Genomic DNA, 134,682 nt, shown 5'->3' with positions numbered 1-134,682 from the left:
CTGCTCTCAATGGCACGCTTCCCAGCCTCCCCCTACTGCAAATTCATTTAGATTCCAAGTCTTCATTAATGGCAGAGAACTTCATCAGCTGCCCTGTCCACAGCAGGCAGCACAGCGGACCTCTCCTGACTCACCTGCTGCTCCCCTCAGCAGTGTATTTCAGTCACTCCACCTGTTCTGTTCCCCACTCTGGTGAATCCTCTCAGGCCTCACACCTCTGGCCTATTCCCCAGTTCTTGTATGTATAAATAAATAAATCTTTAAAAAATAAAATAACAGCATTTATTTTGGGGCGGGGGTGCTAAATTTGTAAATTGAGGAGCACAAAATTAGGTATCAGCCCAAATTCTGTCCCTCCAGGGTCTTTGTTGAAGGGGATGGAAACAGGAAAAAATGGTGGGAAGAATAGACTTGACTAAGAACTAGAACTGGTGATAGACTGACTGCATGCCAAAGCATTCATTGCTTTCAGTCAAGCTGGTCTTAGTTACCAGGGAGAGGAGAAAAATTATCTTTGTTCAGTTCTTAGAGAAGGCCATGTCTAGTTGGAAACAGTTATTACCAGTCAGACAATAGGGGTTTTTATTTCTTTTTGAAAGTAAAAAAGTCAGGAATTGGGCCTCCTTGGTGGCACAAAGGGTTAAAGGCACTGTGACACTATCTGCAGCCTCTGCAGCATGAATTTGATCCCCAGCCAGGTTGCTACTCACATGGCAAAGCAGACCTCTCCTGTCTCATCCGCTGCTCCCCTCAGCAGTGTATTTCAGTCTGCCTGTTCTGTTCCCCACTCTGTTTCTGGTGTACCCTCTCACCCCCTGCACTTCTGGCCTGTACCCCAGCTCTTGTATGCATAAATAAAAAACCTTTAAAAATAACTAACTAAATAAATAAGTAAAATCAAGAAGATGGAGTCCCAGGCACAAGATGGAGTCAGTTCAGTCTGCCAGAACATCCCTTTTATAAAAGTTTTATGAATTTTTGCTGAAAATCTGTGAATTTTGTGTTATACTCATCTCTGTTTTTGTTTTATTGTACCACTTCATGTCAGCCAATGTTCTAAGCACAGAAAGTCGACAAGGTTTCTGTCCATAAGAGAGGATGTTAGTGGGCAGAATCAGGGGCAACCCCAGGACCCCTAAACCTGCCTGCTCTGAATGAGTTCTGCTATCTGCCACATATGCATACTCTAGTGCATAAAACCTTCAATGGAAAGGGACTTTAATACAATTAGTGTGAAATAAAGAAGAGAAGAGAATGAATATAGTTAACAAAATTTCCTTTTTTTTTTTTAAGATTTATTTATTTATTTATACAAGCACTGGGTACAGTCAGAAACACAGGAGGGTGAGAGAATTCACCAGAGCCAGAGTAGGGAACAGAACAGGCAGACTGACAAAATACACTGCTGAGGGGAGCAGCAGGCACGGCAGGAGAGGTCTGTGCGCCATGTGGGACCCTCGCCAGTGGCTGGGGATCGAACCGGAGCTGTAGAGGCTGCAGGCAGCTTTGCAACCCAGCGCTCAACCGCTGAGCCACTGGGAAGGCCCTAGTTAACATAATTTCTAATTGAAACACCCAAAGTTACTCACCCCCTAAAGTAACTGCCCAGCCAAACAGGTTTGACCCAAAGCAGGACCACTAAGGCCTGAGAGCTTGCCACAAGACTAAGGCACCTTCTGGGGGGACCATATGAAAGAGGCAGAAGGGACCGGGCAAATCTGAAATCTGGAAGGAACAGAGCAAATCAAAATGCAAGTCAAGATGTTGGGGAGAAAGGATGTCCTGAGCAAGTCCATAAAGGCTTTGAGGATGCCACCCCCACTCCATCAAGACACTGGGAACTACAAATCCCATGATCCCCAAAAGGAAGTTGCGAGGACCTAAGGGCGGATTTAAGCAGCCATTTTCTCTGTTTGTAAATAAAAACCAGCCATGTTAGTGGGGTCATGGCACTTGGCCAGGCAGATTTGGTCTGGGGGCGGGGAGGTCATTTGGGATTCTAGGTCGGTGGCATGGGTAGGACACATTTAAGAATTTATCTCCCTCTTTTCTACCTGAGTTGTACATTTCCTCATTTCCCTTTCCCTTGTAAATAAACCTTTGTTAACCTTTACTGTGTGCTTGAAGTTTAAGTCCCCTTTAAGCGCGGGGGTGAGGACCCACAGTCAGTCAACAGGTTTTATATCAGGATTGCCCTGTGACAAAGATAAAGGCTGCTGCTGTCAGCCTCCCACAGGTCTCTCATCCATGTCTCTTTCAAGTGTCTCCTTCCTTGTGCCCCAAGTCCCTGATACAAGTCCAAAGCTGAGAAGCAAGTGCAGCTTCTTCCTCACATATCTCTCTGTTCCACTGGCTCCTCCAGGCCTCCTTCCTGTCTTTCGCTGCTTCCTTCCTTCCTTTCTCCTTCTTCTTCTTCTTCTCCTTCTTCTTCCTCTTCCCAGTCTTCTCTGGCTACACCTCCTTGCCCAGATCCACCCTTCATTAGTGTGTGGCAGGGAACATAGAACCACCCCTTTCCCTGGGGATTACCCAGTTACAAGAACACTCTCTTTCCTTCCATTTTAAATCTTGTAAAATTCATGGTACATAAAGTGGTGTCTTGTTTTTACTTTGCTATCACTCTTAAGTACCTCAACTTGAAAAGGACAAAACAAATTTGTAGGTGTTTATGTATTACCTTCAACTGAACATTGTAATTTTCCTTTGTGTTTTCCCCAAATACACTGTAATTGAAAATAAAATCACATTAGTTTAAAATCATTACTGAAATTTGGGCCTCCCTGGTGGTGCAAGGGGTTAAGACGCAACCTATGGAGTTATCTACAGCCACAGCAGCATGAGTTCGATCCCCAACCAGGGAGCCACCCACATGATGCAGCAGACTTTTCCTAACTTGCCTGCTGCTCCCCTCAGCAGTGTCTTTCAGTCAGTCTGCCTGTTCTGTTCCCTATTCTGTCTCTGGAGAATTCTCTCACACCCCCCCCCACCTCTGGCCTGTACCCCAGTTCTTGTATGCATAAATAAATCTTTAAAAAAATTATTAGTGAAATTCATTGTAAGCTTTTTGGCACTGTAGCATTTCTCATTCCACAAGTACAAAAATGACAACACATTATTATTTCCCAAGCTAGCATGATTTTAACTTTTCCAAACAACAAATTCTCCAATACTCTGACATAAGCCAGGTATTCTACATTTCAACCCAATCCTGACACTGACCACCCGGAGATAGCACAGATCCCACAGGTTTAGTGCTCAGTCCCACATGACTGCCTTCTTGTCACATACCAGGCACTAACAGTGTCTCTGGGATACCAGCATTTCTTCCTCTCCTACTACAAATCTGGGTGTTTCTATGACCTCCCGTCTGTTTCAATAATTGGGTAGAAAGAGTCACAAATCTCAGGAAAGTGCTGTAATTACAAATATAGTTTTATGATGAAGGCTACAGCTCAGGGGCCTCCCTGGTGCACAGAGGTTAAAGACACAGGGCTATCAAGCTGTCGCCAGCCACTGCAGCACGAGTTCTATTCCCAGCCAGGGAGGTGATCCTCATGGTGCAGCAGACCTCTCCTGGCTCCCTGCTGCTTCCCTCAGCAGTGTATTTCAGTAGATCTGCCTGTTCTGTTTCCCACTCTGTCTCTGGTGAATCCTCTAACCCCTGCATCTCTGGCCTGTACCCAGTTCTTTTATGCATAAATAAATAAATCTTTAAAAAAAAAGTCTTTTAAAAAATGGAAAGGATTAATTTAAGATTTATTTAGAATTTTAAGGGCCAAACTAAAACCAAAGAATGGGAAAGAGGGTCTCCCTGGTGGCGCAGCAGGTTGAACGCAGTGCTGTGAGGCTGTCCTCAGCCTCTGTAGCACGGGTTCGATCCCAGCTGGCCTGGGAGCAACCCACATGGCTCAGCAGACCTCCCCTGTCTCTCCCGCTGCTCCCCTCAGCAGTGTATTTCATCAGTCTGCCTGTTCTGTTCTCTACTCTGTCTCTGGTGAATGCTTTCACCCTCCTGCACATCTGGCCTGTACCCCGATTCTTGTGTAAATAAATAAATCTTTAAAAAAAAAATGGGAAAGAAAAGCAAATAGTGGGTGTTTTATGGAAGATTTAGGAGCAAGACATTTCTGAACCAAGATGCCCTGAATGTATTTCTCCTCCCTCCTCTTCTTTTTGTTAACCCTGGATATATTTCTGAAGGAAATAAAATGTGTAACATAGGTTAGGGGAACTGCTGTTAAGAATGTGGTAACTGGGCCTCCCCTGGTGGCGCAGTGGTTGAGCGCTGGGTTGTGAGGCTGCCTGCAGCCTCTGCAGCGCCTGTTCGTTCCCCAGCCACTGGCGAGGGTCCCACAAAAAAAAAAAAAAAGAATGTGGTAACTTTACCACTTCAATTTAGTGAAAAATTAGTATCCAGTATGCTTTAATAGAAATATTTTTCTAAAAAGCTTTTATTTTTTGCCAAGCACTACTTCTTCCCTTCTGTATCATCCTATATCCATAAATTATGTGTTCTTAGGTCTCTAAATCAATAGATTCGAAATGACAAGGCCAGAAAATAGGTTTTCTTTTGAACTGTGAACACATTATTGTTTTTAAGTATCTCGGGTGGTCTACAAGCCTTGCTCTAGACAAATTAATAACTCAGACTGCCATCTAGTATGGAACAAACAGCATTTTGTAATAGATGTTTCCTGACCTTTGTATCTGGAGTTTTATCTTTTTTTCTCTGTCTCTATAGAGGTCAATGTTGTTTTGCTTCTCCTATTTTCTTTTGTCAAGAGGTGACCAAACTTGTGTTTTTATTCTTACATTCTTAAACTTGAAAAGAAAGGATAAACTGGGAGTTATGTTTTCATATTTAGTGGTAAATTTAATCATTTTTGAGGCTAAAAAGTGACTTCATAGTATAGAAATTTTAAACAATAGATACAGAAGAATAAACCATACCATCTTACAAAATGTAATAGAGGCACGTGGTGAGTGTAAGTTAATTAAGGTGCACAATTCAATGCTTCCTACAGATTTATTGGGGCACAAAAGAAATCATCCCATACCCCTTGGTGTTCTTCCAGTCTGGCAGGTATCAAACAAGCATCAGACAGATAGATGGAGATTGGGGGTATATTTTAGTAATAACATGTATACCTCCTGCATACATGGCAGAGACCCAGCATCCCTGAGTAAATCACTCACCCAAGTGGCTTCAGATACCAGGTTAACTAAATTAGCTAAGACAGGAGACTTCGGGTGTTGGAGAGGGAGTATAGATTAGTTAGGGAGGTTATAGGAAAGGCACAGTAGACAAAGGTATTCAAATTAAGTTCTGCCTTCTCATTGGAAAAGAGATAAGGAGATTAGGTCTTTGCTATATACACTCTTATATGAACTTATATGTAAATATCTTTCTCAAAAGGAATTTCTACACAATCTTCAGAGCCTCTCCCATGAAATAAATTTTTGGTCAAATATACAGTGTCAGATATATGTTGGGATAGTGGAGTTTTGCTCCCCGACAGGTTGAAGACTGAGTAATTCAATGGCATTTAAAAGATAAATTAAGGGCCTCCCTGGTGGCACAGGGTGTTAAGCATAGCACTGTGAAGCCATCCGCAGCCTCTGCAGCACAAGTTCCATCCCCGGCTGGCAAGGGAGCTACCCTCTTGGCGCAGCAGACCTCTCCTGTCTGGCCCGCTGCTCCCCTTAGCAGTGTATTTCAGTCAGTCTTCCTGTTCTGTTCCCTACTCTGTCTCTGGTGAACCCTCTCACCTCCTACACCTCTGGCCTATACCCCAGTTCTTGTTTGCATAAATAAAATAAATTTAAAAAAATACAAAAGAAATTAAACTACAGAAGTAGTAGTACTTTTTGCTGAATCTCTAACTCCTTATGATGATTGATACAAACGTTCCAGCAGACCATGTAATAAAAGTGCATCTAATCAAATTCTCAGAAACTGAATCTAATTCCCTTTAATCTTATCAGATTTACTGTTCAATTTATCTAAACTAGCATCACCTTTACCTTACTTTATTTTTTCCAGGCCATTTATCACCAACTGACTTTGTGCACAAATAAACAAAACTCACTTTGTCCATAAGCATATATGTGTTTATTGTCTCCTCCTGTGAGAATGAAAGCACCAAAGGAGAAGGAATTAATTCACTGATGGATTCCACCAAAATATACTTAAGAAATTGTACAGTGTTCACTATAGTTGCAGAACTAAAGAAAACAAAAAAATTAATTCATTAAAAAATTAATAAATGACAGGGACCTCCTTGGTGGCACAAGGGGTTAGCATCAGCACTGTGAAGCAATCTGCAACTAGTGGAGCATGAGTTCAATCCCCCACAAACGAGGTGACCTACACAGCAAACCTCTCCTGTCTCACCCGCTGCTCCCCTCAGCAGTATATTTCCGTCAGTCCACCTGTACTGCTCCCCCCTCTGTCTCTGGTAAATCCTCTCACCGCACCCCCCCACTTCTGGCCTGTACCCCAGCTCTTGTATGCACAAATAAATAAATCTTTTTAAAAAATAATTAATAAATGACATAAAATACAGTACACAAATTCACAGTATACATTTAATAACATTTGATTAGAGTTAGTAGGCTAATCAGTAAAAACAATGAATAATTTCTAGAACACAAATATGGAAGAGAACATTGTAATTGGCTGAGATCTAGTTCAAACTCTAATTGGTTCTAATCCTTTTTTACCTAATGAAGCAGCTTATCAAAGAGAACTTTGATAATATATAAAATAGCTAACACATCCTACATTCCCTGTATCTCTTACTGCTTTAGTTTTCTCCTGAGTATTAATCACCCCCAACAGTGTAAGTGTGTTTGTATTTATATTTACTTTTTGTCTTCCCTCAAAGAATATAAGCTTCAGGAAGGCAGGGGTATCAATTGTCTGATTCATTAACAGATTCTCAGGGTTTAAAATTGATAATGTGTGAATAATTTTGTTACATTTTAGTACAGAATAAAATATTTTAATTTAGCAGTCATATGTGAGACGGACCCTACAATTAACAGTTGTGTAATTCTCAAGCTAAAAATCTGCTGTTATGAATAAAACTTCAAATGAAAATTCTTCTTTAATGATAATAGCAAAAATATTTGCGATGCTTTCTTTTCATTTTATAATTTTTGTCCAGATAGATATTTTGTGACTTTGTACTTTCCTTGAGATAAAGTAAATTCATTTTAGTACAGCGTTTTCATTCATTTCATTGTATTTTCTCTATTCTGAAACAATTTAATTTTTTAAAAAAGATTTATTTATTCAAGAACTGGGGTACAGGCCAGAGGCATGGGATGGTGAGAGAATTCACCAGAGACAGAGCGAGGACCAGAACAGGCAGATGACTGAAAACGCTGCTTAGGGAAGCAGCGGGCAACACAGGAGAGGTCTGCTGCACCATGTGTGTATCTCCCTGGCTGGCCGTGAATTGAAGCTGCACTGCAGAGGATGTGGATAGCTTCACAGCACTGCGCTCAACCCACTGTGCCACCGGGGAGGCCCAATTTAAATTTTTTAAATAATTAAAAAAATGAAATGAAGATACTTTTTAAAAAAGATTTATTTATTTATTTATACAAGAGTTGGGGTGTAGGCCAGAGGTACAGGGGGTGGGGGTGGGGGTGAAAGGATTTACCAGAGACAGAGTTGGGAGCAGAACACTGCTGAGGGGAGCAGCAGGCAAGACAGGCTACGCCATGTGGGTCAGCTCCCTGACTGAGGATATTTGCTTGTTAGTACTGTGACGTAACCTCTTGTGCCACACGGAGGCCCCTAAAAACACTTTTAAAAAGAACTCACTTATAATTCACAGAGTCTGTACTCAAAAAATTTCCCGGTACAAAAATAAATGAAGACTATCCAAAGGAGAACAAGCAGAAGCTATTTGTCAAAAATTCTCTATGACAAGGGAGTCGTCCATCATTGTGTGTGTTTGGCAGAGACTCAAAGGCAGGCAGGCAAAGTTTAGTCCCGAAAAAGAGAGATGGCTCAGACATGTACTGATTAGAGGTTATGCTGGGGACAGCTGAAGGCAGACTAAATGGAAGCTGTGCATCTTATATGATTGGTTTGGGGAACATATTTCACTTTATCTGGTGGATCCTGAGTCAAAAGTAGGGACAAAAAAAAAAAAAAAAGGGAAGCTGACAGTCATTGATCAAATCCTGATTGTTTTGGGCTATTTTCTGCAGAGGTTGTAGTTTGAATTTCAGTACTGACTTGCTACAGAGGTTGTGAGTGAAGGTTCTTATTGTCATAGTCTGACTATTGTCTGTAAGAATAATCAAATTCTCTTCACTAGGGCCGCCCTGGTGGCAAGGGATTTAAAGTCTCAGTACTATAAAGCTATCGCCAGCCACTGCAGCATGAGTCTGATCCCCATCCAGGTTGCTGACCCACATGGCACAGCAGACTCTTCCTGTTTGGCCCGCTGCTCCCCTCAGCAGTGTGTTTCAGTAGATCTGCCTGTTCTGCTCCCCACTCTGTCTCTGGTGAATCCTCCCACCCCTACTCCTCTGGCTTACACCCCAGTTCTTGCATGCAGAAATAAATAGAGTACAGAGTCTTCAAATAAATCTTCAAATTCTCTTCAATAAATGAGGGGAGTTGACCTCCAGTTTTGAGATCAGTACATGTGCCCGTGGTATGCCAGGTACTGTGAGTGGAAAATTGGGAGGGGTCTCCCAACCTCCTCCTTGGTTCTTTTACTGGCACAATGGTAATCCACACAAGAGAGATTAGCAAGAGAAAAGACAACTTTAATATCATGTGTATGGAGATCCGTAAAATATAGAACCTGTGATCTGGTCTGCAAGGTGAGGCTATATACTTTTTAGAAAGGAGGTAGTAAATTTTCTCTCTCTCTCTTTTTAAAAAAAGATTTATGTATTTATGCATATAAGAACTGGGTTATAGACCAGAAGTGCAGGGGAGTGAGAGGATTCACCAGAGAGAGTGGGGAGCAGAACAGGTGGATCTACTGAAATACACTGCTGAGGGGAGCAGCAGGCAAGACAGGAGAGGTCTGCTGCGCCATGTGGGTCAGCTCCGTGGCCAGGGATCAAACTCATGCTGCAGTGGCTGGCGATAGTTTGATAGCTGTGTCTTTAACCCCTGTGCCACCAGAGAGGCCTGAAGGTAATACATTTTCAACGAAAAGACAAAACAGAGAACTTTTAGATTTAGATACAGTTTAGAAAGGACTCTGTGGGGTTTATTTACATAGGGAAACATCTTGGAAACCCAGTCTGGGGATGATGTGACTGTCTCCACCCCCAGATATAGGGAAAGAAAATGTAGTTTATGCTTTCAGGAAGACAGATAATTGGCCAAAACTTCATTCTTGGGTCTGCTACATTTCAATTGCTTCAATTCAAAATATTCAGCATGCTAGTCATACACAACCTGGGTCAGTCTACCCTGAGCCTCAGTAACTGCAGTGAATGAAGCTGGTTTTCTGGAAACACCAGAGAAGACCTAAGAGGGAAACCCAGACTGAATTCAATCATTAGAGCATGCTTCCCAGAGGAAGTGACTTTTAACTAGAAGTTTTGATAACATCAAGAACTAGCCAGACAAGGCTGAGGTGGGAGGGTGGTAAGGAAGGAAAGGGAAGTGTGCTCTAGGTAGTGGGGAAGAGGCAAAATGCTTTACAGTTGTCTCCACTTGTCTGTAGTTTCATTTTTTTTTTTTAAGATTTATTTATTTATTTATGCATACCAGAACTGGGGCATAGGCCAGAGGTTCAGGGGTTGAGATGATTCACCAGAGACAGAGTGTGGAGCAGAATAGGTGGATTACTGAAATACACTGCGGAGGGGAGCAGTGGGCAAGACAGAAGAGGTCTCCTGCACTATGTGAGTCAACTCCCTTACTGGGATGGAACTCGTGTTGCAGTGGCTGCGGATAGCTTCAAGTGCTGAGATTAAACCTTTTGCGCCACAAGGGAGGGCCCCGTGGTTTCAATTTTTGAGATTACAGTTACTCATAATCAACTGCGGTGGAGAAGTGTTACATACAATAATATATTTTGAGAGACAGACTGTATTCATATAACATTCATTACAGTATATCTGTTTATTATTAGTTGTTGTTAATCTCTTACTTATCTAACTTATAAACTCTATCATAGGTATATTTGTATAGGGGAAAACATATATATGTTTTTATAACATACGGCTTTAAAACATATAGGAAAAGAGCAGTACGGGTAGTCTGTCCAGCCCTCTACTCAGAGACGAAAGGAATAGCTGATTTTGACATCCAGAGTCTGGATTGGCACCAACAGCTAGGCCTGTTGTTAGTTTCCTATAAAATGTAAATGCTTTACAGAGCATCATCATCAGGTAAGGTCACTTTGGGAATGCGATGGACCGAGACAAAAAGAGGCCACTCAATGGGCCTTCTTGGTGGTACAGGGATTAAAGTCTCAGTGCTATCGTGTTGTTTTCAGCCACTGCAACATGAGTTCGAACCCCAGCCAGGGAGCTATCCACATGGCACAGCAGACCTCTCCTGACTAGCCTGCTGCTCCCCTCAGCAGTGTATTTCAGTCAATCAGCCTGTTCTGTTCTCCACTGTGTCTCTGGTGAATCCTCTCACCCCACACCTCTGGCCTGTACCCCAGTTCTTGTTTGCATAAATAAATAAATCTTAAAAAAATATTTTTGCAATTATTTACTTATTTTTTAATATGAATTTTTTCAAGGTTTTATTTATTTTTGTATGGAAGAACTGGGATGTAGGCCAGAAGCAGGGGAGTGGGAAGAGTCACCAGAGACAGAATGGCAAGCAGACAGGTGGATTGACTGAAACACACTGCTGAGGGAAGCAGCGGGCAAGACAGGAGAGGTCTGTGGCACCATGTGGGTCAGCTGGCCGGGAATCGAACTCAGGCCATCTTGGTGATAGCAGTGAGACTTAACCCCTAGGCCAAGGAGGCCCTTGCAATTTTTTAAAGATTAAAAAAGAGGCAAAGAATATGTGAAAGAGACCATGTGTAGCTTGCAAAGCCTCAACTATTTTCCATCTGGCCATTTACAGAAAAAGTTTGTTGATCCCTGTTTAAGAGCAAACTAAGACACTCAAAGATAAAATAACCTTTGCTTCTTGACAGCATGAAATGTAGAGCACAGCAGGTATCCTTACATATGTCCCAAGTTAGCCAGAGGAATGTGAAATCCTATAATAAATCCTGTCTAACCCCAACTTATAGAAATACTACACAGATACTCAGGATGATAACAATCCACAAACCCAACTTTGCTTGACTAATAAATGTGTATTGAGAACAAGAATTAAGAAACCCGGACCAGATCCCATCTGTGGCTTGTTCTTCTTTGACCTGAAAGCTAACAATGGCTTTTGTAAATTAAAGGCTTGTTTCAAAACTTCAAAAGTGAATTTTCCAAAAAGAATATGTGACAGACCACAAACCCTAAAATATTTGCTCTTTGACTCTTTAGAGAAAAATTTGCCAACTGCTGGCCAACAACAATGAAAGGCCTGGTGTTTAGTCATACTTCCAAGCTCACAAGTTAGTTTGCAACTGTTTCATGGATAATGACAAAAGAGGTAAGATTCCTTGATCTGAGAGGAGGCACTTTATTACTGAAGGCAGTAATCAGACTGTCAGTGTATTCACACTGGAGCGCTAATTCCAACAGGGAAATGTTGAGGGTCAGATGGTGCCAGTACAGTCATATGTAGCTGAAGTATGGGAACATACGCTGAGAAATGTGTCATTAGACTACTTTGCTGTGGTGCAAATGGATGATGTCACAGAATGTACTTACACAGTCTGGATGGTCTGGCCTATTGCACAGGATGCTCTCTGCTGGAACATCCTGTACACAAAGACAATGTTGACTGAAATACCACAATGCATGACCATATTCAATGGGTTTCCTTACATGGAGCCAAGTCCAGGACGAAGGGTAAGCAGCAAGATGCAGTCTAACCAGTTCCCCTCAACTAGGGAGTAAGCAGCAGTTGTGTTGCAGCTTCCTTGACAGATTTGGTGGCCTATGTAACTTTCTAAGAAAATATTGAGTATCAGAAGGACATGCCTTTTAGTCTGTCACACTCAGGGAGAGCTTGCAGCGGGCTCAGGGCACATGGTGGGCTGCCTTACCCCAGTGTGTGCTCTTGGTGGTCTCTGAAGGTCATTAATGGAACTGAAGTTTCCAATAAGATTTAGCTGAGATTCTCACTTTGCAGATTGTGACCCTTGACTTTCTAGACATTGGACATGTCAGATAACCAGAATCTGGTGTGTCATGTGTCTTCTGTTTGAGGCCCCAATGCGAAGTAGAGAGGTAATTTTATGCTTATATTATGCTCCAAAATTTTGCTGAAGTCCTTTATGTTTTCATTTTTCTCTCTCTCTCTTTTTTTAAGATTTATTGATGTATACAAGAACTGATGGGTCTACCCTGGTGGCGCAGTGGTTGAGCGCTGGGCTGCGAAGCTGCCTACAGCCTCTGCAGCGCCGGTTCGATCCCCGGCCACCAGCGAGGGTCCCACATGGTGCGACAGACCTCTCCTGCTGCACCCGCTGCTCCCCTCAGCAGTGTATTTCGTCACTCTGCCTACACTGTTCCCCCCTTTGGCACTGCACCCAGTGCTTGTATAAATAAATAAATAAATCTTTTAAAAAAAAAGAACTGGTTAAACTGGTTACAGGCCAGAAGACCAAGGGGTGAGAGGATCCATCAGAGACAGAATGGGGAACAGAACAGGCGGACTGACTGAAATACACTAAGGGGAGCGGCGAGCAAGACACGAGAGGTCTGCTGTGCCATGTGACATGTGCCATGTAACCTCCCTGGCCGGGGATCGAACTCGTGCTGCAGTGGCTACAGACAGCTTCACAGTGCTGTGCCCTAACCCCTTGAGCCACCAGGGAGACCCTAGGTTTTCATTTATTTTCCTAGGAAAAAAGTCTCCTGGGATCCTTCTGTTATCTGATGAGGTATGTGCTATTCTTAGTGAAAATGTTTTGTAGCCTTCTAACATTTCTCCTGTCTGCTTTGTATAGCTGTTTTTCAGAGAAAAAGTCTATAGGAGGAAGACAGGCTGAGGCCTTATCAGTCTAGCTTTTAGAGGGCCCAGGGGCTGAGGAGCTCAGAGGTCATAGACCAGAGTCTTTGAACAAGCTTTATTTCCAGTCTCTATTTTAAAATGACATAACACTTCCTCCTTAGTCTTGTCTTTGTGTCCCACTTTAATTATTTTCATCTGTTTGGGATCAGGAGCTTTGTCAAACCTGTGTTTGGTGATCATTAGACTTTGGCCTACATCCAGAAACGTGAGGTTGCACAGTACCATCTGTATGGAACATTGCAGTTCTTATGGAGTATCCTCAATCGAAAATTGCCACTTTCCTGCCCCAAAACCTGCTTCTCTCATGTTTTCATACTATAGTGATAACTCATATGCTTATCTCTCCAATGCCAGTTTTTCTGGGGCAATTTGAAATTATGCTTTGGCTACTTTTGGCAAGAACAAGATTGTTCATTTAGGAGACACATTTGGATAAAAAGAGAAGGAACCCTCATGAGAATTTGTCTTATTGTCTATAAAAGTAAGAGTTTTTATTTAAACTAAGGGAAACTCCCTTCTTAGTGTTCATATTTTAAAGATTAGTAAGTGCTGACATTTTAAATGGTGGACTAGATAAAACTGTCAAGAGCCCAAGTTTTTCTTTAAAAAAGCTATAATAACATTTTTGCACATGTGCACATGTTAAAATGGGCATTTCTACATCTAAATAGTCTCTTCTGTCTTTGCACAGAAAATATAACTGGTCTTTTTTTTTTAAAGATTTTTTTTATGCATACAAGATTTGGGGTGTAGGCCAGAGGTGCAGGGAGTGAGAGGACTCACCAGAGACAGAGTAAGGAGCAGACAGGTGGATATACTGAATACACTGCTGAGGGGAGCAGCGGGCAAGACAGGAGAGGTCTGCTGTGCCATGTGGGTAGCTCCCTGGCCAGGGATGGAATTCATGCTGCAATGGCTGGAGGTAGCTTGATAGTACTGAGACTTTAACCCCTGTGGTACCAGGGAGGCCCTATATCTATAACAACTATTTTTAAATGTTGCTTTTTCTTAATTTAAGCTGCAGAATCAAAAGATGCCTGAATTTTCAGTAAGTTTCCCAAAATGCTGATTAGGGAACAAAAAGAATTGTTCTTTTACTCTGAATATGAAAAGACAACAAACAACTGGGCTTTTCTAGAATTCTTCCAGTCAAAAAGTTATCATGGAAAGTTCTTCACAAAGCTTCAGAGAAAACTGACATTGCAAAAAGAGGTTAATTATGGAGAAATAATAATAATAAAATAAAAATAATAATAATCATGATAAAAATCTTTCAATGATTGCATAAATTTCCAGTTAAAAGAAGTTAAAATGTAAAAATATTTAGTTTCAAGGACCCTAAATTCTAAAATTCTTTTTTGTTTTTGTTGATAATAAGTCTGAACAAGCAAAAGGGCCACTGACCTTTCAGAGTTTTATCACACATTGCCATCTTTCATTAGATCAAGTAGCCAAAGTGTACCCATCTTTGGGTACAATAGTAAACAATAGTAAATAGTAAACAATAGTAAAATAGCAAAAAACAATAGTAAAATAGCAAAGGCACCAACTGATTGTTCTAGAATCTCTGATAAACTTAATTGCTCCCTACACCATTGACAAAAAGACTCAAGGCTTCTCAGCTAATTGCTTTAATTCCTATAAAATACTGTGGTTTTCTTTGCACATCACTCTGACACTAAACTTAGTCACCTTATTCCCTTACCAAAAGAAAAGTGAAACTGTCCCCTCCCCATCATTGCTTAGCTCTGTGGGGAAACTATTCAAATACACACATATCTCTGAGTCTCTTTGGCATATTGCTGAGGTACTTCTGTTATTGCTGGTTTGTGAATTAAAAAAAATTAAAAAATGTCAATTTTGTTGAGTATGTTATGACATACTCAAATTTACTATTAAAATATCTCTCTTCCAGAATTAAATCAGAACAGATGACTACTTTATCTTACCTAAACCAATCAGCTGACAAAAGGGAAGAGTATGTTTCTATATAAAGAAATATATACATGTAGTGTATGTATAAATATATTTCTTGTGTCTGTGTATACATATGTGTGTATATGTATGTATTCACGTTTACATACTTAGGGATTAGTGCATGACATTGGGAATGTTTTCAAAACAAAGAAAGTCCCTGACATCTATAGAGACCTGTATAAAATGGACAACAAATTAAAAATGTTCAGGGGCCTCCCTAGTGGTGTGAGGGGTTGAGTTTTAGCACTGTGAAGCTATCCGCAGTCACTGCAGTACAAGTTCAATCCCCTGCCAGGGAGCTAACCCACATGGCCCAGCAGACCTCTCCTGTTTCCCTGCTGCTCCCTTTAGCAGTGAATTTCAGTCAATCCGCCTGTTCTGTTCCCCACTCTGTCTCTGATGAATCATCTCACCATCCCCAACACTACTGGCCTGCACCCCAGCTATTGTATGCATAAATAAATCTTACCAAAAAAAATTTAGATGCCTTGCTATTATCTATGCAATAAAAAAGTGAATTTTACTTAGAATGTTTCATGACATTAAACATTATAGTGGAGATAAACTGAAAATGATATGCAACCAATATCAGAATAATTATAAGGGTATTGCTGAGGATGTTTCCAATATGCAGCCTATCAGCTAAGGAAAAAATCCAGGCAAGACTGTAAAGATGGGAAATGGACAGAAGCCAAAAATTTGAGGCCCCTTTGAACACTGCCAAATGGATTTTACACAGATTCCCCTCAAAATAAGTTATGAGTGTATTCAGGTTGTGGCTTGTTTATTCTCAGGATGGATTCTAGCTCTACATTCTTATCTTCCATAAGCTTTAAGAAAACCAAAAAGAGCTAGTGGAATCCTGAAACTAAAATTAGAAGTGAAGTGAAAAAGTTTGAATTTTCAGACTTTAGTAGTACCTTTGGCTTTGATGGTAATGAGATTTATCCTTTTGGAAACCCACAGATTATTTCCTCACTAGTTAATAACTACCCTCTCCCACATTGCCTTTCAAATATCTACCAATCCTAGATTCTACCCACGATGAACTAACATGAATAAATACTGTAGGAGATTGATGATGCCTCCAGAATTACCACTAGCACTCTCAGGCTGCATTTCCAAAGCACCCATCTAAAAAGACACTTCATGAACTAGAGATTTTAATCACCTGGAAAAGGCATCAGAGTATCCTTGGGACTGTTGTCATACATAGTAGTAAAACTCTCTTTTTTTTTTAAATTATTATTTTTTTAAGATTTATTTATTTATTTATACAAGAACTGGGTACAGTCAGAAGCGCGGGAGGGTGAGAGAATTCACCAGAGCCAGGCCGGGGAGCAGAACAGCCAGACTGAAGAAATACACTGCTGAGGGGAGCAGCAGTCGGCAGGCCCCATGTGGGACCCTCGCCTGGTGGCCTGGGATCGAACCGGCACTGCAGACACTGCAGCCAGCTTCGCAACCCAGCACTCAACCGCTGTGCCACCGGGGAGGGCCAGTAGTAAAACTCTTAAGGTAAAGATCATGGACATATGGTTTCCAACTAAGAAGATACACCAATTTCTCTGGTTGCTGGACATTCTTTATATCAGGAGACTCCAAACTGAGGATTTTTAGGAACTCTCCAGAAGTTCATAACTGTAGAAATGGGCAGTTTTTAATCCAAGACAGAGTTTTTGAAATCTTTTCTAATTTGATTTCTAGTTTTTAGCTCTACAATTAATCTTGCCTCATATATTTTGACACCAACTTTACTAAACCAATATTAATAGGTAATTGTGAGAGATTTAAATAAAAATAAAATGATATACAAATTCACCTTTTACCTGGTATAAGCAACAAATTACTAATGACTTATCTCACCACAATGCATTTAAGAAACATTAACCTCAAAAAGCACAATTTATCCCAAAGGACAGACTGTTTGACCATTGTTGTATACTGAATTTTTGTGTCACTGCCTCTCCCCTAAATTCAGGTGTTGAAATGCTAACCTCGGGGCCTCTCTGGTGGTGCAAGGGGTTAAGACGCAGCACTGTGAATCTATCCATAGCCACTGCAGCCCCATTTCCATTCCCGGCCAGGAAGGTAACCCATATAGCGTAGCAGACCTCTCCTGTCTTGCCTACTGCTCCCCTCAGCAGTGTATTTCAGTAGATCTGCCTCTTCTGCTCCCCATTCTGTCTCTGGTGAACCCCCAGACCTCACCCCCACACCTCTGGCTTACACCCCAGTTCTTGTATGCATAAATAAATCTTAAAAAAAAAAAAAACCTTTCAGTTAGATAACTCGTTTCCACTTACGAATTAAACATTTTCTAGGAGCTAACAATATACCAAATGCAGTGATAGACACAGGATATGATCATGCAGACTTACTGTTCTTCATTTTTGTAGGGGGAGGCAGGCAAGTAAATTAACAAGAGCAGGTAAGTAATACTGGATTCTCCGATAGAATTTGGTTATGTCAATCACAAAGTTGCCCTTTTTTCTTGCTGCTATAGCAAAGGAAATAATAGTTATCATCCCTAAACGTTATATATGTTTGACTGAAGGCATACAGGTTTGAAAACTTAAAACTTATTAAGTATACAGTATCAGGACTTAATTTCATTAGTTCCAGTACAGCAAGGATACCCTTGATTCTTCTGAATGCTAAAAACAGACAAATCAGAAAACAAACCCTGCTTCCCCCTACCCCCCTCCCAGCCTAGTAATCCATACGTGTTTTAATTTGTGTGGCTTGGAATTGCATTCTCTTTCTCACTGGCATCTCGGTACAGAGCCATTTGTAGTCCTTACTCTTTGGTGGGAGGAGCTAGGTGGAAAAAGTCATTACCTAAGGAATTGGAGGGGGAAATTGAACATTTACATTTTGATGATTTGCTAGACGCTTTCACCTTATTTTCACACTAACTCCATTAAGCAATTGGTGCTGTGAAAAGATACAGAATGTGACCGAGGTCCACAGAGCAGGGGCTCGGCTGGATCACGGAAGTCATTGTCTCCCACTCATCAAATCCCAAAAACAATCACCCTGCGCCGCACCCCCCAACATCCCCGCCCCCAAATCTAAAGGGGTTTAACAGAATCACTAAAACCTAGAGGTGATTGGCTAGGCCTGGGTCCGCTCTAGATGGGAAAATAACCCTAGACTTCCGCACATCTTGCCGCAAGCTTCATCCTCACCAGAGGAGGGGCCCCCGCCAACGCCCTCCCCTCAGCGGCCGCGGATCTCACAGCAGCCGGCGCGCATTCTAGGAACACGAGCGCCCGCCCTCCCTGCAGGTGCGCGCGCACCTGTCGCCGGCCGCCGGCGCTGCGGGCAGGGGGCGGGGCAAAGGCGGTGCGTGCTCCGCGCGCGCGCCCGGCCTAGTTCCCGTACGTGCGCCGTCCGGGGACGCGGGGTCGCCGCGCCGCGAGTTTCGGGCCGGGAGTCGGCCCCTTGCCGAGGGGGAGTCTGGGAGGGGCGTTTTCCGGGGCGGTCGCGGCTCCCCCTGGCGGCGGCCGTCCAACGCCGGCGGCGCTCCGTCAGGCGTTCTCCGCGGGCAGTCGGCGACGGGGCCTTCCTTCCAGCGTGGGGTCCTCGGCGGCCTGGGTGGCTAGTGCCCCTGCTGCTGTCGTAGGCGAAGGCGGCTGCGAGTGCCGCTGCTGTTGGTTCGCGAAGGCGGCGGCGGAGGAAGAGGGCGAGGCGACAGGGGAGAAGGCGTCCGGCGCGGCTGCGGCGGCGCCCGGGCCCGGAGGCGGCGAGGGGGGGGGAAGATGGCGGACGTGCTCAGCGTCCTGCGACAGTACAACATCCAGAAGAAGGAGATTGTGGTAAAGGGAGACGAAGTGATCTTCGGCGAGTTCTCCTGGCCCAAGAATGTGAAGACCAACTATGTAGTTTGGGGGTAAGTCCGGCCCGGCTGTGACGGGAGTTTGGGGGGGGCGGGGGGTCGGCCGGGCTGAGTTGGGCGCCCCCAGGCGACTCTGTCCCCTCCCCCCAGTTTCCCTTGGGGATGGGGGGTCCGGGGGGCGGGCTCGAACGGGTGCGCTGGGTAAAAGTTTTCCTCCTCAGCAGAAGTTACACTTTTCGGGGAAGAGGGAAAGGGAGGATCTGAGTCTGGAGTGGTCCATCCCTTTCCATCCTTGGGAAGCCGAAAGGAAGGTACCGTGGGAGTTTCTGGCTCTTTCCAGGTCGTTTTTGTTTTTTTTTTTAGCACTATGGGTCGAGTGGCACCCATGTGTGTAGGTGCATAAAGGAGCGCAGCGTTCGGTCCCGGAGAGGTCTCTCTCTCTCTCTCTTTTAAATTTTTTTTTTCTCTTTAATTTTGTTACTCTCTCCGAGGTTGCCATATGTTGGGACTATCTGTGCCGGCCTTTGCAGCTCCTCCTTGTTCGTCTCCTTTCGTGATTCCCTCGAGAAGAGACGCGTGAACTAAATAATGGGAAGTTAGAACGGGAAAGAGATTGGGTCACTTGGGAAGAGCCAACCCAAATCTGTTGCAGGCGAAGGGGAGCGTTTCATCAGGGCGAAAGTTGCTGGTGGAATGGAATGAGTTTTTACAGATTTAAAGGAGAAATTGGTGCCGTGTGTCACTTTGGGAAATGCGTTTTAAAGGGAAAGGTTTGGAACGTTGACCGTCTCGAGGGAGGGCGGATAATCGTTTGGAGTCTTACCTAGGCATGCTTCTTTTCATTGGAGCTTCATTAGTGTAATTAGAACCTGGAGGCAGAACTTCCATCCTCACTTGGTATGAATGAATGGGACTGGTGGTCTTTATGAAGAATTGATGAAAAGGTCGGGGAAATTTTGTTAGTTGATTAGTTTTTTAATTTGCTTTTGGCCTTGAGAACTTCTTTTTGTTTGTTTGTTTTGTTTTAAAGGGATTAGTTTTTTAGGAAAAGGAGAAAAAGAGAGGCACCTGAATTGTCACAGGTGGGTGGGAGAGTTGCTGCTTCTGTTTTGCAAAGGAATAAGTTGCTGCTTCTGTTTTGCACCACCTGCATAGTGACAGGTGGACAGGAGAGCAGCTGAGGAACGTATGGTTTAATGAAATGATGAAATGATGCTTTGAGTTTCCTCTGTTTTGTCCTTTCATAAGAGTTTGCACAGACAGAACTACAATTGATTCGATTTAAAGAATTTTTTCCCCTTATGAAGTGGCATACTCAGGGCAAAAGATAATTCATTCTGAAAAATAGAAAAAAAATGCTAGGGCCCTGAACCCTACCTTAAAGGAGGGATTAATTTAGAATAGAGAAGATAAAACAAGACTTTTAAAGAATTGTATTTAGCTCTAAGATGAGAGCAACCACTTGGGACTACGGAGTGGTTTCATAAAAGTATATTTGGCCTGTAGTGAATGCAACAGTTTTTTTTTTTTTAAGTAGGGTTTTTTTTTTTTTTTTTTAAGATTTATTTATTTATTTATTTAGACAAGCACTGGGTACAGTCAGAAGCGCGGGAGGGTGAGAGAATTCACCAGAGCCAGAGCAGGGAGCAGAGCAGGCAGAAGGACCGAAGCACACCGCTGAGGGGAGCAGCGGGCGGCAGGGGAGGTCTGCACACCATGTGGGACCCTCCTCTGGTGGCCGGGGAGCAGCCGGGGATCGAACCGGCGCCGCAGAGGCTGCGGGCAGCTTCGCAACCCAGCGCTCAACCGCTGCGCCACCGGGGAGGCCCTGCAACAGTTTTTGAATAAACAAATGAACAATTGGATATGCTTTAAAGAGTGGTGACTGGGAATTATGTGGGTGAAATGGTGGATTAGGTCCTCAGGCATGAGAGGTGAAAAGGAAATGTTTTGATAGCAATTTAGTGAAGCCAGTAGTGAAAAAGTGTTTAGAATGGTAAGGTTCAGAATTTCATAACAATGAATCACATCAAGAGATAATTTTCATTTGCTGTTAATCTATGTTTGCATGTGTAAATATGTACGTGTACATAGCATTAAACAGTATGTACTCTTACTGCTTGTCGATCATTCTGTTATTTTTCTTTTTCATGTCATTAAAAAGCTGTTGGCCATGCATTAGAGTCCATAGTATAATGCTTATAGTTATGTGTGGTTTCACATAATACATCAGTTTTGAGGAAAAATGGAAATAGAGCCTAGAAAAGTAGTTTTGGGTTTTATTATATTGGATCATATTCAGATGAATTCAAATAATACTGACATTTCTGGTGAGGAGAATATATGTAGATGGGGCGGATTAAACACTCACATGTGAGCAAGTAATGTATGTTTTTGTGTTTTGAGCTTCCACCCCTTGACTACATTGTTTTAAGTTACAGGCAGAATTTGCTTTGACTTTACATCTTCGATCTAATTTGAGGGGTGTCATAAGAACTATACCTCTGAAATTTATTGTTATATTTACTATAAAAATGTCAGAAGGATTATGTTCAGCAGTGTCTGTCTTAGGAGATGTAGGGTAAATTACTTGTCGTTTAACCCCCGTGATAGTTGTGTATCTTCTAATTAGTTTTCTCTTTTGGATCTTTTCCAGTCTGTAAATGTATTGACAAAAACCCGGAGCCTAATTTTGTCCAAATTCCGAAATACATATAGTACTGTAGTGCTTACTTTACTTCTTGATTATCGTCGTTGTCTTTGTGTTCTTTTGCCTTGCACCCTATTCATAGTTTCACTTAATAGGTTGTATATATACTTACTGGGTTTTTGTTAGACTTTATTAAATACCATGGCTGGATGGCAAAGTGACTGTAGATGAATTTTTTTGTAGATAATATATATAATTATTTCCAAGAAATTTGAATTATGACTAAAAATCTTGACTTATTTATTTCAGAACTGGAAAGGAAGGCCAACCCAGAGAGTACTACACATTGGATTCTATCTTATTTCTCCTTAACAATGTGCATCTTTCTCATCCTGTTTATGTTCGACGTGCAGCTGTAAGTAGAGCTTATTTTCTGACTTAAAACTTAGTTGGTGAGGTGTGTAATTTTGCCTGGATAACTTCTTATGGGTTTGAAATCAAAATAATGAAAGCTTTGTATGAAAGTCTCTTGGACGTAGGCAGATTTTTAACGTGTAATTTTTTTTTTTTTCATGTGAAATGTGGGCAATGTCTACAATAGCAGAAGTTTTAAAACCATTTATAGGATATTAAAAAAATAAATAATGAGTCAGGGGAAGGATTATGATATTTACAACTCTAATCTTGAGGAAACTTATTTGCTATCAGAGAGGAGATAATGGGGAAAATGACAGAATCTCTCTTCATAAAGCTATGTGAACACATATTACAACTTTAAAAACTGAATTGAGTTTGTGCATTTGGCCCTTGAACAACATGGGTTTGAATTGTGTGGGTTCACTGATGTGGATTATTTTTCAGTAAGTACTTTGGAAATGGTTTTGAGCTTTGTGGCAGTTTGAAAGAATAAATGGAGCCCCGTAGCTTAGAAATATTTATGTATATAAAGTTTATATACATAAAATATATACAAACTTATTATAAAAGGTAAAATTTATCACATGCACATTAAGAGATGCAGTTGAGAGAAATAAAAGCAAATATAAAGATGCCATATGCAGTTTCACAATCACATAAAATTAACTGTAGAGTATAGTTCACTACTGTTAAAATTTTGAAGCTATCTCCTGTTGCTATTGGAGTACTCAGTGTTGCAAGTATCTGCTTAAAACGCTCTGTGATGCTGATGCTAATCAACAGTTCTCTCCTGTGTTTAAAAAAAAAGTTATGGACAGGTTCTCAACTGACTGCACTGGCCAGCAGTGTTTAGAATTTTTTGTTGGCTATATCCATTCATTTGGGGGTAATAAAGATAATTCAGATACTTGATTTGGGTTTAGAGGTTATGTTCTTGGGGAATGGTGTACTACATTACTGGTAACTATGTTATTGTGTACCTTAGGGACCTTAGTCATACAAGATTTAATACTTCTATTTTTCTTTAAAGATTTATTTTTCTTTATTTATGCATACAAGAACTGGGGTGTAGGCCAGAGGTGCAGGGGGTGAATGGATTCACCAGAGACAGAGTGGGGAGCAGAACAGGTGGATCTGCTGAAATACGCTGAGGAGGGGAGCAGTGGGTGAGATAGGAGAGGTCTGCTGTGCCATGTGGGTTAGCTCCTTGGCCAGGGATGCCACAGTGGTTGGCGATAGCTTTATAGTGCTGAGACTTAACCTCTGCGCCACCAGGGAAGCCCCTTAATGCTTCTATTTTTTAAAAAATATTTGACAGATTAAAGGGGGAGAATTCTAATATTGTAGAGATCTAATTTTTTCCCTCCTAACAACTTGGTGTTTTTTCCTCTTACAAGCAGAACCTTTCTCAAATAAGTTCCTGATCTGTCACTCCTACTTTATTGTGATTTTTTTTTTCCTCTTGACTATAGTGTATATTTAATTCATTAGTGACCAAATGATGTTTTCAGACTTACAAATATTTATTTTAAAACCAATGAAATCATTGAAATATGATTCACACACAAAATCTGTACATATTTGATGAATCAGCTTGATGAGTTAGGAGACACATGTATGAAGCCATTCACCACGGTCTATACCGTAAACATTTATCACCGCAAAACTTTACAAACAATGAAAGGAAATTAATGCAAATCCTTTATGATATTCCATTGGACAAGCTTATAAAAAGAAACACAGAAAATCCAGTAGGCTCCTAAATGTTCATACTCACATGCAGAAACTAAAAGTTAGCCTAAACTTTATTAAAAAAAAAAAGATTAATAATAAAGCTTCTAAGTGATTAAATGTAGTTCATCTTTATCATTCAGGAGTATGTGCAGAATGTTTGGTACAGTGAAATATAGCTGTTCAATATAAAATAATTAGCCAAAGATATAAAGGGTTCTTGTTATTTTACTATAACTTCCATAAAGTAACAAAGAGGTTTTAACTATATAATTCTACAACCACCAGTCTTCCCTGTGTTCCATTGTTTGTTTACATTATAAAAATGATATGGAAAATTATAACTACATGATTGATTGAATTCATTTCCCCAAAGAGATTTGGTGCCTCAAGGACAGCCTTTTTTTGTTTCACTTAACTACATGTTTGCAAATTACTAATGTAGGAGATTTTAGCAAAATAGATATATTTACCAGATTTAATTTTTTAGATCTCCCCCCACATACAGTATTTCTACATAATCATTATAAAAAAGAAATATGTGATGTAGAAGTTAATCAACTACCATTAACATATTTTTGTATAATTTAGGTGTCTAACTGTTAATTATCAATATTTAGTTTTGGTGACTGGTTTATTTGAAAGAGTTTAAGTAGAATATTTGGAGGATGCCTGGTTTGTGTGTGAGAAAAGAAAGCACTCTGGAAACATTACAAAAAAATGAGCAAGTAATTGGACTAAAAATAAAAAAGATGCTTGCTCCAAATATGAAATCATGATGAAGAGTAATATTAAAAAATACTTAGAGTAATTCTACATGGGGAAAAAGAGACTTAAATTGAGATATTTGAAGAGGATAGGGTTACTGTTTTAATTTCTAATGATTATCTTCTGTATATATTGCTGGAATTTCAAGAATGAAAGTTAACAAAAGTTTTTTTTACCAAAAGTTACTATGCTTAAAAATTTTCAGGACTTTTTTTAGCCTAATTATTATTATTTTTTAAAGTATTTTTATTTATTTATTTATCTATCTATCTATTTATTTATTTATTTATACATACAAGCACTGTGCACAGTCAGAAGCACGGGAGGGCGAGAGAACCCACCAGAGACAGAGCAGAGAGCAGAACAGGCAGACCTATGAAATACACTGCTGAGGGGAACAGCCGGCGGCAGGAGAGGTCTGCGAGCCACGTGGGACCCTCGCCCGGTGGCTGGGGATTGAACCGGGGCTGCAGAGGCTGCGGGCAGCCTTGCAACCCAGCGCTCAACCGCTGTGCCACCGGGGAGGCCCATAGCCTAATTATTTTATAAAAATATGATTCTAAAGTTGCATTATCAAGATGTATTATAATACAATTCAGATATTACATGATGTTTATCAGGTTTATTACACTTATTGATTTGATATCTAATTTTGATTTCAGACTGAAAATATTCCTGTGGTTAGAAGACCTGACAGAAAAGATCTCCTTGGATATCTTAATGGAGAAGCATGTGAGTAAATTCTAAATTGCATTCACTCTTAAATAGGTATTTTTTTCTTACATAAGAAGCAGTGGGAAGAGAATTTGTATTTGCACTAAATTAATCTACCTGTAATTGTGACCATATGCTCTCTTTTCTTGCCTGTTATGTGAATGTTCTGTTTTTGCTTCTGAAACCAGTCACTCCTTGTATATGGATTCCATCTTCTTTTACATTCTCAAAACCTTGTTTTGTGAATTGTTTCTCTTGTATCACTAGATTTCTTTTTGTTCTGCATCATTCCCTTTCAAATACATATAGTAAGATCTCCCATTAAAGTTTTTTCAATTAAACATTTCTATAATCTACTTTTCCACTCTTCTTTGTCTCTGGTTCTCTTCTGACCCATTCTAGCTTAGCTTTTGTCTTACCATCTCACTAAAATCACTGACTTAAGGATTGCCACCTCCATTGGTATCTCTTATTCACAGTCTACTTGACCTCTCAACAGCATTTAATACTATTGGTTTCTCCCTTTTGGAGAGTTTTTCTTCACATGGCATTCGGGCACTGGACTTTTGGTTCTCCTGTACTCATTATTCTCCTCTCCTTTTATTTTGCTTTCTTGTCTCTAATACGTCTTTCTGAGATCCAGATTATAAATTCACTGTCACTCTCTTCCCTTAGATATTTAATAGGCATTTTAAATGTAACAGATCCAGAATAGAATGATGATTCCTTCTTTGTTTTCACCCGTTAGCCAAAAACAAAACAGCGTATCTTTTGTTTCAGTGTTCTTATCTTAGTAAATGGTGTCCCATACATGTACATGTAGTTGCTTTGTTAAAAACCTTGGAGAAATACATGATTTTTCTTCTCATATTTCACATCCAGTCTATCAGCAAGTGGTTTCCTTTACCTGTAAAGTATGACAACATTTTAACCATTCTGTTCCCATCCCGTTCCATCCTTCCTTCTAGACTATTGCAAAGCCCTCTCACAGGTCCTCATTCATTTTATTTTCTACAGCTTAGTCTCTGTAGACAAGTTAGAGTGACCTGTTTTTGAAAAAAAAAAAAAAAACAAAGTTCATTGTGTCATTGGCCTACTAAAACCATTCTGTGACTTCCCATCATACTTAGAATAAAGCTCAAACTCTCTCTTGGCTTACACAGTCTTTTGCATAAATCTTTATAGCATCATCTTCTACTAGTGCTCCTTTACTTACAGCAGTCCAGTTTTGTTTCTCTAGTTATTCTACTCGTTAAGCCTTTGCACTTGCTGGTCTGTGCTGTTCTCTACATTGTCCTATCTCTTATGTCTAGCATCTCATTCATATCTATACTTTGTCAGAGAGAACTTATATGACTACTTTGTCTGTAGTACAAAATAACATTACTTTTCCCTGTAGAGGATGTATAGTACCATCTTGACTAATTGCTCATCAAATGCCTTATATTGAGCTGAGATTATGTATTCATTTGTTTATGTATTTTCTGTTTCCTCCACTAGGGAGTGCACACTAGTGAGGCAGAAGTTATTAAATAAGCAGTTATTAATACTACCTAGGGCCTCCCCAGTGGCGCAGCAGTTGAGCGCTGGGTTGTGAAGCTGCCTGCAGCCTCTGCAGCGCCGGTTCGATTCCCGGCTGCCGGGCGAGGGTCCCACATGGCGCAGACCTCTCCTGCTGCCCACTCCTCCCCTCAGCAGTGTACTTTGTCAGTCTGCCTGTTCTGTTCTCCGCTCTGGCTCTGGTGAATTCTCTCATCCTCCCGCGCTTCTGACTGTACCCAGTGCTTATATAAATAAATAAATAAAATCTTAAAAAAAAAAAAAAGTAAGTGATGTTAACATTTTAAAAAAAAATACTACCTAGTTACAAAAAAAGAGTAGTGGTTAATGGTTGGTACTTACCTTAATAAACGAGTTATTATTTGTTACCTTTCAGAGCACAAATAAGTTGATATGATAGAACTCTTTGGTTTCACTTTCCCTGGGATGGTATTTGCTAACTTTAAGTCATTAACAGCTGTTTTGCTTGTATTTTGCCGCATGGTTTTAACAGTGAAATTGATTTTCAGACTGTGTGTAATGGAAAGACCATTATCAATACAGTAAGCTGTCTGTCTTCCTATACTATCCTCATTGAGCATTCAGCAGGCACTTAGCGGTAGCTTAATCTGGGTGCTAAACAAAAGGGGTAGGATCCTAGGGGAGGGTTGAGGACGCATCCTAATTCTGGAGAGGATGGAGTTGAATAGGAAAAGGAAAATTTTTAATTAATTATGAGGTCCACTTGTTAAAAAAAAGTGTGTATGTATATATATATATGTATATATTAACTTTAGAAGATCTAGTAATCTTACAGAGTGTAGGAGTCTCTATTTTTGGTATCAAGTGAATCTGATAAATAGGCTGATTTGGGAGTACTTTTTTTTTTTTTTAAAGATTTATGCATACAAGAACTGGGGTACAGGCCAGAGGTGTGTGTGGGGGAGTGAGAGGATTCACCAGAGACAAAGTGGGGAACAGAACAGGCAGATTGACTAAAATACACTGCTGAGGGGAGCAGCGGGCGAGTCAGGAGAGGTCTGCTGTGCCATGTGGGTAGCTCCCTGGCCGGGGATCAAACTTGTGCTGCAATGGCTGCGGATAGCTTCATAGGTTGTTTCTTCATCCCTTGCACCACTCGGGAGGTCCTGGGAGGAGTACTTGATAGCAAGTGGGTTTTCTTTCAGAATCTAGAAAAATGTTACCCTTATCCATCCACATAATTTCCTATAGTTTAGTCACCAAGCATATTGTTTTGTTAATTTTTTTTTGCTTTGTTAATTTTTAAAAAATTGTTAATTTAGTGGTTTAATGAAAACATGGAATCGGTCTTCATTAGGTAAACATAAAATTTGGAGAACAACAACAAGAAAATATGATGCAGTATAGAGTTTAGAACTTACAATGAACTAAAGCCCTAATTTAAAAAGTGTGAATGAGTAGATAAACTGATAGCAAACAAAGTTCATTATCTGTTAGGTGTTAAATTATGTGAATTTAGCATGATTAGAGACACATAAAATTGGTGAGGGGAAAGATAATGACTATTCAATTAGTAGGATACTAAAAATAAAAAATCTGCATTACAATAAACAAAAGCCTTGACAATTGAGAAAAGACTAGTTGCACTAAGTGGACCAATCTTGTTAGTAATATCAAGTGGTCCTATAAATAAACACATAGAAGACCAACAACCTTATGCAGTTAGTTCACAGAAAAAAATGATAAAATCATATGAAAATTGTTCTCATAATAGAATTGTAAATTTAAACTACGGTGATAACTTTTTTTAACTGATAGAGGAAAATCTAGACGTTTGATAATGAACTCAGGCGAGGGTAGAAGGAAACAAGAACTCTTAATACTGTTGATTTTAGTATCAGTTGATATAGCTTCTTTGAAGAAATTTGGCAGTAATCTGTCATTACATATTTGACATAGAAATTCTTCATTTGCCCTTCATTTGCTTTGGTGGTGGGAATGGTGTGGTAACATACATTTGAAGAGGTGTGAACCTGAACTTCTATCATACATACATAGAGTTTTGTAAACCAACATTACCTCTTAAAAAAATCCTACATCTGGGACCATATTCTCAAGGTATATTTGGAAATGTTTGAAGTAATATATATGTATCTAAAGTCGATATAGAGCCTCCCTGGTGTTTCAGTGGGTTGAGCGCAGCACTTTGGAGCTGTCTGCAGCCTCTGCAGCGCAGGTTCGATTCCCTGCTGGCCAACCAGATTCTCACATAGCATGGCAAACTCTCCTGTCATGCCTGCTGCTCCCCTCAGCAGTGTATTTTGGTCCGTCTGCCTGTTCTGCTCCCCTCTCTGTCTCTGGTGAATCCTCTCACCCTCCCGCGCCTCTGGCCTGTACCCCAGCTCTTGTATAAAAATAAATAAATCTTTAAAAAATAAAAATAAAAATGGACTTAAGAAAAGAGTTCTTCCTTCTTTAAAAAAAGAAGCTGTAAACACAGAACTAAAGAAATGCCCCACATATTGATATGGAGGCATGTTGGAGATACATTGTTAGGGTTTAAAAAGAAGAAAGGGCAAGGTTAAGTATGCTATCTTTTGTGTTATAGAAGAGGGAAAATAAAAGACATATTTTGCATCTATTCCTATCTACTAAAATTTTAAAAATATATGCAAGAGATAGGTTCAGGTATACCATTTTGTTAATTGTTCCTTTATTTTTGAAGCACTAAAACGTTAAATTAATTTAAAACTTATTTTTAGCCTATTATAATTACACTTTTAAAGTGAACGCTAACTTAAAAACTTCCCCCTCATATGTACATACACATACACACACACAATATGTATGCGTATTTTTGGTTATTTACTCGTTTATGTACATATGTTATGAGATTAGAATATCTTTTTTGAAATGGCCAGTTGATTCCAGTCACATCACAATAATTTGTAATTAAATTGTTAAAGTTTGTCCTCTTACAGAGCTTGTAATACAGATAAATCTTTCATAATAAAACCTTCAAAGCTGCATTGAATCTTTTTTCCTAGGAAAATCACTGTATAGAAAGTAAGAAATTTGGGCCTGCCCTGGTGGCACAGGCGGTTGAGCGCCGTGCTGTGAAGCTGAAGCTGTTTGCAGCCTCTGCAATGCCAGTTTGATCCCGGCTGGCCAGCAAGGGTCCCACATGGGGTGGCAAACCTCTCCTGTCGCGCCTGCTGCTCCCCTCAGCAGTGTATTTCGTCAGTCTGCCTATTCTGTTCTCCACTCTGTCTCTGGTGAATCCTCTCACCCTCCTGTGAATCTTGCCTGTACCCCGGTTCTTGCATAAATAAATCAAAATCAATCTTAAAAAAAAACCCAAAAAACAAAAAACTTAGTTTAAAAAAAAGAAAGAAATTTAACAAGTCTTAAACTTATTTTTGTGTTAGTATTCACTGTTCGTGTTCAAATACTTATTTTTCTCACATAAATCTTTTTAAATCTTCAGCAACGTCAGCAAGTATAGACAGAAGTGCCCCTCTCGAAATAGGTCTTCAGCGATCCACTCAAGGTATGTTTTGTCACATGTTTATATTGAACTTTAAAAACCTATCCCAGGGCCTCCCCGGTGGCGCAGCGGTTGAGAGCTGGGTTGCGAAGCTGCCCGTGGCCTCTGCGGTGCCGGTTCGATCCCCGGCTGCTCCCCGGCCACCAGAGGAGGGTCCCACATGGCGCGCAGACCTCTCCTGCCACCCGCTGCTCCCCTCAGCAGTGTACTTCGGTCCTTCTGCCTGCTCTGCTCCCCGCTCTGGCTCTGGTGAATTCTCTCACCCTCCCGCGCTTCTGACTGTACCCAGTGCATGTATAAACAAAACAAACAAACAAATAAATAAATAAATAAACATGCCTCTTAAAAAAAAAAAAATAAATAAAAAATAAAAACCTATCCCAAAACTAAACTGTTTACTTGTTTCTTTCTTATAGTCAAACGAGCTGCAGATGAAGTTTTAGCAGAAGCAAAGAAACCACGAATTGAGGTAATGGAACTTTACTTTAAAGATCATTCATATTGTTGCTGAATTTGTGTAGCAAAAAAGAATCCCTTGCTCATTGTAGTCCAGGGACTAGTTTAAGATTTCTCATGTGCAGGTTAATGTGATGGATGTAGCACTTTGTTTTGTTTTACCTTTTTAAAGATTTATTTGTTTTGCGTAGGAGAGTTGGGGTGCAGGCCAAAGGTCGGGGGTGGGGGATTGTGAGAGGACTCAATCAGAGGCAGAGTGGGGAGTAGAATAAGTGGATACACTGAAATACACTGCTGAGGGGAGCAGTGGGGGAGACAGGAGCGTTCTGCTGCACCATTTAGGTTTGCTCCCTGGCTGGGGATCAAATTCATGCTGCAGTGGCTGCAATAGCTTGATAGTGCTGAGACTTTAAACCCTGCACCACCAGTGTGAAGACAGTATTGGATTAGTTTAGGGGTCAGAAAGGTTTTTCTATAAAGTACCAGGTAATAAATATTTTAGGCTTTAAGGTATTTGGTCTCTGCTTAATTACTCCACTGAGCTATCATAGTGTGAAAGTAAGCATAGACTGTACATAAATCAACAGGTGAGCTGTGTTCCAATAAAATTTTACAAACTTATGATTGTTCAGACTTGACCTTTAGGTTGTTGTTTGCCTGTCCCTCTAATAAGATGCTGTGGGAATTTTTCCACTTGTAGGAGCTTGAACATGAAGTCCATATTACAGTTACTTCTTAAAATTATGACATATCAGCTACTTACAGAATTCTCTTGCTAGCAACTAGAATAATATTGGTAAATAAGATTGAAATAAAAGAGGTTAAAAAAGAAAGCAAGGTTCCAAACAGGGCTTTTAGTATGCTGTAATTAATATCAGTAGAAACTACAAGTATTTTCTCATTTACATCACAAGTTGTACTTTTGCCTACTATATTGTTAAGCATCCACAATTTGATAAGAAAGGTAACTGTTAAAGGGAAATGGCTCGTTAAATACAAGCAATAGAATTGATAAAATTTGATAATATATTTTTAATTAAGCATGCTGAGACAATGGGCCTGATGTTTTTAAGGTAATGATACTAGTGATTGTTAACTCATTGCAATTACTCTTGTGCTAGGTAATATTCTATATACTTAATGTATATCAACTTAAATCCTCAACATAACCTCCTGAATGGCAGTGCCACACATATTATCAATAAGCAGTTTCAGAGAGAACAGGTGACATGCTGAAGTGGACAGATCAGGATTAGAACCCAGGCGTCCTGGCTCCTACCCTCTCCATTACACTGGAAGCAAACTTTGTGGCAGTCTAATTGAAATTTCCCCAATACTTTTTGCATGAAAGGAGAGTTTGGCTCATTTTGTATAAAATTAGTGAATTTAGGGATACCATTTAGTTGAAAAAGTAAAATTCACAGTTTATTTCAAAAAACTGACGATGTCAGAAATAATAATTTTCTAGGTAGAAAATTGGAAAATAAGAAATAGCATGATAAAAAGCTTTATGGAGCCTTTGTAGACATAAAATGAGTTACATAGAAGATTGTATTTTATATAGGTTTTTAGTTGGCAAGTGTATATTAAGTGCCTGCAAGGCATTATGCTAGAAGAGAGAAACCTGGAGGTCAGGGATTCTGATACCATTAAAATTTGGGCTGGGGCCTCTCTGGTGGTGTGGGAGAAACAACAGCGCTATCAAGCTACTGCTAGCCACTGCAGCACGAGTTCGATCCCTGGCAGGCCAGGGAGCAACCCACATGGCGCAGCAGACCTCTCCTGCCTCACCCATTGCTCCCCTCAGCAGTGTATTTCATTACATTTCCTTGTTCTGCTCCCACTCTCTCTGGTGAATCTTTTCACCCTGCGCACCTGTGGCTTACATCCCAGTTCTTGTATGCATAAATAAATAAATATTTAAAAAAATTAGACTGCATTTGCCTTTAAAATCAGCAGACTGTAAATAACTTGAGTGATAGGTGTTACATCTTTATTATAGATGGCACAATTTAATGCATTTGTTAAATTTTCTTGCATTCACCTGAACGATATGTTTTAAATGATGTGTGGATATTAGAACACTAATAGGAACTCAACATTTTCCTGGATCTCTTGAACTTATTGACATTTTTTAAACAGTTTCATATTCCATTAGCTAAAAACTGTCTTTGGTCTTCTGTTTTCTCTTATTTTTTTAAAAAAATTTATGTATTTATACAAGCACTGAGTACAGTCAGAAGTGCGGGAGGGTGAGAGAATTCACCAGAGATAGAGAGGGGAACAGAGCAGGCAGACTGATGAAATACACTGCTGAGGGGAGCAGCGGGGCAGCAGGAGATGTCTGGGCACCATGTGGGACCCTCACTGGTGGCTGGGGATCGAACCGGCGCTGCAGAGGCCGCGGGCAGCCTTGCAGCCCAGCGCTCAACCGCTGCACCACGGGGGGGGGGGGGGGCCCTGTTTTCTCATTTGTTGAACTAGATCTGGTTACTGAATTTTACGTGAAATTCTAATATTTAAATTAGACAAATTCTAATGTTTAAGTTAGACAAAAGTTGAGCTATTAAGGTTGAATTCAGACAAGTGTCCCATGGGCTACTTTGTAAGAAAATCCTTTTATTTTGAGGCTCATACTTTGAAAACCAATAAGGTTTATATTCTAGTATTTTGTTATATGGTGATGGGTTCAATAGAGTAACAAAAACAATTAAAATACAAAATGAAATTTTGACTGTGATAAGGGTTGGTTGTACAATTTAGTTATATGCTTGCTTTCTTTTTTTTTTTTTTTAAAGAGATTTATTTATTTATGCATACAAGAGCTGGGGTACAGACCAGAGATGCAGGGGGTAGAGGATTTACCAGAGACCCAGAGTGGGGAACAGAACAGGCAGACTGACTGAAATACACTGCTGAGTGTAGCAGCGGGCGAGACAGGAGAGGTCTGCTGTGCCATGTGGGTTGCTCCCTGGCCTGCTGGGGATCGAACTTGTGCTGCAGTTGCTGCGGATTGCTTCATAGTACAGTGCTTAACCCCTTGAGCTACCAGGGAGGCCCCTATATATGCTTTCTTGAAGAGAAATAGTTTATTAGTTGCATAATATCTTTCTGAATAAAAGGTGTGATCAACCATGGTAAGAACTATTAATCATAGAAACATATTACTAAGGTTTTGACAGGCTTTTAGTCATTTCTTCTAATTTTATGTGATCCAACATATGTTATTGTTGTCTTTAGGTAACTAAAAATAATCTTTCAAATTGACCTAAGGCCAATGATGCCTGGAACTTTATAGGTGGGAACTTTGGTGAGAAGTTACATATTGTATAAAAGTTGAAATAAAAATTAAAAATTTTTCTAACCAGTGATTATTTTCAGGATGAAGAGTGTGTGCGCCTTGATAAAGAGAGATTGGCTGCTCGTTTGGAGGGTCACAAAGAAGGAATTGTACAAACGGAGCAGATTAGGTAAGGATTTTTTTTTAGTACAAAATAGGTGGTTTAGATATATGTAAGTGCACATGGAGAAAGGGATTATTAATATACCTTCTACATTGATATTTATCTCTTGCTTTCATTATATGCCTCTGTACCCTACTTTCAGAGGAAATGGATGGGCATGTTTTGTTAGGGGGAATTGGAAGCCATTGTACTAAATGTGCTTTTTGGGAAGCGCTTTTTTTTAAAAAAAAAGATTTATGTTATTTATTTATGCATACAAGAACTAAGAGTGTAGGCCAGAGGTGTGGGGGTGGAAGGCTTCACCAGAGACAGAATGGGGAGAACAGTCTGATCTAGTGAAATAATACTGCTGAGGGGAGCAGCGGTGAGACCACAGGTGCTGTCTGCTGCACCATGTGGGGATTGAACTCATGCCACAGTGGCTGGCAATAGTGCTGAGATTAACCCCTGTGCCACCAGAGAGGCCCTGGAAAGCATTTTTGATTCTATTACTGTATTGATCTTTCCTGTTAAAAATTACTTCATAATCAAAGCTATTCATTTATTATGGTAATCTCTTGTTAATTTATAGTAGAATTCAGCAAACTTTGTAAATTATCAGATATGAAATATGTTTTATTTTGTAGGTGGGTTTTTTTTTTTGGGGGGGGGGTAACTGTCTTAGCTCTTTTTTGGTAGGGGAAGCAGCCATTTATAAGTGAATGGGCATGGCTGAATTTGGCCTATGGCCTTATTTTGTTGACTGCTACTTTTCACAATAGTTAGAATCACTTCGGGACCTACCTGGTGGCGCAAGGGGTTAAGACTCAGCACAATGAAGCTGTCCACAGCCACTGTAGCATGAGTTCAATCCATGGCCAGGGAGGTGACCCACATGGTGCAGCAGACCTCTCCTGTCTGCCTGCTGTTCCCCTCAGCAGTGTATTTCAATAGATCTGCCTGTTCTGCTCCCACTCTGTCTCTGGTGAATCCTCTTGTATCTTTGGCTTATATCCCAGCTCTTGTATGCATAAATAAATAAATGTTTAAAAAAAATCACTTCGTAGTTTTTTCTTAGCTCAGTGTAACGCTTGTGGAAGTTTTGTCCAAACTCAAAAATTCAGTGCAGATATTTAAAAACTTTAATGAGGATAATTGACATGTAATAAACTTATATTTAAAGTGTACAAATTGATAAATTTTCACACATATATGTGAAATCATAGTCAAAATAATGAATCATCATCATATAATGCTTGTATAATTCCACTTATCGTCACATCTTTTCCTCCCCAGACAACTGATAATCTGTTACTATAGATTAGTTTTTTTCCAGAGTTAAATTTAAATGGGAATATGTAGTACCTTTGGGGCCTTCTTTTTTCACTTAGCATAATTATTTTGAGAACATGCATATTGGGTATTTCAATAGTTATTCCTTTTTATTGCTGAATACTGTTCCTTTGTATGGATGTAACAGTTGTTTTCTCAGTTACCTGTTGATGGGCATTTCACTTGCTGCTGTTTTTTGGCTGTTACAACTAAAGCTTTGAGTGTGTTTGTGTACAACTTTTTGCATGGACAGATGTTTTCATTTTCCTTGGTAAGTATCTTATGAAAGGCGTGATTCAGCTCTTGTAGCATTGTAGAGCTGACTTTTTAAGAATTCACCAAATGGGCCTCTCCTGGTGGCACAGTGGTTGCGCGCTGGGCTGCAAAGCTGCCCGCAGCCTCTGCAGTGCCGGTTTGATCCCCAGCAGCCGGCGAGGGTCCCACATGGCGCGACAGACCTTTCCTGCCGCTACCCTCAGCAGTGTATTTCTTCGTCAGCCTGCCTGTTGTGTTCCCCACTCTGGCTCTGGTGAATTCTCTCACCCTCCCGTGCTTCTGACTGTACCTAGTGCTTATATAAATAAATAAATAAATCTTTAAAAAAAGAATTCACCAAATTCACCAAACTTTTTCACAGTGATTGTACCATTTCACGTTTTTACCAACAGTGTATCTAGTTTCTTTGCATCCTTGTCAACACTTGAAATTGTCAGACTTTAATTTCAGCCATCTTAATAGCTATGTGGTGTTGTAGCATTGTGGTTTTATTTTGCACTTATTCATTATTAGTGATGTTGCGGCTATCTGCTGTCTCTTCACATGCTTATTTACTATCCTATGCTACCTTTCCTGAAATGTCTTCAGATTTTTCTTCATTTTTTTATTGGGTGGTTTTCTCACTGTTTTGAAAGTTAGCATATGTTCTCAGTATGAGTTCTTATTCAGACATTCACTTTTTAGACATTACTCCTAGTCTGCTACATGTCTTATTGTTCTAACTGCTTTCTGAAGACTAGAGTATTTCACTTTTTATAAAGTCTAATTTATTAGTGTGTACTTTTGTGAATTGTTCTTTTGGTGTTGATGGCCTAAACAAAGTCAACAGAGATTATCTCCTATATTTTCTTGTAGAAGTGTTAGAATTTTAGGTTTTCCACTTTAGTCTGTGGCCTATATTCAGTTAATTTTTTGTATATGATACATAAGGACCAAAATTCATTTGTTTTTTATGAGATGGAAGTTCAATTTTGTGAATATGGATAGCCAGTTGTTTTAGCACCATGGATCTCTAGTGAATTGTTGTACCTGTTTAAAAAAAAAAATCATTTGTCCATTGAAGTGTAGGTCTGTTTCTGGATCTATTCTGTACTTTTCATCTGTTGTCTTTTTGTCCATGCCAGACTGTTTTAGTTACAGCTCTGCTGAAAAGCTAAAAATACCGTCTGTCTCTGGTGAATCCTCTCACCCCCGCACCTCCCACCCCACACCTCTGGTCTGTACCCTAGTTTTGTATGCATAAATACTGGGCTAGGGTCCCACATGGCACGCAGACCTCTCCTGCCACCTACTGCTCCCCTCAGGAGTGTATTTCGTAGGTCTGTCTGTTCTGTTCCCCGCTCTGGCTCTGGTGAATTCTCTCACCCTCCTGTACTTCTGACTGTACCCAGTGCTTGTATAAATAAATAAATAAATCTTTAAAAAAAAAAAACTTAAAAAAAAAATCTGTATGATCATTTCAATAGAAATCAGAAAAAGCATTTAGCTCTACTTTCAGCTTTTCAGCTCTGCTCTGTTTCAAGGAAGTTTTTGCTGTTTTAGGTCTGTTGCATTTCCATGTGAATTTGCAATTAAAGTGCTGTTTTCCCAGTCTGCTGGGATTTTACTCTTTTTTTAAGATTTATTTGTGCATGCAAGAACTGTGGTATAGGCCAGAGGTGTGGGGGGTGAGAAGATTCACCAGAGACAGAGTGGGAACAGAACAGGCAGACTGAATGAAATACACTGCTGAGGGTAGAAGCAGCTGAGATAGGAGAGGTCTGCTGTGCCATGTGGGTAGCTCTCTGGCCGACTGGGAATCGAACTTGTGCTGCAGAGGCTGCAGATAGCTTCACAGTGCTGTGCTTAATAACCCTTGTGCCACTAGGGAGGCCTTTTTTTTTTTTTTTTTTTTTTAGTTATAAGTGGAATGGTGATTTTAGACATTGTCTTTTTTCCTTATTTTAGGGAAGAATATTTATTCTTTTGCCATTAAGCTTCTGTTAGCTTAGGTGTTTTGTAGATAATCTTTAACAGGTTGAGAAAATACCTTTTTTATTCCTAATTTGCTGAGAGGTTTGTCAGAAAGGAATGTTGGCTATTGAATGCTTTTTCTGATTTCTATTGAAATGATTATATGGATTTTTAAAAAAAGATTTATTTATTTTAAAAGATTTATTTATACATACAAGAACTGGAGTACAGGCCAGTGGTGTTGGGGGGTGGTGGGAGGATTCACTAGAGACAAAATGGGGAACAGAACAGGCAGATTGACTGAAGTACACTGCTTAGGGGAGCAGCAGGCAAGTCAGGAGAGGTCTGTGGCTCCATGTGGGCAGCTCGCTGGCCGGGGATTGAACTCATGCTGCAGTGGCTGTGGACAGCCCCATAGGTTGTGTCTTAACCCCTTGTGCCACCAGTGAGGCCCCTAAAGATTGATTTATTTATGCATACAAGAACTGGAGTGCAGGCCAGAGGTGGGGAAGGGGTGAGGTGAGAGGATTCATCGGAGACCGAGTGGGGAGAACAGGCAGATATTCTGAAACACACTGCCGAGGGGAGCAGTGGGTGAGACAGAAGAGGTCTGCTGCTTATGTGGGTCAGCTCCATGGCCATGGATCCAGCTGTTGTTGCAGGTGCTGGCTATTGCTTGATAGTGCTGTGTTTTTAACCCCTAGACCACCAGAGAGGCCCCATGCTGATTTTTAAAAATAATGGTAATTAAGCTAATTTTTTTGAGCATTCATATTTCATGGATGAACACTACTTGATCATATTATTTGTTGTCTATTTCTATACAGCAAATTAACTCAAAATATGTGGCTAAAGCAACACACATTTATTATCTCACATTTTCTTTTAATTTTTTTTTAAAGATTTATTTATGCATACAAGAGCTGGGGTACAGGCCAGAGGTGTGAGGGGGTGAGAGAATTCACCAGAGACACAGTGGGGAACAGAACAGGCAGATTGACCGAAGTACACTGCTGAGGGGAGCAGCAGGCGAGTCAGGAGAGGTCTGCTGTGCTATGTGCGTTGCTCCCTGGCTGGCCCGGGATCGAACTCATGCTGCAGATGCTGCGAATTCTTCATAGTGCAGTGTTTAACCCTTTGTGCCACCAGGGAGGGCCTATTATCTCACATTTTCTATGAGTCAAGAGTATTGGAATGAGCTAGGTGACTTCTCTACTTCTGGGTCTCTTGCAAGGCCTCAATTCAAGTGTTTATCAGGGTTGTTTTCCTCTGTAGGCTGATTGGGAGAGGATATGCTGCTAAACTTATTCATGTGGCTTTTAGCAAAATTTAGATCCTTGCAGTTTAGACTAACACTTCAGTTCCTCTGGTGTAGCTAGCATACTTGCTTGGTTCTTTGCGGCATTTGGTCTCTCCATAGACTATTTCACAATATTGCAACTTGCTTCATCAGAGTGAGTAAGCAAGAGGGCAAAAGATAGGTCAAATGAGTAGAAGTTAGAGTCTTTGTAGCCAGATCTTCAGAGGAGTGACACCCTATCACTTATATAGTATTCTCTTTAGTAGCAAGTTTGTCGTTTGATTTCGGTCGTTTTATGTTGAGATCATCTGCATTTCATGTGATTATAGATTTGGTAATTGTAGACCATCTATTTGCTGTTTATCCTATTTGTCTCTTCTGTTTGTTCCCTTTCTTTGGGCTTCCTTTAGATTCAAAGACTATTTGTTCTACTTCCATTTTATCTTTTTTTGAATTATAATTGTTTTGTTATTTCTAGTGTTTGCTTTAGAAATTTTAGTAAGCTAGAGATTTTATTGGATCACTGTCTACCCTCAAGTGTTAGATCACTTCATATATATCAATAATACAGGAACCTTACTGCAAATGAATAATATATATCCGTTTATCTCCTTTTGGCCTTTGTGAGTCTGGTGTCATGCATTTTACTTCTTTAATGTACGTTTTTTTTCTATTGTCTAGACAGTTGTCTTTTTTTTTTTTAAAGATTTATTTATTTTATTCATACAAAAACTGGGGAGGTGTGGGAGGTGAGAGGATTTGCCAGAGACAGACTGGGGAACAGAACAGTCAGACTGACTGGAATACACTGCTGTGGGGAGCAGCAGCCAGGGGAGACAGGAAAGGTCTGCTGTGCCATATGGATAGCTCCCTGGCCGGCATTGAACTTGTGCTACAGAGGCTGGGGATAGCTTCATATTGTTGTGCTTAACCCCTTGTGCCACAGGGAGGCCCCATCTCTGTCACTTTCACAGTTTGTTTTGATTTAGATTTTTCTTATTCTGGCTCAGTTTTTTTTTTTTTTTTTTTCTCATCTACATGCTTTATAATCTTCAAATGGAAATAAACATTGCGTTTACCTTGCTGAGGTATTTTTGTTTTTTTCTAAATTTTCAATAGTTTTGTTTTGGAACTTGGAAATAGTTTTTACATTTTGGGTCTTGATTTTAAGATTTGTTATTTGAGCAGTGTTCAGTTAGGGTAATTGTTCCTTACCCATTGCTGAGGCAATGACATTCTGCATATTTTACCTAATGTACCATGAATATGAAAATAAGAGACTGCTGGGAACAAGTATTATTTTTCACTTTATGTAAGTGGTAGGCATTGTTCCCTCCAACCCGCTTGGATGGTTCTATGCCCAGCAATCCTTTTCTCATTTTCATGACTAATCAGTATTTTGCTAGAACTCTTAAGGAGATCCTTCTGTGCAACTCTCTTTTCTCAGGTCTTCTGGTCTGTAAACTCTAGCCACTTTGGTTTTCTTGGACACTCAGCTCTAGTTTCTCAAATCAGGGAGTCCACTAAGTTATGTCTGGTCTCTTTCCTATGCCACTTTGGAAACTTTCAAGGCAGTATGTTACTGTGACATTCATAGGTCTTACCAGATTTGATTTTCATTTGTCAAAGATCACAGTCTCTGATTGCTTTTTATTACGTTTCTAGTAGATATTTATTTCATGTGTTTTGAGAAGCCTTGTCTCAAAGTTGAAATGTTAATCCAGTCCCTGTTACTTCATTGTGGCTGAATATAAAATTCCAGTGATTGAAAGTCAAGTGCGTGTTTGATTATAAATATTTGAATTTTACTCAATGTATGTTGGTATGCTTTAGATTTAATTTTATTCATTTATTTTTTCACTTTGAAAGGTCAGGTTTATTAGGAAAAGGAGAAAGGAAAAGTGCACTTGAATAGTCACAGGCAGGAAGGAGATCTGCTGCTTTAGGTTTTAAGGGAAAGTTGCAAGTATTATAGAGCATCTCCTAATAAAGTACCTTTATACCTAATAGCATTGAAATCGTATATGATATAATACTACCGTATTTAAACCTGCAGGAAATCCTGTCCCCTTTCCAGATGTTGTTTAAACGTATTTCAAGATTTTCATCTGTGATTAGACTATTAATTTTATCAACTGTTGTTAAGGTACCCAAACACCTTTAACTGTTTTTCTCCTTTTACTTGTGAAAAAATTCACTAAACTTATCATCTTAATGAAATCTGTACTTTCAGTGTTAAGTTTTTAAAATAATTCTTAAAGCATAGCCTCTGCTTATTGTTTTGCCTATTTGAAAATCAAGTAAAGAAAAATAAAACTTCAAAAGGTTGATTCATCTTCCAGACATTAAAATATGTTTATGTGGCATATAAAAGTCTCTGTCAGCTGTAATATTAGTATGTTATACACTAATGCATTATAGGTTTCATATCTTGAAATAAATTTCAAGCAAAAACCTAAGGTTTATATTATTTACAGAATAAATTTTTCACTCCCATTCCAATGAGGGATATGTGTGTATTTGTATAATTTGTGTAGGTTAAAAAGGGGAGGGGGCTAGCAAATAAATCTCAATATAAAAAAAAAGGCCCATGTTAATGAGTTCTGCTTTTTGGTGTGGGGAAGAGAGAACAGGTGGAAAAATGTGAAGAATTTTGTTTTTGTTGATCCTTCTAACAAAAGTCAACAGGCTTTTTATTTGTAAAAATCTTGTATGATTACTAAATAACAAATATGTTAGTTTTACAAATCCTTAACTATTGCCACTAAAAATGTTTTTCTACAAGAAAATAAGATTAACATATTTATGATGTGTTAAGAGCTCTTTGATGTGAAAATTTAAAAAAAGAAATTGTTTGCAGGTCTTTGTCTGAAGCCATGTCAGTGGAAAAAATTGCTGCAATCAAGGCCAAAATTATGGCTAAGAAAAGATCTACTATCAAAACTGATTTAGATGATGACATAACTGCCCTTAAACAGAGAAGCTTTGTGGATGCTGAAGTAGATGTGACCCGAGATATTGTCAGCAGAGAGAGAGTATGGAGGACCCGAACAACTATCTTACAGAGCACAGGAAAGGTAATTAAAATACTTAGTCATTCCAGTGAATGTGTGTTTAATTTGTGATTGGTTATTTTATTTGTAAGAGGTGGTTTCCAGTTATCTCTGAAAGATCCTTAACAATGTAGATCTTTAAGTAACCTATTTACCATTCCATTCTAGGATATGGTTGGTTGTTGGCCACTAAAGAAGCTTATGAACAATGTAGGGTGTTTGATTTATACCTCATTTATAAATCCAAAAAGTGGCCCAGTTTTCTTGCTCATCACAATTTTCTTTAAGCCTAATGAACATAGAATATTGCTGATAACTCTTGGTTATTAATATCATTTTCCCCACCACAGACAACCTATGATACCAGTCGGCAAGCATTTGAATGTATTTTATACATTATGTTCTGTTGTGTGAATGTAGCAGTGTTAGTTCCTTGTTAATGGAGTTCTCTTTTTTTTTTTTTTTTTTTGCTACAGGATTGTGGAATTTTCATCACTATCTCCTCCTTGCCTCCCTCTGTCTCCTTTCTTCCCTTCCTTTTTTCTATGACAGACAATGTGTTATTAAAACACCCTTATAGATGTATATATAGAGAGATATATATACACACACACCTTTGTGCATTTATTTGTATACGGCAAAACAATTAATTCCTGAAAACAGAATGCTGGTTAAAGAAGACATGTACTTACAATTTTGAAAGATAAAAATTTGAAAGATACTGCATGTCTGTTATCTTAATGTATCTCCAAAAGGTCTCATCAGTTCTCAGTTACATGTTTTCATCTTACAACTTTCCTTTTTCTACTTCCCAATTTTCTCTTAAATGCTGATTCTCCATTAATGCACAGTTGTTAGTGGTGATTTGGTTCAAAAAACCAAAAAATGTTAATAGATGTGTGTGAAATGACTGATGAAAATTAACTTTAACATTGGTCCGGCAGTCTGATTTTGTTTGCAGATTTTTGGGATTCTGGCCTTAAATTTATCATACCTTTTTAGCAGGAATTAAAAACTAATAGAAAAAAATTGCTTTTCACTTGTTTTACAAAGTACGTAAGGTTAAATTAAGAATCATTTCCCAGGGCCTCCCCGGTGGCGCAGCGGTTGAGCGCTGGGTTGCGGAGCTGCCCGCAGCCTCTGCAGCGCTGGTTGGATCCCTGGCTGCTCCCTGGCCATCGGAGGAGGGTCCCACATGGGGCGCAGACTTCACCTGCTGCCCGCTGCTCCCCTCAGCAGTGTGCTTTGGTCCTTCTGCCTGCTCTGCTCCCCGCTCTGGCTCTGGTGAATTCTCTCACCCTCCCTCGCTTCTGCCTGTACCCAGTGCTTGTGTAAATAAATAAATAAATCTTTTAAAAAAAAAAATCATTTCCCAGAGTTTAGAATTATAGAGACCTCTCAGAACATGAGTAAACTTACATTTTTAAATTTATGATAAATTGATCTGTTCCTTCTCGTTTTCACTGCCTCACATGGCTGATTGTTGAATATTGTGATTTACTTTGTTCTTCCAATGTTCATTATAATTATTGAGAAATTTGAATCTATTGGTAAAGGAAAAAAAGTAGGTGGTGTATCATATCTTACCTTTAGACCAAACATTAACTTTTCAAATAACTAAATTGAACAGTATTCATTGAGCTCTAGGTGGCAGGATTGTACCATCATTTCAAAGCTATCACTTCAGAATTAGTGTTCTTAATTTAGTGTTGTTGGCATCAGTGTATAATTTAAAAAACAAGTTAATTTAAGAATTGTTTAGTAGCTAGTTTTGCTACTGAGTATTAATATTTTTAAAAATCAGAAACAACTATTTTGACTGATAGTCTCTCTGTATTCCATTTTTATCTGCTATCCTCTAACAATAATTCTAGGTAATCATAGTCCTAAAAAGCCTTAAGATTTTAGATGGACCTTCATTATAAACCAGGTCGGAGGGTTATTTTTATTTTCTGAATTTTCAAACAAAATATTGATTTATATATCTTAAGAACTATAAATACATCCTGTTTTAATTGTATTACTATTGCAGGCACCCCACATAAATCAACTTGATTTTATAATGCCATTAAAAACATACTTTTAAACTTACATAAATAAGCATATGTTTATTGTTGAAAATTGATTAAATCATTTAAAGAAGATAGTAATTGACTATACTTTTACCATGTAAAAATAGCTGATATTTGATTGATTTCTCTAGTTTTCTCTCACTTGTTTTTAAAGAGATGAGATATGATTTTCAAACTTAGAACTTTTTATGGGAGCATTAAGACTTAATTTGCGTTTTCACCATTGTACTGCAGGTGTAAAAGTATTGGTTAATTGCTGGCACCTTGGTGTGTGAATCAAAGCATTGGCATCAAGCTTTACTAGTAGCCATTGAGTTTTTTAACCTACTAGTGATGTCCTTGATTAAAATCTAATGTTTTAAGTCTTAACTTTCAAGTGTACATTTCTGTCGTATTTTCTGTGATTAGTTCAGAATATGTATATAGCACTTTTGCCTACTCAACTATGGTGGTTGACTATGAATAGCATAAACCATTTTTGTTTGAATACCTCTGTTATTGAGGCTTGCATATATGGCAGACATTTTTTTCAAACATGAAATGTTTGTTTCTTCAGGGAAAGCAACTGGCAATATTTGTTTCCAATAGTAAAATGTGAGCTCTCATAAAAACAGAATTATAGGAAGTTTTTCTTTATGCCACTGTCACACTCTGTCACTCTTAATGGCTTCCTAATTCTTAAGAGTCTTTTGATAAAATTTGTAATGATATTAGCAGATGTAATTTGTTGATCCTGAATAACACAGTGTGTATAATTTAGTGATTGATGTTTTCCACATGATCAGCATATGATGTTAGAAAATCATTCATGGATAAAAAATTCATTTTAAAGTTCCGAAGAGACCAGTACACTTTAATAATACAAAAAGTTTGTGGATGTGGCGACTACATTGCATTAACCTTTAGGAAACCAGCACTTTAACTGAGTTTTGTTATACCTAAGAAGAGTATCCAGTTATCTAAAAAGCTGTTAAAATACTCCTTCTTTTCCAATTATCTGTGTGATTTTATGTATTTTAAACAAAACATAGTATCACAGCACACATTGAATGTAGAAATAGCTTTGAGCACACAGCTATCTTTTATTAAGCCAGACATTAAGGAGATTTGCAAGAATTTAAAATAGTGCCACTCTTGTCATTAGAATCATATTATTCATATACTTTTTGGAAAACAGTGTTGTTTAGAAAAGGTACATTGTGTTGCATTTCATGTTCATGAGGATAAGAGACCATGTCTCTTTTGGTCATCACTGTATCTGATTGCCTGGCATGGTGTTTGACTTATATAGTAATATTTGTTGCTTAAAATAAGTGATTGGTAAACAAAAGTAGAGTTGAAGGAAGAATATCTCATGAAGGAAGGAGTAAGATTAGTCACCTTTGTTTTTTTTTTTTTTTTTTAAGATTTATTTTGTCTATTTATGCATATAAGAGCTGGGGTATAGGCCAGAGGTATGCGGAGAGAGAATTCACCAGAGAAAGAGTGGGGTGCAGTGGGCAATACTAGAGAGGTCTGCTGTGCCTTGTGGGTTAGCTCCCAAGCTGAGGATCGAATTTGTGCTGCAGTAGCTGCCAATAACCTCATAGTGCTGAAACTTAACCCTTTGAGCCACTAGGGAGGCCCTCACCTTTGTTGAATATTGCTAAGATTGCTCATGTAAAATTTGAATTTTAAAAAATACAGTTTACAGATCTTTGAAAAGTATACATTGGCTCCTGACAAAGCATCTCAATATTTTCAGCATTTCACATAAGTAGTGTCTATTTAAATTAAAACGAATTTACTATACCTAGAAAAGGAGTGTGTGATTTCTTTCAGAATTAAGTCCTTTTTTGACAACAGTTCTGTTAATACTTTTATTTAGATGATTCCCAGTTACATATTTGAATAGATGCATAATATAAGTAAGTTTATAGCTAATTACATATTTTATGTAAAATGAAAATAAGTGACTAATACTGGGTTTATAATAATGGTTCTTTGTAGTAGTTGATTTCCCTTATGTGTGTAATAATACCTTATAATATAGTAGGGAAGAATTGATAGGAAGAAAACTCAGTCTGATGGTGTTTATGAAGTAGTGTCTTTGTATATTCAATTGTAAGTGTGTTTAATTAAAATGAATTTATATTTTTAGAATTTTTCGAAGAATATTTTTGCAATTCTTCAGTCTGTAAAAGCCAGAGAAGAAGGGCGTGCACCTGAACAGCGACCAGCCCCAAATGCAGCACCTGTGGTAAGAATGTTTTACTGCTTATGTGGTAATTTAATGACACTTGTTTTTCAGTGTTGTAAATTTGAAGACATCTCATCTTAATGTTTTAAAATCAGCAGATTCTAAACCTTTCACTGCTTTAGTATACCTGTAATATGTGAAAACCTCACCATTAAGAGTTATATATGCTGCTGAGAGGAGCAGCGGGTGAGTCAGGAGAGCTTTGCTGCGACATGTGGGTAGCTCCCTGGCCGGGGATTGAACTCGTGCTGCAGTGGCTGTGGGTAGCTTCATAGGTTGGGTCTTAACCCCTTGCGCCACTAGGGAGGCTCCCTGCTTTAAGTTTATAGTCTAGTGGGACATAGAAATGTGTACAGGAGGTTGTGGGACAAGTTTTATTATGGTAAAACACAGTATGCGCGTAGTTATGAAGTAGTTGATGTTTTTAACAGCATTTGATAGGAAACTTAGTTAAATCTTAAACCAGCTTAATTGTTATTCTTGTGTGACTGATGTCTAATTCCATAATCATAAAACTACTTGAAAATTTTAATGTTTAACATTTGAATGTAGAAGTGTGTAACTAGTAACAGTCTTGAATGAATGTCTTATTTTGAGTAATACCTGTGATGACATACTGTTATGAGAAGTATTTCGGTAAAGTCATTAGTGCCATGATTCCCAAGCAATTTTGGGACTATTTAAATACGTATTTTTAGCTTATACATACAATTATATATGACATTAGATTGGCATCTTTTTCTTAGGCTTTTTTTTTTTTTTTTAAAGAACACCACTGTTAACTTTAGTGTTTCCCTCATTCACTTATAATAGTTTATCATATTAACAGTTTGGAGAAAAATTCATTTATAAATTTAAGGTCACATTTACATCTCAAATGTAAGGTCACTAAACTTTGAAAATTGCTGTTTTTTTATTAAAGAAAAATAATTCATAATTGGCAGAGTTTATTATTTCATATAGAGATTTAATCATAATATATTAAATATATCCATTTTATTTATGCATTTTCTAAGAGTTGTGCTTTTTGCCTTGGTGCATGTTTTCTTGGAGACCTCTGTCCTTCACCCTGATACAGATGACAGTTTTCTAGTGGTAAATGGTCTCTTGGAGAAAAAAAAAGCATTAAATGACTCCCAACTTTTGTCTACTCTCTAACCTTATTTACGGTGAGAAAGAAGCTTAGAGAACAGTATCCTATTTTGTAGTTTTGATTATGAGTGTTAAGTAACAATTTAAAATGTTAACATATAGCTCATTTTTTCATAGGATCCTACATTGCGTACTAAACAGGCTATTCCAGCTGCCTACAACAGATATGATCAGGAAAGATTCAAAGGAAAAGAAGGCAAGTTACTTAAATTTTTCTCTCCCCCTTCCTGTGGTTGTGCTCAACTTGGGAGGCAGTGTAGTCTATTTTTAAAAGCAGAGGTTGGCAAAGTAAGGTCCAGAGGCCACATCTGGCCCACCACATTTTTGTACCTTGTTACAGTCATTCATTATTTTTTTTAAAGATTTATTTATACATACTAGAACTGGGGTATAGGCCAGAGATGTGGAGGGCGGGGTGAGAGGATTCACCAGAGACAGTGGGGAGCAGAAAAGGCACATTGATCTAAATACACTGCTGAGGGGAACAACAGGTGAGACAGGAGAACTGTGCTGTGCCATGTGGGTCAGCTCCCTTGCCGGGGATCAAACTGGTGCTGCAGTGGCTGCTGATAGTTTCATAGTGCTGAGACTTAACCCCTTATACCACCAGGGATGCTCTCTGATATCTTCAGTGACAGAAGTGTTGAGTTGTGACAAAAAATTATGTTGCCTGAAAATGCCATCTAGCCTTTTACAAATTTGTCAGTCTCTGGCTAATTGTATGGGTTTTTGGATCCAGATTGCCCATATCCGTGCCTTTTTAGGTGAATTTTGATAAGTTGCATTAATTGAGTTCTGTCTCCATTATCTGCCATGTATTACTGTAATACTAACAGTAGTAGTAGTACTTATCTTGTAGGGTAGTTGTGGGAATTAAACAAGTTAATAAATGTAAAGCTCCTAGAATTGTGACTGGTTTATAATGAGCTATAGATGCTGTCATTAAATTAGTATGTTCTGTTTCTCAAAAATTTATTACAGATGGGAGATCCTAGTACTATGTTTGTAAATAATACATTGATGGCCTGTATGGTATACTGCTAGCTAATGCAGTAGTTAGATGAGTAGTGAGTTGAGGCTAATGTCAGTATAACTTCCCCTTTTTTGATTACTCCTAATCAAAAGGGTAAGTTATAGCAACTAGAAGTTTAATATTTATGACTTTTTTCCTTCATAACCTGAATTCTCCATTTGTTTCATTAAAGGATATATTGCTTTGATGCAGTAATGCTGACTACATTTATTGCTTAAGCTTATCTTCTGATTACATTCTATAGAAAGGCTTTTTTTGTTAAATCATGTGCAACATTTTTCTTGTGGAAGGAGCTATATGAAATAGGGGTTGGCAAATTATAGCTCATAGACCAAATCCAACGCTCCATGGGCCAAATCAGACTTCATTCCTTTGTTTACATATGTTGTTTATCCTGCTTTTTGCACTACTACAACAGTATTTAGTAGTGTGACAGAGACTGCATGGCCTTTCAGCCTTTAACTGAAAGACGTATTGGGACTCTGTCCTGGAACCCTAAGATCTCATAGTCTTAGATACTTTTAGTGATATTATAATTAAATATTAGGAGTAAGTAATTTGACTGTTATACAGTGTTGTGGTAATCATTTTAATTATTTCCAGCCTATTGACTACATTGTAAAGGTAATCTTAACCGCTTCTACCCAATGGGCTTGTTGATGTGTGTTAATTTTTCTTTTGAAACTATCTTGAAGATATTTTTCTTCCCAAGGTTGTAATTTGACTCTGCATGTATAGTAGCTTTAAGGCTCAGTTAAAGCTATTGAAGTGTCAGATGTAATGTAAATTACTACTTTAGATTTGTTATTCACCTTGAGATACATAAAATCTTAGAGTAAACCCCCTTTCTTTATAGAAACGGAAGGCTTCAAAATTGACACTATGGGCACCTACCACGGTATGACACTCAAGTCTGTAACGGTAAGTTACTTTGACTACAGAAGTTTTTTTTCATTTCCCCCAGGCATTTTTATGTGAGTAGCAGATGTTGAAGAATATCTTTGTTTTCCAATTTTTTTCTATTTCAAACCTTTTTTTCTGAATGACTGGTTGTGCTGATAGATCTGTGAGGTGATTATTTCACGGGTGTCTTTAAAAAAAAAAAAAAGAAACCTGAATTAAGTATAAATAAAAACTGTTTTGGTTAACTTGCATGTAGGATGGATGCTGCCTGGTTAAACCACTGATATCCAGTTAAGATAAGTTACAAGAGTTCTCTGCCATTATACCGTATGTTTTTAAAAATGTAATGTCTCATGCTCTTTTAAATGATAGATTGTGGTGGTTGATGTAATACTTAAAAAGTGTATAATTGACAGAACCAAATTCTTGGATATCCATAATTTCAAGACTGGTTCACTTTCAGAAAACTTTATTTTTTATTCCCTTGAAGATCATGGTTATTTTTAGATTTTCTTTTTTTTTTTAAGATTTTATTTTATTTATACAAGAACTGGGGTACAGGCCAGATGCACGGGAGGGTGAGAGGATTCACCAGAGACAGAGTGGAGAACAGAACAGGCATACTGACGAAATATACTACTGGGGGGAGCAGCGGGCAAGACAGGAGAGGTCTGCTCGCCATGTGGGTTGTTCCGCAGCCTCCAGGGATTGAACTGGCACTGAAGAGGCTGCGGACAGCGTCACAGCGCGGCGCTCAACCGCCTGCACCACCAGGGAGGCCCCTATTTTTAGATTTTCTTATCAAGCCATATTACACTTTTTATTTAGTCAGTGATAGGACTTAGATAGCAGGATTTCTGTTAATCTCATTTTAGTATTATATAATATACTCATTCTGTATGTGTAGCCTACAGAATATATATGCATTTTATCTTTATATAGCATTTTACCTTTCAGACTTTCAAACACGCATATGTATTAGCAGTCATATATATTTAAAACGCTAATGCCAAACTTCCTTTTGTCTTTGTGAATCATCAGATCTTTTAGAATTCAATATGACACCATTATGTATTGGCTGTGATTTTTCAGAGAAGAGATCTTACTATGCTTTACTCATTTTTGAAAGTAGATAGCAGTTAAATAAGACTATTATTAAAAAATGACATTTTTATCTTCTCTTGGATGTCAAATTGACATTATTAGATATCTAATAACATTTGTTTTTAAGTTGTCATGATATTGTTTTATGTATTATTGAAATTATATATGGGCATTAATTTATTCAACAAGTGTTCATTGAATACTTGTGTCTGAACTTCTTCTGATTGCTGGAAATATAGCTGTGAATAAGATAGATAAAGCTTTTTCAGAAAGAGTAGTCAGGCTTCTGAGATGGTGACTGCTGAATAGAGAGACTGGTAGAAGAACATTCTATGAAAGGTAATGCAGGGGTCTAAATTGAGGCCCAAGAGAGAAATAGGAAGGCTAATGTCTCCAGAGTTTGCTGAGTGAAGGGAAAGTGGTAAGAGATTAGATATACCCCATGAGATTTGCCTAATTCTTCCTTATTTCAAAATATAAATCACAGCTGTAAGCTTTAACTTGAATTCTTAAAATTGATTTTCTGACCTTTTTGTGGGGAAGGGGGCAGAACTTGCTTATTATTGAATTATTATGGAACTGAAGTTGTTATACTTCAAAATAAGGATAGCCACCACAATGAGTTTTTTGTGGTTATTGGAATTTTTTTTACTTTTGTATCATCTGAAATTACATGAAATTGGTTTCATTAGAGCTTCTGTATAAATAGTAAATCTGTGATAGTTTTTATGGTCATGCTTTTTACAAAAGTTTTACTAAAAGCTAGGGATAGGTTTCTTATTTTTTTTTTAAAGATTTATTTATGCATACAAGAGCTGGGGTATAGGTCAGAGATGCGGGGGGCGGGGTGGGGGTGAGAGGCTTCACCAGAGACAGAGTGGGGAGACAGGCAGGTCCATTGAAATACACTGCTGAGGGGAGCAGTGGGCGAGACTGGAGAGGTCTGCTGTGCCATGTTGGTCACCCCCCTGGCTGGAGATTGAACTGGTGCTGCAGTGGCTGCACATAGCTTCATAGGGCTGCTTCTTAACCTTACCTTGTGCCACCAGGGAGGGCCCAGGATATCTTCTTATTTAACAGTGTGAGAATGCTATGACTGCTTCCTCATCAGAAATTTTGCTTCTAAATGGACTTAGAAGAGAAGTAAATTTAAACAAATTATGGTGTGTGATTTTATAGAAATAATCACAAAAAGGTATTGTATAGAAATACAAGACAATTCTCAAATTGCTAGTACTCGTATTTTAATACCCAATTTGAATTTTTGTGCCGTAACCCAATTTATTTTAGCAGCTGTTAGAAAATACATAAAGAGCCTTGAACTTGAAAGCATTGAAGTTCCTTTAATATTTATTTTTATTTGAATCTCAGATGTACTTTTCCAATTCAGTGGTTTTTGTCTTTTATTTAAATTTTTTTTTCAAAGTGCTAAAGAAATTCTTTTTTTTTAAAAAAAACATATGTATATATTTTCTTACATCTTTGGGCATTTTTGTATAGTTATTGTACCCCTTAAGGTGTGGCCCTCCCACCAATAATCCACCCACTTACCACCACCCAGCTCCCCATGTCTCTCTCCTTTGCTTGGGTCACTCCCACTCCTCCCCTGCTGCAAGACGTGGATCCATGGCCAGCCCATGACCTTGTGTTTTTTCTGGAACCTTGACTTTTCCTGGGCCGGGACCTGGGCTACTGGACCACAGCAGACCAGGCTGCTCAACTCCAGGAGCAACTGTGAGGCAGGTAGCAAGGGAGAGCTGTTCAGGCACTTCTTGGAGGACAGGTGTGTGAGTGGTTCTCTGGACTCTTTGATTTTTGGAACTTTCTGTGGTAGAAGACTGTCCCATTTTGCCCAGATCTGTGTGGTCTCTGGGCTTTTTGTCTCCTTTTTTTCACTTTTAGGTAATTACTTATTTGTGAGTTTGTGAGTTTCACTAATTTTTTGCCTTATACTCCAGTTAAGTTTCTTTTAAGATATCCATTCAGACTTTTTTCAAAGTAGTTAAAAATGTATGTTAAAGGCTTTATGTGACTACCTTTCTCATTTATGTTTAGCTCATTTTTGCTACCAGTGTTCTTCAGGGTTTTGATATGCCTAGTTGATAAGCATAGTTACTGAAGTTGGGGTCAATTTACATTAGTATTGATCTGTATATCTTTACGTTGTTTAAGACTCCAGAGTTCTATTGAATGATGTTTTAAATTAACTTATGCAGATGGCCAGCCAATTTTTATGTAAGTGAATTTTTCCTAGATGTGTTATTGGGAGGAGGGCAGTATGTGTTTTGTTAATACTGAAATGGGACAAACTAAGGCAATGGGAGTGACCTTGTTGGTGGATGTCTACCTGTGTGATGATAACTGCAGGGTATGAGTCAAAGTAAATATACTGGGAGAAACAACAGTAACAGGATTTAGTTACATAGGGAATGAGAAAAGGGAGAGCTGAGAGAGAGCGTGAGCGTGCACATGCACGAGCAAGCACAAGAAATCATAATTATTGGCTGTTTTTTGACTAGATGGCATCTGTCTTACTCCAGATAGCTACCCTTGAGCAGAGACCAGGATCCAAGCTGAAGCTGCACATGGCAAGCTGGTGGCTTTTCCTGACATTCCTCCTCACCAGCAGTTTTACTTGCCCAGATGGCCACGGTTTTATTAAGGAAGCCCCAATAGTTTAAGTGCCAAAGCCTCAGCAGCTTCACTGCCAAAGCACCATCTCTGCCCTTCTTTCCCATCAGCATCCCTAACTCATGTCAAGGGGTGGTTTCTGGAAAGCCCCACCTTCTACCATCCACTTGGCTATGGGTGCCACCCACTAAGAGATTGCTTCTCATTGTTCCTCTTATAATTTTTCGTGTCATGAGTTATTGGCATTTATAGAAATTAAGGCCCAGGATATTTTGGTACTATTTCATGAAGATATTAGCTTACTGACATTTATTATAGTAACAGAAGTTATGTATCTTTAATGTTGCAAGCTTGTATGTAGTTTGGTTTCTGGTTAACTTTTGACTTAAGCCAAAAGACAGACTTCACAGTGAAGGTTCCAGAGGCACAACATTTGAGTGTTGAAAAGTTGCCACAGGATTTCTCTGAGTTGAGAGTATTTCCCCAAAATGTGCTACTTGGGTTCTATATAAAGGAATAGTAGATGAAGCAGATATTGTAGTATAGGAATCTCATCATTTTTTACACTCAGTAGTAAGTGGAAGGGCTATTCATTGTTCCCCAACCTTGTTTATTCCAAGTTTGCCCCTCTTGTTAAGAACACTGGACTTAAGTGTTGTATAAATAGTTTAAGTAAAGCTATCTTAGGAGTTTGAATTGGGAATAAATACCATTCAGTGAGGAGAAAACCATAATATGTTTTCATGTATTCATTTAGTGAAAGGAGCCGTCTTAGACTAGGCAAGTGACACTTAGCAATCCTTTTCATGGGATAGTAAACAAAAGGAGATTCTGAAGACCTTTCTTTGTTGAGTAGTGACAAGCAGCCTATGTGTGTTTCCACAGGAGAGGGAAGAAGAAGATAGCATCACATGTCACTAATGGGCTTACAAGGATTGGGTAATTGAGTTGAGAACTACTTTATTTTATTCTCCCAGTCTAGCTTGTTTAGGTGAAAAGATCACATCCTCCTTTATTTATTCTTACTATCATTGACTATTATTATCATTGAATGTCAAGAATATTATTTATTCTTACTGAATATCATTGATTCTGATTACCTTGCTGTCTTCAATTTTGAGGCATTTTATACTCTGAAATTGTACAGAGCAATAACTTTCCATTAAGATGCTTGTTTGAATTGACTTCAAACTTACAATATCTTACACGTTTAAGTGTAATTTGGAGAGAATCATTTTCTTGATAGTAAGCAAATTTGCATGGATTTCCAGTATCTGTAATATAAAATATTACCATCAGCTTTCACTTTTCAGAAAGCTTTAGAAACTGTGTTTCCATAAGGTTATTTTTTTTTTTTTTTAAGCAGGAGAGTATATGTATTAACCTCCTTCTCCTTCCCTCTGTTTTATAAAGCTTCCTTCGTTTTCATGTGGTTGTTGATTAGCTTGTTTATGACTGCTTGAAGGGTTATGGTAGTGCTCTGGTAGTAGTAATGTTCTGGAGTTAGCTCCAGAATCCAGGCTAGCAGAAGATGGAGACAGTTAATTAACTTAAGAACTTCGTTTATTTAGACTCCTTTCCTTCCTTCCTCTTCTTCAGCATATACTTGCTGAGTCCTTGCTGTGTGCCTTGCAATTTGCTAAGTGCTAGGGCATCAAAGATGAACAAAATACCTATGTTCTCATGGACTTCATGGTCTTTTGGGGAAGATGCACGTTAGTTAGCCAATCAAATATAAAATTATGAACGTGGCAAATGTAGAGAGATACTTCATGCCATGAGAACCTAAAATTGGGCAATTGTTTTTAGGAGTTAGAAGTAATACTTGTAATTCATTGCAAAGGTAATAAATACTTGACATAAGATCTGAAGTTTGAATAGGAATTCAGTTGGAGATGACAGGAAAGCACATTTTAAAAACAGTGAACAGAAAGTAGGAGTAAGCCCTTTTAGGAAGAGCATGGCATGTAAAAAGGATATAAAAGAGGACTGGTTACTGTGTAGATTTTTAAGGATGCCTGTAGGAAACTTCATCATAGAGGCAGCCTGTCTGTATTTATACGTGCCAGGGCATTGACAGCATATGTGCCTCTGCACACCTTTGGCATAAGCTTCTCTGAATACCTTTGAAATCATTCATTGCATTAATTTAAATGTGGGCCATATATGTTTTATTAGACATTTATTCACTCTTTTTTTAAGGATTACATGAGGAAAAAAAGAAAAAATAAAGATTACATGAAGTAATCTTTAATGTTAACATATTAAACATTTTACTCACCAATACTTAAAACTAAGCGTATGTCACATAAACAGTCTGGATTTCTAGCTTCTGTTGAAAAGCTGTTTGACATAACTAGGTACTGGGTCCTCAGTCTAAAATAACATCAGCCCAATGATCTTAACAGAGGTTACCTTTTGTAGATATGGTATTTTCTTTCTGTCACCACAGGCCTCACTACACTGTTGTCTGTCACCTGGCCGCCTTTATTTATTTATAATACCTGCTTGGACCCTTTTGATTTTTCAGTGTAAAATCCCTGCTATAAATTAAGGCAGTGCTAGTAGTTTGCTGAAAAAGTAGTTCCTTGGTTGGAAACAACACAAATTTAAGGCTTTGAAGTCAGTCTTGTCTTTGAATCCCAGCCTTAGAATCCCAGAATCCGAGACTTACTTAATCTTTCTATTAGTGGTCTTGCTTTTATTTTATAATAAAGATAATATAATTTGCATCATAGTGTTATCAAGGATTAAGAGAGACAACTATGTATAAAATACTTAACACAAAGTGACCACTTCACATTATGAATTTATAATTTTAGATGTAGTCTCGACTTACAGGCAGCTATCACTTCATTGATATGTTTAATATTACTTACTGATAGAATTTTCACTCGAAGTTTAATCAATATCATGATAACCTTTTCCTCTGCAGTAATTGGGGATATTTTTGCTACAGCTGTATATGTTTATCTTATAGTAACGTTCTTTATCCTATCAGAGAGAATTACTTCAAAGAAGTTATATAAACTTACTTAGTGAGATTGGGCATTTTCTTTTACCTGTTGGAGTTCATATATAGAAAGAAGTGTAATTGTTTTAGATTTGAATTCTTCACTTTGATCCAAAAATTATATAAAGTGCTGGAATTTTTATATGTGATCACAGAATTATGAGTTGGAGTATTATTTTTATAAATCATAATTTTCTGTGTTCCTTATGTAGATTGGCATACTATTCTGAGAATATTATATTGCACTTGAAATAATTTTCAAAACTTGCCTTTTTTATATTCCAGGAATCTATTATATATTTATTTTTTATTTAGTTTAAGATTTATTTTTATTTATGGATGCAAGAACTGGGGTGTAGGCCAGAGTTGTGGGGGGTGGGGGGCGGTGAGAGGATTCACCAAAGACAGAGTGGGGAGATAGATAGACAGAATAGGCAGATCTACTGAACTGCACTGCTGAGGGGAGCAGCAGGCAAGACAGGATTGGTTTGCTGCGCCATGTGGGTTATCTCCCTGGCTGGGCATTGAACTCAGTGCTGCAGTGGCTGGCGATAGCTTTATAGTGCTGAGATTTAACCCCTTGCACCACCAGGGAGGCCAGGAACCTATTATATGTTTAAAGCTCTCAAATTATTTTTATACTTTTACCACTTTTACCTGAAGTAATCTTTAAATGTTAACATGTTATGATTTTGTACAGTGAATTTTATCTGCATTTTGATGAACTTGCCTAAGATTCCTGCAATAATTTGAATATGCAATTTATTTTTCTCTGTACTGAAAACACCACTTACTTCCTTTTGATAGTTTTCCCCTAGTAATTTTTTTTTTGATTATTTTATTGTGGTAGCCTTGGTTTACATGTTGTTTGTACGTTAGAGATAGAGAATCTCCTCCCTCAAGTGTTGTTACCACACCACACCCACTACAAAACACCTATAGTCCTCTACCATAGTCCTCTGTGCATCTTTCCCACTTGGTTTTCCAGTACCTCCCCCAACCATGTAGTCCCATAACTTCAGTTCTATTGTCAGTTTTCTAAGGTTTTTGACTTTATCTGACCCTTTGATTTTTCTACATTACACATGTAAGTTATACCATCTGGTACATCTGGTGTTTGTCTTTCTCCTGACTTACTTCACTTAGCGTCATCCCCTGCAGCTCTATCCATGTTGCTGTAAATTGTAAGAATTTATTTCTGTATAGCTGAGTAGTATTCCATTTTGTATATATACCACTGCTTTCTGGTTTTCTCATCTCTATTTGGGCACTTAGGTTGTTTCCATAGCTAGGCTCTTGTAAATAGTGCTACTGTAAACATGTACATGTTTCTGTACAAATAGTGCTATTGTAAATGCCCATACATGTTTCTTTGAATTAGTAATTTTGTATTCTTACAGTAAGTACCTAGGAGTAGAATTGCTAGGTCATATGGCAGATCCACTTCTAATCATTTGAGAAATGTCAATGCTGTTTTCCATAGGTTCTGGGCAAGTCTACATTCCCAACAACAGTCTGAGTGTTTTGTTTTTCTTTTTTATCTCTGCATTCTCACTAGCACTTGTTTCTGGTCTTTTTGATATGGGCCATTCTTAAAGGTCTGTGTGGTATCTCGTTGTGGTTTTGATTTGCTTTTCCTTTTAATAAGTGATTTTTTTTCATGTTAGTATTGGCCATCTGTTTATCTTTTTTGGGGAAGTGTCTATTTAGCTCTTTTATATGTTTTTTGATTGGGTTATTTTCTTTTGGTTGAGTTGATGAGTTCTTTTTAGATTTTTGATATCAGCCTCTTGTTCAAATGTATGGTGTACAGATATTTTCTCCCATTCACTAGGGTCTTTTATAGTGATGGTTTCTTTCATTGTACAGAAACTTTTTAGTCTGATGTAGTCCCAGTTGTTGATATTTTGTTTTGTTTTCCTTGCTGCTAGAGATAGAGAAACAAATCTCTGAAGCATATGTCATGGAGTGTTTCGCCTGTATTTTCTTCTATGCATTTCCTGACTTCAGCTCTTAACATCAATTTTTTTATCTGTTTTGATTTTTGTATGATGTGAGATAGTTGTCTAATTTATTTCTTTTGTATGCAGCTGTCCTGTTTTTCCCAGCACTCCTTATTGAAGAGACTTTCCTTACCCTAGAGTTTATTCTTGACTCTTTCTGTCTTTAATTAACTGTTCATATCTGTATGAGTTTATTTCTGGGCTCTCACTTCTATTGGTCTGTGTGTGTATTTTTGTTCCAGGTTCAATTGTTCTAATTATTATAGCTTTGTAGTACAGTTTGAGCTCTGAAAGTGTGACACCACTACTCTCCCTCTTTTTTTTTTTTTAAAGATTTATTTATTTATACAAGCACTGGGTACAGTCAGAAGCGCGGGAGGGTGAGAGAACACCAGAGCCAGATTGGGGAGCAGAGCAGGCAGAAGGACCGAAGTACACTGCTGAGGGGAGCAACGGGCGGCAGGAGAGGTCTGTGTGCCATGCAGGACCCTCCTCCCGTGGCCAGGGAGCAGCCGGGGATCGAACCAGCGCCGCAGAGGCCGCGGGCAGCTTCGCAACCCAGTGCTCAACCGCTGCGCCACTGGGGAGGCCTACTCTTCCTATTTTTTTTTTTTTTTTTGTTAGGATTGCTTTGATTTTCAGGTTCTTTTGTGGTTCCATGAAGAATGCCATTGAAACTTCAATAGGGATTTCATTGCTTTGGGTCGGATGACCATTTTGACAATGTTAATCCTTTGAATCCATTTCAATCCAATATCTTTCCATTTCTCTGTTTGTTTATTTTAACAATGTCTTATTTTTTTGGTATTGATTTTGTAATGTGTCACTTTGCTGAACTGATTTGTAATTACTGTTAAGTTTCTCAGTGATATCTTTAGGGTTATTTATATTATCATATCATTTGCAAATGATGAATATTATCATATCTTTTGCAAATGATAGTGCTACTACTACTTTGCCAATTTGTATTTTTTTTTAAATCCTTTTCTTGCCTAATTGCTCTAGCTAGGACTTCCAATACTGTGTTAAACAGTAGCGGTGAAAGTGGATATCCTTGTCTTGTACTAGATCTTAGTGGAAAGACTTTCAGTTTTTCACCATTGAGAATGATATTAGCTCTGGATTTGTAATTTATGCCCTTCGGTGTATTTTGAGATATGTTCCATTCTGTTTTTCAAGAGTTTTCATTATTAATAGATGTTGAATTTTTTGAATGTTCTCTCTCTGTATTCATTGTTATAATCATACGGTTTTTATCTTTTACTGACACGGTAAATTACATTGGTTGATTTCCAGATGTTGAACCACCCTGTGTCCCTGGCATAATCCTTTTTTTAATACGATTTATTTTTTATTACACATATAAGAGCTGGGTGTAGGCCAGAGGTAGGGGGTGAGAAAATTCACCAGAGACAGAGCGAGGAGAACAGGCGGGCTGACTAAAATACACTGCCGAGGGAAGCAGTGGGTGAGACAGGAGAGGTTTGTTGTGCTGTGTGGGTTAGCTACCTGGCTGGGGATTGAACTCATGCTGCAGTGGCTGCTGACAGCAGCCCCTTGGCATAATCCTTTTAATGCACTGTTGGATTCAGAAAATTGGTCTGCGGTTTTTCTGTTGTTTTCTTTGCCCTATTTTGGTATTATGGTATTATTGACCTCATCAGATACGTTTGAAAGTATTTGCCTTTGTCAATATTTTGAAAGAGTTTGAGCAGCATAGGTATTACTAGCTCATCTTTGAAACTTTGGTAGAAGTCAGATGTGAAAGTGATTGTGGACTTTTGTTTTTTTTGGGGGGGAAGTTTTGGTTACTGTTTGTGTTTCCTTGCTTGTGCTTAATCTGTTCACATTTTCTATTTCTGTCCTATTTAGTCTTAGATGGTTGTGTAATTCCCAAAATTTACCCGTATCTTCTAGGTTACTGAATTTACTAGCATATAAATATCCTCTCCTCTAAATTTCTGCAATGTCTGTTATAACTTCTTTTTGTTTCTGATCCTGTTTGAGTTGTCTCCCTTTTTTTCGTCATGACTCTGGATTCCTATTTCATTTATTTCTCCAAACTAATAAATACAATAAATTTTTATTATTTTCTTTTACAGGCTTTGGTTTTGTTTTTTTTCTGTTTCCTTGCGGTGAGATATAAGGTTATGTAATTGAACTCCTTGCTGTTTCTTGATGTGCTTTTGCCATGTTCTTTATGTTTTGAAAGGTTGTGTCCTGTCATTTGTCTGAACGAATTTCTTGATTTCTTCGATGTTTTCCTCATTAATACAACAGTCTTTCAGTAGTATGTTGGTCAGTTTCTATGTGTTAGTGGTTTCCCCTGTTTCAGTGATTGATTTTCTAGCTTGATACCTTTAAGGTCAGAAAAGATGCTTGGCATGATTTCAGTCTTAGTGAATTTGTTGATAATGTCTTGTGACCCAGTGTGTGGTCAGACCTGGAGACTGTCTCATGTGCGCATGAGAAAAATGTGTATTCAATGTTTGGGGTACAATGCCCTATAAATGTCCACATGTTCTAATTCTTTGTTTAAGGCTACTGTGTCCTTACTTATTTTCTGTTTACTTGATCTGTGCTTTGGTGAGAGTGGATGTTAAAGTCCCCCATCATGAATGCGTTTTTCCCTTGTCTGTTTTCAGATTTGATAGTAATTGCCTTACATATTTTGGTGCTTCTTTGTTTGGTGAGTATGCATTAGTTAGTGTTATGTATTCCTTTAATCATTATATAGTGTTCCTCCTGTCTCTTGTTACCTTTTTTAGTTGGAAATCTATTTTATCTATGTATGACTGTCCTACCTCCTTCCCTTGGGTCCCATTTGCTTTTTGGGTTTTTTATTGATAATGTTGTGCTTGTTAAAGATTTGCACCATGCCTTCATAACAGGGATATAAGAGAACCTTCTGTTATGATTTGTTGCCCTATTTGTTGCAGCAGTATGGTTTTGGTTTTCTCAATCTGAACCATGGTATTATTGTAACTTCCTCTGGGTTTTGAGGTATATATATATACAGATATACTTTGTTTATCATGTGTTTTTTTTTCCCAGTGCTGTTTGATTGTAACATAGACTAAATTGCAGTTACTACAGAATTATTTTTATATTAAACACAAAATAGTTTGTAAACTTTTATAATGAGTACTACAGTAACACCATTTTATTTCAGTTGCTTAGTGTTTAGAGTGAACACTTAGATGGGTGGGTATTAATCTCCTTAAATTGTTACATTTGTCGTGAGAAATGTTAAAATCTCATTTTACTTTAATATTTTGTCAGCATAATCAGCATTTTGATGTTAATGTTCTTTAAGAAAAATGAATTATAGCAATAGGGTACATTAATACATGCCAGGGAACCTTAATGCACATGAAATAAATGTTATTTTTATAATATAGCTTTCAATTTGTATATCTTACTGAGATTGCGAATCCGTTGCATAACAATAATTTTGGTGTAAGTTTGTACATTAAACTCCATTAATTTCCGTTTCATTTAAGAGTAATTATTGGTTTATCAAAAATATATTAGAGACGTATTAATACTTGTAATATACTCTTTAAAGTTAAATCCACCAATGGCCATGTAAGTAATATAAAAGGTCTTAGGACTTGCTTTTGAAAGAAGCATAGGGACACCATTGGTGCATATATCAGAAGTAATCTAGAAACCATTGTATAATTTTTGGTAATGTTAGTATTACCTTGTTTCAAATTCTATTAATATTGATCTTTGTAAGACCAGGAGAAAGTAGAAACTAACTTGGAAATATAATGGCATTTTGTTAAAAGCATAATAAAAGTTTATACTATGAAATTTCTGTTTGACTACATATATTTTCTTTAATTATAGTTACTTCTCTGTAGTTCCATGTGTATTGCTCTGTGTTACAGCTGTGCACAAAAGCAAATTTTAGTTTTCCTTAAATCTTTCTTGGACATAATACTGTGCAGCTTTTTATTCCAGTTTCTATTTATTTTCATCAGCACAACTCTATCCCAATTAATTTTAAAACAATTAATATCACAATGTTGAGTGTATTTCATCACTTAAATTTTAACTCGTTATATTTTTAGACTAGCTACAGATGTTGTAAACACATATTATATGCTTTTATTTTATTACTTCTCTTTATCACTTTGAGGAAAAAGGATAGCAGTTCAGTATTTAATTTCATAACAGATGATTTAAATCCATTCATGTGGGAAAAAAACCCTAATGTATGTAATAACATGCTATACTTGGGTATTCATTGTATTTCTCTGATGGATACTAGTCTGTTGGTTGTTGCTGGCTGATTGTTAGGTCTTCATAAATTGATGTAAATCTTCGATAAATCTCTTATCTTCTGTATAAATTCTACTTTGCAGTTTTACTTTCTAAATTGTTTTAGTATTTTAATCTTAATATTCATGGATTGTCAAGTTAGTTCATCCCTTCCCTCCCCCCACCCCCCTAAAAAATCCTCATTTGATCTTTAATTCTAAGTTTTGGTTTCTTTTCCAGGTCTTTTTCTTGATGGATGTTTCTTTTAGTGTTGTTCTTCTTGTCTTTCCTGCTTCTCATGTTCCTCTGTGAGTGACTGTTCCCACGTTTATTTTAAATATCTGTTTTTAAACTCTTACTTGTTCTGGTCTGGACAAATCTATTTAGAAACTAAGTGCTTATTTGAAATTTCAGAATGGTGCTTTGCTGTGAACAACTTGAAGATCTATTCATTTGAAATGCTAAGGAATTAAAGCATTTTAAGATTTTCATTTTGTTTTAATTGGAAACAAAATGCTGTAGAATTCAGGTAATTCACTGTTGAACTGGTCACATTTTATGTTGTCATTGAGAGAAGCACTTGTTTATATTTAGATTTTGGCATATGTAAATATGCAAGACCAAGCAATTAATTTTTGAAATCAAGTCAATTTAACATTTTACAAATTGCAATTTCAGTCAGAAAATGGTTCAGTATTTTATCATTTTTTAGGTTGTGAATTCTGGACATTATTAATCTTTGCAATCATTTCTCTAAATATGTATTTTTAGATAAATGTTCAGTCTTCTTGAAGTACCTTTCTGTCATTTCTCTTATGTGTTATATAAACATTTAGGAATCACATTCCTTGTATGTTTTAATATACTAAATTTGAGAAGTAAAATTAAGCATCTCTGACCTTTTGGAAGAATTTTAAAGAAAACTAAAATCTTCATGTAGGAAACTTCTAGTTTTCTTTATTTTAAAAAACTTCCAACTACTCATTTTCTGATATGATTAAATAATTATAATTTTTCTTGAAAGACTAACGAAAATTTTCAGTGTTAGGAATTATTGATTTTTATCATGCATAGTCATAATATAATACTTAGCCATTCTAATAGTAAATTTGTGGGTACGTTATAAATCATCAAGAACTTTAGTATATATCATTACATTTTTTTCCCTACAAAAGTTACCTTAACAGGAGAAGTAACTTTAAAAGCTTAAATATTTAAATTCAGTGATATTGCCAGCATTTTCTTTATCTGGATTAACTATGAATATAATTATGCAAATATAGCTATAACACAAATAGAGATTTGTAGACATAGATATAAGAAAAACATATAATTATATAATTGTTTCAATACTTTCTAAAATTGGTAGTTGCCGATTTTTGGGAAACTTAGAATATGCTTTTGATTTATTTCTAAACTTTGAGTCATTATTAGTATTTTTGAAATATGTAAATTACATCAGTAAAAAAATAGTCAAGGTACAGAAGAATTTATAAAATGTTTTTTTTAAAAAAGATTTATTTATTTATTTATACAAGCACTGGGTACAGTCAGAAGCGCAGGAGGGTGAGAGAATTCACCAGAGCCAGAGCAGGGAACAGAACAGACAGACTGATGAAATACACAGCTGAGGAGAGCAGCGGGCGTGGCAGAAGAGGTCTGTCACGCCATGTGGGACCCTTGCCGGCGGCCGGGGATCGAACTGGCATTGCAGAGCTCTCAACTTCTGTGCCACCAGGGGAGGCCCTATAAAATGTGTTTTAGCATGGCATTTTAGTAGTAATTTTTCTTTTTTTTTAAAGATTTATTTTATTTATTTATACAAGCACTGGGTACAGCCAGAAGCACTCGAGGGTGAGAGAAATCACCAGAGCCAGAGGGGAAAGCAGAGCAGGCAGACTGATGAAGTACACTGCTGAGGGGAGCAGCGGGCGGCAGGAGAGGTCTGCGTGCCATGTGGGACCCTCGCCCGGCGGCGGCGGCTGGGGATCGAACCGGCTGCAGAGCCTGTGGGCAGCTTCGCAGCCCAGTGCTCAACCGCTGCGCCACCGGGGAGGCCCTATAGTAGTAATTTTTCTTTTAAGATTTATAGTGTACAAGAACACTGGTGTAGGCCAAAGGTTGGGAGAGGTGAGAAGGTTCACCAGAGACAGTGGGGAGCAGAACAAGCCGATCTACTGAAATACACTGCTGAGGGGAGTAGTTGGTGAAACAGGTGAGGTCTGCTGTGCCATGTGGGTCAGCGCCCTGTTTGGGGATTGAACTCATGCCACAGTGGCTGGCAGTAGTTTGACAGCCCTGAGACTTAACCCCTGCTCCAGCAGGGAGGCCCCAAACTAGTAGTATTTACATTAATATTTAAGTTGGTACCCTTTTGTGGATCACTTAAGACCAATCCATAGTTGTAACATCTCTTTTTGAAGTATAGAAAGAATTTTCATTGTCTTTGTTGATGTAACAGATCAAAGGATAAATGCTGGAGATGAACAGCATTGCAGAAGGTTCCCAGGAAAGATCAGCTGTGTGGATCCTAAGTCACTTCATAGGGCAGCATTTCCATAATAATTTGCAGTAGGTCATAGAAAGATGGAGAAACTAAGTAATAGTATACCAGGAGAGATTGGAACTTATAAGGGCTAGCACTTGGAATGCTAAATGCAATTCATCAATTCCAATATAGTTGATTTAATCATATTTAATTAATTTGATGCCCAGATCCTGTTTCTATTACATACACGTTCTCTGTGAAAAGAAACTAGATGGGAATCATAGTATAATGATATGGTTGCAAATGAGCACATTAAATGACATCCTTGGAATATTTTATGTTATTAGTATAAGATGCCATGATAATTGTTTCTCTTCAATTAAGAAAGTCCTAATGCAAGATCAGGGAACCTTCATCCTTGGTCACTACTTAGACAGACTTTGTTATCATTTGCCATTGTGATTTCTTTTCCTTATTGATTTTTCTAACCATTTCCTCTCCACATGGAAGTGATGTATCATTTCTTAAGATAGGCAAATCAGTGGTTCAGCTTTAGGACTAAAATTTAATTTCTTTTTGATTTGTTAAAGGTGCTAGTGAACGAAGTAGCTCTTTGAATTTAAAATTCATAATGTAGATGTCTGTAACAGAAGGTAGGCAATGGTAGATAACCTGCTTAGAGGTCAAAAGTGTAAGTCTGGTTAGCCATGTTTGTTTTGTTGATTTAGAAGAGGCGATAAGGTCATGAATTTCCTACTGGATTGTGGGAATCACTTATTTCTATCTATCTTGTTTTTCCAGATTTTTTTTTTTTAAAGATTATTTATTCATACAAGCACTGGGTACAGTCAGAAGCTTGTGAGGGTGAGAGAATTCACCAGAGCCAGAGCGGGGAACAGAACAGGCAGACTGATGAAATACACTGCTGAGGAGAGCAGCGGGTATAGCAGGAGAAGTCTCTCGTGCCATGTGGGACCCTCGCCGGTGGCCGGGGATCAAACCGGCACTGCAGAGTCTGCGGGCAGCTTCTCAGCCCAGCGCTCAACCGCTGCACCACCATGGGAGGCCATGTTTTTCCAGATTCTTAATCAAATTAAGAAGGTGGCTTAAATCCCACCGTCCCAATTCAATAATTTTAATGCTATAAAAATTTACAATTTAAGTATCAAAGTACTTGAGATTTAGAATACAGTCAAAATGAGCACAAAAGAAATATAATTAAAGTACAAATTGAGACGTATGAGTATTTTCTCTTGTATGCATATAATTGCATATCCCCCCATCCCCATGTAGTCCCTTCCTTCCATGATTGCACAAATTTCACTAAAAAAAAAAAATGTGCTTGAGGTCTCCGTTGGTTCATTTAGAATAAGTATGCTAACATTTGTATTTGGTTTACAGTGAAAAAGTACTATTTTTATTTAGACTTCTCATATATCATATTGATTTTTGGTGCTTATCTATAAAAATAAGCAACCTATTTTTTACACAGTGAGTTTTCAGATATAAGCTCTGTTTTGTAATGTTAATTTTAACTCAGGTCTGTTGATTTTACCAAGTTTTATCAATGTTAATTTTATCAAGTCTATAGCAGAAGCTAATTTCCAAAACCAGTGTTGCTTATCTGAGCTAACTCTTGCAAACTTAAGTGTGAATCTGTTTTTAATGTAGGTATGAACAAAAGTAATTAATGTAGAAGAATCAGTATAATATTAACATAGTGTGTTTTTTTTAATCATTATTGCCTTTTCTAATCTTCATTGATTTCAAAAATGTTCAAGTGTAGTGCTTTAAATCAGGCATTAGCAGAATGTTTTTGGTAAAGGCCCAGATAGTAAATATTGCAGGCCAGTGGACAAAATCAAAGAAGTGATGTAAGTATTTATGTAAAGAGATAAATCAGATTTCCTTAAGTTTGTTAATGACAAATGTAATCAAAACACATGAGTAAAATTATTTGTAATGGTGATTTGCTGGTGAGAAGAGTACAGTTCTGTTTCACTGACTTTTTCTGTTTTTCTACAGACATGTTAATGTTCTCCACTTCCTTTTTTTTTTTTTTAAGATTTACTTATTTATGCATACAAGAACTAGGGTACAAGCCAGAGGTGCAGGGGGTGAGAGGAATCATCAGAGTCAGAGTGGGGAGCAGAACAGGCAGATCGACTGAGGGGAGCGGCAGGCGAGAAAGGAAAGGTCTGCTGCACCCACCCTGTGGGTCAGCTCCCTGGCTGGGGATCGAACTTGTACTGCAGTGGCTGTGGATAGCTTCCTAGAGCTGCGACTTAACCCGTTGCGCCACCATGGAGGCCCTGCTCTCTACGTTGTGACCTTTGCCTATTCATTTTGTTTGCCTAGACCGTTCTACTTTCCCTTAGAAGACTGACTTCTCATAATTTAGAGTTCAGTACAAAGTTTACTGTCTCAGGAAGATCTCCAAGATTTTTTTCTTCTAGTTTTTTTTTTTTTTTTTTTTTTTTGCGGTAACTGGTTTATGATTTAGAGGTATATTGTTTGTTTACTTTGATAACTTTCTTTGAATATAAGGATCTGAAGTTAGGAACCACATCTTGCCTTCCACTATATCCACAGTACTGAGACTAGGGTCCTTGGCACATAATTGTTGCTCGAAAGTGTTTATGAAATGAGTGAATAATTCTTAAGCTCATTATATATACATTTAATGTATACATACATTTTCCATTCTTTCCATTCTTTATATGTGAATAAATAGTAGTTAAAATTTGTTGTTATTGATGCTTTGTAATATATGTATAGATCCTCAGTGCTACTTGACGAATCCTTGTATGCATTTCTTGATGGCTCTTTGTCATTCCTGGTGTTTCAGGTCCTTATGTAGTGCTTTCTCTTTTAGTAAATGACTCATTACTTGAGTGGATGGTAATCCTAGTTACTAAGATGATAATCTTAGTTACCATTCTTGCCTCTTATTTCCCACTCCTTCACTTCCAATATCCAGACAACATGAATGCTTATTGAATTTACTTCCTAACATTTCTGGAGATTCTTATTTCCACATTATTATCATTCTTCTGATCCAAAGTACTTTTATATCTTACTGGATTATGTAATAGTCTCCTAATTGAGCTACTCAGCATCACTCATACTGTTCCTCAATCTGTTCTTTACATTGCAGCTAGTGTGCTTCAAATGCTTAAGAAGATGGAGGGCATCAAGCATGAATGAGCTTCAGTTTCTATTTTGCATATATTACCAATTCATCAGGGTCTTTCCATTGCTCTTAGAATTAAGAGCCACAGTTATTAATCTGTGTTATAAGTCTTCAAGTAGTTTTAGCTGTCCCTTTCTTTTCTGGCATTACTTCGTACCAGTCTTCCTTTTCATTTTTGCATCATGGTTTTTCCTACCTCAGGGCCATTGTACATATTGTTTCCTCTTCCTGGTATTATTCTTCCTTTGCCTGTTTAACATTTAGTTATCTTGTAGGTGTTAGTTTGAACATTTCCTCAGAAAAGGCTTTTCTGACCATGGGTAGTGTAGATTATTTCAGATGCCCTATTACATGCTTGCAGACATTGTGAATCTTTCCTTTATGACAAATACGACAGGTGTTCCTGTTTATTTTTATGAAGATTTGATAAATGGCATTTTCTGTCAAAGGAATGTTATCTCAAAAACTTAATGGTTTTTTGTTTGTCATTGTATCTGCAACTCGTGTTGAAATCCAGGCTCTCGGTAAATATCGAATGAATGGGGTTTTGGATGTTTCTTGAAGGAGGAATGGGTTCATGAATTTCCGTTGGCTTAATGTTATTCTAGAATTTAACATGATAAAATTGTTCTATTTGGAAAACAATGAGTAGAAGTTTCATCTGTATTGAGTTTCTATTGAGGAAAGTCACCACGTCACTTCATGCTCTTAAGCATCTTGCTCCCTGCTGAAAAATGCACCGTGATATAAAGACACTTGAAACTTGTGTGACATTTGGTAAGTTTTTTATCAGCATTTTCACTTTGCTTCCCAACTCATGATTAACTGGTTGTTTATAATTCCATTTTTGTATAGTACAAGTTGGTAGGGATTTAAAGTTTGTGTAACTGATTATAGTTATTTTCAGAATATATGTACTTTCTTTTTCTTTTTCTTTTTTTTTAAAGATTTATTTATTTATTTATACAAGCACTGGGTACAGTCAGAAGCACGGGAGGGTGAGAGAATTCACCAGAGCCAGAGCGGGGAGCAGAGCAGGCAGAAGGGCGGAAGTACACTGCTGAGGGGAGCAGCGGGCGGCAGGAGAGGTCTGCGTGCCATGTGGGACCCTCCTCCGGAGTCCGGGGAGTAGCCGGGAATCCAACCGGTGCTGCAGAGGCTGCGGGCAGCTTCGCAACCCAGCACAACCGCTGCGCCACTGGGGAGGCCCTATGTACTTTCTTTATTGCCAACATTTCCTTACTTACTTGTTACTTTATTTGCATTGTGTGTGATCCCATATCCAAATCAGTGGATGAACTTTATCACTATAGAGAAAACTTGTTTTGACACCTTAACAAGTCTTCCTTTCAAATTCTGTGAAATGTTTTAAACCAAAAGAGTAAGGCTGCTTTATTAAGTCAGATTTCAATTTGCAGTTTCTGGTCTAGGATTAGAAAACCAAATTATTGCTTTTAAAATCAATCTTGAAGAAAATAAAGCAAATAGAGCATAGTTTATAGAATTAAGTGTATGTCAGTAATGAGGTGAAAAGATTGGGTAGAGATTAGCCTTAACAATGAAGAGAATTATTCATGGTTATTGGAGCTAGCCAAGGATTTTAGTGTTTGGCATAGAACATTGGGAAGCCATTGAAGCAGTGGAATGATGGCAGTAGCTTTGTGTTTTCAAAGTACCATTTTGACTGTAGTATGGGAAACATTACATGGGTATGAGGAAAGGCATATTTGTAATTCAAGGTTGTAAAGGCACTGCAGTAATTCAGTTAAGCAGCTCTCACTTGAACTGCTAGAGGGGTAAAATGAGAAGTGGATGGCAGATGGCAGTTCTATTAGAATTTTAGGTCTTCGGAAAAGATAGGTATGGCTGAAAACAAGAAAAGGAAGTGGCAAGGACAACACTTGGCCACTAAGTAGAGAGCCATTCACTGAGATATAAAATGCTGAAAAGAAATTAAATTTGGCGATGAAGGAGTATCATTTAAGTTTAAATATATTGTTAAATATGTGACACTTAAAGACACCTGTAGATACTCAGACATGTAAGTGCTTTTAAATTTGGGGTTATGCTTATGAACTTTGATTAATAACTTATTTTTGTAAATATCAAGTTAGCTTGTCTTTGTTGAAGTCGACAAGTTTAGTTTACTTTTTTTTCTTCCATGTTAGAGGAATCATTTTCTTTTATGGAATCTAGAAGAAGAGTATAGCTTTTTTTTTTTTTTTTTTTTTTTTTTGGCTTGTCAAGGGATAAACATACCTCTGATAAAGGAATGAAGGTTTTGATTTTCTTTTTATTAAGGTTACATTGGCTTACAACATTGTATATGTTTTAGGATAAAGGAATGCATTTTTAAATAGCAAATGTGAAACAGTGTTGTGAAACATTATTGTCCGCTGTCCAGTTCTCTCTCAGCTTGGCATTTTATAGTGTATCAGGCAGTAGTTTTTGTGGTTACTTGGTGACAGATGGTCTCTCCTTCATGGTGGTTTGACCTTAGGAGCACAGGCTCCAAATCTTGTTTCCCGACTCCCTCCTCAGTGGTAAGTATTCATAGCCACACAGCCTAAGTTATATTGTGTGCACAAAAACCACTTTTTGCTTTTTTGAAGCCTGGCCATGGGTATAGATTATGATCAGTATAAATTTTTCACCTTTTTATTCTAAATGAGAAGTGCTCTTGGATCCCTTTGCACTTCTGATTTGTTCAGAGGGCAAAGCACACAGGGGGCATTACCTAACTCTATGGAATCATCATAGGAGCTAGGAGCAATTTTATTACTGCAAAATATGCTGGTAGTGGGTTTTCTTTTATGTTAGAATTCTTTGGTTACATGCAAAAAACTGACACTTAAGTGCAGCAAACAAAAATGTATTGGAGAATTTTGTCTAATAAGATGGAAAGTTTTCCAATTTTAAAAATGAAGGTTCTTCTGCGGGTGACAGAAGGGGCAGTAGCCGTAGCAGCTCTGGAGCTTTAGGTAGCTGAAATTAACAGATAATTTCTTTAGGATACTGAAGTGTAAATGAGTTAGTATCACCCTTTTGTGTGTGTGTGTGTATGTGTGTGGTTGAGTATTGTTCATTTCACTCAAGATTCAAATTCCTAGAAGTAGTTCTTTCTCTTAGCTCTAACAATGCAAGGCAGTGTATGTTGATTAGTCTTTCTAAATTGAGGGTGGAGTAGCTTCTCGAAGGAAATCTGTCAGGGTAGGAATTTTCTAGAATTTCAAAAGAATATAATTTTTTTTTTATTTAGGAGGAGGGCATCTCCAGCTGATTGAAGTCCTATTTTTCTCTAGGATTAGAATTTGAGAATCACCACACATTATTTCTCAAATCTTACATTCTCACTTTCAACTTTTTTTCTTTTTAATACCCTAACAAGCTGTATTTTTACATCCATTCTACGCCAAAGCTTTTGCAGACTTACTAATTCTTGCAAAAGATGATTCTCTATGTTCTCTTTGTTTAGGCATTGGTGGTCATCCAGATTTTTAAATCTGTTATTTTTCATTTTCAGATACAGTGTTCCCCGCAGTATTTCCTGCTATCCACCTAATCCTGACAAATTGTGTGTAACCACTCAACCAGTATATATTCTCATTTATCTGATTTATCATTTCATGGTGGTATCTCTGAGATTAAGTAATAACTGTTCATTTTTCAATAACTTTGCCCTTCCACACCTATTTTACGAAATACATAGTTTTTTTATGAATAAATGGATGATCAAACAATTCATTCATAACATTTCCTAAACATTAGCACACTTGTTTGCTTTATCTTATAACGTTTCAATAATATCTTCAAAATACAATGATAATACTACTGTTTACTTATGAGACAATGGGACATATAATCTAAATAGGTTGTGGTATACCTTGGTTTATTTAACCGGTTCGTTTTGGGTAGACATTTAGTTTGCCTTCCATATCTTGTCTCAATGATTAGTTTTATGCTTACTTTATTTCATCTTGCTATCACCTTATTTTGGGGAGAGAGTTCTAGATGCAAGACTGAAGAGTAAAGGAGGGTAACTTATGTGGCATTGCAGAATGTTACTAAATTCTCCTCAACTAAAAACTGTGCCTTTGGTAATCACTAGCATGTATCAGTGTCCTGTTTTCCCACACATCTACCAAAAGAGTATGATGTCAGCTATACTTTTTATTCATGTGATTGGTGAAGAATGGTTTAATGAAGTTTTATTTGCCTTCCTCTATGGCTAAGGTTGACCATGTTTTGGGGGGGAGGTCATACAATTTTTCGCTATAACCTGTTAATATTTTTTTCCACCATTTTTCTCTCAGAATGTTGGTTCCCTTCTTCCTCCTCCTATTTGTATCTATAGCTTTCTTTTTAGTACAGTGGGGATATAAGCATTTATAGGTTGCCAGTATATTTTTCCAGTTTGTCATTTGTCTTTAAAGTTGCTGGATGATGTTTTTGTTGCTAGCAAAAGTATTTTCTCAGTTTTTATGTGCTCACATATAGAAATCTCTTATTGCTTCCGGGTTTTGTCATATTTAGGAAAGTTTACTCTTCTCCCGAAATATAAAGAAATATACTTTTTTCTCTCTAGAATTGGTTTGTTATTTACATTCAGTCCTTCAGTCTTTTTCAAAATTATTCTGCTATATGATTAAGGAACAGATCTAATTAAAAATAGACTACACATTATCTGGTTATCATTCTGTATTTGGAATTATAGACTCTCAAAAAAATGCTTGATTGAAAGGTATCTCTTAAAAAACTTTCAGTACAGTCAGTTCATTAAAATTGTAATTATCATGTGTAACTCTTGGAAATACTTTCAGATTTTAAAGTTTATTGAATTAAAATATTTAGTGATCACAGTGATTATGTGTTAATTATACAAGATACAATACAAGTAACTCAGATATGAAGCTCATTATTTTATTAATCACTTTATTTTTCACTGATTCTAAACCTAGAATTGCAAAAATACAGAAAAATGTGAAGAAAAATTTTTATTATTCCATTTTCTACAAATTACCACCAATTCTAGAGAGAAAAAAAGTAAATTTCTTTATATTTTGTGAGAAGAGTAAACTTTCCTAAATATGACAAAACCCGGAAGCGATAAGAGATTTCTGGGCCTCCCCTGTGGCCCAGTGGTTGAGCGCTGGGTTGTGAAGCTGCCTGCAGCCTCTGCAGCGCCGGTTCGATCCCCGGCTGGCCGGTGAGGGTTCCAGATGGTGCACAGACCTCTTCTGCTGCACCCGCTGCTCCTCTCAGCAGTGTATTTCGTCAGTCTGTCTGTTCTGCTCCCCGCTCTGGTGAATTCTCTCACCCTCCCGCACTTCTGACTGTACCCAGTGTTTGTATAAATAAATCTTTAAAAAAAATTAAAAAAAAAAAAGATTTCTGTATGTGAGCACATAAAAACTGACAAATACTTTTGTGTGTGTGTGTATATATATACATATATATATATATAAAAAACCTTTTTTTCCCTTGAATGTGTATGATTGTTGAGTATTATTTTATTTAAATAATATTAAATATAATTAAATTATTTAAATATCTTATTTAAATATATAGTAATTAAATTATTTTAACTTTATAGAAGTACTTCTAATGTTGTGATTTATTCCTTATTTTATATTGCTTTTGTGAATTATTTTCCTTGTATATTGTCACATTATATATGTGACTTATTATTCTAATCTTTTGACTGATTTTCTGAATTCTTTTTGAGTTAGTTGCTCTATTGGATGCTATATAAGAAAACACATATTTCTTTTTTCTGAAGTTACTCAGTTTAAGAATCATTGATGGTTGATATCAAAAAGTAATGGAAAATCTTTTTCAAATGAACTCTGACATGGAATTTCTTCACATAAAACATAAAAGTGCTGTTATTATAAAGTGAAGGCAGAATTGCGGAATACTGCTACCTTGTTTTACTAACTACTACTGAGACCCCTGAGATTGTTCACTTGCTAGCTGTTGCTGAATCATAAGGATGGACTAAGAGAGTGTTCTTTTACTCTTTTGTCTGGCAGTTAAGATTTTGGTTAACAGAATAATTCTTATGCTGATTTCTTGTAGTTTTGATTTCCTAGTGGTATTTTTTTTAAATTGGAGTTGGGAACAGGGTTTTATAAATTCCTTTAAAGAAATTTTTTACGGTATTGCTATAATGTGATTTTTATAGACTTTTATCAAATTGGTTGTCTATTAGAGAATTCTCATTGCCACCAGTGTTGCTCATTAATTCTTTTTGTTACCTGTATTCAAATACATGTTTTTAATAGCATTTTAGTTAGATGAATCAAACATTTTTTATTATGTTAGATATATTTTAGTATCTTTTAAATATGTAATTATTTATAAAAAGCAAAGCATGAGTTTAACATTTTGCATGCGACGTTACAACTTTTTGTTATTTAATGTTTTTTATGGTGCTGTTGCTCTATTTTCATTTTTTTGTGTCTTTTGGATTTTGTCTTAAGTCAGACTAAAAATTAAATTGTAAGATTCAGCTGCACATTGAAATAATTTGATCAATAAATAGGCAATTGCTTTAGCTTTAGATGTCCTTTTGCTCAGAATCTTGATGTTACAAAGGAAGAGGAATCAATTCCTGTAGATATAGTAATGCTTTCCTTATTCCTGGCAAGTTGTATCTTGAAAGTAGTTAGGTTGATAGTTGTATCATGATTGGAGGAGGCTGTGTGCATGAGTGTTCATGAACTGTACATTGACAGTTTTCTTTCTGTAGTTCAGATATTTCTTTTTCATGTTTTGATGTACATTACCTGTCTTTTAAGAGAAATGTTACATGATATATTTATGTTTTGTGAAGTATGTTAGAGTTGTATGTTCAGGATAGATTTCTCCATAGATTCCTTATAGCTATATTAATAGTTAAATTTTGTTATTGTGCAGTAAAAACTGAAAAGGGGGGAAAATACTAGAAAACCTCCAACCGGAATCAGCTGGATAAAAATTACCACTTTATCACAAAACGGTAGGTGACTAACCAGTAGAGGTTATGAGTACAGTGCTCCTTTTTTTTTTTTTTTAAATGATCAATTATGCTTCAAAAGAAGCAACACTTTTTATAATTTCTAAGTGCTACCTGTCTGTTTACAACCCTGAGTCAGTGGCCAAAGGAATGAGAGATGAGCAGTAATGCTTATACTTTGAAAGGTCTAGCCATCAGACATCAACAATTGAAAAGGAGAAAAAAATAACTGAGAGATGACAGGTTTCCTCTCCTTTCCCTTCTCTTTTTTTTCATTGAACATCAGTTGACCCTCCAGTGTGTGGTAACGGTTATGAAGCCCTGAGGCCCTGGCAAAAGATGAAAAATTAGCAGGGAATAAGAGAATAGAGGACAGGCCATTTTTTCCTTAGCTTTTAGATCTTTTTGCAGATGTCATATGTGAAATACATGGCAGAATAGCATAATGGTTAAAAACGTGGTCTTTGAAATGGAACCCTGCTACTTTACGAGCTCTGGGATCTTTGATATTTAACCTCTTGCATGAATCTTTATTTCCTATTTTTTAATGTTACTTATAAGGATTATACATTGTCACATTTGTAAAGCACTTTAACATACTACCAGTGTATCTCATTCTGTAAAGCATTAGTTCCTGCTGTTGGAATTATTTTTATAAGGGCTGTTGGAAATAGATAATAATAAAATTTCAGTTGAGAGTATATATGATTATGCTCAATACTAAGATGTGACAAATTTAAATTATTACTTGAATTAGAATTTCATTACCTATAATATTGATCAAAATAAGTTACTGTAGGTATTCAAAGTTTTGGTATTTTTAACTTCTGAAATACTTGTTAAAGTATACTTTAAGCATAAAGATTATGTGGTCAGTGTTCTGTAATTTTTTCTTTAGCCAAATATAACACTGTTTTTAAAATTATATTTTCATGTACAATAAAAATTATGTATTACTGGATATGAATAAGGTATCTAGTGAGATGTTTAAATATTGGCATGTTTTATGAAAAATTAGCTTGTATATTATGTTGAGAGTGGAAGGTTGATCACATTAATAGAATATTTTAAGGTAAAGATTTTCAGCAGTATTACAGAAACTTTATTTGATCTACTTCTCTTTGAGAACTTGAGTGTTGTTACATTCATCCCATTACCATCACTTTCCAAGATATTATTTAGGGATATAGAAATTATTTTAAATTGATGCCTGAAATAGAAGAAATTTTGTCTGCTAAGAATTTTGTTTTCATAAGTCTATTTTTTATACTTGAATTTTTCCAGAAGGGAAAATTTTCCAAAGATCCTGCACTGTAATCATAATTCGAACAAATAGTATTTGGGTTCTATTTCTTTGTGCATACTTGTGCATGCATATACACACACACTCTTTTCTTTTTAAACTTCTGAACTATATCAGAGAAATACCCATTATTGAGGGAAGATTTCTTTTGTCTTTCATCAAACTTAACTAATTTGGTATTATTCTCCTGTGTGATTTTTTTATTTTGTAATGGTATTTAGTCACTTTAGTCTTTCTGTAATCATGTAAAATGAGAATTACTTTAAGTAGAATAGAACACTTAGAATACTGATAAAAATGGGAGATAAATTGAGTAGAAATAGATTTCAGCATATTAAATTATAGATGCTTAAACAGTTTCTATGAATCTGTGAACTTTAACAGATGTTATAATTCTGTTTTGGTGCAGTATTTTCTCAAAATAGAATCAAAGATAAAGATTATTGTTATTAGAATAATTAACATCCTCACTTAACTAAAATAAAAACACTTTTAAAGTGAGTAGGTTAGTATTTCTTGAATTTAAAATTTGTGAGAGCCAAACAAAAATTACTGTGAAAATATTTGTACCGTAACACTCAGTGAAGTTTTTTGTTTACCTTTTTTTATTAAAAACTTGATAAAAGTGAATTGTCACATTGCTCATTCTAGAATCAAGTGTTCATCAGACATTTGTAGTCCCCCCCCCCCATCCGTCCCAAAAAGGATTTTAATTGGTGATGCCAGGTATTTGTCATTACCAAATTAAAAACTTTAGGTTTGTAAACTTGGCACTTGAGAGAAAGAAGTAGGTGCCATAAAATGATTAAGTATTGGTATGTGTACACCTGCTGTCAGGAAATAAACTTCCCATATGTTGCAGTTTGGCAGACATGCATCTTAAAAATGTATTGAATGAAACTTCTGCTGCACTCTATCCCTTACTTTTTTCAGCAGTACATTTTCCTTGTGACTATAATCGCTTTTGCTTCAGTTAAAGGAACATAATATATTTTATAGATACATGATGTTAAGTGGTGGTAGTCTTTAAGAGTGCAGGGACTGATCTAATTGAATAACTCATTGAAAGACTGGGTTGGCCCTTCACAACAACTTGGAAGCAAGAGCTGTATTCTTTGAAACTCTTTTGTAAAACTTGAGCGTGAGACACATTGATTTTTTTTTCACATTTTATCACGTCATGTCAAAATAATTTCCCCCAATATATGTGAGTATCAATAAAATAAAATAAAGGCTTTTCAAAAGTAAACACTTAGATGAGAACTGCATTGATGAAACATCTGAACTTTATAAATGTGTTTATGGAATAACTCAACTAAATCTTATTGCAAGGAATAAAGTTTTTATAACCCTAGAATAGTCAGGTCAGAAAATTTGTCCTTTGTACAATCACAAAGTTTCCTAAAATTGACAGTAATGTTTTATTTACATTTAATTATATACTGAAAACTGAATCTAAGATGAGGGTCTTTTCATTGTTCTTTTCTTAAATTAAACTGTATGTGGAAAATAAAAGCAAACACATTTTATTGGCCTCTAATATAAGACTGGAACCATTGATGTATGCATGCTTGTTATTGCATGTTAATACACAGAATCATCTTTTACAGTTTTTTAATAGATTCTTTTGGAACACCATTTGTTATATAATGTAGTTTAAGAATTTCCTTCAGAAATTAAAAAAATATTTTTTGAATCCTTTATGTGATGAGTTTTAACTAAAACTTGTCCTATGGATGTAATCAGTTTTAACTATCATGCTTTTAGCATTATTTTACAGATTGCACATTTTTTAAAAAAGTGTCTTTTCTAGTGTAGTTTACGGTGGCGATACCTGCCTGCCTTTTCTTTTGCTGCGTTGGCACAGGCATTGTGCTTATTTTGTTGTAAATGGTTCCAGTATTTTATCAGTTCACTAGGCTGGAACTGATGAGAGGTAATTAGGTGGCTGTATTTACAGCTTGAATAAGAAACTCGCCAGTGATTGAACACAAACTCATTGGGAGGGGGCACGGGATCAATTCTCAGCTTGGCAAGACAGATCCCTACATACACATCTTCCAAGTGCAAACGACGGATACTTAAAGAAACTTTAAATATCTTCTCTGCCAGATCTCCAGAAAAAACATAACCAGTTCCAGAGCAGAAGACAGGGTAGCGCTCACTTGGGTAGAGGTCTGGTGGCATGTACCACTTGCTGTCTTTGTTTCGATTGGGTGCATATCCTCTCATTAGGTAGCCAGTAAAATAGTTATGTCTGGGAGGCAAGTCTGGCTTCAGTAACTTATGTATTAAATATTCAGTGTTGACAAACATGTCACTGTCAGTTTTCATAACATATGGAATATGTGGACAGTATGTTGCAACCCAGTTCATGCCCATAAGTGTTTTAATGGTCAAATTATAGTATGTATCTAAGTATTCCTGTTGAATTATATCATGATACTGTCTGCTTTCTTCCAGTATTGCACGTTGAAGGTAGCCATTTAATTTAATACTTACGCCCAACAAAAATATGCGTGTGATTTGGATACCAGGTGCTAGACTTTCATTGCCCCAGGTTTGTCGAATAGCTCTTCTAGCTTCTATTTGTCCAGGTTCTGCAGCTATTAGTAGTATCAAAAAAGGGCTTTTTTCCCGGCATTTTTCAGGTTCATTGATAATATATTTGAAGTGGTAAGAATTTGGATGTCCAGTACCTTTTTCATTGTAAATGCTTCCATTGGCACTAAGGGTGTTCTCCAGTCCTGTAACTCCTTGTGGTGACAAGTCTGTGTTGTTGGAGTTAGTTGCTGTTTGAGGCCTCATAGTTTGAGGGACTGTTTCTTTCCAAATGTTGCGAAGAGAACTGTGGTTTGTCTCACTTTTTGTAGAACGAAATCCTCGGAAAGTATATGTCACAGGATTTTCTTTAAATCCAGCCTTTCCTGGTAGCCAGTCATGATGATTGAAAAACAAAAACATAGCGAAAAGAAACACTAGCGATGCTATGCCAATAAGATGGGTACGGAACAGAGACCTCTTGGCATTCCAGCTCATCTTTGCAAAGCAGCAGTGTCTTCTCCTCCACTGAAGCATGTTGTAAATATCCAGTAATGGGATTTGAGATATTGGTGTCTGAAATGTTTTCTTCTCCTGAATCAATACTGTTCTTTGGTAATCATTTTCTAATTCGGTCACGTTGTCTCCCTTGAAGTCATTCTATAAAGATGAAGCATAAAAGTTTATAGAATGCTAAATATTTATAAAACTGCCTGAAAGAGACTTTGGTTGCTAATAAAATTAGGGTAAATATGAGTTTTTATGAGAGAAAATATAGTAATCTAGAAACAGGGTTTATAGTTTGTTTCCCCTTGGCCACATAACAACCCAGAGAGCAGGTTTCATTTCTTTAAAAAAAAAAAAAAAAGTACTTCGTTACCACAATTAGCACTTTAAAAAGAGGTGATGGATTAATTTTCTACCACTTAATTCACTAACTCTGGTCATTTGTATTTTTGACCCAAATTAAAGATTTAGAAGTTGTATGCATGTAGAGGAGAAAAATGTTACTAGATTCCTGTGAGAGGCCAGTAAAAGGCCTGAGAGCAGATGGAAAATTTATTGTCACTAATTAAAATTGATTTGACATACCATTGATGGTATGGTGCACAGTCAACGGCCTTTTTTGTAAAATGGTCATGTATCAATTGTGGGACAGACGGTGCAAGGTTGATTATGGCAGAGTTCTGTTAGTCACAGTACACTGCTTGGCATGTTTCCACTGGCCCCCACTGTGTTGAGAAAGTCAATGAGAAGATGCACCTGTCAAAATTAATTTTCAGGGTCCAGTAACTTCAGTGCAGAATTTTAAGACACTAATAAATGATGAATATTCTCAAGTACTATTTGCTAATTTTAATCTTCTAATTCAGATGTTATTCAGGAGAACATTGTCCTTTCTTAGAGTTAAGGTTGATTTTAAAATGTAGTGAGTAGTTATTTTTAATTATCTGTAACCTTGGCAAAGCTCTATCACATACCTCAGTGGAGTCTTCATGTTAGAATTAAAGCAATGCTTTCAACAGTCTTTTCTATATATCTTAAAAAAGGTAGGCACAAGATACTTTCCTAGCTGACTGCTTAAACATTTAAATTTCACAGAATACATTTTAAAGAATCTTGCTGTGTTTTGGATTTATTTTATACATAACTTACTAAGTTTTTAGGACATTGGCCAGCATCACATGTTTGAACCCTAGATTTTTAAAAAGATGATAAGATGTCAGTATGGGAGGTTCATCATGCTGCCTGTCAAAGAACTGATTGTGTTAATGTTTGAACAAGGTTTTTCAGTGCGCACAGACATGTTCATGGCTTACAGCTCTTAGTTTTTTGGACAAAGGAGTGGGGGATAGAGTTGTGTCGGGAGCTTTAGCTTGAATTTTCTTATGAGAGAAAAAACTTTTTGGGAAGGAGGCTAATGTGTAATTTTAGTTATTTTGAATGTTTTGTAAAAAAAATTAAGGAAATAAAACCAGTAAAACCAGTTCAAAATGGATCAGGTAGAAACATTTGTTTACTTGAAATTATGTATATGCATTACCTCTGTTTGGCCTAAATATTGAGAGAGTCCTGTCAGACCAAATTTGCTTATCTTCCACATGAAATTTAATAGTTTTTAGGTAACAGTGGAATTTACATGGAAATCTTTATAAAATGGAATAATTAGTAGAGTAAAATTCACATGTATAATTTTAAGTCCTTTGAAAACGTGTTAAATGTATGTGAATGAAAATACTACAATTCTAGTAACAGCCACTAGGAGGAGCAAGTAGGTGGGAAATTGTACAAATTTCTAAAGTGATAGTACAAGCACTAGCTTTTGATATTTTCTAATTTCTGTTATTATGTAGTACTTTGAGAAGTTATAGTATTCCTCAAGTAAAAATCATTTTTTGAGATATGAAAAATGATTTAAGAAATTTTGTATTTTCAAACCATAAAATGCAGCCTGCTATGTATTTGAATTACGCACATGGATTTTAATTTTACTTTATTGTAATGAAGACCAAGGCTTCATTGCACCATCTATGCTGTGAGCTAAGCTGAAAATAATAGAGTTGAGGGTTCTGATTTGAAAGTGACTTGTTCCTTCTTGCACTTGAAAATAGTTGGTCATTCAAAATAGTTGGCTGGCAAACTCTTTATAAGCTTTTATTCTCAAATGAATTATTTGGTAAATTGTAATGATTGTTCATCTACCCCATATTACAGAAACTAGTAGATACAAAGGCTTTGTGTGTAAATGTAAAAGAAACAAAATTACTTTTAAAATTTACTTGATAATGTTTTAAATATGCCAGAACTGAATTAAATATATTTTCTGTTGATAAAGTAATGCTTGGAATCTGGGAAAGGAGCAATCATTTTAATTCTTTGAAAGTGTTAATTTAGTGGTTTAAGATGCAATAAATGAAAGGTCAGATGTTTGAAAGTTTGTATAAAGGATTAAAGAAATGAGTGAAGGTAAATGTCATAGTGATAAGTTGTGTTTTTATGAAAACTATTTCTGAAGTGATTGATGTCTCTGAAGTATTTCAGTGTTACAGAAAACAGCAAATTACTATATATTATAGTCTAGTGTACATAGTTTATGGTCCTATATAATTTTGTACCAGTAGGTGAAGATGCATCTTAATTTAAATGAATTATATTTGTATGTTGGTAGTATTAAGCTCCTAAGGCTTGGAATCATATATATGCATTTGTTAATCTCCCATTGATAAACAAAGTGCATGTGTCTAGCCTTAAATTTTATTCAGCGGTTCACAGGTATTGTTTTTCTGTTAAAGAGAAAGTAAAATTAAAGTAACCACTCTTTTATGAAATAATAAAATTATTGTTTGATCCTAAAATGTGGGAACAAGGCAAGAAAGTTAAAGTATTTTGGTATTCAAAATAGTTTTGTACTTTCACATTTTCAGCATAGAAATAGCTTTGATTTCTCTCTTATTTTTGATGATGTTTTCAACTTAATTATGTATATTTATATCTTATGGATTGAGAATCATGGGGAGAATGTTACTATAAACTGTTCACTTCACACCAATTTTAACATTTGGCTTTTGAAAGTTGCTATCTTTAGCTTGCTGGAACTAGATTTAAGTGATGCATTAATTAAAAAAATTCTATACTTTTGATATCTTGCTGCTAAAAATATTTAATTGTAGCATGGAGAGTAGCATGGCGAGATAAAGGCACTAGAAAGACTTGAGATTTTTAGCCATATATTTTGTTTAATACTTTAATTCTTAGAAATAAATAATCACAGTGCCACTTGATTTTGAGATGTAAAATAGTAATAAGGCCTGATGAAGTTGTTAATATTAATTTTAGAATGGAATGCTTACATATATCATAAAAATGTTAGCCTTTTTGGGTTATCAAATAACAGGTTACTGAGTTGTGGGATGAAACAGAGGAAGAATCAATCAGGATCTTTGCTAGATTTATAAACATTTTTAGGAATACCTTTGAGTTCTTGAGTCCTGAGTTTTTATTCTATGATTGTTACTAAGACAGTTTATTAGATTTCTTTCTGCCCTGCACACGTACACAGTGTCAATAGTTTGTTACTACTCTTAACATAACGAGGAAGCACAGTAGCTACATTTACATTTAGTTTTTTGACCTTGTGTTGCTGTTAATGGATATTTTTATTAAAGTATTCTCATTATGTTTTCAAATTTCATTTTAAAAATGATCTTCAAAATAACCTTATGTTCCATCATTCAGAATCTGTTGCTTAAAATAAAGTTATTTCAAATGGGGGAATTTTTAGCAACTATTGATATCTCTTTGTTTAAAGTTGTATTCATGGGTACTGTAATACATGCAAATCTACTGTGGTGTGCTGTTTATAAACTAACATTTTCTTAGGTGATCATATGCAAGTGCTCCCTTTTTCGTAGTTTAAAATACTTAAAATTTGTTGATACTCTCTTGGGTTGTATTCCTTGTCTTTTATTTGAGAAGATGGATATTGGAGGGAACATTTTGTTACTATGAGCTGTACATACTAAGATATTTTCCAAAAGGACTTTGAAAACAGCTCTTAATGTTAAGATTATTTTGATACTATTCAGTGTGATTTCACTGTATTGTGTCTTTAGATAGCCATTTTAATGAGAGCACCTTAATTTATCAGATAAGGGCTCAATTTGACCTAATTTGATATAAGATTGCCATGTTTTCTTTAGAGGGTTACGGATTTTTCTTGAAGTTTAATTTCCCGGAGGTTCCTTTAAGCATATCTTGTTACTGTTTGCCTTCTCTCTCTTATATGTCTGTAATTCATAATTACTTCAAGCTGCATATTTACTTGAATAAAGCAGTGACAGCTTATATTCTAAACAATGACAAATTTCAGATCGTATATTTAGAATTTCTTTATAGTTTCAAGGGCAGTGAACTGTATGAACTTATCATATATTAGTACCTCCAGGGTTATAAAAAGGTAACAGACATTTAAATGAATATTACACACAAGATCGACATACCTTCCTTGATCAGGCCATTTATGTGGAGAGGATTATGTCCACTGAAAATACTTTTGGCACGCCATCACTTCAGCAAAAAAGATGTTATCGAACATGCACACATCCCCCAATAGTCTGCCTCCTGCGATTGCTTTTCACAGTATCCAAAGTGTCCATCTGTCTGCTTGCCTTCGAGTTACCTTCCTTGTTCATATGGGTCCTAGTCTTCAGGATTTTCTCCTTTCATTTTCTTTCTCTTTCTTTAAACAAAAGAGCTGTAGTTGTCCGTTCTATTTGGAGCACTGTTGACTCTTTCCGACAGTTGATGCATTGAAGCTTTTTACATCTGCTGTTTTCCTGGCCGGACAATGCAGTGCTGTATTCTCTTCTCAGTATCCATATTTCTAGTAATAACACTGAGCTGCAATGTAAAGCAGTCAGTGCTAGAATGTAGTGCTTCGATTGTATTAGGAAAGAATAGGATTTAACTCTTTTTTGTTGTTGCCTGGCAGCTGCAGCAAGGATTTTGAGCAGTTTTACTGGGGTTTTAGTCTATAATATGAAATCCACGGTTCCTCAGCTGCTGCACAGGCAGGCAGCAGTTTAAATGTGGGCTTGACAGATGCTCTCTCTGACAGAGCAGAATTTAACGTCACTGCTTGGCTGAATCCCACGTGATTGTTTGCATTCATTTCGGCTAAAAACCTAAGGTAGGGAGGGAGAAGCTTAGTGATTCTGCTCCTTTATGATAAATTATATATAGTGTAGTTATAAGTGAGTGAATAATATAAAAAAGGGATAATTATGAAGTAAATGTTTATATTTTCTAGCTTGTTTCCTTTTTATTTTTACTTTATGCTTAAGCACAGGCTTTATAAATATTTTTATTGTTACATGTTTGTTTTCCTATTTCTCACGTTTTTATAGGACATAAGCAATATAAGCTCTCCTATGCAACTTGGTAAAATTTAACCCATTCAGTGCACTCTCTTCCATTAAAGTGTTCCCCCCCCCCAATTTCTCTGATTTTATTAATGTCTTGTTAAGATTTATAGACTGTTTATCTTTTACTTAGTACCCTCTCCTCTTTTCTAGGATTTATATAAATCGGCTGCCATAGATAACTTTACTGAAAATGAGGTGATGCAGCCCAGTTATTATTCGCTTTTAGGTGGTTTCAAGTGTTCTTGAAGGCAGCAAAACTTTTATTATTTAATGTCAGTATTTATTGTTTAGTTTTCTTTTTCTTTCATACTAAAATAAAGTGGAATCTCACAAGATAATACATATAGGACATTTGTACAGAATCTTCTTGGTGGATAGTAAGTTATTACTAATATTTACCTCATGTTTCTAGATGATTTAATAACTTGCTATCAAGCGTGCTTTTTGGCACTAGATACTCTGAAATATTTATTTGTATGGTTAGTTGTATGGTTGCTTCTTTTTTTCTGTAGAGAATTGGGACATGGTTTTTGTTGTTGTTTTACTTACTTTTTGCATTTTCATAGCCTGAAATATCAGGTTTTCTCTGAGACATTAATAACATTAACTCATAGAAATTTATAATTAGGAACTTTAATACTGTAATTGTAGTCAGAAACTCCTCATCCCAACTGTCTTTACTGGTAATTTCTTTTATTTCAAATACAGATTTACATTTTCTTATTTCCTTTTTATTTTTAATATTAAATATTTTTAATATTTAATTTTTGGGGGGGTCCTGATTATAATTTTTAGTGTAGCTGATGAAATGTGCTTTGTAGTTTTAGGAATTCTGTGACTTTTTTTTAGAAGTATATGTGACATTCCTAGAAATCTTAAAAGGACCATTAAGTATTTTATAAATGGAAAACATAGAACATAGAGTTTTGACTTTTCCTAGTCAAGTGTGGAGAGTATGGAAACTAAGGTTTCTTGGCACTTAATCACTATGCTTACCCGTACATACTACATGCCTATAACCCTTCCAGTTTTGTTTTTATTTATAAGATAAATCTAAATAGCAGAGCAATGCTTATGTGCCTACTTAAAATGACATTTTACAAAATAGAAGTGAATTTTACTAGATAAGTACTTTTCAATAATTCCTTACTTAGGACTTAACTGTGCAGCTTGGCAGCAGTTCCATTTTTTATTTATTTGTCTAAAGTTAGATTGTGTGCTAAGCCTACCTGGACTTTTGTATGAATGACTTTTTTTCTCATAACAATTAGGTTTTTTGTAATAACTATTGTAAAGATGAGGAACCAGTGCTTAGGGTTGTGAAATAATTATCCCAAATATCAGCTAATTAGTGATGAGAAAGAGTCCTTCGGAATTAAGGGAATTAAAGCAAGATGAGCCTTACTCTTGTCTTAGCCATAATGCTACAAGGCACTATGGAAGAAATGATGGGAATTTTTTCTATTACAGGCCCAGTATAACCAGAACTCACTCAGAAATGTAAATAGATATTTATATTTTTTACTCACCTGTTCAACAAATATATATTTACTACTTTGTTCCAACATCTGCAGTTAGACACATTTTTTTTAAGGATACAAAATGATTCATAGTTAATACATTTTTGTCCAGGAAGAATAAATCATTTAATTTTGCCAGTTCTTTTGATTGAATTTTTTTCATTCCCCGCTGGATTCATTATGGCTCTTGATTGTTAAGAGAGCTCCATAGGTATGAGTGCAGGGCAGAAATAACTCTTAATACTATGTTAGCAATAATAATAGGATAAAAACACAGGTCTTAAGAACTCAAAGGTGTTCCTAAAAATGTTTACAGATCTAGCAAAGATCCTGATTTTTCCTCCATTTCATCCCACAGTTCAGTTACCTGTTGTTTATTAATCCAAAAGGCTAACATTCTCATGACATATGTACACATTCCATTCTAAAATTATGATTAATAACATTGTCAGGCGATATTACTGTTAATACGTTTCAAATCAAGTGATACCATGAATTTTTATTACAAAGAATGAGAATATTAAAAAAATAGATGGCTTTAAAAATCATATGCTTGGGGCCTCCCTGGTGGTGCAAGGGGTTAAGACACAACCTATGAAGCTATCAGCAGCCACTGTAGCATGAGTTTGATCCCCAGCCAGGGAGGAGACCCACATGGCACAGCTGACCTCTTCTGACTTGCCCGCTGCTCCCCTCAGCAGTGTATTTCAGCCAGTCTGCCTGTTCTGTTCCCCGCTCTGGCTCTGATGGATTCTGTCACCCTTCCTTGCTTCTGACTGTACCCAGTGCTTGTATAAATAAATAAATAAAATCTTAAAGAAAAAAAATAAAAGTTGCTCAATCTGCTGAAAAATTCAGAACTTAAAAAAAAAAAAAACCTGAATGCTTGGATGTGCTAAAGAATTAGGTGAAATTTCATAGGAATAAGTTATTTTTTGTAAAGGCAAAAACATGCAAAGGTTCAATAAATCAGAAATTATTATTTGATTTTTAAAACATGTGACTTTGCTGTCATTAATACAGTAGCCAGAAAGGTAGATTTTAACTGGAGTCTGCATTTATGGTCTGTAGATTTTCCTCATTAGAATTTTCAGTACTTAAGTTTCATATAAGCAGCATTTTGGAACTTAATTATAGAATATTCTTTTTCATACTGACACTTGCTACCAATTTTTTTCCTTAGGATAGTATATGTTATGGTATTATTTCCTAGTTGCTTAAGTCCTAAATACCATTATTTTTATCTTTGTAACAAAAGATTTTAGACGACTCCCTTTTGTAAAATAAAATAGGTTAAGGATTATAAACACAATGTCTTATGTTTTACAAATATGGTTCTATCACTATTTAATCCCTTTCATTTTAATTCACTTATTTCTTTTCCAAAATGCCTCAAGTCTTGGTGAAATTGTAGTGCTTCATGATTTTTCAAGATAAAGCAGGTTTTCCTCTCCAGTTAGCACAACTTGTCAGCTCTTTTAGTTGTTGTGCTGATACTGTTATTTTCCTAACTGGGTAGTATTTTTTACTGCAAACCAAACATCATTAAATATATGAAACTGTCAGTCTATTCCATATAATTGTGGAAGTTATTATCCCTGTTTAATATATGCCTGATATACCATTGTCAGCCTTTGAAAAAAAATGCTTTATCCCGTCTCTTTAAAGGGTAGTGGGATTGGTTATATCATTTTTGAGGTCTTTTATGCAATGCTTTCTGCAACTTTTTTCCCCCCAAAATAATGCATATCAAACTAGAATGTGCTTTTTTTCTCTTAGCATTGACTAGGGAGTCCTAGCAATGACCATGAACTAATGAAATATAATTAGCAAAGATCTTCCCAGTTTTCTTTCAAGGCACTCGGAGTTGTATGTTTTGCCATACCTGCATAACTCTGTATGTGTGTGTGTATGTGTGTGTGCGTGTGTGTATACATATACATTTTTGAAGAATTAAGCAAAGTTACACTCTTGTGACTAGTAATAACTCAGTTTTTTTTATTAAATTCAACAAGCTGAAATTAGGTATATCTCTGTTGCAACTAATACAAACTGCTAAACTAAGATGAGAAAAGCATGTTAGGTACATAGAATGAGATGGAAGAGTCTAATAACATAATCTAGAAGCATTAGGAGTGCAATAGACTTTGCAGGCCATTGCAAGATGTAGTAGATGTAGATGTAGTAGATATTATGAAGGGTGTTATCTTCCACTGCTTTTCTTGTGTGTTATCTTCATTCTGCTCTGCAAATGGCTTTTCTCTGTAAGTCAGAAGACATGCTTATCTGTACTTTTAGATTTACTTCTTGTTTTCTAGCAGCTGGAGACCTAAATAGCTAGTTCTAATTTATTTATTTATTTTTAACCATTTATTTATGCATACAAGACTGGGGTTCAGGCCAGAGATCGGGGGTCATGGTGAAAGGATTCACTAGAGACAGAGGGGGTTGAACAGGCAGATTGACTGAAATGCACTATTGAGGGGAGCAGTGGGCGAGTCAGGAGAGGTCTGCTGTGCCATGTGGGTAGCTCTGTGGCCGGGAATCGAACTTGTGCTGCAGTGACTGCGAATAGCTTCATAGATTGCGTCCCAAACCCTTGTGCCACCAGGGAGGCCCTCTAGCTCTAATTTATAAAATAAATGCTAGCCTAGAACATGCACCTTTCCCATTGACCACTGGGGCTAAGACTTACTGGCATAAAGGAATGGTTTCAAGTGAGAGAGGGTTATCAAGCAAAGATTGTTTACTTGGCAAGCAGAAAAGAACCATTATTGGTATTTAGAGAGATGTTGTTTTGAGTTTATACAAAAGTAGACTAAAATACTTAATTGGTTATAATTTGTGGAAAATATTTTTTAAATGGTACTTACATGTGCTCATTACCTTTTGATAGCCTGCGTTATAAAAGGCACATTCTTTATTCAGGTATCTTATTTCACTGGTCAGCTAGATCAGTTTGGGTTGGGATCATTCTCAGTATTCAAGTAGTACTGTATTCCAGTGATTTTGAGCTTAGTCTATTCTGTTCAAAAGAATAGGACATGGGTGTGGATCCAGCCAACCTTGTGGTCAGATTTAGACAGGAAGATGTCTGCATATGTATAAGTTCATTGTTCTGTTTACTGTCTCATTTCCTTTATTTTTCCTCTGTGTGTACTTAGACTACATCTCATATCAGTATTTACATACAAGAATTTATAAGTAAGTAATATGGTTAAAGTTCAATTGGTTAGTTGATTCTTCTCTGCAGGAACATGGGAGAAATCGGTCACCTCTCTTTAATTTCTGGTTAATTACTAGCTCTTGGCTTCTGATTTTTTCAAATCTTGACTCAATACAGTACAACAGTTTTTGTGTACAACAGTTTTTGTGTCTATGTTCTAGGTGTTAGATTTACAAAGAACAAAAACACATACACTCCTAACATGAACTTAGAGGATAATATAATCAGAGAATTTCAGGACATTATGGTGAAGTTAAAGTTTAATGTGCTCTCCACTGTAATAACTTCTTTTTAACATTTAAAATTCCACATAAATTTACTCGGAGAAAAATGATTGTAAGTTTGACAAATTTTTGCAAACTTAACACATCCATGAAACAAGCATCCAGTGTGACTGAATTTTAAATAACAGCAATATATAACTAAATTCATAGTAATGAAAATATTGGAAAATGATATTCAACATCTGTCCTCAGGTGCCTGTGTATGTGCGTGTTCATGGGCTTCTAAGAGTTCTTGCTAGTTGATGCTGTTGTGTCTCCCAGTAAACTTTCTTTTTTGACATTTTAACTGAGTACTATGAATACCACTATATTGAAAATAAAATACATTCTCTCTATTGGTATTTGTTTTAGAGTTACTTATCTTAAAAAAAAAAAAAAAAAGGATTGTCTACTGTTCCAGGTGATTTTTAACATGAAAAAAATGTCATTTCTTTTGAAATTAATCTTCATAATTTTGATCAAGGATATCCAATATATTATTAAGCATGTTATTAATACAAGAAGTACTGTTGAATTACTTTAACCTTTTTGTACTTAACCTTCAAAATTCAGTGTGTATTTTACTCTTATAGTACATCTAATCAGAACTGTCCACATCCATTTTTTTAAGTTGGATTTTATTTTAGAGTCATCTCTTTATTAAGATTATATTGGTTTACTGCATTGTATGTGATTGAGGAGTACAGCTGTGTTCACATTTCTTCAGATGTATGTAACCATGCTGCATTCATTACCAGACATCCATAATCTGGGTCCCCCTCCCCACTTTACTTCCCACTCTACTGTCCCTCGATAGTAGGATAAATTCTAAAGATTTCAGTGGTTTCTTTTGGTCTGTTTCTTTTCTTTCTTTCTTTATATTCCAAATATAAGTGAAATCATCTGGCATTTGTTGTTCTGACTTAATTTGCTTGGCATAACCTTCTCCCCCCTTTCCGTCCATGTTGTCACAAATGGCAAAATTCATTTAGGTCTCAGAACGTATGTGATGAAAATTAACATTATTTAGCAGTATTTCTTTAAATATGTTTGTGATTTTTTTTTTTATTGTGGGTCCATGAAACGTCCCTGATAATTGGCAGATCTCCTGCAATTGAGTATAGCTAGTGTAAAATCTCCATGAATTAATAGTTGTTTTGAAATTTGCATTTACAACTTCCTATAAAGAAAAAGGTTTTTATGAAAAATCTAGTGTGAATATCATTGAAACTATTGCACAGAAGATAACTTTTTAAGTATCTTAAACATTTCAGAGACATCTACTTGACAAACTTCAACACTTAGCGTATTTCCTTTATGTATTCCATGGTTACTAATTTGAGATTTGTTACTCAACTTTAAAGATAGTTTCAACTACTCTTATCTGTAACAAATCCCATCTTTGTAAGGTTGGTTATTTTCTCTGAAAAATTTAAAGGTACTCAAATGAAATGTTTGTTTTTTTAATCATGTCTAAATAACTTTGTTTACATCCTTTTTACATGAGGGTATGACATCCTTTTTACATGAGGGTATGATCATTTACTCATTTTGAGAATATTTAAGGAAAAAAGATTGACTTGATTTTAAAGCAGGTAATGACATTTCTGAGAATATTAAAATTGTCAGCAATTAAGCAAATCATTGAATATTTGAAAATAGCACATAATTACAATAACTACCCTATGGTAACAAATGGTCATTTATTTCCACTAAAGATTTCTGTTACCTTTTCATGAGTAATTGCATAGAAGATCAGAAGTTTTTTTTTTTTTCTTTTTCCCAAACTGTTGGATCATAACATGGTCAGTAGAGTGAGCGAATCATAGAGAGAGAGATGGAATTTCTGTGCAGTAAATTGAATGAAAGTGTTGATTATGTAATGGAATTTTGATGTTATCTATCAATATTTATTCTTTCAAAGGAGGGTGCATCAGCCCGTAAGACTCAGACTCCTGCAGCACAACCAGTTCCAAGACCAGGTAAAAATATAAACTTTGTTTTTTTCCTAAATGATCATAACAGTGAACATTGTCTGATATGTATAATGCTTTGAAGGAATTGAAATTTTACTTTAAATAATTGAAAGTTTTTTCCATCACTCAATATTGCTTAAGCAAATATCAAATTTGGGATCACATGTAGAAAATACTACTAAACCTCATTCAGCACAATTAATAAATCTTTATATCTTAGCAGAAAACAAAGAAGTTAAAATGAAACACATTTTGAATGTATTTTCATGTAGTACATTTGAACAGTGAATGACTTTGTAATACTCTATACTGTAATATTTTCACCAAATTGATGCAGAGGTCATTGATAACATAGGCTGTATAGAACTATACTCTTGAATAATGTTTTCTGTTTTAAAGTACAGACAATCCAAGACTTAACTGAAGTTTGACTTTTTTTTAAACTTTACAATGACGTGAAAATTGTATACTTTGAGTAGAAACCAGCATACAGTGTTTATGTAAGTAATGCTAGGCAATAGCAGCTAACGAACTGACAGCATTTTTTTAAAAACTTTTTTTTTTAAAAAGATTTATTTATTTTATTTATGCAAGCACTGGCTACAGTCAGAAGTGCGGGAGGGTGAGGGAATTCACCAGAGCCAGAGCAGGGAACAGAACAGGCAGACTGATGAAATACACTGCTGAAGGGAGCAGTGGGCGTGGCAGGAGAGGTCTGTGGGACCCTCCCGGTGGCTGGGGATCGAACTGGTGCTGCAGAGGCTGCGGGCAACTTCGCAGCCCTGTGCTCAACCGCTGCGCCACCAGGGGAGGCCCTGAACTGACAGCATTTTTGATTTATGTTTTCTTTTAAATGGTATTTTTTTAAATTTAGGTAACATTGGTTTACAACACTATATGTTTCAGAGGCATACCACACTGTTCACACCAATAAGGTATCCATATAATCCTTCACCATAGTTCATTTTTACCACAACTCTCCCTTCTGTAACCTCAATTCTGTAATCAGTTTTGGTTTTGCTATGTCTCATCCTTTGTTTTATTTCTTTATACTTTACGTATGAGTGAAATAATCCAGGATTTGTTTGTCATCCCCCTTCTGACTTATTTTGCTTAGTATAATTTGCATCAGTTCTATTCATGTTGTAGCAAATGGCAAGATTGTTTTTTTTTTTTTTAAGATTTATTTATTTATGCATACAAGAGCTGGGGTACAGGCCAGAGATGAGGGTGTGAGAAAATTCACCAGAAATAGAGTGGGGAACAGAACAGGCAGACTGAAATACACTGCTGAGGGGAGCAGCAGGTAAGTCAGGAGAGGTCTGCTGTGCCATGTGGGTTGCTCCCTGGCTGGCCAGGGATTGAACTTGTGCTACAGAGGCTGCGGATTGCCTCATAATGTGGTGCTTAAACCCCTTGCGCCACCAGGGAGGCCCAAGATTGCTTTTTAAAAAAAATTTTTTTTACTGCTGAGTTGTAGTCCACTGTGTATATACACCACATCTTCCTAACCACCCATCTGTTGTTGGCCACTTAAGTTGTTTCCATTACTTAACTGTTGCAAGTAATGCTGCAGTGAACATGGGAGTGCATATATTCCTACAAATTTTTTTTTGCATTCTTCTGGTAGATACCTAGGGCGAAATTGCTGAATCATAAGGTAGATCCATTTTTAATATTTTGAAAAACGTTACTGTTTCCCATAGGGGCTGGACCAAACTACTTTCCCATCAACAGTGTCTTCCTTTTCTTAACATTTTTGTCAGCACTTGTTTCTGGTCTTTTTAATATGTGCCATTCCCAGAGATGTGAAGTGGTGTCTTATTGTGGTTTTGATTTGCATTTCCCTTATAAGTGCTGATGAACATTTTTTCATGTGCCTATTGGCCATCTCTTTGGCTTTGGAGAAGTGACTGTTGTTCTTTCCATTTTTTGATTTGCTTTTTTTTGTTGTTGATTTGTATGAGTTCTTTGCAGATCTTGCATATTAGACCCTTTTTGGATGTATGATGTTACAAATATTTTCTCCCTATGGCTAGGGTTTCTTCATTTTAATGTAATTTCATTTGCTGTGTAGAAGCTTTAGTTTATATGGAAATAACACCCCTACTGTGTCCACCTGTGTCTGTAAGGGCATAGGAAACTCTGTGGTAGCATAAGAACATTTACTTGAATAAATAGTTGAAGAGTTAAAGGAAAATTTTAAGAAAATATTTTTGAGATTTTAGAGAAATATTTTAAAGTTATTTTGTATGTACCTATTCATTCCCTCACCAAATCCTTGTTTGAGCTCTGTGATATTATATGTAGTTGTGATTTTTTTAATTCTATAAAAGCATAGTGTAGTGATTTTAATGGGCTCATAAGCAGTTTTAATGTTTAGAATTTCAGATGTCTCTGTTATTGAGCATAAGAAGTTTTGTAAATATTTTCTTAAAATGTCTGCTAAGCAAAGGTATTGAAATTACTTTAGAAATATTTTTTCCTTGTTCCTGATAGCAAAAAAATTCGCTTTATAAAAAGATAAACACATGCAGTTTGCAGCAACATGGATGGAGCTAGAAGGGATCATGCTCAGCAAAATAAGTAAGAAAGAAAAAGAAAAATACCAGATGGTCTCACTCATAGCAGGAATTTAGAAAACCTAAATAAGAGACCAGGAAAAAGACTAATCAATACAAAGTAAAAATCAAAATCAACAAGCAACTATAAACCAGAGACACTGAGGGTGGGGGGAGTGAGGGGCGGGGAAAGGAAGGACTAGAGTCAAAATAAGGGGGGGGGTGCAATTGTATGGGGAATATAACCAAAATGAAAATGCATGCATTGTGCAAAGATGAAAAAAGATGGAAGAATTATATAAAATAAAATATTTAAATAAAAAAAAGAATTCGCTTTATAAAAGCTTTTTGATATCAACACTGCATTCGTGTTTCAGGTGCTATGCGTTTAATTTTTGTGTTTTTATATTCAGCATAAATTCAGTGGTCGGCTATGCTACCTTTTGTTTTTTTAAAACGTAATCAGTGATGTTGAAAATAACTATGAAGAATTAGAAAAGGATCAAAAAAGCTTAGGCAAGAATTTAACAAAGTATCTCCTATGTTTGTCAGTAACAGTAGTGCAAATTTGGGTCTCTTTTTATTCTTACAGGCTTATTCCAAAATTACGTAGATTATACATATTAAATATTTCTTGAACCACTTTAAGAATTAAGATTATATGTGGCTTATATTGGGATGATTTTGCAGGTTATTTAATTGTGTCCTGGATCTATATGTTTAAATTTTCACACGATCAGTACTTACTTTTAAATAACACTGGGTTTGTTTGAAATCTTTGTCATTACTGTTTTTGAGAGGGAGGGAATGCGCTATTGGTCATATTAACATTGGAGCACATTGCATATAATTTTAATTCAGATGATAGTACCATGGAGCGATTTTCAATAGGAGGACCAAATCAGGAGCCATCATGAGGATATAAGGAAGAACAATTAAAATCAATAAATATTGTCAAATGCCTTCCATGCACTCTGTGCCAGAAACTAGGAGAAGCTGGGAGACTCTCTCTTCATTGAGGGAGGAAAAAAGTGAAGGAAGTAGGACTAGGTAGACTAGGTTCAAAGAATGCAGCCAACAAATACGGAAGTAGTTGGGAGGCAGCTGAATCATAAATACTGTATTGTTTCTCTTTGGAAGGGAGGGATGGGAAGCTATACTTGGTCAGTCAGTCTAAAGAAGATTGTGAAAAACTCAGGTGGTATAAAAGGGGGGAAAATCACCACCTGAAAACTCTAACCTGGTTTGGGGATGTGTGATATAAAATTGTCACTGTTTCATTTTTTCTCAAAATAATTTGGCTAAAAGAGGAAAGGAGTAGGTGAAAACCCTGATTCCTGAGTAAACCAAGTTGCTCAGTTGTGCTGCGTGATAAAATGACATGAAGGGAAATAGGTTCTTTAGCCAATTAAGTTACATGATCTTGGCAAAAATCATGTAAAGGGGTTTTGGATCTTTTCAACTACTAATATTTTATTCTTTTTCAGTTTTTCTCCAAGATGCACTCTTGGAGGGGATGTTTCATAAAATATTCTGATACCCATCCATGTGAAGCTTCCCCTTTTCCTCCCCCTGCTTTCAACCTGACCTTCCATAGGCCGACAGTCCCTATTTGTCATTCTGAAAACAAAGATTTTAAGTTTTTAGCATACATTGGTTATAAGACCTGACATGAATGGATGTTTTAGCAATTTGTCATCTTTGTCTTGATCAGTGAATTTTGTTGTCTGCTGCAGAAATGTTACATATATTTGGATGAGAGCGCTCTTCAATTTTGAAGTAATACTGTGTAATATATAACAGGCTCACCTGTATAATCTTCAAAATTGAAAAAAAGAAGAATGCACAAAATGTGGAGATGTAATGTCTAATAGATGAAAGATTATAGATTTATACTCTATGTGTTAGAGTTTGAATTATTTGGAAATGGGCTGAACCACCTATGTATTTTTTTTTCTTTAATGAAGGAACTCATTTTTCATCAGTTTTTGAAAAAAATTTATCCTTTCATGAAAAATTTAGCACCAGGACAGTCCATGGGTGAATTTGTTTGAAAGTGTTCACAGTTATTTTCAGCTTATAAACATTCCTGTAGGGAATATAACTAGCAACTGCCAATGAATTAGGAAGCAAAAACCTTACATAAACCATAGTCCTGGGCTTAGCAAATGTTTACCCTTTTTAAAAACAGACTAAATCTCTTGCACTGATCTTTGTTCATTCCACCACTTTCTAATGCATACGCAACACATACTTTACTTCTCTAGCATTAATTCTTTACTTCTACTTCATTAATCCCCTAAAGTGGGTGAGATGGCCTGTAGCTCTCGTTTATGTTTATTGCTTATATGAGAGCTAACCCCTGTATATTCTTATATTATTCAGTTATTCAATTTGTAACTTGGGTGCTGGTTGAAAGACCTCATTCTATAGTGTTTAAATCTGTGTACCGTTGATTTCCAAATTTGTATCTCCAATTTAGATGGTTTTTTTTTTAAAAACCTCTGGTATCATCTATCAACTTTCTGTTTAACATTTGGATGTGCTGTAGGTATTTTAAAACTTATTTAAGACATCTTAAAGCTCCCTTTGATCCCTGATTCTTGCCAAAATGTTTTATTCCACATGGTTTTCTTCATGAATAAATAGAACGCCATCAGTTCTGCTTCTTAAACCAAAAACTTACGAGTTATTCTTCATATTTACTTGTTTTTGTCACCTAATGTTACTAAGTTCTGTCACATTTTTCTGCACCCCATGTTCATCTTTTTCTCTCATTTTCCCTCATACCCTCCTCGATTTTCTCTTTATCTCTGCTTCTACAACTCAAGTCTAGACATCATCATTTCTCCTGATGAGTTTATATTGAAGTGTTAGTCTATGAACTATTTACTTCTGGTCTCCAACAGGGTACATACCAAAATTGAGAGTACGCTATTTTCATAACATTCTAGTGCATGATCATTTTTCTAGCAATTTGTTATTATTGTATTTTGTTCAGTTGACCTTGGATTGGAAGTTTAAAAACAAAAATCCCTCACATCCTTAGCATACGTAATTTGAGTAGCTATACTGTAAACTGTTGTGGATAATCCTACCTGAGTTTTTTTTGCTTCAGGCTAGTGCTTTTTGAGCCCTTATCTTAATCCATTGTTTTTACCTTACAGAAGTTGTTTATCAAATCATGTCACTTCCTGGCTTAAAACTAGGTTTTCTACTGACACTAAAAGGTGGATCTTACTTGCTAGGACAGTTAGTCTAGGGAGTGGCAAAATGGGGATAGGAATTGACATCATCTCTTGCCTTAACCTCTTCACCACACAAAGTCCTTGTATTAGCTTCTCCTTCTTTATTAGGTTAGGGTTTATCATGGGTATGTGTAAGGCTTTCAGTACCTGTGCCTTGATTCTTACCAGGAAACCTGTGTATACTCTTAGGATTAGTTTTTACTATACCTCTAATTTGTTTTTTTCTAGTATATGTGGGCTTTTATGTTTTTTGTTTTCTTAGGGTGGTTCTTCCCAGCCTAGATTTTAGCTACTCCTTCCCAAATATTCTGAGTCAATTGTGGGTTCCCTTACCAAATCAATGGCATTTCATTAAAATATTTTTTTCCCCCTTTAGTCATTCTCATAGCAACTCCTGTTTCCTGTTTATCCATGTCTATCCTTCCCAGCATTTCTTTCTCAAAAATATTTGTTTAATATTTACTGTGATTGTATTATATCCCAGGGGATACTATCGAACTAATCAAATGTTATCCATGAGTCCTATTTCTAAAAAAAAAAAATGTGAGAAAGTTTTAGGTTTTTTTTTCTCAGCAAGAGAAGAAACATGAAACTTCTGTAAAAAATATGTATGTGTGTCAACTTGTGTATATCTTGCACTGATTTATGTGACCGGAAAAATCATACTGCTGACCTAGTTAATATTTTATCACAGTGAAATAGCTATGCAAAATAGTTGCAGGCATTAATTAAAATGTAGCTTTCTGTTTCCTTTAAAATGGACACATTCCAAAGGGCATGTGCTTCTCTTTGGAAGTGCCATCTGTTTCTAAGAATTGAGGCTGAAGTCAAATTCTAATCTCTTTAATTTTGATTTTTTTAATAAAAAATTTCTAACAGCACATTACACATTGAAGACAGTCAGTATATTTTTACTGTATGGATAAAAACAAAATTGAATATTATAGCAGTTTTCATCTTAAAATTTTGATTTTGAACTTCATTTATACCACTATGTAATGCCAGCAGATATTTTTGTGTATTACAAGCTTGTTTGTATATACAAATAATGAAAAGATAGGAATACAGCTGTTTTTATATCATACATTTTCAGTTAAAATATTACGGGCAATTCTGTATAACAGACCATCACATCATTCATTGCATATGATGGTCTCTTTTTCTAATAAATGAACAAGATAAACATTTTTAGAGGAGAATGAAAAGGTAAGAAATATTTTAGGTATTAATGCCTAAGGACTTCTCCAAAATAGTTGAACATTTCCTCCTCACAGCACTTCCCCAGTGTTATATGCTTTTGTAATATTGTTTTTGCGTTTATTAAAGTGGCAATTAATTAAGAAATTTACTTGCTTCTCCTTAAGATCTGTGAAGATAGCTGTTACTCAGTGCCTAATAATGTATGGTCTATTGACTTTTTTATGACCACACTGTACTGAGTAGGGCTAAGGTATTTTAATGTTTTTTGAAGCTGAGGAATAATTTATTATTTGAGACTGTAATACATTCTTTAATTTTATAACTGGTCATATGTAAATACAAATAATTTTGTAAATTTGAAAATTAAGAATATGGTTTTTGTAACACTTAAAAGTTTTTTCTGTTTCTTACAGTTTCTCAAGCAAGGCCTCCCCCAAACCAGAAGAAAGGTGAGGTTGTACATATGATTCTAAACTTAAAAAAGTAAAGCTTATGCAGTTATAACAAATGTGTGTGCTTGATCTCCATTCTCATTAGTTTTCAGGTAGTACCGATTATTAAATATTTTGACTCACTATTGTCTTAAAATATTTAGTTCATTTTAATAATAACTGTGTTTGCTACCTTCAAAAATTTTGTCTTTATAGGCTCTCGAACACCCATTATTATAATTCCTGCAGCTACCACCTCTTTAATAACTATGCTCAATGCAAAGGACCTGCTACAAGACCTAAAGTAAGTAATTGCTCTTTTCATAGGACATGGAGTTATGGAAAATTAGTAGTTATTGATCCATATATTTTTTTAAAGATTTATTTATTTATACAAGAACTGGGGTACAGGCCCAGGCGCGGGAGGGTGAGAGGATTCACTAGAGACAGAGCACAATGGGCAGATGGAGTGAAAACACTGCTGAGGGAGGGGAACAGCAGGCAAGACAGGAGAGGTCTGCCACGCCATGTGGGTATCTCCCTGACCGCCTGGGAATTGAACTGGAGTTGCAGAGGCTGTGGACAGTTTCACAGCACTGCACTCAACCCGCTGTGCCACCAGGGAGGCCCTGATCCATATTTTTTTGATGGGAGAAAACATTTCAGTTTTTGTGCTATAGACCTCATAGATAGTCTGAATTAAAATTTCCAAAACTCTTTTATCTCTGGACCCTTTAGTGAAAATCCGTTAGTGAAACTTCTAGCTAATATTCTAAAGAAAAAGGTATTGTATTAATTTTTAATATGAATTGTTTTGTTTTTTCCATTTGGAGTTTGAGTATAAATTGAAATTCATGTCAGATCTGAGTGACATTGCAATTGGCCCTGTGGTGACAAAGTAAGAGCCCCTTTTCTTTCCTGGCTCTTGAGCCTGACTCTAGAGCCAGGTCAAAATGGATATGCTTCCTTAACACTGATCTGGAATTTTCCTAGTTAATCTTTTTTGTTGATTGTACATTTCTTCTAAGGTTTCAGTTTTAGCTCCTTTTTTCCTTCCCCGGTGTGGGAGGTAAAAACCAACTGCAGAAAGGCATATCCTATGTTCTATTTTCTGCCACTTGGCAGCAGTGATTTTGGTTCCATGAGTATTTTCGTTGTAGCTCAGCTAAGCATTTCGTGTATTTGTTATATTTTATCTAGTATTTCTTGTTGTTTATAATGGTAGGGTTTTTAATAATATCTGGTACAGTATATTACTGGAACTGAAGTTTGTAAGATCTGTCAAATCTATCTTAATAATATAAGCAACAGTCTGTGAAATACAGTGTTCAGACTACAGCGTTTTTTTTTTCCCAGTTGCACTGACAAGAAGCAACGTGTTAGTATTTGGAAGTTTAGGATCCCCTTCAGGTGTAGTTATCTTAGTGCGCCCCTTACTGAAGTACCCATTGCCACTACCACAGTATGTAGAACAGCAAGCTTGTTAACTGTTTGAGATGTACCTGTGGGGAGTTAAAAATGCAGACTATTTCATTATAATATACCCATTAGAAATTAGTTTTTATCTTTAGTAATACATGCTGTTTGGCTGTAGCTCTAAGACAGATAAACGTGGATTTAGTGACAAGTTTCATTTGGGGGAGATTGCTGTATATACTGAGTTTGTTCAATTCAGCATACACTTTTAGAACAATAACTAAAAAGCAAGTGCTATGCAGATAAGTACATTGTAACTTTCTAGGAACTCAGGATTGTTGCAATAGTGTGTTAGGGGTCATTAATTGCCACTGATGAGAAGAAATAAAATATGTAACCCTATTAGTATAAAACTTAGCCTTACTGCTTTATTGAAAGTGTGGTGAAAAGTAGACACTTTACAGACCTAAGTCATTATACTCGATTTTTTTCCCCACTTATTATATTTGAGTTAGCGGTCTTTAAGGCTTTTTCTCACTTGTTGTCTTTTACAATTTGCAAATTTTATATTGTCCAGTTCTCACAAATTTTAGTAATTGACAACATAATTTTTTATAATAAATGTCTGGTTACAGAAATTCATAGTAAATTTTTAAAAAGTTAATCAAAATTGTCTTTTTTATTCTGGAGAACCTTTATAATATTCATCTGAATATATTACAAATCTAGTACTTAAATGTTATTTCATAAAAGATTTTAGTAAATAGGACAGAGACCACAAAGTAAATTTTAGTGTCCTTCTCCTTTGCCTTATTACAAAGAAGCCAAACAGTAAAACAGACCACATGTTAGGATAGACCATGCTTAATTTTTCTTCTAAGTTTAAAACACTCCCTTCATTGTTTAACACCTCATTGCAACTGACATCTCCCCTGCAGTTTAAGTCAGCTGGAGGCTTTGCTTTGTAATTAATGCATAATTGAAACCTCCTCCACACAATTATAGTACTGGCTGTAACCCATAACTCATGTTGGCATAGATTCTGTTTGGTATCATGTAAAATTGAAGCTTCTTGAATTTTCTAGTCCTTCAATAAGTAAATGAAATAAAACAAAACCCACTGTACCCTTTATTATATAGATAACAAAATTAAGTTAATAATATAAACATGATCTTGAGAGAAGTTTTAATAGAATTTTATTTAAAATAAATTGGTTGGATGGAACTTATGAATTGACCATGATGGTAACTTCACAGGGAAAATTTCTGAAGAGGATAGTTCCATGAAGAGCATGTCCCCAAAATATGCAGAGTTCCCCTTAGATTAGTCAAATACTGCACAAGAAATGCATGTGAGGAAATTATATACTTGAGACATAGGGAAGAGGCAGTTTATTATGCATAGTTCTTGGCAGCCACAAGCAATGCAGAATGATTCAATAACATTGAAAAATAATTTTTTTTTTTTTCTGACCACATTGAAGACACTGCATTGTCTCTAGCTTCCATTGATGATAATGAAAGGTCAGCTGTTTGTGTGGATAATCAGTCTTGTGAAGGAAATATGCTTTATCTGGTTTTTCATTTTTTTTTAAATTTGGTTATTTCAAATGGGTTTATCTGCTATATCTAGATGTAGATTTCTTATTTATCACATACGATATTCACTAGTGTTAAATCCTTGGATTTGTGTTTTTCATTAGCTTAGAATATCTTGACCCTTAACCTCTTTAGTTATTACTCCCCCCACTTCCATTTTTTCCTCTTCATCTTTCTGGGATATGAAATGAGACAAACCTCAGACCTCATTTTATTCTCCTTGTTTCTTAAAGAATTTTGCTTTCAGGTATTCTGCATTCTAAATAATTTCTTCAGGCTTAACCTCTATTTGTTTTTCTTTCTTTTTTTTTTTTTTTTTTGGTTATGCTCTAATCTTATTCTTAGTTTATAAATTGCATCCTAAAGTTTAGAGCCCTTATATTTAAGTTTTACTGGTTCTTTTTAGGTCTTTTCAAATCTTTGGTCTTTTAAAAATAATTTTGTTCCCTGTTCATATTTACGGCCCTGTTTTATAGGCTTTAATTTTTTTATTTCATCATTTGAAAGTTACCTTTTATTTTGACCTATTATTCATGATACCTCTTTTCCTTTCTTAGTTTTTACTATTTATTTGACTGTTTTTCATTTGCTCTTTTATTGTCCCTTTCCTTGAAATTTTTTCTGTGGAAATTCTTCGAGTTTCGAATTAAGGTGGGGGTATCTCTTAAACACTTGGAGCTTTACCAAATGGAATCAGTTTAAATTGTCATTTATGTTTCTTTAACATCCAGCTATTGTTAATTTTTGCCCCCACATTTCACCTTCTTTATGAAGGGGAAAATAAATTTTTAACCTACAAATATGTTCTATTTTTCAAAATAACAAAGTCTGACACCTGTTTTTTTGTATATTATCATATCATTATTTTATTCTTTGCCATTACTAATATAGTTATTTCAGTAGACTGTACCTGTTTAAGCAGTAATGACTTTCATCATACCAACCACACTTGAAATTAAAGTGTAGTAAGTAAATTGCAAATATTGGATAAATCAATGGATGTCAAAATATTTCTTTAAATAACATGTATCCATTCTTGTTGTATTTGTTAAGAGTAGTTAGTTGTAAGTTGCAACTTTTATTTTTTTTATTTTATTTTTTTTAAAGATTATTTATTTTATACAAGAACTGGGGTACAGACCAGATGCATGGGAGGATGAGAGGATTCACCAGAGACAGAGCGGGGAACAGAGCAGGCAGACTGATGAAATATACTGCTGAGGGGAGCAGCGGGCCAGACAGGAGAGGTCTGCCCCGCCATGTGGGACCCTCACCAGCCGGCTAGAATTGAGCCAGCGCTGCAGAGGCTGCGGACAGCTTCACAGCACGGCGCTCAACCACCTGTGCCACCAGGGGAGGCCCAAGTTGCAACTTTTAGTTGTAAAAATCAACTTGAAGTAGCTTTAACTCAAGTCTTTTGACTCAAGAAGGTGGATTCCTTCTCCACACCCCAATGCCCCTTGTCCCCCTTCAGGGACAAAAAAGATCATCAGGAACCTCCAGGTTAACAATTATAGTAGAAAGATAGTACATGCTTTACAATAATTCCAGCAAAAATTCTAGATCAAGTCTTATTAGCCAGGCTTAGATGTGTCTTTGTTGGTGAATCAGTCACTGTGGCCAGGGTTGTTAATTGTTGGCTGCAAATCAAAGTGAACTTTAGTTTATAATTCTGAGGTTTGATTTTCCTTGAAGTTGCCATAGTGTCAGTTAAGACTAGGGATTGGGGAGAAGAAAAATTAATGGACATTTGGTTTATTTCTTGTTTATTATTATACTAAACCTTTGAGAGTCCTAGCTTTGTGAAAGGAGCTTTTAGTAGATTCCTTCCTTGAACAGAATTTGGACTTTGTTTCCTATTCCACAAACCTAGTAAAATACAGTAAACAGAGCATCCATTTGTTTAGTTTATTACTTAGAAGGCCCATGTCTTCTTCTAGAGATGGAAGTCTACAGAATTACTTCTCTGGGTCCCTGTCTTTGCTCAGTCTTTGTCCCAAAAATCTTGTATTTCTTGCTGTTTCAGAGATGTCTTTTAAGATGTTCTGTGTACTTTGTCCTACTTACATGAATTCTCATGGGTATTCATAGAAGGAAAAGGAAAACATGACCACAAAAAAACAATACAACAATGTTTATAATAGGGTGTTTGTCTTTTTTTTTTTTTTTAATTTTTTGGCTACTATCCTATTTTTGGAACTACCCCAAATGTCCAATATAGGAGAATATATTAACAAAATGTGGCATATATATGTAATAGAATTTTACTTGGTAGTAAAATAGAATGACTAATATATTCCACCAACATAAGTGCGTATCAGAAACACTAAATTGAAAGAAATCAGGCACAAAGAAATGTATCTAGTGTGACTCCATGTATATGAATTCCTAAAACAGGCAGAACTAACATACATGAGGGAAGTATGGTGATGGAAAATAGAAATAATGGTTATTGAGGAGGGAGGGTCAGGATAGACTGAAAGTGCATGAGGAAACATTTCTAGTTTGATGCAGATATTCTGTATCTTGAGTCTGAGTGGTGATTACACTGGGTATACATTTATCAAAACTCATGCGAGTGTGAATTTCACTATATGTAAATTTTATGTCAGTGGAAATGTTACCGTATGGACAAAAATACAGTGATATAAAGCACTTGGACATGAATTTGATATTTGTATAACATGCATTCCTATTGGCAGAGTGACTGACCTCATTTTCATGTTATGTGACAACCAAGTACTTTATGGAACTCAAGAAAGGAGGATACTGGTAGATGAAACTGTTGCTTTTTTTCTGGAGATGTGCAAATTTTGTTATAGAGATACATAAAAAAGGGTCACAAACATCAAGCAGTGCATTTGATCCTTGAGAAGAGGCCAATTTCCTCAGAGGAGAGATGTCTCTGACTTACATAGAGTATTTCTGAGGCAACTTTAATTGGTGTTTTTTTTTTCCTTTCATCATGTGATATAAAATGTAATTTTGAAGTAAATTTTACTGCTAACAAGAGATGACTAATGTTCTAAGAAAAAAATGCTTCAATATATTCAGAAATTAAAATACTGAAAATTCTAGGTATATAATTAAAGAATCATGTTAGTGACTCTGAACTCTAATAAGGCACACCAGTGAATGTGTAGACATATAGAACCTGTTGATTTTTCGTGATGCACACCTGAAACTTATGTAATGTTACAATGCAATGTACTTCAATAAAAAGCTCTTTAAAAAAAGTGAACATGTGAATGCTTTATATATAGATATATAGATATAGCTTATTTCTTACACAAGTTAAACTAGGTGTTTAATAGACTTAAGTTGTGGGTATTGTAATCACTCATTTGTATATTACAATTCATTTGTTATTAAAGTTTATTATAACTAATTTTTCATAAGTGGATTTATACCTTTGCAGCGTACTAAATTTTCAAAATACAGAAAGGAAGGAATTGCAGTATTATATTTAAGAATTCAAATAATTTAACTCCATATGGCTATAGACTCATAAATTAAAGCAAAGCATCTTTCTCTTGGTTATAAGACCCTGTTCTTTGTGCCTGAAATATAAGCTTCAAAGGATCATGGTCCACAATTTGTACAACTATATATGCATGTATGTATGCATGTTGTGTAAGTTACCACGTTACTCTGCTTTCATTATTTGTTGTTACATTAGAACTGCATGTGTATTAAAAAAATGTTTTATTCCCAATGTTAGTATTTAACATTTTCTGAGTGAACTTGGTTAATTAAATAATGAAAATCCATAGGAAGTAAAATGGTTATCTAGGGGAAATTTTTAAATGATAGGGAAATCTTTTCCATAAGATGTGAAATTGATGTGAGAACACATAGCTCACAATGAATTTCAATATTATCACAATTACCATGTACTAAAAATTTTCATAACTACAAAATTAGTATGTCAGTATGCTATAGGATGAACCCAGTATCTGGTATTGACATTTTTTCAAAGGACCTTACCAAATGCAAGCTCTAATAAGCTCCCTTTGTCCTTTTATGTCTTTTAAAAATTAGAAGAGAATGATACTCAGTGCAGTATTGCATGGTCCCTCACACCCTCCGTTAATTGGAGGGACAGGACTATAGCATCATAAAATATGCTAATAGAGTATATTAGGAGAGTGTGTGAGAGTGTATTAGAAAGAGAGAGAGAGTGTGTGTGCGTGTATGTGTATTTCAAAAATAAGCCTTTTAAATGCTTTGTAAATGAAAATCAGGACCTGACAATAGCTCTGCTAGATTGCTAAATTATTTTGAGATTATCTGTTGGTAGTACAGTACCAAATTGAACTGTTTAGAGTTCGTAATTTACTGGATTACTAAAATTGTTTACTGAAAGACTATTGGCAAACACTGACTTGGTTCCTCTGCTTTTTAAAATTTGCAAAGCAACCTTGAAATTAAATGGCTTTTTTAAATTGATATTTACTTAAGGTTGGGGCTACATTTTCACGCCTCCATATGTGCACATGCTTCACTCATCCTACACCAAAACTCCCATGCCAGTGTCTTAATCCTCTTCCTTGTCCTATACTGATGGCATTTTTCAAGTTTTGCTGAGGTGTAAAAGTGAAACAGGTGTTTGTGAAAGTTCCTGGGTAGGCTAAATTTTCTATCTAGGAAGATACCTATACTCACCATCTTCATTTGTAATGTGGCCATATCATCTTCATTTCAAGTGACCTTTCGATTTGTAATAAAATTTCTCTCTAATAGCAGTTGAGAAATCAAGAATTGTTGTGATCTCTTATGTGACTTTGGAGAATGCTAAGTACTAGATGGATGAATATAATTTGTGTTGTAAAGGGCAGATCTGTACTCTTCAAGTATTATGATCTCTCCATGAAGGACTGGTTCTTGTGAAAATTCAAGCATTTTTGTTTTAAATCTCAATAAATAATTTCAAAATACAGTTATTTCCTCATTTGCATGGAATATATTTGAGTACATTTGATATTTTATCTTTTTTCAAAGATTTGTCCCATCAGATGAAAAGAAGAAACAAGGCTGCCAACGAGAAAATGAAACCCTAATACAGAGAAGAAAAGACCAGATGCAACCAGGGGGTACTGCACTTAGCGTCACAGTTCCTTATAGAGTAGTAGACCAGCCCCTTAAACTTATGCCTCAAGACTGGTAAGACAGTCTGTATTATTAACATAGTCATTAATTGTTTGCATAATGATTAAGTACCAGATTTTATCATGAGTTCTAAATAGAATCTATCCTTGAAACCTGTCTGATTTGACATTATCAGAAATGTTAACATTGAGATAATACCTAAACATTTTAGATAGCTAAACTTTATTTAAACACTCTCTTTTGAACAACAGAAACAGTAATGTTTAATGTTTTGTTGGATGTATGGAGTACAGAGATTATCAGTATAGTGTCTGGGAGTAGATGTAAGGTTGGAATAATTCAGTAATACTGAGACAGCTCTTCTCATGATTTATCAATCTTAGCATTTGAGCCAGTACACAGGCTTAGTCACTTACTTTCCCCTCTCTCTCATTCTTTTTCCCTCTTCTCTCACTCCTTTCCCCTCCTTATCCTCTTTTCCTCTTCTGGGCATTGGACTGTTTTTTAGTATGCCCTGGCACTTCTGTTTCCTCCTCTCTAAAATGGAGATAATAATAGTCTTTATCCCATCAATTGTTTTGAAGATTAAATTGTTAACATTAGTAATGTATAAAGTGTTTAGAACAGCATTAAAACTTAGTAAATGCTTATAGTAAATCTTAGTAATGTTAATTATTGTTGCTGTTATGATTTTGTTCATGCCTCTTTAGTTATAGGCTTAAATTGTTTATGGCAATTATAACTTAATTATAATTTCTCTATTTAATTGAATATTTTGTAAACAAGTGAAATATAAAGGCCTTGAAAGTGATATGTTCATTTCAAGAAAGCAAAGTTGAATGGTTGGAAAAATACATTCCTTAAAAATAAAACTTACAGAATTTAGGTTGAGTATAAATGATTGGAAAAATTAAAAAATCAGAATGGTTTCTGTACCCAGATTACTTTCCAGATATCAGAAGAACTGAAAAACAAGGCCTTAGGGCTTCTTAAAATGTTGGTGAAATACTGTAATTTAGTGTTTCTAATTAAAGTAAAATGATTTCCTTTTAAGATGAACTTTTTCAATTAATAGATCAACTTCTGTTCCCCATTGCATTGGAAAAGTGGGCCCTTACTCTAATTAATAGAAGGGCAAAGATAAAAGGCTAAAAAGATCACATATAAGAATTGTATATGTAATTATGTTTAAGGCTCAGGTGAAAAAGCAGATACATGGAAACTATAGCAATCATTAATGTGTTCTAATGATGACATTGTAATGAAAAGTTTTGGTAATGGACTTTGCTTGCCTTCCAGGAGTGTTGGCAGAAGACTATATCACATGAATAGTTATTAGACTCTTTCACTAAGAATTTACAGTGAAAAAAACTCATGATTGAGATATTCTGTATCTTTTCTCCCCTCTTTTCCATTTCTATTTGTAGGGACCGGGTTGTGGCAGTTTTTGTGCAGGGTCCTGCATGGCAGTTCAAAGGTTGGCCGTGGCTTTTGCCTGATGGATCACCAGTTGACATTTTTGCTAAAAGTAAGATTCTCCTTACTTCAACTGCTTATCCAATATAAACACATGCTTGCTTGGTATATAATGTTAATTTTTAAGCACCTGTGAAATGTCTTTAAAACGGTTTTTTTTTTTTTTTTTCCCAACATTAACACTCACTGTCTGGGAGTTAATATCACTTGTTCCCCAATATTTATAATTACTTTCTTGGTTGCTTAAGTCATAAATCTTGTTGCATAGCCACATATTGATGGCAGGTATTTGTGCGAGTTGACTTTTGCTGAGTCTGTTGTTAGAATAATTGTGTCATGATTGCATTTTTCTTTTTAATTCAGATCTGAGCACTAGTATTCTCTCTTTTCAGACTCCTTTGAAACAATCCTGGAAATAGTATTGTTTCTTTCAGTTATTCTGTAAGCTGACATATTTTCATGTTGGCACTTAGTGTTGTTTGGTGTTTTATCTTATTTTTGTATCTTTATTGTCAGTCTTCACTGGCTACACTGTATGTTCTGTGATGGGAGGAGCTTATCTGTCTTGATCACCCTGTTCTCAGTACAGACATAGGGAAAACATTCAGTAGATACCTGTTGAATGATTGGATTTCATGTGGTCTGTGTCTTTAATTGACCATATGTTGGTATGTGTTGCAATGCCCAGAGTTGATAAATTTAGCCATTTATTTCCTGGGAAGGATATTCCAATGATTATTGAACTTGAGTGCCCAATTAAATTAGTAATGTTAGTGAAATTCCTTTTTAAAAGACATTCTCATGAAACCAAATATGTTATTAGAAATGACAATTTTAATACTTATAAATGTAGATTGTGCTTTTGTGAAAATCAGCCCTTTAAAAGCAACTTTAGCTTTTTTATTTTTTAGTAGTATCACACCATTCTTTCAGGCTAGGAACTGTCCAAGCTTGAGAGTTTTAATTACTCTCCTACCTTCATTTTTAAAAATGAATGCTAGTATTATTATATTATGATAAATTTTTTTTTGTTATTTCTGAAACTTGAGTAATGCAAAACAAGTTGATAAACAGAAAAAGATGCTGAGAGGGGAAAATTTTAATTTAAATTATCGGTGAAGCTGAATGATGTACTTTACCTCTTGCTTGTTCTTTTGCATATTATTAAAATAAAAAAATAATTAGAATGTCTTTAGGATATATAGGCTATTTAGATTTCTTAAAGAATATAATGATGTTAAAATTGCATTTGTTCAGATTGTTAGTCTTCTGAAATTTAGATAAGAAATTTGAAACTTCCAAAAACCTGTTACCAAGAGATTTTCTTCCATGAATTATTCTTTCTCTTCAACCTTCCTTTTTGACTACTTTCTATCAGAATTTCAAATGAAAGTTCTTTTACTCCTTGTATCTTCAAAAAATAAACCAGAACCCATTTCCTTGATCTCACTTGTCCTTCTTTCTAGTTTCTTCTGTATTTTCCTTTATCACTAAACCTTTGAAAGAATTGTCTCTACTAACCATTTTGCATTAATTCTCTCTCTATTGTAGTCTGACTCTGACTAAACCAAACTGTTCACACCAAACTCATACTGTGACCCAAATACTGGATACTTTTGATCTCCTTACCAGAATTTGATTCTTCCCTCTTCCATCCTCTTTTTTTTTTTTAAAAATGTTCTTTTCCAAGGGGTTGTTGTTAAACTTTCTTTAGCTACTTTTCCTTCTGCCTTTCAACTACACATTTTTATTCTCACTTTTCTAATTACATATTCTCAAAAAGAGAGAATATGTCTTTATTCTAAAATTATGTCTGTGTTTTGATATTCTAGGCTTACATATCTCACTGATTACCTCGTAGTTCTTTTGATAACATCAAATGCAACCTGTTCCAAATGGAATTGATTGTTTTATATTCTTTCATCTTCCTCAAGCTGTTTCTTTTCTCAGTTGGTTTTTCCAATAATTTGCTTAAGCCATTCTATTGCTTGCCTCATCTAGCTTCTCTCTCTTTCCCCATAACAGTAAATGACAATATTTATATAACATAGAGGGAAAACCTGAGGGTAAAATTATCCATATGGGCTTTGATAAAAATTAGTATTATCTTTTCTATACTGTGCAATAAAGAAATACATATTTTTAGAGAAGATATTAAATATTGAATTGCATAAAATTGCTAAAATCTTCAAAATTTTGAGAAATTTGAATAATGTAATTGGTTATGCTCTTTAATTTTTTTTAATGCTTAAAATGCCTATATACATTTGTTGATGAAGATTTTTTAATATCTACAAATTTTCACTAGTCAGTGAGGGAGCTTTTTCATTTGAGATATTCTATATTATGTTATCCCTTTGTAATCTGATATGCCTTGATTGTATTTACTGAGTATTTTTCAAAAGAGCTACTTTTCTATTTCTTAGGCTTCTTTGTTCCTGTAATAAAAAGGGGAGATAAATTCATACAGTTAGCAAAAAATGAGTAATTCTGAATTTGTGAACTATATTGCTTTAGTATTTTCTATGCCACCATAAAATATTTTTATACATTTATCTGAATTTTTTGAGACCATACAAATAGCCTCTTTAAATGCCTAACAGGCATATGAAAAAATGTTCAGTATCACTTGTAATCAGGGAAATGCAAATCAAAACTATGAGATACCATCCTACACCAGTGAGAATGGCACATATTAAAAAAAACTAGCAACAACAAATGTTTGCGAGGATGTGGAGAAAAAGGAACTCTCCTACCCTGCTGGTGGGAGTGCAAACTGGTCCAACCACTGTGGAAAGCTGTGTGGAGGTTCCCCAATCTGCTAAAAATGGAGCTTTCATATGATCCAGCAATTCCACTCCTACTTATCTACCCAAAGGACACAAAAGCAGTAATTCAAAAGGACATCTGCTCCCCTATGTTTATTGCAGCACTATTTACTATTAATAGGTAAGCTATGGAAACAACCCAAATGCCCAAAAACAGATGATTGGATCAAGAAGATGTGGTACATATACACAATGGAATATTACTCAGCAGTCAAAAAAGATAAACTCATGCCATTTGCAGCAAAATGGATGAAGCTGAAAGGGATCACGCTCAGTGAAATAAGCCAAAAAGAAAAAGAAAAATACTGGATGTTCTCACTCAGCAGGAATTTAGAAAACTCAAATAAGGGATCAGGAAAAAGACTAATTATAATAAAGTAAAAATCAAAATCAACAGGCAACTATAAACCAGACATACTACAGAGACGGAGAAGGTAGTAGGATCAAAACAATGGTGGTGGGAATTTCACGGGGACTATAACCAAGATGAAAATGCATACATTGTACAAAAATGAAAAATGAAATTAAAAAATGTATAAAATTAAAAAATAGCCTCTTCACGATGAATTATTTAAATTCATTTAATTTATATTAATAATAATTTGTAATCAGTGAGTCCTATATTTCTAAAAGCAAATAATTAAAAAAAAAGTTAGTGGCTTTATATGGCACAAATTTTGAATTTTCATCAAGAATTAGACCTTGAATTGCTTGCTAACATCAAAAGCTAGTAAACTAGCAAGCGATATTGGAAGGGACAAACTATCCTTAAAATAGCTGTCCAAAAAAAAAAAAAAAAGTCCTTTTTTTTCCCCCCCAAACATCCCTACTACTAGATAATAATGGCAGTAATAATCATGCATGCTAGGAAAAAACTAAAAAGGTAAAGAAAAATTAAGCATCTCATAATGTGTATATGTAAAGGAGAACCTCCACTGATGATAACCTGATTGAGGATTTAATAATAAATTAGAATGATTCAACTGATCAAGGATAGAATGATAAGGGAGAAAGTCAGTATTTTATGGCTACCTGTTAACCTGTTTGCAGGACACACTAGTTGGGAAGTTTTGTTTTAGAGTCTTTCATCTGCCTGACATCCAGAGTTACCTTTTAAAAATGAAAATCAGAAAATTTTTACCTTCCTGGTCCTAAACTTTCTAGTGGCTTACTATCATTTTTGGAATAAAATAGAATTTTTTTTAACTCATACCAAAAAAAGTTCTACATTGTTTTCAAAGAATTTGTATATATTTGTAGGCATTCCAAGCCTGTTCCATCACAGAACCTTTGTGTCAGTTATTCCCTTGCCTGAAACCCCCCTTCTCCTAGAACTTTGCTAAGATCTGCTTTTTGTAGCATTTAAATTTTCTCTACTTCTAAGTAATCTTCTCAAAAGGCCTTCCAATTTTTTCTTTTTCTCATCATCATTTCTTACCAACTCCCATTAGTTCTTACTCCCTGATTATCTCTTGAATCTTCTTACTATACATTTATCTTCTCCCCAATTGAGCAAATCTCTCTCCTATTGGTACTCAACTTTATCATTAGTCTCTGCAGTGAATCCCCTGTATTCTTAAATAAAAATCTGAACTCCCATGTATGGCCCCCACAGTATAACATGTTATTTTTTTCCCTAATTACTTTGCATGAGGTAGTTTCATTAAATTTATTTAGTTCTTAGATTGCGCCATTTTCTCTTTGATCATAGTTGTATTGCTAAGGGGTCATTTTTGTTCTGTATTTGCCTAAGTCTTACTATACCTTTGGTCTACAATTATGACCTAATCTATCTGCCCATACAAGCCTTTTCTGAATATCATGGTCTTCTGGGTAAGGTTGATTTTCTTGCGTTTCTTTGACATGTACCACTACCCTTATCATACTATATTTAAATATTTTTTTCATATTATCCTTCACCAGATTACATGTGTTTAGTCATATTTTATTCATTCCACTGTCCAGTGACTGGCTATATAAACTCTCAAAAAATACATATTGAAGTAATGTTTTGAGGCTACTACAGTGCTTAATATCTATTTAAGATATCACTTTGGTTATATATAGCTTTGGTTGGTGAAAGGATTTTTTTTTTTACTTTTTTAGTTGATGTCTGTGTTGAATATTTTTATTCTTTAATAAAACATTTTCATAATTTTGATTGAAGCATGAATAAAAAATACTATTTTTCCCCCCCTCCCTGTATAGTTAAAGCCTTCCATCTTAAATATGATGAAGTTCGTCTGGATCCAAATGTTCAGAAATGGGATGTAACAGTATTAGAACTCAGCTATCACAAACGTCACTTGGATAGACCAGTTTTCTTACGGTTCTGGGAAACATTGGATAGGTAATTTTGATCCTGAAATGCACTAACTTCTGCTTTATTCCTGTCAGTTAGATTTTAGTTTACTTAAAATTGTGAACCATATCCCCCAGCTTCCTTTTTGAAACATTGTTAATTAACTGACCTACAGTAAATAATTAACAAATGTTTGTTATATTGACTTTACAAAGGACTTTTTATAGCTTAGTAGAAGAAAAACTAAACGTTTGAGTCAGAAGAACTAAATGGTTTTGTGATCTGACTAATGAACTATATGCCTTTCTGAACCTTGTTATTTCTCTGTTCAAAGGGCTTGGATTAAGTGATACCTAGAATGTTTGTTTGTTTTGGTGTAGCGGGGGTCAGCACAGAAAAGTGTCTGATCTGGAATTTGATTTATGGGTAGCTCATAAAAGAAATCCAGTAGTTGAATTAATTTTAGTTGTTGGTATAGAGTTCTTAAAGCCCTTTATAATAATATCAATTTTGTAATTGGAAACTTTGAAAACAGTATAGGATCACAGTTAGCACCATTGAATCTTTCTTCCTAATTGAGGCCATTAAAATCCTTAGCTTTCTTGATATATATTTCTCTACTGAGTATTATGGGTTTCCTCAAAGTCAGAAGTGATTGAGTTACCCCAATGATTACAGTTGATAATACATTAAAGAGCATTATTGTAATATACTTAGTATAATAATACAATTATAGTAAGGACCAATTATTAAAGAGAAACATTTGTTACTTGAGCCAGAACCTGTCAGATTATTTGCTTCAAAAGCCCTTATATTTACAAATGTTACAGTACCAGTTTTCTGGTTTTTTACAAAATATCCTTTTCTGTTGATTTTGTTTTTTTTTTTAATTATCAGCTTATTATATGTAATAATCTAAATATTCTAAAATTTATTTAATCTTTATAACCTATTGTAATACTCTTTTTTCAGGTACATGGTAAAACATAAATCCCACTTGAGATTCTGAATTACTTGATTTCCCCTTTTCCTGGAAATCTGGATTAAGAAGCATGGATATACCTTGATGTAAAGACTGACACTCAAGCTTTATGAATTTATCAAGAACTTACAAATGAAGAAGGTCACAGATCGATCTTTTATAAGATCTTATTTGATGCTTTATGCTTCAAAGGGATGATGCCTGTCATCCATATAAGCAAACTTTTTGGCTTACAATTATTTTTTTAATATTAGCCTTCTAGTCTGTAATGGAAATTGTATATTTTGATAGAAGTTTTTTTCTCCATTGGTTAAAATTAGCATTACTTAAATTTGTTTCTTTAGAAAATAAATACAGGTTATAAATGTGTGTATATTTAGAGGTTTTAAGGCTCTTTAAGCCATCTTGCTTCTGATTTTTCATTGCTCTTTAATTCCTTTTATTGAAAATACTGTTATGACTGGTATTCAATTTTAATTTCTGGAACTTTCAAAACCAAGCAAAGGGATGTGACTATTTTGAATGAATCAAAATATCAATCTGTATGTGTACTATATCTACACTTTATTTTAAAAGGAATAATGAAAAATCAAAAACAATTCTTCAGCTTTGGTTAAACTCTTTAGCTTTTTCAAGACTTCTTTACTTATAATGAATACATTTAATGAATGTACATTCTTCTCACTGACTTTGGTGATTTTAAAACTTAGAACAATATATTTCTATCTGTGATATCTTTCCACTTGAAAAATTTCAAAACACAGATTAAAAATCCAATAGGCTATAGTTCTTTTTATTTTGGGATCCATAGTATGATTCGGGGGAAAGTAAATGTGTTAGTCCTACTGCAATGTAACTTAACTTCCGTATCTTTTCTCATAAGTTCACCTTTGATCCTTTATATGGTATAGTATTTTGAGTCTTCTCTTTCTAGGCATGTTGATCTTGGAATTCTTATCTTACATTATCCCTAAATATTGATAAAATATTCCAGACACCAAAGAACACATTTGCTTAATTAAGTGTCTGAACAGAAACAAGATAAAAACACTGGTATTTTTATGTGTGTGTTCAATATCGTATAAAATATAAAACCTATATTTTAACTTAGTAAAATATTTTGCTACTTCTCTACTTTAGACAGAGTATTGCATCCAAGGTACAGTGAATATGCATTTTCCTTGAGTCTTGATTTCACCTTTTACTACTTAAAAGCAACTTGAAACCTAAAGAGTTTTTGTTATTAGCCTTTTTGCTAATCATTCATCTCATGTCATTTTTCCCCTTAGTGATCTCTCTTTGGTTAACCTATTTTTTTACAAACATTTAGCTCCTTTTTGTTAGGCTAACGTTACCTAGCCTCATTTTGAAATTGTTACCATACAGATGAGAAGCACTTACTATTTATTTTTTAAGTAACCACAGAAGTTCATACCAGTAGTGAATAGAAAAATATTTATTCATATGGAATTCACTAGATTCTTCAGAGGAAAGGCAGTTAACATTTAAAGTTACTAAGTTTTAGGATATTTATAAGGTTTAAACAGATTCTGCCCCTTTCTTTCCTCCTTTTCTGCATCCTTTCTTGAAAAAATAAAAGAAAACTCAAATTTGTTCACATTAGAATATCTCAACATATGAATCTGTCTTCAAAATAAATTATGTATTGTTTAAACTTTCTCCATGATAAAATAGTTAAGTACTAGAATCTGTAATGTTTTAATGTAAATTTACTTGTTAAGACTACTACAAGTGGACATGAACTACCTTTCTATAAAGATTTTTAGTATTTATACTTAACGTCATGTATGAAATTTACTTGATAAAGAGTGGTTAAAATTGGGAACATCTACTTTAAACAGGGTTTATTTTTCTATTGTGATTTTGCCTTATGTATATTCAAAGGCTTCTGGAAATACTGTAAGAAACATTAGGAAAAGAATTAATATGCTATGCCATGTATCTTAAAATCAAATCCTTAGTGTATATCTCTTTTTTGGCAGTTTGATCCCATATTTAGGTCCTTGTAATTTATTTTCTAGCCACTGATTTGGCGGGGGGGAACCCAAAATTTCAGTTGATCACTGGTCATTCTCTCATGACTCCAAGTCCTACAAGTAGCACCTATCATAGTGCCTTGCACATAGTAGGCATTCAGTAAATACTTAAATGCATGGATGAATGGTGAATTTTCAGTATAATAGACTCATTGCAAAAATGTACTTTGACTAATTATACTTGGTCTTGGAGTTTGAAAATACAGAATTATAAAGAATGAAAAAGTAAAAACAGGTATTTTAATGGACAAGAGTATACATTAATAAACTGTAAGTTAATGTTAACTGGAGACATTCTTGACCTGTCCCCTGGTAGAGGAAAATTCCGTCTCTTTTTTCATAGAACACTTTTCTGAGTCAGGTAACAGAAGCTTATAGGTTTTCATCATAGTTCTCAACCCTGACTACACAGAATCATTTGGGAGCTTTTAAGAATACCAGTGCTTGAATCCTGATTCTGATTTAAATTATTTGGGACAAAACCTCATCATCAGTATTTTTTAAAAGTTCTCCAGGTAATTTTATGCTCCAGAAAGATTGAGAATCTCACTGGTTTAATTTGTTATTGAAAACAATACCAGTATTAAACATCCAGTTTTTTCTTTTTTGTGGCCACCCTTCGCACTAGAACATCTCCATTATTGTTGGTATTGGCCTATAGTTCCTCATGATAAATTCAAGTTTTATTTATTTAATATAGGAGTATTTTACTGTTTAATATTTAAACAATGTTTAATATATTTCATTATAAACTAGTATTATAGTTTGATTTGTTTCCCATGTGTCCATATCCTTCACTAACTCTTTTTTAACAGCAGTATGACAACAATCCATACAGAAATAACTAATTCATGAGGAAAATTCTATAATTCTTAAGGTAGAAGAAAGTAAAGTATTAATTTATCTGCCATGCAGAATTAGACAAATAGTTTGCTTATGAAAGGAAAGCGGCATACATTTTAATTGGTCTACACAGAAAAATAAAGGAAATTATTCATTTAAAAGTAAAATTCACTATTTAATAAACATTAAGGGAAGTATTTTTCCTAAATAAAAATTTTGTGACTCCTAACAAAATTAAAGTGATGACATTGTTCTTTTTTGGAGGGTGGGGGAGGCGGTATTTAGTTGCCATACTTCTCACTATTTAACAGTTCCATTTTATTGGTGTTAACAATACAAATGATGACAGGATATACATATGCAGCCAGAAATAAAATGCCATTTTGCCATAACTATTTTTAGAGTCTTAGATGTTGAACTATAGTTTATAAAATTCTTTGAAGCCAACAGTGTTTTTATAATTTTATATATACAATTATAGAAGCTGCTCACATTAAACATGAAAAATTTAATTGCTTTAGCCTTAATATTGATCGAAATTTATAACTTAGTTGGATTTGATGTCTAACTGGTTACTCTTGACTATAGTTTATTAACTTTAGAAATAAAAAGGTGAGAAATGGCTGAATTTGATTTAAAGTAAGAATTGGATTAGAAATTTTGAAATGCCATGTCCTATATGTTCTAACCTACTCATTGCCCATATTTGGTTATATATTGACTTTCCTACTTAATGGTTTTTGTATCATATATTAGAAAAATAATTACAATAGATGTATAAAGAGTCACATTTAGTAAATACATAGTAGTTAATAGTATTTTAAGGTTATTGATTTGTTTGGGCTTATATGTATTATTTAGGTAGTGTTTATAAGATTTGAACGTTATAAATGTGTGCTATTAAATGAATAAGCTAATGAAAATAAAACTAGTTTTATCGCCAAAATTCCAAAAGTGGGTTGATACTGTGTGAAATTTAAGCAAATGATCTCTCTCTGAGAGTTCTGTTTGCCTTTCAATTCCATTTCTAGCCCCTTTAAATTTACTAAGATACTTAATCTCCACGTTTGATAATAGTGCTTAATATGTAATCCAGTTCTGTACATACATGGTTTAGGCAGGTTTAGCTACCAATTTGTGCTGTTCTTCAAGCAAAGTAGTTTCTGAATGGAACTTAAACTTAGACTACCAAATGACCTGATAAAGTGTTGTTCTCATTCTGACTCTATTTCACTGGGTTTTAAGATTTTGGTGTTAATTTTTAAATACAATATTTTGTGGTACTTCACATTATGTGTCTTAGGGACATTCTCAACCCTGTCCTCCCAACCAAAATAAGTTACATTCAACCAAGAAGACATACTTTATTTTGAGATAGGATATGGATAATTTTAGTTTTGATGTAAAAGTGTTTCACAGTCTTTTTCTCACATCCTGTTCATCTGTTTTGAAAATAAATATAGAAGTTTTCACTTTGAAAACTAATGAATTAATTGCATTTACAATCTCTTTAAGTTAATGAGTTAAATGTAGAAAATCATAGTTTTTCATAAAGGTAAAACTACCTGCTCTGCTGAACTTAGTTTGGTTATGGTCAAATGTCCTCTGTTCTTGTTTGTGCAATAGAATTAAGAGTGTGCATACTGGTAAATTGCAGTATCTTATCTATCTTCAAGTTAGAGCATCTTGAATTAAACATTTTATACTTTCAAAACAGACCACTTCCATATCATATCAAATCATTAACACATCACCATATTGATGGTGCCAATTATTAATTTGTGGATCTTCTGCAGCAGAATTTCTTTTAATGAAGAATTTAATGGGCCATATTCAAACTTAATTTCCACTCAATTCATAAGTGGACCCTAAATACCTATTTCATTCTGTTCTTCTGTTCCTTTCGTCATCTGCTCTTGGAGTGAGGATCCATGTAACTAAAATAGATATAGCTTGAGTTGTGAATGTTGTTGAATTTTTTTTAAGGCTCAAAGGTGCTAGTATATAAAAAACAACACATTGTCAAATAAGCTTATTTCCCCTCATTTTCTTGAGCACTTTCAATCTTGTAATGATCAGCATTTATGGTAGGTTGGAAGACTTTTTGCTCCAAATTTTTGTAAATGATCATAAAAATCATTAAAAGTAGTTCTGGAGAAGGCTGTGTCGTTGAATCTAATAATTATTTGTAGATCTTTTTGCACAGAACTATTTATAACTCAGCATCATGCTGAGAATATTGATTATATTACATAACTAATGTAAATAGTGCTGAGGCTACTGAGAGATCTGTTTATCACATTTGGATAGACATTTTATTGGGCTGTGCTTTATTTGCCAAAAAATTCCAAGTGGAAACACATTGGGCTGTATACAACATTCACTGTGATAAAATACAGTAATTACACTCATGGAAAAAATGCCTTCGTCGAGTTTACAGTGTTAAAATTGTAAATATGGTAATGACATCTATTTCTCTTTTAAAAATTGTTAATATATAAATGTGTTAATGTTTTTCTTTAAAATGAAATAGTTTGAAAGTTGATGTATCAAGTATGTGTAATGCTTGGTGAAGACCCAATGAGCTTGCTCATGCCTAAGCAGTTATTTTAGCATAGTTTGGCTTCTCTAATGTTTATGGTGGTTTTGACTGTAAACCAGTTTTAAAATGTTTGTATTCTTAGTTATGTGTTTTTGTTGTGCAGTGCATCACTGAGTTCAAAAGGAAGTGTAAGAGTTACTGATGATGAAATAAAATAAATCGAGGACTATTAATGTAGTTTGAAAGCAAGTTGATGCAGGAATATGAGAAATAAATTACATGGAAACTCCAACTCAGTGAAAAATGTAGTAGGATTTGGGCAGCAAATCCCTTTGGGGTTATGGTCATGAATTTAAGTGAACCAGGGAAAACCTGTGGAGTGATTTTTCTCCAGCAGCCCTGAGCTGCTTGATTGCGAATATAAGAGAAAGAAAAGCTAGATATTTAACTTTTGATAGAAGTAGAAGCAGTCCAGGGAGTTGAAAAAAGAGGTATCACCCACTTTTTGAATGTCTGCATTACACCCCTTTGCTTTTATGAAAGATTTACATCAGTACCTGTTTTTGCTAGCTGAAGTCTGAGGAGGATTTTTTCTTATATGGTAAGGGTGTTCAGCATTTGTTTAGCAGCAACTGTTATGAAGGCATTGTGTACCCCAGCAGAGGGCCACCACCAAGCTCCTATCCCAGCAACTACTTTATGTAGGCTGGATATTTGTCCTGTCATTCCTGCTTTTATTATATGTGAATGTTACTTTAGATTTTATGTATTATTTGGAAGATTCTTTTTTGGATCTGGGAATACTCAAATATTTTCCCATGCCAGTTAGTGGTAATTGTGTCTTTGCTTTAGGCCTTTTCTGCTTGTGAAAGGTTTCATAGGAAATCTCTACTTTCAGGTAGCCAGAGAAACCTGTGTTCTCAAGGTGATGATTCTCATACCAGTACATGGAATGTAAACTGTTCAAGGAAAAATGGTAGGAAAGAGCTGGTGAGTTGAGAAAGTGCTGCTATTACACACGAAAAATGGGATGGTCAGACAGTGGGATGTGTGAAAGGAAGTTTTAAGAAGTGATATATTGATGAGAAAAAGTCAAGACCTGGAAAGTGACTGAGATAAGGGAGGAGTCAAAGATTTGTGAGGTTGTTATCCATGTGAGTGTTGAAATAATCACAATAAGAATACAGATGACTGGGAAAACAGCCACAGGCTAGTGACTCAGGTCAGTGACAATGAGAAAAAAATTGTAACTGGACACCACACCAGCATGAACTTTAAAGAATACATCCTCAAAGTCTGACTGTATATCAAGAGATCAGTGCATGTACATTTTAAATATTTCAAGCTTTAAAAAGGTATAGATTACATCACAATTCTTCCCTCAGCATGCCTAAAAATAAAGTTAAAAGTAGTACTTGTCCAGTTAGCACAGACTTTGAGGGCTTATACTAAATGTAAGTTCTTCCTCATAGCCTCCAATCTTGTCTTGAGTCTGATATGTCTTCCCAGGTTTGCTTCCATGTGAGTTTAGTTTGTGTCCTTTGCCTCTTTTGAATCCAACATCCTAGGGGGTGTGTAAAATCGTTGTTGAAAGATCTGAATTCTGCTCTCTTCTGAACTTCCATAAATGGCCAATACTGGGGTCACTCCCCTTAGTTGTATGCTCATATCTTTACTGGGGGAGAGCACCATGAATGGTTCAGAAACTGGTTTGTGAGTACTGGAAAAAATGAATCCCTACAGAAACCTGTGGTAGGAAAGGGGTTTTCACTGGTTCTTTGGGCAGCCGCTTATTTCCTCAGTTTTACTTCGTTCTGGATTTTGGATAAGAAATCTTAGAATGTTGTCAACTGTCTTTTCCTAAAAGGGTATGGGTTAGATGCTACTTTCAGCCTTATGTAAGCCTTGTACTGTAGGTATGACCCAAGTATGGTTCCACTTACTTCAGTGTCTCATCCAGAAGTGACCTTACGTATTCTTGGTTTGGGAAACAAGCCATGAATTCCCAGTACTGTATTTCACAAGTGTGTGTGAATATAAGCATCCTTTCCTCTTATTACAAAGGGTAAATTGTCCAATCACATCAGACGCTTGTCCTTTCATATGTCTCCTACCACCTCTCTCACTGCCAGAGTTTTGTACTGTTAATCTTCCCTTCCTAGCTTGTATCTTTGTCCTATCACCCTGGACTTAATCTTTTTCCACCACATGTAAACTCCATTGCATTTTTCATCTTACATAAACGGAATTCTAGAAAGATGGTTTGAGTAGGTGAGAGCCTGACCCAATGAGCCATGGACTAGAGGAAAAGCCATGCAGTCCACATGTGCTGTTCTAGGAAGACTAGCTTCAGAGTATCTGCCTGCTGGGTTGCCCCACGCTGGGCTCAGTTCCACATCTTCCCATGGGGCTGGGGGAGTATGAGTTCTTGCAAATACAGGAAACGAGGTGGGGTTGGTTGAACTCTTGTCTGTGATTGCAGCTGGCAACTTGCGGGTTAGAACATCAGCCCACAGACGCAGAAATGACTGAATGTTTGTGGGTTTATTGGCACTGAAAGCTTCCCACAATTTGACTTGTGTTGAGTGGGTATGAGTAGACAAAGGGAAATAGTCTAAAGAAACTTAGGGATGGCATCCACAGAGAGAACTTTTCAGAATGGGTGGGGTGGTAAGAAAGAATTGCTGGTGGAGATGGATGTCACAAGGAAAAAGCACACAAGGAAATTCAATCGGTGTAAAATTCTAGAAGTTAAAAACCCAACACATCAAGTCTAGAAAAAGGAAAATGACCATTCTTGATGGAGTTTGCCTGGGATATACCTCATAGTAGTTATCTGTACAGAAGCAACCTGGAAGACATGGAAAGTGTAGCAAGAATGAAAACACCTGGAAGATAATTTGGGAATATTTACTGTAAATGAAGAACTTCAAGAATAAAGAGGAAACTTAAAGGCACAATTACCAAATTCCAGAGGGTAATTGTTTCAAAAGACCAGATTGCAGGCAACATGGTGTCTTTGAGGGTGGACACTCAGGCACATGTTTCATTCAAGTATTTGCCCATTTTTTGTCAATGACACACTTAGTTGCTGGGGATGCAGGGTGAGTAAAGACCTGGGCCACACTCTCATTGAGTAGAGGTGAGGGGAGCGACAGAAAGCAAATCAATAAATATATCAGATGATCAGTGATACAGAAATGAAGCAGAGTGATGAGGCTGTGTTGGGGGAAGGTCAAGGTGGCGTTTACTATTTTATACGGGTGGTCAGAGACCTGGAAGTATGTGTAGTGAAGGAAGCCAGGGAGCCATTCTCATAGAATGGCTTGGAGGTAACACTTCAGAGAACAGGAAGTTTAAAAGCCCCCAGGTAGTAGTCCTGCTGTTTTAAAGGCTGGCAAGGGCTTGAGAAGTGGAGATGAGGGCAAAGTGATAACAGGAAATAAGAGCTTTGTAGACTGTTGCACAGCCTTCATCTTTTCACTGGTACATTTGAGAACCAGAGGAGTGACATGGGAGTTTTAAGAGACACTCTGGTTGGACAAGAGTCCAACCCAGACAGTGGACATTAACAGTAATTTAGATAAGCAATGATAGGGACTTGCACCCTCGTGGAACCATTTGGTGGAATGACTCCTGCAATCAGATTCTTGGACTATTTTGTATGTGGTGTATAGTAATAGAGTCAAGTTTTTTGTTTTTCCCTTGAATTAGCTAAAAGGATAGAGTTTCTGTTATCTGGGATAGAAAAGTTTGTGTGAAGATCAGATTTTGCAGCTGAGGGAATGAGCAGTTTAATTGGGAATGTTGAGTTTGAGATGCCTATTAGATATGCAGGAGGAGGTCCTTAAATTTCTTGAATTTCTGGGTAAAAAGAGGAATTTACAAAGTAAAAAGAAAATTGCACTTCCAGGCTTTAGAGATGACTACAGCTTACAATCCTTTCCCCAGGTAAAATTATCTCGAGAATATGAGAGGCGCCAAAGAATTTTTCTTCGAAGTACCCTCAGTTAAGGAAACTGCACCAAGAACTTTAAACAAACAACAAATTAAAACAAAAACCTGTGATAGAGTTCTGTGATAGAGTGGCTAGGAACATTATATTAAATATTAAGTATTCTTCAAGTAGGAAAGTCATACTGTGTGGAAACTCACGCATCAATAGCTACAAGTACTAAGCTATCTCAGCAAAACTTAAGTGTATGAGGCCCAAGCAGGGAGTAAGTGAGGGAAATCATTCTAAGTTTCTCATCCCTGTTGTGACAAATGACTTCATGGATGATGGACATTTGTTCCTGCAACTAATCAGAAATTTTATTTTTTTGAAAAATAACTTTTAATACCCACTGAAACACCTAGGAATATGAACAAAACCTTTATCAGGTTTTAGAGATTTTTTTTTTAAGGTGAGGAATTATTTCTAATTTGTGCAGATATTTAAAAAATTGGGATAGGTATTAAACTGTGGTTTCAGTCACAAAAGCACAAAACAAATATTTCCAATAATCATTTCAAATTTTTTTTTTTTAATGGCACAAACTTTCCAACAGCAATTACTTTCTCACTCATTCACAGACTTCTGATCATCGGATTTAATAATTTTTAACTTTGTAATTTGATAAAGAGCTGATTTAGGTTTAGGAGAAAGGTCAATTCTGTCATTTTCTTGTTCCCGCATATGTCAATTAATAGTTATCTATGCGTGTATTTTTTTTTGGCTCAGAGTTCTTTCTGTGCCATTTTTCCATTTTGTAAATGTGTGAAGTATTGTCTGCCGCTATGCTGGTGGGGAGCAAGGACCTTACCATGAGGTCTTGTTCTTCCATTAGTTCTGTATACAGATCAAGTGAAGGCATCTGTGTCGATTTATATCTCAACTATTAATAAAACTTAATTTAAATACACATTTTAGTGTCTTCTTCTAGCACCCCTCTGAATCACCATGCCTGCTTCCTGGAGTCTGTCTCCCTGCTGTGGAGACTGCATTAAACATTTTCATACCGTGCTTATAGATGGTGGTGTGTGGATCTTGAGTGTCAGGATCCCACAGTGTGGGGCGGGGGGTAGAGGTTCTGTGATTGTTAAAATGCACATTCCTTGACCCTTGTGCCCAAAACACTGAATGAGTTTTTGTGGAATATAGCTTAGGAATCTACATGTTTCACAAGTGCTTCACAGATGCACTATTTTGAGAGTCAGTGATTTTGAAAACCTGGAGGCAAGTTGTCTGTTCAGTCCTATTGAATGAAAACTTACCTTCCAGCTCTTTCCACCATCTTTCTGTGCCGCCATCTTCAAGAGGATCAACAATGCCCAGCAGAAAGGCCAGCGCCAGCCTCTTACTAGGCTATATCCTAAAATCATTGTCCAGTTCCTATGTGATAAGGCAGCCACATGGCGAGCTTAAATCATTGATGGTAACAGAGCTGGGGAAATTTTGTGAACCTCAGTCAGGTTAAACAAGTGTGGAGTTCCAGCCCTGTATTTGATGTGCAATGCAAATATCTGGAAAATTGGCAGAATAACTGCTCCCATCCCATCAGTTTGGTTTCATTGCACTAGCTACCTCAGCTGACATCCTGGACCATGAAGTAAGGTGACAACACATAGCAGGGATAATCTTTTTTTAGGGATGTAATAGCTACATGCAAATAAAATGCTTCTGTGGAGAAAAAGCTTTCTTTCCAAAGACTTAGGTCCAGATACGCTGCCTTGTAGTCTCTAAATATGCATTCCTTTTTACATCTCCAGACCTGCTAAGTGTTCCTTTCCCTGCTAGGAAAATGTGTGCTAATTACTCAATTCAGTGTCACATCTGTGATATATACATCTGTATATATATATATATTTTTTTTTTTTTCTGTGAGGGACTTCTGCCTATTACAAGCAGCATAATGTAGTTGCCATTGCTAACATTATCCGTTTTTAGGAAAAAAAGAAAAACAGGCCAAACAATGTTCTTAAAACCAACTGAACAGAAATATGTTGTCCATATATATTGACTGATTTAAGAATGGAAAACCACATCTTCATGTCCCATACATAACTGACTTTAAAACTTTAAAGAAATCCACTGTGTGAGGATTATCACAGAAATTGTTTATAAAGAAATAAAAGGAAATTTATATAGAAAATGAAGCAACAGTATCAACTTCTAATAAGGAGTAATTAAAAGTTCACATTTTTTTCTTCTGAATTTTCATAGCACCAAGTACACCCTTCAATTACAGCACTCATCTTGCTACAATACATCTTATTTCAGTTGTGTACCAGTTATCAATTTGCTGCCCTTTGTAATAATGATGTTGGAACCTCTATAGGTTTCTCCTTTACCAGCAGCTTAGCATTAGGTTTCGACACTGGAGGGATAATGTAGGGACATAGCCAGGGGAAAGGGCTGCATCTTCTGGTTCTGGTGTTCTGTATGTACCTAGCCCCAGGATGATGTGCAGAATGCCTAGTGGCAGCCACCTCAGCAGCCTTCCTAGCTCAGCTATAGTGTACACCCTTTTGCAAGCAGGCAACATGCAAATCATTTCTACAGATAAACTGGCTCACCCATGGCTTCCTGTGACTCCACATGTGCTGTGACTTCCATGTGCTGCAACTGGGCCAGCTCTCTGCAAAAGACTAATGGGTCTCAGTCCCAGAGCAAGAATGGGCATGGTTTTCACAGGTTCTTGGTTTTCTTTTTACTATCCCACAACCATAGAAGGAATAGTTTCTGCCATATTTAACTTTATATCCATCAAAGTTTTACCCGTTTTAGTAGTTACCACATTTTTAAAATTTTTTTTTAAAGATTTATTTATGCATACAAGAGCTGGAGTGCAGGCCAGAGATGCGGGGGGGTGGGAGGGTGAGAAGATTCACCAGAGACAGAATGTGGAGCAGAACAGGCAGATCTACTGAGATACACTGCTGAGGGTAGCAGGAGGTGAGATAGGAGAGGCCTGCTGCACAATGAGGGTCACCTCCAGGGGTGGGGATCGAACTCATGCTGCAGTGGCTGTAGATAGCTTCATAGTGCAGTATAATAATCCCTTGCGCCATCAGGGAGGCCCAGTAGTTAACCACATTTTATTAACAATTCTGTATTTAATTTCCTCTGTTGAAATTACTGATGTAATTTCTGTCTTCTGATTGGATTCTGACTGATGGTGTATGCTGCTCATGAGAAAGGTCTTTCAGAATGGGGAATAAGCATCTTCCTAGAAGCTATGTTGCAGCAACAAGGGCCATGTGTTATAATTACGTTCTGATGTGAATATTTGTATTATCAAAAGAGCCAGAAGATTAAACACTGGTGAATGAGGAAACCAGAGAGAGATAGATGATTGATAGATAGACAGATAGATGGCTGGATGGCTGGATGGGAGAGAGAAGAATTGTCTTGATAGTTTTGCTGGCTGACCTGAGTGTAACCATTGTGATGTAGCAGGAATCTTTGATCAATAACTATTGATTTATTCATATGCTATAAAAGGCAATTCAAAAGGCACTCAGTTTCTCTTGGAGGTGATTACTGTGTCCTGATTCCTGGGAATCTTCCAGTGCTATTGTGCAGACAAATGAGTCAATATATACATACATTTCTCTCTTTCAACATACTTAGCATTTTTCTGTATCTTGCCTTATTCACTGGCATGTCTTGGAAATTTTTTGTTGTACATTTGTTCAGTTTTTTCTGTCCTGCTCTTTAAAAAAAATTCAAATTCAAGGTCTTGTTCCTTTAAACTGGTTGCATACTATTTCACACTATGGCTGTGCCAACTCTCTGTAGGGACATCTGGGTTGAGTACAGTCCCTACCATGATATGATAATCAGTGTCGCAGTGAATATCCATTTATATATACATTTATACATATGTATGAGTGTATCTTGGATACATTACTAAAAGGGTCATCACTGGCTCAGAGGTCTTGCATTTTTTTAAATGTTTTATTTTGAAATAGAAATTCATCAGATGTTGCAAAATTACTAGGGGTCTCAGTACCCTTCACCCAATTTCTCTGATGACAGCATCTTAACTGTAGTACAATAAAAGCTAGGACATTCATGTACATGCTATTATTTAACTGCTTTATGGCCTTTTCTCATATTAGAAAGACAGCAACACTGTTAACAGTATAGTTGGAGAATGACCTGGAGCGGCTTGAACTTGAAGGTGGGAAGGTGAGATGATAAGCTCTGCATTCAGATAGTGCTAACTGTGGAGATGGACAGACTAGGAGAGATTTGAAAAAGACTTACAGAATCAAAAATATTTTCAAACTGAAGAATTGAATGTAGCATGTGAGTAGGGAGTGAGATAATGGGGGCGGGGATTATAGTTGATTATAGTTGTCAGTAGAGCATGAAAGGCATGAATGAAGCCATGGGGTTGTGAATTCTATGTCAACCTGAGGATGGATTTGTGAGGAGTGGCTGTGCTTAGGGAGATGAAAACAAGAGGACCCACAAGTTCCTTAATATCCAGGTCTAATTTATGTGCAGGATAAAATATAGTCAGGGGAAAGGAAGGAGTTAGTTGTGGCCATATTCTTTTTCTGAATTTGCAGCATGAAAGGAACACTTAGAGAATAAATTCTGGGAGAAATTTTGTACTGTAGGAAGGTACTTTTACAGAGTTTGGGGTTTAAGTACTATTATTATAGGATCAAAGACTTTGTAAACCCAAAATACTCAAGTTCACGCTGAGCTTTGATGCTTGTGCACCTCAAATGTGTGTACAGGCTTGGGGTAGTTCTAGAGCTCTTAAGTCAAAGAGGCTGTACCCATCAAAATCATTTTTTGCTGAAGTCACATATGCATGCGGGGGTGGGTCCAGGACTTAGCTTATAGTAACATCATTTTGTGTCATGTGTAGAGAAGTTGGTATCCCAAACAGTATCTTTCAAAAAAATACTTTAGATTTTGCTACATCAATACCCTTTTCTATATATTTAGAATTTTAATTGAGATTTGGTTTAAAATATTTATCTGAAAATAATTTCAGATTTATAGAAAAGATACAGGGAAAGTACTAAGAAAACCCATATATCCTCTACCCAGCTTTATATAGTCTTAATTTACTTCAGCACACACACATGCACACACACACAGTTTTCCTGCCATTTGAGAGTAAGTTGCATGCATCACTATCTGAACTTAGTGTGCATTGGGTAAGAGTGAGAATAGTGTCTTATATGAAAACATTAGTTACCATGTGCATAAATTTAATTTTGTGCATAAATTTAATCCACTGTTAATATTCCAATTTTGTCAGTTGACTCAGTAATGTCCTTTTTGATGCCATATTTTCCCTTTCTACAAGGATCCAATCTAAGATCATATATCAATTTAATTCTCATGACTTTAATATTCACTCTGTAAGAGTGCTACAGTTTTTTATGACACTGACATATTTAAGGAATAGTCACCTTTTAAAAAACAGGATGCTCCTCATTTTGAGTTTGTCAGATATTTCCTCATGACCATTTTCAGGTAGTAACCCTTGTAGATATCCTGCGTAAGTAACGCTGAGGCCCTCGCAAAGCATGACATCCAAAGGCACCCAATGGCCATTTTCCCCTCTTTGGTGGTAATACTTTACATCACCTGGTCAAGGTATTGCCCAGTTTCTTCACTAAATATTTATAATATTTTAGTAATTATTGTGTATTTAGTAAGCAATTTGGGAGGAGATACTTTAAAACTGTATGAATGTAGTGTTTCTTTTCCTTCTAGACCAAGCATTCTTTGACACTTTTGGCCCAACTAACCTTTCCCATGATAACTGCAAAATGATAGTTTATTTTTATATTTTTATTTTTTCAATGTTCAGTTTCCCCTAGTGAATCCCATCTCCCTGAAAGGCAGGAGAAGGCAGTTGGGCGATGGCAAGGATTGTTCACTTGAAGATCTTGCCCTGATTGAAGGCTTTGCCCACATGCTGGAAGCACCCCTCCCAAGAACCAGTGTCTGGGTCTCCTCTGAGGATCCAGTTCCCACCATGCGTCTGATTTGTGGTCCACTTGCCAGTCTGCACTCAGTAGAAAGGCAAGCTCTTGGTCTCAGAAGACCAGGCTCCAGCTGGAGCCAACTGGAGCTGCTGTTGGTTGTTGTTTTTTTTTTTAAGATTTATTTATTTATACAAGAACCGAGGTACAGGCCAGATGTGTGGGAGGGTGAGAGGATTCACCAGAGACAGAGCGGGGAACAGAACAGGCAGACTGACGAAATACACTGCTGAGGGGAGCAGCAGGCAAGACAGGAGAGGTCTGCCGTGCTATGTGGGACCCTTGCCAGCCAGGAGGCCGGGATTGAACCAGTGCTGCAGAGGCTGTGGACAGCTTCACAGCGCAGCGCTCAACTGCCTGCACCACCAGGGGTGTCCCTGTTGTTGGTTTTAAAAAGATGACACTAGGAATGTGTTGTTCCTCAGCTTTTCCAGTCTCTGGAACATTCCAATGTTTAGGTTGCAACTCAGGAAGGTCTGGATGAGAATTTCAGGGAAGTGGCACTGGAAATACCATAGGGACCAGGCATTTTTATTAAAGAGCTCTCAAAGGTGTGATAATACCAGAGAAAGCATTTCCTTATTGGGGTGCTGGTGCTTAAATTCACCAATACAGAAGTAACCCTAGGCACATGAGCAAAGGCATCCTTGGTCTTGGGCTCAGCAGCCAGGGCCTGCTCACCAACAGGATAGTTTTATGACTCCAGTGCTCACCTCACATTTATCAGTTGGGACTCTCAGTATTCTACTGAGAGGTGAAATAAGGGTCCTCCCTTCTCCCCTTCATCTACTTACACGTTAATCTAATTTTTCAGTTTGGACTCATGAATTCCTATTTTTTCAATGGCTTATACTTAATTATTTTCCCACACTTGGCCACAGGATTCCTTTTAAACTATTACTTGCATCCTTGTAACATATTACATCATATTTTCTTAATTTCTGGCACGATGATACAAGATTTAGATGTGATAATATGAATGATGTAATGCCATAAGTCTAGTACAAAATATAGTCATTTTGTTCGCATATAGAGTCATCGTCTAGTGATAAAATTTTGAAAGCGCTGCCTACACTTAGCCATCCAAAGGCAATCAGCTGAGAAGTCCACTATTGCTGCATCAGACTTAGAGCATTGACAGAAAAGTTAGCTGTAAGTCACAGAATAATTTAAAATATTTTAATAAATCCTCCCTTTGTAAATATTGAGTTTTTATTCAGTGACCCACTTAAACATGGTATATTCATACCAGTGGAATAGAACTGAGAGCCCAGAAATAAACCCATACCTATATGGACAGTTAATCTGTGACAAAAGAGCTAAGAATATATACCGGAATAAGGAAAGCCTCTTTAATAGATGGTATTGGGAAAACTGGACAGCCACATGTAAAAGAATTAAACTAGACCACCACACATAAAAGTCACTTTAAATGGATAAAATAGTTGGATGTAAGACCTGGAACCATAAAATACATAGAATAAAACATAGGCAAAACTGCCCAAGACATAAGCTTTAGTGATATTTTTGTGGATTTGTCCCCAGCAGCAAGGAAAACAAAAAAGAATATAAACAAATGGGACTACATCCCAGTAAAAAGCTTGTACACAGTGAAAGAAACCTTAACTAAAGCAAAGAGACACCCTACTGAATTGGAGAATATATTTGCATACCATACATCTGACAAGGGGTTGATAGCAAAGATCCACAAAGAGCTCATAAAACTCAATAAAACAAATAATCCAATAAAAAAATGGGCAGAAGAGCTAAATAGGCACTTTTCCAAAGATGCTATGCGGATGGCCAACAGGCACATGGCAAAATATTTATCATCATTTTGTATTAGGGAAATGCAGATCAAAACCGCAATGCAATAAATACCACCTCTCACCTGTGAGAATGGCCCCTATGAAAAAGACCAGAAACCACAAGTGCAGGTGAGGGTGCAGAGAGAAAGGAGCCCTTTTACATGGTGGGTGGGAGTGTTTGCTGGTGCAACCCTTGTGGAAAGCAGTATGAACTTTTCTCAGTAGACCAAAAATAAATCCCCCTTATAACCCAGCCAATCCACTCCTAGGTATCTACTCAGACAACACAAGAACACTAAATCATCATGTTAACTGAAGCAATATTGACAATAGCCAAGCTATGGAAACCACCTAAGTGCCCCCAAACGAATGATAAAGAAGACATGGTATATATACACAATGTACTATTAGTGATCAAAAGATAAACTCATGCCATTTGCAGCAGCATAGATGGAGCTGAGAGGGATTATGCTAAGTGAAATAAGAGGAGAAAGATTAAATACCAGATGGTGTTACTTATATGTGAAATGTAGAAGAACCAAAGAAAGACTCAAAGACAAATTTTAAAACCAACCCCTTAACTTAGATCTGAGACGTCCAGAGGGGGCGGAGTCTGCTCACAGGGTGAGGAGAGAGCACAGTGGACTCTGGTGGAGGAATATGGGTGTTTTGGTGATGGGAGTGCTGTGGTGACTGCAACTGAGGGGGATCCTATGCTTCTAAAATGCTAGCAAGGATGTAAACCAATGGTTCGTCAATTAAAAATAAAATAAATATGGTGTAGTGGCTATTTTAAACAATCTTGATGCAACTATCATTAAGTAAACAAAAACTTTGAAGATAAGTCCCTGGAAAAGGATTTTTAACCAGTGGGTCTCAAAATGGAAAAGTGTTCATTTAGTTATTATTTTGTCATACTCTAAGAAATGTATTTGATTTTTTTTTTTTAGTTTTTTTTTTAAGATTTATTATTTATTTGTTTATACAAGCATTGGGCACAGTCAGAAGTGCGGGAGGGTGAGAGAATTCACCAGAGCCAGAGCGGAGAGCAGAGTGACGAAGTACACTGCTGAGGGGAGCAGCAGGCGGCAGGAGAGGTCTGCGCCCCATGTGGGACCCTCCTCCGGTGACCGGGGAGCAGCCTGGGATTGAACCGGCACTGCAGAGGCTGCGGGCAGCTTTGCAACCCAGCGCCCAACCGCTGCGCCACCGGGGAGGCCCTAAGAAATGTATTTGAGATTTCTTGAGAACTTTTGCTCCAGATTGTTCCTTTGGCATTTCTATAATTTGACATCATATCAATATTTCATGTTAATTGTCAAATTTCTCTATCTGTGCCTTTTTGTTTCATGCTCATGCCCCTCTTTTCCTGACATGTTTTCCTGTCAACTTTGGCTGCAAGAAAGAGAAGTCAGAGTTATCAAGATGAGAGATTCTTCTCAGAGGTCTTATTTAATAGAAATGTCCCTTGTGCCATAGTATTTGAATGGTATTTAGAGTCAATTTTGAAGAGAAAAGTATTTTCTTTGTGAGTGTTGTCCTTTTAACTTAGTTCATTGTACCTTGAATGATTTTTTAACTACATCAAGGTGAGCAAACATACAATAGCCTGCTCTATTAAAAGGTAGTTTAAAAAATGAGTTCAGAGGCAGCTCTGGTGGAGGCAGCTGGTTTGAGGCTGGGACCCCGCGGAGCCCAGAATGGGGAACAATAGAATCAGGACTGGTGGAGGAGGGTCCCAGAAACCAAAGGGGCAGGAAGCCTTCTTTGTGACAGGCAGAAAGGAATATGAGAAGAAAACCCCAGAGGTTCCTGTCAGTTTTGCTGAAGTTGCCAAATAGTGCTCAGAGAGGTGGGGGACATTAGGAGGGCGAAGTCTAAATTTGAGGACATGGCAAAGGCAGGTGAAGCCCTTGGTGACTGGGAAGCGAAGGATTATGGACCAGCCTATGGATTATGGACCAGCAGGGAGAAAGACCATGATGCCCTCATGGTCGCGTCTGGATTCCTTCTGCTCTGTTCAGAACTCTGCCCCACGCGGAAGTCTATGAACCTGGAGACATGGCAAAGAAACGGGGTGAGATGTGGATTAAATGACACTGAAAAGCAGCCAGACAACAATAAGGCAGCCATTAAGGCAGAGAGGCATGAGAAGGATATTGCAGGTTGCGTTGAGGGCAAAGTTTGGTGGTACAAAAGGTGCCACTAAAGATGCCGGAGGAAAGGTGGGAGGAAGATGCAGAGGGAGGGGAGGGAGGGGGATTAAAGAAACTTTCTCTGTCTCCTTGTGAACACCTGAGAGTTGGGGGAG

At 36.3% G+C, this 134,682-nt stretch overlaps 2 protein-coding genes across 2 annotated transcripts; one reads left to right on the top strand and one right to left on the bottom strand.

The window, feature by feature from the left end:
• Positions 1-18,692: 18,692 nt before the first annotated feature.
• CDC73 (cell division cycle 73) lies at positions 18,693-115,146 on the top strand (the record flags this gene model as incomplete). Its single annotated transcript, XM_084245225.1, has 17 exons — positions 18,693-19,010; positions 21,916-22,021; positions 25,185-25,254; positions 30,245-30,307; positions 30,721-30,773; positions 34,142-34,230; positions 41,925-42,141; positions 46,330-46,428; positions 47,698-47,776; positions 49,470-49,534; positions 91,916-91,973; positions 99,390-99,425; positions 99,624-99,711; positions 107,424-107,585; positions 108,959-109,059; positions 114,044-114,185; positions 115,110-115,146. The coding sequence occupies exons 1-17, from the start codon at positions 18,880-18,882 to the stop codon at positions 115,144-115,146; spliced, it is 1,596 nt and encodes a 531-aa protein (XP_084101351.1). The 5' UTR covers positions 18,693-18,879.
• B3GALT2 (beta-1,3-galactosyltransferase 2) lies at positions 78,327-79,595 on the bottom strand (the record flags this gene model as incomplete). Its single annotated transcript, XM_084244738.1, has 1 exon — positions 78,327-79,595. The coding sequence occupies one exon, from the start codon at positions 79,593-79,595 to the stop codon at positions 78,327-78,329; it is 1,269 nt and encodes a 422-aa protein (XP_084100864.1).
• Positions 115,147-134,682: the final 19,536 nt, after the last annotated feature.

This window comes from Talpa europaea, assembly GCF_964194135.1.
Source record: "Talpa europaea genome assembly, chromosome: 10".
Taxonomy (NCBI): domain Eukaryota; kingdom Metazoa; phylum Chordata; class Mammalia; order Eulipotyphla; family Talpidae; genus Talpa; species Talpa europaea.
The sequence above is the reverse complement of the archived record's forward strand: the minus strand, read 5'-3'. Positions and strand labels throughout refer to the sequence as shown.